Source organism: Oncorhynchus kisutch, linkage group LG5, assembly GCF_002021735.2.
Source record: "Oncorhynchus kisutch isolate 150728-3 linkage group LG5, Okis_V2, whole genome shotgun sequence".
Taxonomy (NCBI): domain Eukaryota; kingdom Metazoa; phylum Chordata; class Actinopteri; order Salmoniformes; family Salmonidae; genus Oncorhynchus; species Oncorhynchus kisutch.
In genome coordinates, this window is record NC_034178.2 from 78,692,403 (window position 1) to 78,814,298 (window position 121,896).

Below are 121,896 nucleotides of genomic sequence, written 5' to 3' on the forward strand. Positions count from 1 at the left end.
AGTTTATCCCTGATGTGAAAACTGGAGCAGATTGAGTTTATCCCTGATGTGAAAACTGGAGCAGATTGAGTTTATCCCTGATGTGGAAACTGGAGCAGATTGAGTTTATCCCTGATGTGGAAACTGGAGCAGATTGAGTTTATCCCTGATGTGAAAACTGGAGCAGATTGAGTTTATCCCTGATGTGAAAACTGGAGCAGATTAAGTTTATCCCTGATGTGGAAACTGGAGCAGATTGAGTTTATCCCTGATGTGGAAACTGGAGCAGATTGAGTTTATCCCTGATGTGGAAACTGGAGCAGATTGAGTTTATCCCTGATGTGGAAACTGGAGCAGATTGAGTTTATCCCTGATGTGAAAACTGGAGCAGATTGAGTTTATCCCTGATGTGAAAACTGGAGCAGATTGAGTTTATCCCTGATGTGAAAACTGGAGCAGATTGAGTTTATCCCTGATGTGAAAACTGGAGCAGATTGAGCTTATCCCTGATGTGGAAACTGGAGCAGATTGAGTTTATCCCTGATGTGGAAACTGCCTGGAAATTCTTTCATGGTGGTTTTTCCCAAATAGCAAACAAACATGCCCCATTCCACAGGTTCAGGGATAAATGGCGGGATAATCCATGGTTTTCTTCTGAGCTGTCTTGTATTATTCACAACCGTAATCTAGCCTGGGCTAAAGCAAGGAAAAGCAATCATGTTATGATGCTGATTGGCTTATTTTTAGGCAGTTACGAAACAAGTGTTATTTTCTTCTCAGGAAGACCAACTCTGAATATTTTATGTCTGTTACCACTGATAACCTGAATGACCCTAGACAGTTTTGGAAGGCTATTAAGTCTATTTCTGGTAACAGTAATGTTAATGAATTACCGTCATGTGATTTGAAGGACTCTGTTGCTGTATATGACAAAACTGAAATGCTGAATTGTTTCAATGAGCACTTTGTATCATCTGGTAGGCTGTTTGATTCAGTGTCCTCTGTCTCTGTACAGCCCTGTGTGGATGAACCAGTGAGAGCTGGTCAAACTTTTAGCTTTTTGCCATTCTCAGTGCAGGTGGTACATAAAGCCCTGAAATCCTTAGATTTATTTATTTTTATTTATTTTACTAGGCAAGTCAGTTAAGAACAAATTCTTATTTTCAATGTCAGCTCGGGGATTCGAACTGGCAACCTTCCGGTTACTAGTCCAACGCTCTAACCACTAGGCTACCCTGCCGCCCCAGATCAGAGAAAGCCTGCAGGTCCTGATCTTTTGGATCCCTGCTTTTTAAATCTGGCAACTGATTTCATAGCTGAATCACTTACATCTCTGTTCAATCTAACCCTGGAATGTAATGAAATTCCAAAGATCTGGAAATCAGCATTTGTCCTACCACTTTTAAAAAGGGGAGATCCAACTCTTTTAAATAATTATAGGCCAATCTCAAAGCTGTCACCCCTGGTGAAAATACTTGAAACCCTTGTAAGTGAACAGCTAAAAGAGTTTTTATTTACTAACTCTATTTTATCAATGTACCAATCGGGGTTCAGGAAGAAGCATAGCACAATTACAGCAGCCATGAAGGTTTTAAATTATATCACTGAAGCCATTGACAAAAAACAGCACTGTGTCTCACTTTTTATTGATCTCTCTAAGGCTTTTGATACAGTTGATCATGCTATACTAAGGCAGGGATTGTCGAGTGTAGGTCTTTCGGAGCATGCAGTTGCATGGTTTGCTAACTATCGGTCTGATAGAACTCAGTGCACTCAATTTGATGGGCTTATGTCTGTTAAATTGTCTGTCTTGAATGGTGTGCCCCAAGGCTGTGTACTTGGTTCTCTCAGAATTCACTATTTATTTAAATGATTTAGACAAAAATGTCCAAAATGTGAACAACTTCATTTTTATGCTGATGATACTGTTATTTACCTCTTGTGCCTCATCTCTTACAAAAGCGTTCCAGAACATGGAAACTGATTTTTATACTGTTCAACATACCTTGTGTCAATTGAAGCTTATCCTCAATACTGACAAAACTAAACTAATGGTGTTTTCTAATGCAAGAAATAGACCTCTGAACCTTTCACCTATTACCACCTGTCAGGGCAAGGAGATTGAGGTTGTAACCTCATGTTAATATCTTGGAATTTTAATTGATGGCGGCCTCTCTTTTAAATTGCATATTCAACAACTTACAAAAAAATTGAAGCTGAAATTGGGATTTTATTTTAGGAATAAGGCCTGTTTTTCTTTTGAAGTTAGAAGGAGGCTAGTGTCAGCTACATTTATGCCTTTACTCGACAATAGGGATATTTTATATACAGTGGGGAGAACAAGTATTTGATACACTGTCGATTTTGCAGGTTCATTCCGTTGTCCTGGGTGAAAGGCAGAACACAGGATCCGCTTCGGGAAAGTCATAATCCTGGTCGTACTGATAGTGAGTTGATGTTGCTCTTATATTCAGCAGTTCTTCCCGACTGTATGTAATGAAACCTAAGATTACCTGGGGTACCAATGTAAGAAATAACACGTAAAAAAACAAAAAACTGCATAGTTTCCTAGGAACGCGAAGCGAAGCTGCCATCTCTGTCGCGCCGGAAGTGTAATGCTACTGACAGACTGCTGCTGGTCTAATGCTACAGACTGCTGCTGGTCTAATGCTACTGACTGCTGCTGGTCTAATGCTACTGACTGCTGCTGGTCTAATGCTACTGACTGCTGCTGGACTAATGCTACTGACTGACTGCTGGTCTAATGCTACTAACTGACTGCTGCTGGTCTAATGCTACTAACTGACTGCTGCTGGTCTAATGCTACTAACTGCTGCTGGTCTAATGCTACTGACTGACTGATGCTGGTCTAATGCTACTGACTGCTGCTGGTCTAATGCTACTAACTGACTGCTGCTGGTCTAATGCTACTAACTGACTGCTGCTGGTCTAATGCTACTGACTGACTGCTGCTGGTCTAATGCTACTAACTGCTGCTGGTCTAATGCTACTGACTGACTGCTGCTGGTCTAATGCTACTGACTGCTACTGGTCTAATGCTACTGACTGACTGCTGCTGGTCGAATTCTACTAACTGCTGCTGGTCTAATGCTACTGACTGACTGATGCTGGTCTAATGCTACTGACTGCTGCTGGTCTAATGCTACTGACTGACTGCTGCTGGTCTAATGCTACTAACTGCTGCTGGTCTAATGCTACTGACTGACTGCTGCTGGTCTAATGCTATTGACTGACTGCTGCTGGTCTAATGCTACTAACTGACTGCTGCTGGTCTAATGCTACTAACTGACTGCTGCTGGTCTAATGCTACTGACTGACTGCTGCTGGTCTAATGCTACTGACTGACTGCTGCTGGTCTAATGCTACTAACTGCTGCTGGTCTAATGCTACTGACTGCTACTGGTCTAATGCTACTGACTGACTGCTGCTGGTCGAATTCTACTAACTGCTGCTGGTCTAATGCTACTGACTGACTGCTGCTGGTCTAATGCTACTGACTGCTGCTGGTCTAATGCTACTGACTGACTGCTGCTGGTCTAATGCTACTAACTGCTGCTGGTCTAATGCTACTGACTGACTGCTGCTGGTCTAATGCTATTGACTGACTGCTGCTGGTCTAATGCTACTAACTGACTGCTGCTGGTCTAATGCTACTAACTGACTGCTGCTGGTCTAATGCTACTGACTGACTGCTGCTGGTCTAATGCTATTGACTGACTGCTGCTGGTCTAATGCTATTGACTGACTGCTGCTGGTCTAATGCTACTGACTGACAGCTGCTGGTCTAATGCTACTGACTGACTGCTGCTGGTCTAATGCTACTAACTGCTGCTGGTCTAATACTACTGACTGCTGCTGGTCTAATGCTACTGACGGACTGCTGCTGGTCTAACGCTACTGACTGACTGATGCTGGTCTAATGCTACTGACTGCTGCTGGTCTAATGCTACTGACTGACTGCTGCTGGTCTAATGCTACTAACTGCTACTGGTCTAATGCTACTGACTGACTGCTGCTGGTCTAATGCTACTGACTGACTGCTGCTGGTCTAATGCTACTAACTGACTGCTGCTGGTCTAATGCTACTAACTGACTGCTGCTGGTCTAATGCTACTGACTGACTGCTGCTGGTCTAATGCTATTGACTGACTGCTGCTGGTCTAATGCTACTGACTGACAGCTGCTGGTCTAATGCTACTGACTGACTGCTGCTGGTCTAATGCTACTGACTGACTGCTGGTCCAATGCTACTGACTGACTGCTGGTCTAATGCTACTGGTCTAATGCTACTGACTACTGCTGGTCTAATGCTACTGACTGACTGCTGGTCTAATGCTACTGACTGACTGACTGCTGCTGGTCTAATGCTACTAACTGCTGCTGGTCTAATACTACTGACTGCTGCTGGTCTAACGCTACTAACTGCTGCTGGTCTAATGCTACTGACTGACTGCTGCTGGTCTAATGCTACTGACTGCTGCTGGTCTAATGCTACTGACTGACTGCTGCTGGTCTAATGCTACTAAATGCTGCTGGTCTAATGCTACTGACTGACTGCTGCTGGTCTAATGCTACTGACTGAATGCTGCTGGTCTAATGCTACTAACTACTGCTGCTGGTCTAATGCTACTGACTGACTGCTGCTGGTCTAATTTTTTTTATTTATTTATTTATTTATTTTACCTTTATTTAACCAGTTAGGCAAGTTGAGAACAAGTTCTCATTTACAATTGCGACCTGGCCAAGATAAAGCAAAGCAGTTCGACAGATAAAACGACACAGAGTTACACATGGAGTAAAAACAAACATACAGTCAATAATGCAGTATAAACAAGTCTATATACAATGTGAGCAAATGAGGTGAGAAGGGAGGTAAAGGCAAAAAAGGCCATGATGGCAAAGTAAATACAATATAGCAAGTAAAATACTGGAATGGTAGTTTTGCAATGGAAGAATGTGCAAAGTAGAAATAAAAAAATTATGGGGTGCAAAGGAGCAAAATAAATAAATAAATTAAAATTAAATACAGTTGGGAAAGAGGTAGTTGTTTGGGCTAAATTATAGGTGGGCTATGTACAGGTGCAGTAATCTGTGAGCTGCTCTGACAGTTGGTGCTTAAAGCTAGTGAGGGAGATAAGTGTTTCCAGTTTCAGAGATTTTTGTAGTTCGTTCCAGTCATTGGCAGCAGAGAACTGGAAGGAGAGGCGGCCAAAGAAAGAATTGGTTTTGGGGGTGACTAGAGAGATATACCTGCTGGAGCGTGTGCTACAGGTGGGAGATGCTATGGTGACCAGCGAGCTGAGATAAGGGGGGACTTTACCTAGCAGGGTCTTGTAGATGACATGGAGCCAGTGGGTTTGGCGACGAGTATGAAGCGAGGGCCAGCCAACGAGAGCGTACAGGTCGCAATGGTGGGTAGTATATGGGGCTTTGGTGATAAAACGGATTGCACTGTGATAGACTGCATCCAATTTGTTGAGTAGGGTATTGGAGGCTATTTTGTAAATGACATCGCCAAAGTCGAGGATTGGTAGGATGGTCAGTTTTACAAGGGTATGTTTGGCAGCATGAGTGAAGGATGCTTTGTTGCGAAATAGGAAGCCAATTCTAGATTTAACTTTGGATTGGAGATGTTTGATATGGGTCTGGAAGGAGAGTTTACAGTCTAACCAGACACCTAAGTATTTGTAGTTGTCCACGTATTCTAAGTCAGAGCCGTCCAGAGTAGTGATGTTGGACAGGCGGGTAGGTGCAGGTAGCGATCGGTTGAAGAGCATGCATTTAGTTTTACTTGTATTTAAGAGCAATTGGAGGCCACGGAAGGAGAGTTGTATGGCATTGAAGCTTGCCTGGAGGGTTGTTAACACAGTGTCCAAAGAAGGGCCGGAAGTATACAGAATGGTGTCGTCTGCGTAGAGGTGGATCAGGGACTCACCAGCAGCAAGAGCGACCTCATTGATGTATACAGAGAAGAGAGTCTGTCCAAGAATTGAACCCTGTGGCACCCCCATAGAGACTGCCAGAGGTCCGGACAGCAGACCCTCCGATTTGACACACTGAACTCTATCAGAGAAGTAGTTGGTGAACCAGGCGAGGCAATCATTTGAGAAACCAAGGCTGTCGAGTCTGCCGATGAGGATATGGTGATTGACAGAGTCGAAAGCCTTGGCCAGATCAATGAATACGGCTGCACAGTAATGTTTCTTATCGATGGCGGTTAAGTAATGCTACTGACTCACTGCTGCTGGCCTAATGCTACTGACTGACTGCTACTGACTGACTGCTGCTGGTCGAATGCTACTGACTGACTGCTGCTGGTCTAATGCTACTGACTGACTGCTACTGGTCTAATGCTACTGACTGACTGCTGCTGGTCGAATTCTACTGACTGCTGCTGGTCTAATGCTACTGATTGCTAGTGGTCTAATGCTACTGACTGCTGCTGGACTAATGCTACTGACTGACTGCTGGTCTAATGCTACTGACTGCTGCTGGTCTAATGCTACTGACTGCTGCTGGTCTAATGCTACTAACTGACTGCTGCTGGTCTAATGCTACTAACTGACTGCTGCTGGTCTAATGCTACTGACTGCTGCTGGTCTGATGCTATTAACTGCTGCTGGTCTAATGCTACTGACTGCTGCTGGTCTAATGCTACTAACTCAAATCAAATCAAATTTATTTATATAGCCCTTCGTACATCAGCTGATATCTCAAAGTGCTGTACAGAAACCCAGCCTAAAACCCCAAACAGCAAGCAATGCAGGTGTAGAAGCACGGTGGCTAGGAAAAACTCCCTAGAAAGGCCAATACCTAGGAAGAAACCTAGAGAGGAACCAGGCTATGTGGGGTGGCCAGTCCTCTTCTGGCTGTGCCGGGTGGAGATTATAACAGAACATGGCCAAGATGTTCAAATGTTCATAAATGACCAGCATGGTCGAATAATAATAAGGCAGAACAGTTGAAACTGGAGCAGCAGCACAGTCAGGTGTAAGTTGAAACTGGAGCAGCAGCATGGCCAGGTGGACTGGGGACAGCAAGGAGTCATCATGTCAGGTAGTCCTGGGGCATGGTCCTAGGGCTCAGGTCAGTTGAAACTGGAACAGCAGCATGGCCAGGTGGACTGGGGACAGCAAGGAGTCATCATGTCAGGTAGTCCTGGGGCATGGTCCTAGGGCTCAGGTCCTCCGAGAGAGAGAAAGAAAGAGAGAAGGAGAGAATTAGAGAACGCACACTTAGATTCACACAGGACACCGAATAGGACAGGAGAAGTACTCCAGATATAACAAACTGACCCCAGCCCCCCGACACATAAACTACTGCAGCATAAATACTGGAGGCTGAGACAGGAGGGGTCAGGAGACACTGTGGCCCCATCCGAGGACACCCCCGGACAGGGCCAAACAGGAAGGATATAACCCCACCCACTTTGCCAAAGCACAGCCCCCACACCACTAGAGGGATATCTTCAACCACCAACTTACCATCCTGAGACAAGGCTGAGTATAGCCCACAAAGATCTCCGCCACGGCACAACCCAAGGGGGGGCGCCAACCCAGACAGGATGACCACAACAGTGAATCAACCCACTCAGGTGAGGCACCCCCTCCAGGGACGGCATGAGAGAGCCCCAGCAAGCCAGTGACTCAGCCCCTGTAATAGGGTTAGACGCAGAGAATCCCAGTGGAAAGAGGGGAACCGGCCAGGCAGAGACAGCAAGGGCGGTTCGTTGCTCCAGAGCCTTTCCGTTCACCTTCCCACTCCTGGGCCAGACTACACTCAATAATATGACCCACTGAAGAGATGAGTCTTCAGTAAAGACTTAAAGGTTGAGACCGAGTTTGCGTCTCTGAAATGGGTAGGCAGACCCATGACTAACTGCTGCTGGTCTAATGCTACTGACTGACTGCTGCTGGTCTAATGCTACTGACTGCTGCTGGTCTAATGCTACTAACTAACTGCTGCTGGTCTAATGCTACTGACTGACTGACTGCTGCTGGTCTAATGCTACTAACTGACTGCTACTGACTGACAGCTGCTGGTCTAATGCTACTGACTGACTGCTGCTGGTCTAATGCTACTGACTGTCTGCTGCTGGTCTAATGCTACTGACTGACTGCTGCTGGTCTAATGCTACTGACTGACTGCTGCTGGTCTAATGCTACTGACTGACTGCTGCTGGTCTAATGCTACTGACTGACTGACTGCTGCTGGTCTAATGATACTGACTGACTGACTGCTGCTGGTCTAATGATACTGACTGACTGACTGCTGCTGGTCTAATGCTACTGACTGACTGCTGCTGGTCTAATGCTACTAACTGCTGCTGGTCTAATGCTACTGACTGACTGCTGCTGGTCTAATGCTACTGACTGACTGCTGCTGGTCTAATGCTACTGACTGACTGCTGCTGGTCTAATGCTACTGACTGACTGCTGCTGGTCTAATGCTACTGACTGACTGCTGGTCCAATGCTACTGACTGACTACTGGTCTAATGCTACTGTGTGACTGCTGGTCGAATGCTATTGACTGACTGCTGCTGGTCTAATGCTACTGACTGACTGCTGGTCTAATGCTACAGACTGACTGACTGCTGCTGGTGTAATGCTGCTGGTCTAATGCTACTAACTGCTGCTGGTCTAATACTACTGACTGCTGCTGGTCTAATACTACTGACTGCTGCTGGTCTAATGCTACTGACAGACTGCTGCTGGTCTAATGCTACTGACTGACTGACTGCTGCTGGTCTAATGCTACTAACTGCTGCTGGTCTAATGCTACTGACTGACTGCTGCTGGTCTAATGCTACTGACTGACTGCTGCTGGTCTAATGCTACTGACTGACTGCTGCTGGTCTAATGCTACTGACTGACTGCTGCTGGTCTAATGCTACTGACTGACTGCTGCTGGTCTAATGCTACTGACTGACTGCTGGTCTAATGCTACTGACTGACTGCTGGTCTAATGCTATTGACTGACTGACTGCTGGTCTAATGCTATGGGAACGACATCTTCAACACCCCCCCATCCACATCGATGGAACAGTAGTGGAGAGGGTAGCAAGTTTTAAGTTCCTCGGCATACACACCACAGACAAACTGAATTGGTCCACTCACACAGACAGCATCGTGAAGAAGGCGCAGCAGCGCCTCTTCAACCTCAGGAGGCTGAAGAAATTCGGCTTGTCACCAAAAGCACTCACAAACTTCTACAGATGCACAATCGAGAGCATCCTGGCGGGCTGTATCACCGCCTGGTATGGCAACTGCACCGCCCTCAACCGTAAGGCTCTCCAGAGGGTAGTGAGGTCTGCACAACGCATCACCGGGGGCAAACTACCTGCCCTCCAGGACACCTACACCACCCGATGCTACAGGAAGGCCATAAAGATCATCAAGGACATCAACCACCCGAGCCACTGCCTGTTCACCCCGCTGTCATCCAGAAGGCGAGGTCAGTACAGGTGCATCAAAGCTGGGACCGAGAGACTGAAAAACAGCTTCTATCTCAAGGCCATCAGACTGTTAAACAGCCACCACTAACATTGAGTGGCTACTGCCAACACACTGTCAATGCCACTGACTCTACTCCAGCCACTTTAATCATGGGAATTGATGGGAAATTATGTAAATATATCACTAGCCACTTTAAACAATGCTACCTTATATAATGTTACTTACCCTACATTATTCATCTCATATGCATACGTAGATACTGTACTCTATATCATCGACTGCATCCTTATGTAATACATGTATCACTAGCCACTTTAACTATGCCACTTGGTTTACATACTCATCTCATATGTATATACTGTACTCGATATCATCTACTGTATCTTGCCTATGCTGCTCTGTACCATAACTCATTCATATATCCTTATGTACATATTCTTTATCCCCTTACACTGCGTATAAGACAGTAGTTTTTTTTGGAATTGTTAGTTAGATTACTTGTTCGTTATTACTGCATTGTCGGAACTAGAAGCACAAGCATTTCGCTACACTCGCATTAACATCTGCTAACCATGTGTATGTGACAAATACATTTGATTTGATTTGATTTGCTACTGACTGCTGCTGGTCTAATGCTACTGACTGACTGCTGCTGGTCTAATGCTACTGACTGACTGCTGGTCTAATGCTACTGGTCTAATGCTACTGACTGACTGCTGGTCTAATGCTATTGACTGACTGCTGCTGGTCTAATGCTACTGACTGACTGCTGGTCTAATGCTACAGACTGACTGACTGCTGCTGGTGTAATGCTGCTGGTCTAATGCTACTAACTGCTGCTGGTCTAATACTACTGACTGCTGCTGGTCTAATGCTACTGACTGACTGCTGCTGGTCTAATGCTACTGACTGCTGCTGGTCTAATGCTATTGACTGACTGCTGCTGGTCTAATGCTACTGACTGACTGCTGGTCGAATGCTATTGACTGACTGCTGCTGGTCTAATGCTACTGACTGACTGCTGGTCTAATGCTACAGACTGACTGACTGCTGCTGGTGTAATGCTGCTGGTCTAATGCTACTAACTGCTGCTGGTCTAATACTACTGACTGCTGCTGGTCTAATGCTACTGACTGACTGCTGCTGGTCTAATGCTACTGACTGCTGCTGGTCTAATGCTATTGACTGACTGCTGCTGGTCTAATGCTACTAACTGACTGCTGCTGGTCTAATGCTGCTGGTCTAACGCTACTAACTGCTGCTGGTATAATGCTACTGACTGACTGCTGCTGGTCTAATGCTACGGACTGACAGCTGCTGGTCTAATGCTACTGACTGACTGCTGCTGGTATAATGCTACTGACTGCTGCTGGTCTAATACTACTGACTGCTGTTGGTCTAATGCTACTGACTGACTGCTGCTGGTCTAACGCTACTAACTGCTGCTGGTCTAATGCTACTGACTGACTGCTGCTAGTCTAATGCTACTGACTGACTGCTGCTGGTCTAATGCTACTAACTGCTGCTGGTCTAATGCTACTGACTGCTGCTGGTCTAATGCTACTAACTACTGCTGCTGGTCTAATGCTACTAACTACTGCTGCTGGTCTAATGCTACTGACTGACTGCTGCTGGTCTAATGCTACTAACTACTGCTGCTGGTCTAATGCTACTGACTGACTGCTGCTGGTCTAATGCTACTAACTGCTGCTGGTCTAATGCTACTAACTGCTGCTGGTCTAATGCTACTGACTGCTGCTGGTCTAATGCTACTAACTACTGCTGCTGGTCTAATGCTACTGACTGACTGCTGCTGGTCTAATGCTACTAACTACTGCTGCTGGTCTAATGCTACTGACTGACTGCTGCTGGTCTAATGCTACTGACTGACTGCTGCCGGTCTAATGCTACTGACTGACTGCTGCCGGTCTAATGCTACTGACTGACTGCTGGTCCAATGCTACTGACTGACTGCTGGTCCAATGCTACTGACTGACTGCTGGTGCAATGCTACTGACTGACTGCTGGTCTAATGCTACTGACTACTGCTGGTCTAATGCTACTGACTACTGCTGGTCTAATGCTACTGACTGACTGCTGGTCTAATGCTACTAACTGCTGCTGGTCTAATACTACTAACTGCTGCTGGTCTAATGCTACTGACTGACTGCTGCTGGTCTAATGCTACTGACTGACTGCTGCTGGTCTTATGCTACTGACTGCTGCTGGTCTAACGCTACTGACTGCTGCTGCTGGTCGAATGCTACTGACTGACTGCTGCTGGTCTTATGCTACTGACTGCTGCTGGTCTAATGCACCTGACTGCTGCTGGTCTAATGCTACTGACTGCTGCTGGACTAATGCTACTGACTGCTGCTGGTCTAATGCTACTGACTGCTGCTGGTCTAATGCTACTAACTGACTGCTGCTGGTCTAATGCTACTGACTGCTGCTGGTCTAATGCTACTAACTGCTGCTGGTCTAATGCTACTGACTGACTGATGCTGGTCTAATGCTACTGACTGCTGCTGGTCTAATGCTACTGACTGCTGCTGGTCTAATGCTACTAACTGACTGCTGCTGGTCTAATGCTACTGACTGACTGCTGCTGGTCTAATGCTACTAACTGACTGCTGCTGGTCTAATGCTACTGACTGACTGCTGCTGGTCTAATGCTATTGACTGACTGCTGCTGGTCTAATGCTATTGACTGACTGCTGCTGGTCTAATGCTACTGACTGCTGCTGGTCTAATGCTACTGACTGGCTGCTGGTCTAATGCTACTGACTGCTGCTGTCTAATGCTACTGACTGCTGCTGGACTATGCTACTGACTGACTGCTGGTCTAATGCTACTGACTGCTGCTGGTCTAATGCTACTGACTGCTGCTGGTCTAATGCTACTGACTGACTGCTGCTGGTCTAATGCTACTGACTGACTGCTGCTGGTCTAATGCTACTGACTGACTGCTGCTGGTCTAATGCTAACTCTGGTCTAATGCTACTGACTGCTGCTGGTCTTATGCTACTACTGACTGCTGCTGGTCTAATGCTACTGACTGACTGCTGCTGGTCTAATGCTACTGACTGACTGCTGCTGGTCTAATGCTACTGACTGCTGCTGGTCTAATGCTACTGACTGCTGCTGGTCTAATGCTACTGACTGACTGCTGCTGGTCTAATGCTACTGACTGACTGCTGCTGGTCTAATGCTACTGACTGACTGCTGCTGGTCTAATGCTACTGACTGACTGCTGCTGGTCTAATGCTACTGACTGACTGCTGCTGGTCTAATGCTATTGACTGACTGCTGCTGGTCTAATGCTATTGACTGACTGCTGCTGGTCTAATGCTATTGACTGACTGCTGCTGGTCTAATGCTACTGACTACTGCTGCTGGTCTAATGCTACTGACTGACTGCTGCTGGTCTAATGCTACTGACTGACTGCTGCTGGTCAAATGCTACTGACTGACTGCTGGTCCAATGCTACTGACTGACTGCTGGTCTAATGCTATGACTGACTGCTGGTCTAATGCTACTGACTGCTGCTCTAATGCTACTGACTGCTGCTGGTCTAATGCTACTGACTGACTGCTGGTCTAATGCTACTGACTGACTGACTGCTGGTCTAATGCTACTGACTAACTGCTGCTGGTCTAATGCTACTGACTGCTGCTGGTCTAATGCTACTGACTGCTGCTGGTCTAATGCTACTGACTGCTGCTGGTCTAATGCTACTGACTGCTGCTGGTCTAATGCTACTGACTGACTGCTGGTCTAATGCTACTAACTGACTGCTGCTGGTCTAATGCTACTACTGACTGCTGCTGGTCTAATGCTACTGACTGACTGCTGCTGGTCTAATGCTACTGACTGCTGCTGGTCTAATGCTACTGACTGACTGCTGCTGGTCTAATGCTACTGACTGACTGCTGCTGGTCTAATGCTACTGACTGACTGCTGCTGGTCTAATGCTACTGACTGACTGCTGCTGGTCTAATGCTACTGACTGCTGCTGGTCTAATGCTATTGACTGACTGCTGCTGGTCTAATGCTACTGACTGACTGCTGGTCTAATGCTACTGGTCTAATGCTACTGACTGCTGGTCTAATGCTACTGACTGACTGCTGCTGGTCTAATGCTACTGACTGACTGCTGCTGGTCTAATGCTACTGACTACTGACTGCTGGTCTAATGCTACTGACTGCTGCTGGTCTAATGCTACTGACTGCTGCTGGTCTAATGCTACTGGTCTAACTGCTGCTGGTCTAATGCTACTGACTGCTGCTGGTCTAATGCTACTGACTGACTGCTGCTGGTCTAATGCTACTAACTGCTGCTGGTCTAATGCTACTGACTGCTGCTGGTCTAATGCTACTGACTGCTGCTGGTCTAATGCTACTGACTGCTGCTGGTCTAATGCTACTGACTGCTGCTGGTCTAATGCTACTGACTGCTGCTGGTCTAATGCTACTGACTGCTGCTGGTCTAATGCTACTGACTGACTGCTGCTGGTCTAATGCTACTAACTGCTGCTGGTCTAATGCTACTACTGACTGCTGCTGGTCTAATGCTACTGACTGCTGCTGGTCTAATACTACTGACTGCTGCTGGTCTAATGCTACTGACTGACTGCTGCTGGTCTAATGCTACTGACTGCTGCTGGTCTAATGCTACTGACTGACTGCTGGTCTAATGCTACTGACTGCTGCTGGTCTAATGCTACTGACTGCTGCTGGACTAATGCTACTGACTGACTGCTGGTCTAATGCTACTGACTGCTGCTGGTCTAATGCTACTAACTGACTGCTGCTGGTCTAATGCTACTAACTGACTGCTGCTGGTCTAATGCTACTGACTGCTGCTGGTCTAATGCTACTAACTGCTGCTGGTCTAATGCTACTGACTGCTGCTGGTCTAATGCTACTGACTGCTGCTGGTCTAATGCTACTTACTGCTGCTGGTCTAATGCTACTGACTGCTGCTGGTCTAATGCTACTGCTGCTGGTCTAATGCTACTAACTGACTGCTGCTGCTGGTCTAATGCTACTAACTGCTGCTGGTCTAATGCTACTGACTGACTGCTGCTGGTCTAATGCTACTAACTGCTACTGACTGACTGATGCTGGTCTAATGCTACTGACTGCTGCTGGTCTAATGCTACTGATTGCTGCTGGTCTAATGCTACTAACTGACTGCTGCTGGTCTAATGCTACTGACTGACTGCTGCTGGTCTAATGCTACTGACTGACTGCTGCTGGTCTAATGCTACTGACTGCTACTGGTCTAATGCTACTGACTGACTGCTGCTGGTGAATTCTACTAACTGCTGCTGGTCTATGCTACTGACTGCTGCTGGTCTAATGCTACTGATTGCTGCTGGTCTAATGCTACTAACTTGACTGCTGCTGGTCTAATGCTACTGACTGACTGCCGGCCTGGGTCTAATGCTACTACTGACTGCTGCTGGTCTAATGCGACTAACTGACTGCTGATGGTCTAATGCTACTAACTGACTGCTGCTGGTCTAATGCTACTAACTGACTGCTGCTGGTCTAATGCTACTAACTGACTGCTGCTGGTCTAAATGCTACTGACTGACTGCTGCTGGTCCAATGCTACTGACTGCTGCTGGTCTAATGCTATTGACTGACTGCTGGTCTAATGCTACTGACTGACAGCTGCTGGTCTAATGCTACTGACTGACTGCTGCTGGTCTAATGCTACTGACTGACTGCTGCTGGTCTAATGCTACTGACTGACTGCTTGCTGGTCTAATGCTACTGACTGACTGCTGCTGGTCTTATGCTACTGACTGCTGCTGGTCCTAATGCTACTGACTGCTGCTGGTCTAATGCTACTGACTGCTGCTGGACTAATGCCTACTGACTGCTGCTGGACTAATGCTACTGACTGACTGCTGGTCTAATGCTACTGACTGCTGCTGGTCTAATGCTACTAACTGACTGCTGCTGGTCTAATGCTACTAACTGCTGCTGGTCTAATGCTACTGACTGACTGATGCTGGTCTAATGCTACTGACTGCTGCGTCTAATGCTACTAACTGACTGCTGCTGGCTAATGCTACTGACTGACTGCTGCTGGTCTAATGCTACTAACTGACTGCTGCTGGTCTAATGCTACTGACTGACTGCTGGCTGGTCTAATGCTATTGACTGACTGCTGCTGGTCTCAATGCTATTGACTGACTGCTGCTGGTTCTAATGCTATTGACTGACTGCTGCTGGTCTAATGCTATTGACTGACTCTGCTGGTCTAATGCTACTGACTGACTGCTGCTGGTCAAATCTACTGACTGACTGCTGTCCAATGCTACTGACTGACTGCCGGTCCAATGCTAATGACTGACTGCTGGTCTAATGCTACTGGTCTAATGCTACTGACTACTGCTGGTCTAATGCTACTGACTGACTGCTGGTCTAATGCTACCTGACTGACTGACTGCTGGTCTAATGCACTGACTAACTGACTGCTGTCTAATGCTACTGACTGCTGCTGGTCTAATGCTACTGACTGCTGCTGGTCTAATGCTACTGACTGAATGCTGGTCTAATGCTACTGACTGCTGCTGGACTAATGCTACTGACTGACTGCTGGGTCTAATGCTACTGACTGCTGCTGGTCTAATGCTACTAAACTGACTGCTGCTGGTCTAATGCTACTAACTGCTGCTGGTCTAATACTACGTGACTGCTGCTGGTCTAATGCTACTGACTGCTGCTGGTCTAATGCTACTAACTGACTGCTGCTGGTCTAATGCTACTGACTGACTGCTGCTGGTCTAATGCTACTAACTGACTGCTGCTGGTCTAATGCTACTGACTGACTGCTGCTGGTCTAATGCTATTGACTGACTGCTGCTGGTCTAATGCTATTGACTGACTGCTGCTGGTCTAATGCTATTGACTGACTGCTGCTGTCTAATGCTACTAACTACTGCTGCTGGTCTAATGCTACTGACTGACTGCTGCTGGTCTAATGCTACTGACTGACTGCTGCTGGTCAAATGCTACTGACTGACTGCTGGTCCAATGCTACTGACTGACTGCTGGTCCAATGCTAATGACTGACTGCTGGTCTAATGCACTGGTCTAATGCTACTGACTACTGCTGGTCTAATGCTACTGACTGACTGCTGGTCTAATGCTACTGACTGACTGACTGCTGGTCTAATGCTACTGACTAACTGACTGCTGGTCTAATGCTACTGACTGCTGCTGGTCTAATGCTACTGACTGCTGCTGGTCTAATGCTACTGACTGAATGCTGGTCTAATGCTACTGACTGCTGCTGGACTAATGCTACTGACTGACTGCTGGTCTAATGCTACTAACTGACTGCTGCTGGTCTAATGCTACTAACTGACTGCTGCTGGTCTAATGCTACTAACTGCTGCTGGTCTAATACTACTGACTGCTGCTGGTCTAATGCTACTGACTGACTGCTGCTGGTCTAATGCTACTGACTGACTGCTGCTGGTCTAATGCTACTGACTGCTGCTGGTCTAATGCTACTGACTGCTGCTGGTCTAATGCTACTGACTGACTGCTGGTCTAATGCTACTAACTGACTGCTGCTGGTCTAATGCTACTGACTGCTGCTGGACTAATGCTACTGACTGACTGCTGGTCTAATGCTACTGACTGCTGCTGGTCTAATGCTACTAACTGACTGCTGCTGGTCTAATGCTACTAACTGACTGCTGCTGGTCTAATGCTACAGACTGCTGCTGGTCTAATGCTACTAACTGCTGCTGGTCTAATTCTACTGACTGCTGCTGGTCTAATGCTACTGACTGCTGCTGGTCTAATGCTACTTACTGCTGCTGGTCTAATGCTACTGACTGCTGCTGGTCTAATGCTAACGACTGCTGCTGGTCTAATGCTACTAACTGACTGCTGCTGCTGGTCTAATGCTACTAACTGCTGCTGGTCTAATGCTACTGACTGACTGCTGCTGGTCTAATGCTACTAACTGCTACTGACTGACTGATGCTGGTCTAATGCTACTGACTGCTGCTGGTCTAATGCTACTGATTGCTGCTGGTCTAATGCTACTAACTGACTGCTGCTGGTCTAATGCTACTGACTGACTGCTGCTGGTCTAATGCTACTGACTGACTGCTGCTGGTCTAATGCTACTGACTGCTACTGGTCTAATGCTACTGACTGACTGCTGCTGGTCGAATTCTACTAACTGCTGCTGGTCTAATGCTACTGACTGCTGCTGGTCTAATGCTACTGATTGCTGCTGGTCTAATGCTACTAACTGACTGCTGCTGGTCTAATGCTACTGACTGACTGCTGCTGGTCTAATGCTACTAACTGACTGCTGCTGGTCTAATGCTACTAACTGACTGCTGCTGGTCTAATGCTACTAACTGACTGCTGCTGGTCTAATGCTACTAACTGACTGCTGCTGGTCCAATGCTACTAACTGACTGCTGCTGGTCTAATGCTACTGACTGACTGCTGCTGGTCCAATGCTACTGACTGCTGCTGGTCTAATGCTATTGACTGACTGCTGCTGGTCTAATGCTACTGACTGACAGCTGCTGGTCTAATGCTACTGACTGACTGCTGCTGGTCTAATGCTACTGACTGACTGCTGCTGGTCTAATGCTACTGACTGACTGCTGCTGGTCTAATGCTACTGACTGACTGCTGCTGGTCTAATGCTATTGACTGACTGCTGCTGGTCTAATGCTATTGACTGACTGCTGCTGGTCTAATGCTATTGACTGACTGCTGCTGGTCTAATGCTACTAACTACTGCTGCTGGTCTAATGCTACTGACTGACTGCTGCTGGTCTAATGCTACTGACTGACTGCTGGTCCAATGCTACTGACTGACTGCTGGTCCAATGCTACTGACTGACTGCTGGTCTAATGCTACTGGTCTAATGCTACTGACTACTGCTGGTCTAATGCTACTGACTGACTGCTGGTCTAATGCTACTGACTGCTGCTGGTCTAATGCTACTGACTGACTGCTGGTCTAATGCTACTGACTGACTGCTGGTCTAATGCTACTGACTGACTGCTGGTCTAATGCTACTGACTGCTGCTGGTCTAATGCTACTGACTGCTGCTGGTCTAATGCTACTGACTGACTGCTGGTCTAATGCTACTGACTGCTGCTGGACTAATGCTACTGACTGACTGCTGGTCTAATGCTACTGACTGCTGCTGGTCTAATGCTACTAACTGACTGCTGCTGGTCTAATGCTACTAACTGCTGCTGGTCTAATGCTACTGACTGACTGCTGCTGGTATAATGCTACTGACTACTGCTGGTCTAATACTACTGACTGCTGTTGGTCTAATGCTACTGACTGACTGCTGCTGGTCTAACGCTACTAACTGCTGCTGGTCTAATGCTACTGACTGACTGCTGCTGGTCTAATGATACTGACTGACTGCTGCTAGTCTAATGCTACTGACTGACTGCTGCTGGTCTAATGCTACTAACTGCTGCTGGTCTAATGCTACTAACTGCTGCTGGTCTAATGCTACTGACTGCTGCTGGTCTAATGCTACTAACTACTGCTGCTGGTCTAATGCTACTGACTGACTGCTGCTGGTCTAATGCTACTAACTACTGCTGCTGGTCTAATGCTACTGACTGACTGCTGCTGGTCTAATGCTACTAACTGCTGCTGGTCTAATGCTACTAACTGCTGCTGGTCTAATGCTACTGACTGCTGCTGGTCTAATGCTACTAACTACTGCTGGTGGTCTAATGCTACTGACTGACTGCTGCTGGTCTAATGCTACTAACTACTGCTGCCGGTCTAATGCTACTGACTGACTGCTGCCGGTCTAATGCTACTGACTGACTGCTGCCGGTCTAAAGCTACTGACTGACTGCTGGTCCAATGCTACTGACTGACTGCTGGTCCAATGCTACTGACTGACTGCTGGTCCAATGCTACTGACTGACTGCTGGTCTAATGCTACTGACTACTGCTGGTCTAATGCTACTGACTACTGCTGGTCTAATGCTACTGACTGACTGCTGGTCTAATGCTACTAACTGCTGCTGGTCTAATACTACTAACTGCTGCTGGTCTAATGCTACTGACTGACTGCTGCTGGTCTAATGCTACTGACTGACTGCTGCTGGTCTTATGCTACTGACTGCTGCTGGTCTAACGCTACTGACTGCTGCTGCTGGTCTTATGCTACTGACTGCTGCTGGTCTAATGCTACTGACTGCTGCTGGACTAATGCTACTGACTGACTGCTGGTCTAATGCTACTGACTGCTGCTGGTCTAATGCTACTAACTGACTGCTGCTGGTCTAATGCTACTAACTGCTGCTGGTCTAATGCTACTGACTGACTGATGCTGGTCTAATGCTACTGACTGCTGCTGGTCTAATGCTACTAACTGCTGCTGGTCTAATGCTACTGACTGACTGATGCTGGTCTAATGCTACTGACTGCTGCTGGTCTAATGCTACTAACTGACTGCTGCTGGTCTAATGCTACTGACTGACTGCTGCTGGTCTAATGCTACTGACTGACTGCTGCTGGTCTAATGCTACTGACTGACTGCTGCTGGTCTAATGCTATTGACTGACTGCTGCTGGTCTAATGCTATTGACTGACTGCTGCTGGTCTAATGCTACTGACTGCTGCTGGTCTAATGCTACTGACTGACTGCTGGTCTAATGCTACTGACTGCTGCTGGTCTAATGCTACTGACTGCTGCTGGACTAATGCTACTGACTGACTGCTGGTCTAATGCTACTGACTGCTGCTGGTCTAATGCTACTAACTGACTGCTGCTGGTCTAATGCTACTAACTGCTGCTGGTCTAATACTACTGACTGCTGCTGGTCTAATGCTACTGACTGCTGCTGGTCTTATGCTACTGACTGCTGCTGGTCTAACGCTACTGACTGCTGCTGCTGGTCTAATGCTACTGACTGACTGCTGCTGGTCTTATGCTACTGACTGCTGCTGGTCTAATGCTACTGACTGCTGCTGGTCTAATGCTACTGACTGCTGCTGGACTAATGCTACTGACTGCTGTTGGACTAATGCTACTGACTGACTGCTGGTCTAATGCTACTGACTGCTGCTGGTCTAATGCTACTAACTGACTGCTGCTGGTCTAATGCTACTAACTGCTGCTGGTCTAATGCTACTGACTGACTGATGCTGGTCTAATGCTACTAACTGCTGCTGGTCTAATGCTACTAACTGACTGCTGCTGGTCTAATGCTACTGACTGACTGCTGCTGGTCTAATGCTACTAACTGACTGCTGCTGGTCTAATGCTACTGACTGACTGCTGCTGGTCTAATGCTATTGACTGACTGCTGCTGGTCTAATGCTACTAACTACTGCTGCTGGTCTAATGCTACTGACTGACTGCTGCTGGTCTAATGCTACTGACTGACTGCTGCTGGTCTAATGCTACTGACTGACTGCTGCTGGTCTAATGCTACTGACTGACTGCCGGTCTAATGCTACTGACTGACTGCCGGTCCAATGCTACTGACTGACTGCCGGTCCAATGCTACTGACTGACTGCTGGTCTAATGCTACTGGTCTAATGCTACTGACTACTGCTGGTCTAATGCTACTGACTGACTGACTGCTGGTCTAATGCTACTGACTAACTGACTGCTGGTCTAATGCTACTGACTGCTGCTGGTCTAATGCTACTGACTGCTGCTGGTCTAATGCTACTGACTGACTGCTGGTCTAATGCTACAGACTGCTGCTGGTCTAATGCTACTGACTGCTGCTGGACTAATGCTACTGACTGACTGCTGGTCTAATGCTACTGACTGCTGCTGGTCTAATGCTACTAACTGACTGCTGCTGGTCTAATGCTACTAACTGCTGCTGGTCTAATGCTACTGACTGACTGCTGCTGGTCTAATGCTACTGACTGCTGCTGGTCTAATGCTACTGACTGACTGCTGGTCTAATGCTACTGACTGCTGCTGGTCTAATGCTACTGACTGCTGCTGGACTAATGCTACTGACTGACTGCTGGTCTAATGCTACTGACTGCTGCTGGTCTAATGCTACTAACTGACTGCTGCTGGTCTAATGCTACTAACTGACTGCTGCTGGTCTAATGCTACTGACTGCTGCTGGTCTAATGCTACTAACTGACTGCTGCTGGTCTAATGCTACTGACTGCTGCTGGTCTAATGCTACTGACTGCTGCTGGTCTAATGCTACTTACTGCTGCTGGTCTAATGCTACTGACTGCTGCTGGTCTAATGCTACTGACTGCTGCTGGTCTAATGCTACTAACTGACTGCTGCTGCTGGTCTAATGCTACTAACTGCTGCTGGTCTAATGCTACTGACTGACTGCTGCTGGTCTAATGCTACTAACTGCTACTGACTGACTGATGCTGGTCTAATGCTACTGACTGCTGCTGGTCTAATGCTACTGATTGCTGCTGGTCTAATGCTACTAACTGACTGCTGCTGGTCTAATGCTACTGACTGACTGCTGCTGGTCTAATGCTACTGACTGCTACTGGTCTAATGCTACTGACTGACTGCTGCTGGTCGAATTCTACTAACTGCTGCTGGTCTAATGCTACTGACTGCTGCTGGTCTAATGCTACTGATTGCTGCTGGTCTAATGCTACTAACTGACTGCTGCTGGTCTAATGCTACTGACTGACTGCTGCTGGTCTAATGCTACTGACTGACTGCTGCTGGTCTAATGCTACTAACTGACTGCTGCTGGTCTAATGCTACTAACTGACTGCTGCTGGTCTAATGCTACTAACTGACTGCTGCTGGTCTAATGCTACTAACTGACTGCTGCTGGTCTAATGCTACTGACTGACTGCTGCTGGTCTAATGCTACTGACTGACTGCTGCTGGTCCAATGCTACTGACTGCTGCTGGTCTAATGCTATTGACTGACTGCTGCTGGTCTAATGCTACTGACTGACTGCTGCTGGTCTAATGCTACTGACTGACTGCTGCTGGTCTAATGCTACTGACTGACTGCTGCTGGTCTAATGCTACTGACTGACTGCTGCTGGTCTAATGCTACTGACTGACTGCTGCTGGTCTTATGCTACTGACTGCTGCTGGTCTAATGCTACTGACTGCTGCTGGTCTAATGCTACTGACTGCTGCTGGTCTAATGCTACTGACTGCTGCTGGACTAATGCTACTGACTGCTGCTGGACTAATGCTACTGACTGACTGCTGGTCTATTGCTACTGACTGCTGCTGGTCTAATGCTACTAACTGACTGCTGCTGGTCTAATGCTACTAACTGCTGCTGGTCTAATGCTACTGACTGACTGATGCTGGTCTAATGCTACTGACTGCTGCTGGTCTAATGCTACTAACTGACTGCTGCTGGTCTAATGCTACTGACTGACTGCTGCTGGTCTAATGCTACTAACTGACTGCTGCTGGTCTAATGCTACTGACTGACTGCTGCTGGTCTAATGCTATTGACTGACTGCTGCTGGTCTAATGCTATTGACTGACTGCTGCTGGTCTAATGCTATTGACTGACTGCTGCTGGTCTAATGCTACTAACTACTGCTGCTGGTCTAATGCTACTGACTGACTGCTGCTGGTCTAATGCTACTGACTGACTGCTGCTGGTCTAATGCTACTGACTGACTGCTGCTGGTCGAATTCTACTAACTGCTGCTGGTCTAATGCTACTGACTGCTGCTGGTCTAATGCTACTGATTGCTGCTGGTCTAATGCTACTAACTGACTGCTGCTGGTCTAATGCTACTGACTGACTGCTGCTGGTCTAATGCTACTGACTGACTGCTGCTGGTCTAATGCTACTAACTGACTGCTGCTGGTCTAATGCTACTAACTGACTGCTGCTGGTCTAATGCTACTAACTGACTGCTGCTGGTCTAATGCTACTAACTGACTGCTGCTGGTCTAATGCTACTAACTGACTGCTGCTGGTCTAATGCTACTGACTGACTGCTGCTGGTCCAATGCTACTGACTGCTGCTGGTCTAATGCTATTGACTGACTGCTGCTGGTCTAATGCTACTGACTGACTGCTGCTGGTCTAATGCTACTGACTGACTGCTGCTGGTCTAATGCTACTGACTGACTGCTGCTGGTCTAATGCTACTGACTGACTGCTGCTGGTCTAATGCTACTGACTGACTGCTGCTGGTCTTATGCTACTGACTGCTGCTGGTCTAATGCTACTGACTGCTGCTGGTCTAATGCTACTGACTGCTGCTGGTCTAATGCTACTGACTGCTGCTGGACTAATGCTACTGACTGCTGCTGGACTAATGCTACTGACTGACTGCTGGTCTATTGCTACTGACTGCTGCTGGTCTAATGCTACTAACTGACTGCTGCTGGTCTAATGCTACTAACTGCTGCTGGTCTAATGCTACTGACTGACTGATGCTGGTCTAATGCTACTGACTGCTGCTGGTCTAATGCTACTAACTGACTGCTGCTGGTCTAATGCTACTGACTGACTGCTGCTGGTCTAATGCTACTAACTGACTGCTGCTGGTCTAATGCTACTGACTGACTGCTGCTGGTCTAATGCTATTGACTGACTGCTGCTGGTCTAATGCTATTGACTGACTGCTGCTGGTCTAATGCTATTGACTGACTGCTGCTGGTCTAATGCTACTAACTACTGCTGCTGGTCTAATGCTACTGACTGACTGCTGCTGGTCTAATGCTACTGACTGACTGCTGCTGGTCTAATGCTACTGACTGACTGCTGGTCCAATGCTACTGACTGACTGCCGGTCCAATGCTACTGACTGACTGCTGGTCTAATGCTACTGGTCTAATGCTACTGACTACTGCTGGTCTAATGCTACTGACTGACTGCTGGTCTAATGCTACTGACTGACTGACTGCTGGTCTAATGCTACTGACTAACTGACTGCTGTCTAATGCTACTGACTGCTGCTGGTCTAATGCTACTGACTGCTGCTGGTCTAATGCTATTGACTGCTGCTGGTCTAATGCTACTAACTGACTGCTGCTGGTCTAATGCTACTAACTGCTGCTGGTCTAATACTACTGACTGCTGCTGGTCTAATGCTACTGACTGACTGCTGCTGGTCTAATGCTACTGACTGCTGCTGGTCTAATGCTACTGACTGACTGCTGGTCTAATGCTACTGACTGCTGCTGGTCTAATGCTACTGACTGCTGCTGGACTAATGCTACTGACTGACTGCTGGTCTAATGCTACTGACTGACTGCTGGTCTAATGCTACTAACTGACTGCTGCTGGTCTAATGCTACTAACTGCTGCTGGTCTAATACTACTGACTGCTGCTGGTCTAATGCTACTGACTGACTGCTGCTGGTCTAATGCTACTGACTGCTGCTGGTCTAATGCTACTGACTGACTGCTGGTCTAATGCTACTGACTGCTGCTGGTCTAATGCTACTGACTGCTGCTGGACTAATGCTACTGACTGACTGCTGGTCTAATGCTACTGACTGCTGCTGGTCTAATGCTACTAACTGACTGCTGCTGGTCTAATGCTACTAACTGACTGCTGCTGGTCTAATGCTACTGACTGCTGCTGGTCTAATGCTACTAACTGCTGCTGGTCTAATGCTACTGACTGCTGCTGGTCTAATGCTACTGACTGCTGCTGGTCTAATGCTACTTACTGCTGCTGGTCTAATGCTACTGACTGCTGCTGGTCTAATGCTACTGACTGCTGCTGGTCTAATGCTACTAACTGACTGCTGCTGCTGGTCTAATGCTACTAACTGCTGCTGGTCTAATGCTACTGACTGACTGCTGCTGGTCTAATGCTACTAACTGCTACTGACTGACTGATGCTGGTCTAATGCTACTGACTGCTGCTGGTCTAATGCTACTGATTGCTGCTGGTCTAATGCTACTAACTGACTGCTGCTGGTCTAATGCTACTGACTGACTGCTGCTGGTCTAATGCTACTGACTGACTGCTGCTGGTCTAATGCTACTGACTGCTACTGGTCTAATGCTACTGACTGACTGCTGCTGGTCGAATTCTACTAACTGCTGCTGGTCTAATGCTACTGACTGCTGCTGGTCTAATGCTACTGATTGCTGCTGGTCTAATGCTACTAACTGACTGCTGCTGGTCTAATGCTACTGACTGACTGCTGCTGGTCTAATGCTACTAACTGACTGCTGCTGGTCTAATGCTACTAACTGACTGCTGATGGTCTAATGCTACTAACTGACTGCTGCTGGTCTAATGCTACTAACTGACTGCTGCTGGTCTAATGCTACTAACTGACTGCTGCTGGTCTAATGCTACTGACTGACTGCTGCTGGTCCAATGCTACTGACTGCTGCTGGTCTAATGCTATTGACTGACTGCTGCTGGTCTAATGCTACTGACTGACAGCTGCTGGTCTAATGCTACTGACTGACTGCTGCTGGTCTAATGCTACTGACTGACTGCTGCTGGTCTAATGCTACTGACTGACTGCTGCTGGTCTAATGCTACTGACTGACTGCTGCTGGTCTTATGCTACTGACTGCTGCTGGTCTAATGCTACTGACTGCTGCTGGTCTAATGCTACTGACTGCTGCTGGACTAATGCTACTGACTGCTGCTGGACTAATGCTACTGACTGACTGCTGGTCTAATGCTACTGACTGCTGCTGGTCTAATGCTACTAACTGACTGCTGCTGGTCTAATGCTACTAACTGCTGCTGGTCTAATGCTACTGACTGACTGATGCTGGTCTAATGCTACTGACTGCTGCTGGTCTAATGCTACTAACTGACTGCTGCTGGTCTAATGCTACTGACTGACTGCTGCTGGTCTAATGCTACTAACTGACTGCTGCTGGTCTAATGCTACTGACTGACTGCTGCTGGTCTAATGCTATTGACTGACTGCTGCTGGTCTAATGCTATTGACTGACTGCTGCTGGTCTAATGCTATTGACTGACTGCTGCTGGTCTAATGCTATTGACTGACTGCTGCTGGTCTAATGCTACTGACTGACTGCTGCTGGTCTAATGCTACTGACTGACTGCTGCTGGTCTAATGCTACTGACTGACTGCTGGTCCAATGCTACTGACTGACTGCCGGTCCAATGCTACTGACTGACTGCTGGTCTAATGCTACTGGTCTAATGCTACTGACTACTGCTGGTCTAATGCTACTGACTGACTGCTGGTCTAATGCTACTGACTGACTGACTGCTGGTCTAATGCTACTGACTAACTGACTGCTGGTCTAATGCTACTGACTGCTGCTGGTCTAATGCTACTGACTGCTGCTGGTCTAATGCTATTGACTGCTGCTGGTCTAATGCTACTAACTGACTGCTGCTGGTCTAATGCTACTAACTGCTGCTGGTCTAATACTACTGACTGCTGCTGGTCTAATGCTACTGACTGACTGCTGCTGGTCTAATGCTACTGACTGCTGCTGGTCTAATGCTACTGACTGACTGCTGGTCTAATGCTACTGACTGCTGCTGGTCTAATGCTACTGACTGCTGCTGGACTAATGCTACTGACTGACTGCTGGTCTAATGCTACTGACTGCTGCTGGTCTAATGCTACTAACTGACTGCTGCTGGTCTAATGCTACTAACTGCTGCTGGTCTAATACTACTGACTGCTGCTGGTCTAATGCTACTGACTGACTGCTGCTGGTCTAATGCTACTGACTGCTGCTGGTCTAATGCTACTGACTGACTGCTGGTCTAATGCTACTGACTGCTGCTGGTCTAATGCTACTGACTGCTGCTGGACTAATGCTACTGACTGACTGCTGGTCTAATGCTACTGACTGACTGCTGGTCTAATGCTACTGACTGCTGCTGGTCTAATGCTACTAACTGACTGCTGCTGGTCTAATGCTACTAACTGACTGCTGCTGGTCTAATGCTACTGACTGCTGCTGGTCTAATGCTACTAACTGCTGCTGGTCTAATGCTACTGACTGCTGCTGGTCTAATGCTACTGACTGCTGCTGGTCTAATGCTACTTACTGCTGCTGGTCTAATGCTACTGACTGCTGCTGGTCTAATGCTACTGACTGCTGCTGGTCTAATGCTACTAACTGACTGCTGCTGCTGGTCTAATGCTACTAACTGCTGCTGGTCTAATGCTACTGACTGACTGCTGCTGGTCTAATGCTACTAACTGCTACTGACTGACTGATGCTGGTCTAATGCTACTGACTGCTGCTGGTCTAATGCTACTGATTGCTGCTGGTCTAATGCTACTAACTGACTGCTGCTGGTCTAATGCTACTGACTGACTGCTGCTGGTCTAATGCTACTGACTGACTGCTGCTGGTCTAATGCTACTGACTGACTGCTGCTGGTCTAATGCTACTGACTGCTACTGGTCTAATGCTACTGACTGACTGCTGCTGGTCGAATTCTACTAACTGCTGCTGGTCTAATGCTACTGACTGCTGCTGGTCTAATGCTACTGATTGCTGCTGGTCTAATGCTACTAACTGACTGCTGCTGGTCTAATGCTACTGACTGACTGCTGCTGGTCTAATGCTACTAACTGACTGCTGCTGGTCTAATGCTACTAACTGACTGCTGCTGGTCTAATGCTACTAACTGACTGCTGATGGTCTAATGCTACTAACTGACTGCTGCTGGTCTAATGCTACTAACTGACTGCTGCTGGTCTAATGCTACTAACTGACTGCTGCTGGTCTAATGCTACTGACTGACTGCTGCTGGTCCAATGCTACTGACTGCTGCTGGTCTAATGCTATTGACTGACTGCTGCTGGTCTAATGCTACTGACTGACAGCTGCTGGTCTAATGCTACAGACTGACTGCTGCTGGTCTAATGCTACTGACTGACTGCTGCTGGTCTAATGCTACTGACTGACTGCTGCTGGTCTAATGCTACTGACTGACTGCTGCTGGTCTTATGCTACTGACTGCTGCTGGTCTAATGCTACTGACTGCTGCTGGTCTAATGCTACTGACTGCTGCTGGACTAATGCTACTGACTGCTGCTGGACTAATGCTACTGACTGCTGCTGGTCTAATGCTACTAACTGACTGCTGCTGGTCTAATGCTACTAACTGCTGCTGGTCTAATGCTACTGACTGACTGATGCTGGTCTAATGCTACTGACTGCTGCTGGTCTAATGCTACTAACTGACTGCTGCTGGTCTAATGCTACTGACTGACTGCTGCTGGTCTAATGCTACTAACTGACTGCTGCTGGTCTAATGCTACTAACTACTGCTGCTGGTCTAATGCTACTGACTGACTGCTGCTGGTCTAATGCTACTGACTGACTGCTGCTGGTCTAATGCTACTGACTGACTGCTGGTCCAATGCTACTGACTGACTGCCGGTCCAATGCTACTGACTGACTGCTGGTCTAATGCTACTGGTCTAATGCTACTGACTACTGCTGGTCTAATGCTACTGACTGACTGCTGGTCTAATGCTACTGACTGACTGACTGCTGGTCTAATGCTACTGACTAACTGACTGCTGGTCTAATGCTACTGACTGCTGCTGGTCTAATGCTACTGACTGCTGCTGGTCTAATGCTATTGACTGCTGCTGGTCTAATGCTACTAACTGACTGCTGCTGGTCTAATGCTACTAACTGCTGCTGGTCTAATACTACTGACTGCTGCTGGTCTAATGCTACTGACTGACTGCTGCTGGTCTAATGCTACTGACTGCTGCTGGTCTAATGCTACTGACTGACTGCTGGTCTAATGCTACTGACTGCTGCTGGTCTAATGCTACTGACTGCTGCTGGACTAATGCTACTGACTGACTGCTGGTCTAATGCTACTGACTGCTGCTGGTCTAATGCTACTAACTGACTGCTGCTGGTCTAATGCTACTAACTGCTGCTGGTCTAATACTACTGACTGCTGCTGGTCTAATGCTACTGACTGACTGCTGCTGGTCTAATGCTACTGACTGCTGCTGGTCTAATGCTACTGACTGACTGCTGGTCTAATGCTACTGACTGCTGCTGGTCTAATGCTACTGACTGCTGCTGGACTAATGCTACTGACTGACTGCTGGTCTAATGCTACTGACTGCTGCTGGTCTAATGCTACTAACTGACTGCTGCTGGTCTAATGCTACTAACTGACTGCTGCTGGTCTAATGCTACTGACTGCTGCTGGTCTAATGCTACTAACTGCTGCTGGTCTAATGCTACTGACTGCTGCTGGTCTAATGCTACTGACTGCTGCTGGTCTAATGCTACTTACTGCTGCTGGTCTAATGCTACTGACTGCTGCTGGTCTAATGCTACTGACTGCTGCTGGTCTAATGCTACTAACTGCTGCTGGTGCTGGTCTAATGCTACTAACTGCTGCTGGTCTAATGCTACTGACTGACTGCTGCTGGTCTAATGCTAATAACTGCTACTGACTGACTGATGCTGGTCTAATGCTACTGACTGCTGCTGGTCTAATGCTACTGATTGCTGCTGGTCTAATGCTACTAACTGACTGCTGCTGGTCTAATGCTACTGACTGACTGCTGCTGGTCTAATGCTACTGACTGACTGCTGCTGGTCTAATGCTACTGACTGCTACTGGTCTAATGCTACTGACTGACTGCTGCTGGTCGAATTCTACTAACTGACTGCTGCTGGTCGAATTCTACTAACTGCTGCTGGTCTAATGCTACTGACTGCTGCTGGTCTAATGCTACTGATTGCTGCTGGTCTAATGCTACTAACTGACTGCTGCTGGTCTAATGCTACTGACTGACTGCTGCTGGTCTAATGCTACTAACTGACTGCTGCTGGTCTAATGCTACTAACTGACTGCTGCTGGTCTAATGCTACTAACTGACTGCTGCTGGTCTAATGCTACTAACTGACTGCTGCTGGTCTAATGCTACTAACTGACTGCTGCTGGTCTAATGCTACTGACTGACTGCTGCTGGTCCAATGCTACTGACTGCTGCTGGTCTAATGCTATTGACTGACTGCTGCTGGTCAAATGCTACTGACTGACAGCTGCTGGTCTAATGCTACTGACTGACTGCTGCTGGTCTAATGCTACTGACTGACTGCTGCTGGTCTAATGCTACTGACTGACTGCTGCTGGTCTAATGCTACTGACTGACTGCTGCTGGTCTAATGCTATTGACTGACTGCTGCTGGTCTAATGCTATTGACTGACTGCTGCTGGTCTAATGCTATTGACTGACTGCTGCTGGTCTAATGCTACTAACTACTGCTGCTGGTCTAATGCTACTGACTGACTGCTGCTGGTCTAATGCTACTGACTGACTGCTGGTCCAATGCTACTGACTGACTGCTGGTCCAATGCTACTGACTGACTGCTGGTCTAATGCTACTGGTCTAATGCTACTGACTACTGCTGGTCTAATGCTACTGACTGACTGCTGGTCTAATGCTACTGACTGCTGCTGGTCTAATGCTACTGACTGACTGCTGGTCTAATGCTACTGACTGCTGCTGGACTAATGCTACTGACTGACTGCTGGTCTAATGCTACTGACTGCTGCTGGTCTAATGCTACTAACTGACTGCTGCTGGTCTAATGCTACTAACTGCTGCTGGTCTAATACTACTGACTGCTGCTGGTCTAATGCTACTGACTGACTGCTGCTGGTCTAATGCTACTGACTGACTGCTGCTGGTCTAATGCTACTGACTGCTGCTGGTCTAATGCTACTGACTGACTGCTGGTCTAATGCTACTGACTGCTGCTGGTCTAATGCTACTGACTACTGCTGGTCTAATGCTACTGACTGACTGCTGGTCTAATGCTATTGACTGACTGACTGCTGCTGGTGTAATACTGCTGGTCTAATGCTACTAACTGCTGCTGGTCTAATACTACTGACTGGCTGCTGCTGGTCTAATGCAATTGACTGGCTGCTGCTGGTCTAATGCTACTGACTGACTGCTGCTGGTCTAATGCTACTGACTGACTGCTGCTGGTCTAATGATACTGACTGCTGCTGGTCTAATGATACTGACTGACTGCTGCTGACCTAATGCTACTGACTGACTGCTGGTCTAATGCTACTGACTGCTGCTGGTCTAATGCTACTGACTGCTGCTGGACTAATGCTACTGACTGACTGCTGGTCTAATGCTACTGACTGCTGCTGGTCTAATGCTACTGACTGCTGCTGGTCTAATGCTACTGACTGCTGCTGGTCTAATGCTACTGACTGCTGCTGGTCTAATGCTACTAACTGAATGCTGCTGGTCTAATGCTACTGACTGACTGCTGCTGGTCTAATGCTACTGACTGACTGCTGCTGGTCTAATGCTACTAACTGCTGCTGGTCTAATGCTACTGACTGACTGCTGCTGGTCTAATGCTACTAACTACTGCTGCTGGTCTAATGCTACTGACTGACTGCTGCTGGTCTAATGATACTAACTACTGCTGCTGGTCTTATGCTACTGACTGACTGCTGCTGGTCTAATGCTACTGACTGACTGCTACTGGTCTAATGCTACTGACTGATTGCTGCTGGTCGAATGCTACTGACTGACTGCTGCTGGTCTAATGCTATTGACTGACTGCTGCTGGTCTAATGCTACTGACTGACTGCTGCTGGTCTAATGCTACTGACTGATTGCTGCTGGTCGAATGCTACTGACTGACTGCTGCTGTTCTAATGCTACTAACTGACTGCTGCTGGTCTAATGCTACTGACTGACTGCTACTGGTCTAATGCTACTGACTGATAGCTGCTGGTCTAATGCTACTGACTGACTGACTGCTGGTCTAATGCTACTGACTGACTGCTGCTGGTCTAATGCTACTGACTGACTGACTGCTGCTGGTCTAATGCTATTGACTGACTGCTGCTGGTCTAATGCTACTGACTGACTGCTGCTGGTCTAATGCTACTGACTGATTGCTGCTGGTCGAATGCTACTGACTGACTGCTGCTGTTCTAATGCTACTAACTGACTGCTGCTGGTCTAATGCTACTGACTGACTGCTACTGGTCTAATGCTACTGACTGATAGCTGCTGGTCTAATGCTACTGACTGACTGACTGCTGGTCTAATGCTACTGACTGACTGCTGCTGGTCTAATGCTACTGACTGACTGACTGCTGCTGGTCTAATGCTACTGACTGACAGCTGCTGGTCTAATGCTACTAACTGACTGCTGCTGGTCTAATGCTACTGACTGACTGCTGCTGGTCCAATGCTACTGACTGCTGCTGGTCTAATGCTATTGACTGACTGCTGCTGGTCTAATGCTACTGACTGACAGCTGCTGGTCTAATGCTACTGACTGACTGCTGCTGGTCTAATGCTACTGACTGACTGCTGCTGGTCTAATGCTACTGACTGACTGCTGCTGGTCTAATGCTACTGACTGACTGCTGCTGGTCTAATGCTATTGACTGACTGCTGCTGGTCTAATGCTATTGACTGACTGCTGCTGGTCTAATGCTATTGACTGACTGCTGCTGGTCTAATGCTATTGACTGACTGCTGCTGGTCTAATGCTACTAACTACTGCTGCTGGTCTAATGCTACTGACTGACTGCTGCTGGTCTAATGCTACTGACTGACTGCTGGTCCAATGCTACTGACTGACTGCTGGTCCAATGCTACTGACTGACTGCTGGTCTAATGCTACTGGTCTAATGCTACTGACTACTGCTGGTCTAATGCTACTGACTGACTGCTGGTCTAATGCTACTGACTGCTGCTGGTCTAATGCTACTGACTGACTGCTGGTCTAATGCTACTGACTGCTGCTGGACTAATGCTACTGACTGACTGCTGGTCTAATGCTACTGACTGCTGCTGGTCTAATGCTACTAACTGACTGCTGCTGGTCTAATGCTACTAACTGCTGCTGGTCTAATACTACTGACTGCTGCTGGTCTAATGCTACTGACTGACTGCTGCTGGTCTAATGCTACTGACTGACTGCTGCTGGTCTAATGCTACTGACTGCTGCTGGTCTAATGCTACTGACTGACTGCTGGTCTAATGCTACTGACTGCTGCTGGTCTAATGCTACTGACTACTGCTGGTCTAATGCTACTGACTGACTGCTGGTCTAATGCTATTGACTGACTGACTGCTGCTGGTGTAATACTGCTGGTCTAATGCTACTAACTGCTGCTGGTCTAATACTACTGACTGGCTGCTGCTGGTCTAATGCAATTGACTGGCTGCTGCTGGTCTAATGCTACTGACTGACTGCTGCTGGTCTAATGCTACTGACTGACTGCTGCTGGTCTAATGATACTGACTGCTGCTGGTCTAATGATACTGACTGACTGCTGCTGACCTAATGCTACTGACTGACTGCTGGTCTAATGCTACTGACTGCTGCTGGTCTAATGCTACTGACTGCTGCTGGACTAATGCTACTGACTGACTGCTGGTCTAATGCTACTGACTGCTGCTGGTCTAATGCTACTGACTGCTGCTGGTCTAATGCTACTGACTGCTGCTGGTCTAATGCTACTGACTGCTGCTGGTCTAATGCTACTAACTGACTGCTGCTGGTCTAATGCTACTGACTGACTGCTGCTGGTCTAATGCTACTGACTGACTGCTGCTGGTCTAATGCTACTAACTGCTGCTGGTCTAATGCTACTGACTGACTGCTGCTGGTCTAATGCTACTAACTACTGCTGCTGGTCTAATGCTACTGACTGACTGCTGCTGGTCTAATGATACTAACTACTGCTGCTGGTCTTATGCTACTGACTGACTGCTGCTGGTCTAATGCTACTGACTGACTGCTACTGGTCTAATGCTACTGACTGATTGCTGCTGGTCGAATGCTACTGACTGACTGCTGCTGGTCTAATGCTATTGACTGACTGCTGCTGGTCTAATGCTACTGACTGACTGCTGCTGGTCTAATGCTACTGACTGATTGCTGCTGGTCGAATGCTACTGACTGACTGCTGCTGTTCTAATGCTACTAACTGACTGCTGCTGGTCTAATGCTACTGACTGACTGCTACTGGTCTAATGCTACTGACTGATAGCTGCTGGTCTAATGCTACTGACTGACTGACTGCTGGTCTAATGCTACTGACTGACTGCTGCTGGTCTAATGCTACTGACTGACTGACTGCTGCTGGTCTAATGCTATTGACTGACTGCTGCTGGTCTAATGCTACTGACTGACTGCTGCTGGTCTAATGCTACTGACTGATTGCTGCTGGTCGAATGCTACTGACTGACTGCTGCTGTTCTAATGCTACTAACTGACTGCTGCTGGTCTAATGCTACTGACTGACTGCTACTGGTCTAATGCTACTGACTGATAGCTGCTGGTCTAATGCTACTGACTGACTGACTGCTGGTCTAATGCTACTGACTGACTGCTGCTGGTCTAATGCTACTGACTGACTGACTGCTGCTGGTCTAATGCTACTGACTGACAGCTGCTGGTCTAATGCTATTGCCTGACTGCTGCTGGTCTAATGCTACTGACTGACTGCTGCTGGTCTAATGCTACTGACTGACTGACTGCTGGTCTAATGCTACTGACTGACTGCTGCTGGTCTAATGCTACTGACTGCTGCTGGTCTAATGCTACTGACTGCTGCTGGTCTAATGCTACTGACTGCTGCTGGTCTAATGCTACTGACTGCTGCTGGTCTAATGCTACTGACTGACTGCTGGTCTAATGCTACTGACTGCTGCTGGACTAATGCTACTGACTGCTGCTGGACTAATGCTACTGACTGACTGCTGGTCTAATGCTACTAACTGACTGCTGCTGGTCTAATGCTACTAACTGACTGCTGCTGGTCTAATGCTACTGACTGACTGCTGCTGGTCTAATGCTACTGACTGACAGCTGCTGGTCTAATGCTACTGACTGACTGCTGCTGGTCTAATGCTACTGACTGACTGCTGCTGGTCTAATGCTACTGACTGACTGCTGGTCTAATGCTACTGACTGACTGCTGGTCCAATGCTACTGACTACTGCTGGTCTAATGCTACTGGTCTAATGCTACTGACTGACTGCTGGTCTAATGCTATTGACTGACTGCTGGTCTAATGCTACTGACTACTGCTGGTCTAATGCTACTGACTGACTGCTGGTCTAATGCTACTGACTGACTGACTGCTGCTGGTGTAATACTGCTGGTCTAATGCTACTAACTGCTGCTGGTCTAATACTACTGACTGCTACTGACTGACTGCTGCTGGTCTAATGCTACTGACTGCTGCTGGTCTAATGCAATTGACTGGCTGCTGCTGGTCTAATGCTACTGACTGGCTGCTGCTGGTCTAATGCTACTGACTGACTGCTGCTGGTCTAATGCTACTGACTGACTGCTGCTGGTCTAATGATACTGACTGCTGCTGGTCTAATGATACTGACTGACTGCTGCTGGTCTAATGCTACTGACTGACTGCTGGTCTAATGCTACTGACTGCTGCTGGTCTAATGCTACTGACTGCTGCTGGTCTAATGCTACTGACTGCTGCTGGTCTAATGCTACTGACTGCTGCTGGTCTAATGCTACTAACTGACTGCTGCTGGTCTAATGCTACTGACTGACTGCTGCTGGTCTAATGCTACTGACTGACTGCTGCTGGTCTAATGCTACTGACTAACTGCTGCTGGTCTAATGCTACTGACTGACTGCTGCTGGTCTAATGCTACTAACTACTGCTGCTGGTCTAATGCTACTGACTGACTGCTGCTGGTCTAATGCTACTAACTACTGCTGCTGGTCTAATGCTACTGACTGACTGCTGCTGGTCTAATGCTACTGACTGACTGACTGCTGGTCTAATGCTACTGACTAACTGCTGCTGGTCTAATGCTACTGACTGACTGCTGCTGGTCTAATGCTACTGACTGACTGCTGCTGGTCTAATGCTACTGACTGACTGCTGGTCCAATGCTACTGACTGACTGCTGGTCTAATGCTACTGACTACTGCTGGTCTAATGCTACTGACTGACTGCTGCTGGTCTAATGCTACTGACTGACTGCTGCTGTCAACTCAATGGTCAAACCAGTGGAAATAATGAAGGGTCATGCTAGTACTCTCCAACTACCTTTGACCTCAGGAGAAAGCCTCGAGCTAGGAGAGGTCCTGTGGTCCATGTAGACCAAGGTTTCTTAAACTATGGTTTGGGACCCAAAGTTGGCCCTGAGAATGTGAGAGGTGGGCCGTGAGCTATGAGTTAAAATGTATAATCACATACTATTTATTCTTAATTTGGGTCGTTGGAGGACAGTACATTTCTCATGTGGGTCGTTAGAGGACAGTACATCTGACGTAGAGAACCTCTGACGTAGAGGACTAGAATATTTAGAATATCATACAGCACTAATACACGACACATGGTCTGTCATCACATCACCCATTACTATCAGGTCACAAGACCCCATCAGGTTCCAGCTGGATACAGCCCCCACACAAAGACAGCCTTTCTCTCTACCAGACAGAGTCACGTTTACTACAGTCTCGTGGTGAAATGTTCCCTTTCCAGAGACACAGGAGGATTCCTGACCGATCTACTGACCTGCCCTACTCCTCTCCATGGCCTTGATAACACACTTCCAGACCAACCTACTGACCTGTCCTATTCCTCACCGTGGCCTTGGTACCACACTTCCTGACCAACCTACTGACCTGCCCTATTCCTCACCGTGGCCTTGGTACCACACTTCCTGACCGACCTACTGACCTGTCCTATTCCTCACAGTGGCCTTGGTACCACACTTCCTGACTGACCTGCTGACAGAGAGGATCTGTTGGAGGGCTGGAACACACACCAGAGGACTATCTTGTTTCTCATACTCCTGCTCCAGGGGGGGCGATCAGTGCACATTCAATAGGGGGGGCGATCAGTGCACATTCAATAGGGGGGGCGATCAGTGCACATTCAATAGGGGGGGCGATCAGTGCACATTCAATAGGGGGGGCGATCAGTGCACATTCAATAGGGGGGGCGATCAGTGCACATTCAATAGGGGGGGCGATCAGTGCACATTCAATAGGGGGGGCGATCAGTGCACATTCAATAGGGGGGGCGATCAGTGCACATTCAATAGGGGGGGGCGATCAGTGCACATTCAATAGGGGGGGGCGATCAGTGCACATTCAATAGGGGGGGCGATCAGTGCACATTCAATAGGGGGGGCGATCAGTGCACATTCAATAGGGGGGGCGATCAGTGCACATTCAATAGGGGGGGCGATCAGTGCACATTCAATAGGGGGGGGCTATCCTCCATAGTCCAGCATCTTTGGTCCCACTCTCTGGAAGATAGAAGAGAACATGACAATGACCCTGTGTCCCAATTCTCAAGGCACAGGAGAAAGAACACAACTTCTGAAACTAGTTCATACCACATAACAGTAACATTACATCAGTGTTCAGGTTATGTAATGTGGACTTTTCAGATGTAACTGTGTTGTGGTGATCCACACTATGAGAAACAGCGCCACTGTTTGTCTTAGCACCTTATTGCTTTGGTTTTGTTGGATGAAACGAAGTACATACTGTGCTTTTCTGTGGCGCATGCAGTGAGTACTTGACATACATACTAATAATTCAATATTAAACTGATTATGGCAGTATGCAGATTATGCAATAGTCATATAAACACCTTACTCTGCTTATCTTAAATCGCCAAAAGGCTAAAATCGAAGTAAGCATACACCGATTAAAACACCTGGTTTTCGGAGCCATCTTTTGAATTATCAGGACATATAAACCAAATTGGTGTTCCAGCTGTGTATTTGATCTGTACCTGTGTTAACACCAGCCGAGCAAGACTCCCTTTTTAACGCGAGTGAAGTGAGGTACATCTATATGTACAGCACCAGTCAAAAGTTTGGACACAACTACTCATTCAGGGGATTTTCTTTATTTATACCATTTTCTACATTGTAGAATAATAGTAAAGACATAAAAACTATGAAATAATACATACGGAATCATTTAGTAACCAAAAAAAGTGTTAAATCAAAATATATTTTATTTGAGTTTTTTAAAGAAGCCACCCTTTGTCTTGATGACAGCTTTGCACACTCTTGGCATTCTCTCAACCAGCTTCACCTGGAATGCTTTTCCAACAGTCTTGAAGAAGTTCCCGCATACGCTGAGCACTTGTTGGCTGCTTTTCCTTAAATTTGATGTCTTCACTGTTATTCTACAATGTAGAAAATAGTAAAAATAAAGAAAAACCCTTGAATGAGTAGGTGTATCCAAACTTTAATTTTTTACTTTATTTTCTTAAAACTGCATTGTTGATTAAAGGCTTGTAAGTAAGCATTTCACGGTAAGGTCTACACCTGTATTTGGCACGTGACAAATGCACTTCAACACGGTTGCCTCTTCACTACATTCCTGAAGCAAATAACGTACTTTCTACATTTTCCCTGACACCCAAAAGTACTAGTTACATTTTAAATTCTTAGGACAGGAAAATGGTCCCATTCACGCACCTATCAAGAGAACATCCCTGGTCATCCCTACTGCCTCTGATCTGGCAGACTCACTAGACAGAACATCCCTGGTCATCCCTACTGCCTCTGATCTGGCAGACTCACTAGACAGAACATCCCTGGTCATCCCTACTGCCTCTGATATGGCAGACTAACTGAATAATGTTCCCCTGGCTATCTGTAAACTATATCTAAGTGTTGGTGTGCCCCTGGCTATCTGTAAATTATATCTAAGTGTTGGAGAGTGCCCCTGTCTATCTGTAAATGATGTCTGAGTGTTGGAGTGTGTCCCTGGCTATCAGGCCTATCACTGTTGTGTCGTCGGCAAACTTAATGATGGTGTTGGAGTCGTGCTTGGCCACACAGTCGTGGGTGAACAGGGAGTACAGGAGGGGACTAAGCAAGCACCCCGAGGGGCCCCCATGTTGAGGATCAGCGTAGCAGATGTGTTGTTGCCTAGCCTTACCACCTCGGAGCGGCCTGTCGGGAAGTCCAGGATCCAGTTGCAGAGGGAGGTGTTTAGTCCCAGGGTCCTTAGCTTAGTGATGAGCTTTGAGGTCACTATGGTGTTGACCTCTGAGCTGTAGTCAATGAATAGCATTCTCACATAGGTGTTCTTTTTGTCCAGGTGGGAAAGGGCAGTGTAGACTGCAATAGAGATTGCATCATCTGTGGATCTGTTGGGGCAATATGCGATTTGGAGTGGGTCTAGGGTTTCTGGTATGATGTCCAATAAGAAACGCACTATTGGACCGGTCCTTGTCTTCTACTACAATTTCTGCTCATTTTGTTCCATTCTTTGATTTCACTATTTTCCGTTCATTATCACACACTTCCCTTGCCGTACTTTCAGAGTCAAGCACAGTTGATATTTCCTTAGTGTCCAAATGCACAACGTTTTAACTTAACCGCCACAATGACAGATGAGCTGTTCTGGTGGACGCAATCAGGACATCCGCAAGGAGATTGCGCACATCGTGTTTCCCTTAACAGGTTGTGCCAGGAAAGTCAGCCGGTTATGCCTCATATTACCACGGGACAGTAGAGGGTGATGAGCTGGTCACAGCCATCTACGGCCAAGCAACATTACCCAGGGACAGTAGAGGGTGATGAGCTGGTAATAGCCATCTACGGCCAAGCAACATTACCCAGGGACAGTAGAGGGTGGCCGCCTTTCGTTCCAGTACTCTGCTGCCTGTGACTGGAACGAATTGCAAAAATCGCTGAAGTTGGAGACTTTTATCTCCCTCACCAACTTCAAACATCAGCTATCTGAGCAGCTAACCGATCGCTGCAGCTGTACATAGTCTATTGGTAAATAGCCCACCCTTTTCACCTACCTCATCCCCATACTGTTTTTATTTATTTACTTTTCTGCTCTTCTGCACACCAATATCTCTACCTGTACATGACCATGTGTTCTTTTATCACTCCAGTGTTAATCTGCAAAATTGTAATTATTTGCCTACCTCCTCATGCCTTTTGCACACATTGTATATAGACCCCCCCTTTGTTTTCTACTGTGTTATTGACTTGTTAATTGTTTACTCCATGTGTAACTCTTTGTTGTATGCTCACACTGCTATGCTTTATCTTGGCCAGGTCGCAGTTGCAAATGAGAACTTGTTCTCAACTAGCCTACCTGGTTAAATAAAGGTGAAATAAAAAATAAAAAAATAAAAATGGTAATAGCCATCTACAGCCAAGCAACATTACCCAGGGACAGTAGAGGGTGATGAGCTGGTAATAGCCATCTACGGCCAAGCAACATTACCCAGGGACAGTAGAGGGTGATGAGCTGGTAATAGCCATCTACAGCCAAGCAACATTACCCAGGGACAGTAGAGGGTGATGAGCTGGTAATAGCCATCTACGGCCAAGCAACATTACCCAGGGACAGTAGAGGGTGATGAGCTGGTAATAGCCATCTACGGCCAAGCACATTACCCAGGGACAGTAGAGGGTGATGAGCTGGTAATAGCCATCTACGGCCAAACAAGAACGTGACGACACACCGAAACAAGGAAGACGTGGGAGAATACAAGTGTACACAGTGAGACACTGGTCTGAGTTCAAGTATTTACTGTGCAATCAGAAAGTATTGACCCCTTCACTTTTTCCACATTTTGCTACATTACATTTAAAATGGATTAAATCGTTTTTTCTCATCAATCTACACACAATGCCAAAGCAAAAACAGTATTTTGTATATTTTTTTTTGCTAAAAATTAAATACCACATTTACATAAGTATTCAGACCCTTTACTTAGTACTTTGTCGAAGCACCTTTGAGACTTGTCCAGAAACCATTCCTGCATACTTAGGGTCGTTGTCCTGTTTGAAAGTGAACCTTCACCACAGTCTGAGATCCTGAACACTCTGGAGCATGTTTTCATCAAGGATCTCCCTGTACTTTGCTCAGTTCATCTTTCCCTCGATCTTGACTAGTCTCCCAGTCCCTGCCACTGAAAAACATCCCCACAGCATGATGCTGTCACCAACATGCTTCGCCGTAGGGATAGTGCCAGGTTTCCTCCAGACGTGACGCTTGGCATTCAGGCCAAAGAGTTCAATCTTGGTTTCATCAGACCAGAGTCCTTTGCAAAAAAATCACCTAAACACCAAGTGCGCTTTCATGTGCCTTTTACGGAGGATTGGCTTCTGTCTGGCCACTCTATCATAAAGGCCTGATTGGTGGAGTGCTGCAGAGATGGTTGTCCTTCTGGAAGGTTCTCCCATCTCCACAGAGGAACTCTGGAGCTCTGTCAGTGACCATCAGGTTCTTGGTCACCTCCCTGACCAAGGCCCTTTTCCCCCAATTGCTCAGTTTGGCCGGGCAGCCAGCTATGTTTGGTGGTACCAAACTTCTTCCATTTATGAATGATGTAGGCCACTGTGTTCTTGGGGACATTCAATGCCGCAGACATTTTTTGGTACCCTTCCCTGGATCTGTGCCGACACAATCCTGTATCAGAGCTCTGAGGACAATACCTCCAACCTCATGGATTGGTTTTGCTCTGACCTGCATTGTCAACTGTGGGAGCATATATAGACAGGTGTGTGCTTTTCCAAACCATGTCCATTCAAATGAATTTACCACCGGTGGACTCCAAGCAAGTTGTAGAAACATCTCAAGGATGATAAATGGAAACAGGATGTACATGAGCTTAATTTTGAGTATCATAGCAAAGGGTCTGAATACTGATGGAAAGGTATTTGTTTTTAATACATTTAAAAACCTTTCTAAAAACCTAAGGGCCTCCCGAGTGCCACGGTGGTCTAAGGCACTGCACCGCAGTGCTAGCTGTGCCCCTAGAGATCCTGGTTCGAGTCCATGTCACCGGCCATGACCGGGAGACCCATGGGGCGGCGCACAATTGGCCAAGCATCGTCCGGGTTAGGGGAGGGTTTGGCCCAGCGTCGTCCGAGTTAGGGGAGGGTTTGGCCCAGCGTCGACCGGGTTAGGCGGCAGGGATGTTCTTGTCCCATCGCTAGTGACTCCTGTGATGCCGGGTGCAATGCACGCTGACACGGTCGCCAGGTGTTTCCTCCGACACAATGGTGCGGCTGGCTTCCAGGTTAAGCGGGCATTGTGTCAAGAAGCAGTACGGCTTGGCTGGGTTGTGTTTCGGAGGACTCACAGCTCTCGAACTTCGCCTCTCCCGAGTCCGTACGGGAGTTGCAGCGATGGGACAAGACTAACTACTAATTGGCCAATACCAGCCCTACAGTGAAGCATGGTGGTTGCAGCATCATCCGGTGGGGATGTTTTTCAGCGGCAGGGACTGAGACTAGTCAAGATCGAGGGAAAGATGAACGGAGCAAAATACAGAGATCCTTGACAATCTGCTCCAGAGAGCTCAGGATCTCAGACTGGGGCGAAGGTTCATCTTCCAACAGGACAAAGACCCTAAGCAAACAGCCAAGACACAGGAGTGGTTTCGGGACAAGTCTTTGAATGTCCTTGGGTGGCCCAGCCAGAGCCCAGACTTGAACCCAATCAAACATCTCTGGAGAGACCTGAAAATAGCTTTACGGTGACAGAGCGTCACATCCAACCTGACAGCGCTTGAGAGGATCTGCAAAGAATGGGAGAAACTCCCAAAATACAGGTGTGCCAAGTTTGTAGCATCATACTAATGGGACGCGAGGCTATCATATTTTTACAGTTGTCCAAGTCAGTGGTTCCTAAACTGTCAGGTGTGCGATGGTCGGCGTGGAGCGCCCCACCACCCCCAAAATATTTATGGAAGGGGGCCCGGTGTGCGTAAAACCACTGGTCTAAGTGTTATTTTGTAGAAAAATAACATCTTAGCCTTTCTTTTCTGATCTGTTTCCATGGTTATATAACACACATCAACTTACTACTGGATAAAGACTGATTCTGACACTCAGCAGCTAACTGTACAAAAACAAATATTTTTATTTTCTTGTGAATTAGCTATGACCGTCTGTACTCATACACCATGTTGTGACGGGTTTGGTCCTGGTCTGTCTGCATGCTGCTGTCGGACGGAACGAATCCATAACGACCACTGGGTGGTGCTGCTGTCTCAGGTCTAGTCCGTTATGTTCCAAAAAACTAAAAAGTTCCGACAAACTTTCATTCTGACTCCAGGGCTGGTTTCCCCGGACCTGGTAGGGAGGACATCCACTCAGAACTCATCCCTTGTCACCAGTGGCATGGAAAATGGCTTCTTTAACAAACCATTGTACATTAACCTCTACCAAAGTAAACATTTTGGATTAAATACAGAAAGTGTATTATTCCGCACTTTACAGCAGACTGGTCTGGGAGCAACCTCCGTAGCCAGAAGGCAAGTTTCAGACAAAATAATACAATCATCCATGTGAAAAAGGAGGGGCGTAGGAAGGCAGCAGAGTGCTAGGCCGTGGCCTCGATGGTGCATTCTTTAGCCAGGTGACCAGACTTTCCGCAGTTGTAGCAGTTGACTTCGCCGGCCTTGCTGCACTGGATGGCAACATGGCCGATCTCACCACACCTGATGGGAGACAGAGGAGAGAGACGAGGTTTAGCTAAGACAAGGGAGTGTTTTCAAGATGGAAGCACAGTAATGAGTCTGTGTCATTCTTCAGAAAGCACAGTCCTGCATCTGTGCATCAGTCTGTTTACCATGTGGCTTTAACAAGTCTAGGAGAAAGTGACAGGTCAGAGATAGCACATCCAGGACTCACCAGTAACACTTCACTACCTTGGTTAAAAATACATGTATTTTGTAAAGGTTCTTAAAAATGTTTTTTACTTGCATATTTTCCTTTATAGGGGATAGAGACTGTGAGAAAGAGGATAGATTGGAGAGAATTTTGTACCAGAAGGAGAGTGTTCCGGTCCCGAACCCACACAGTACCTGTGTTTTAACTCACCTAACAGCCCTTCTGGATGTGTATATGTGGTAACTTACCTGTAACATTTGACCTTCTCACAGCCCTTCTGGATGTGTCCAAAACCTCCACAGGAGTAGCACTTCTGCTCGTTGGCATGGTCACAGTCTCGGGCCACGTGGCCAGCCTTGCCACAGTTATAACAGACCTGCATTATAATAAGTCTACAGTCAAGTGGCCAACCCAGCCATAGTTATATAAAGGTTATAACACTACAACACAACGGCTTCGCCCTAGTTCTAACACTACAACACACCGGCCTCGCCCTAGTTCTAACACTACAACACACCGGTCTAGTTCTAACACTACAAAACACCGGCCTTGCCCTAGTTCTAACACTACAACACACCGGCCTCGCCCTAGTTCTAATACTACAACACACCGGACTCGCCCTAGTTCTAATACTACACTACAACACACTGGCCTCGTCCTAGTTCTAATACTACAACACACCGGCCTCGCCCTAGTTCTAACACTACAACACACCGGCCTCGCCCTAGGTCTAACACTACAACACACCGGTCTAGTTCTAACACTACAAAACACCGGCCTTGCCCTAGTTCTAACACTACAAACACATCGGTCTCGCCCTAGTTCTAATACTACATGAACTCACACCGGCCTCGCCCTCGTTCTAACACTACAAAACACCGGCCTCGCCCTAGTTCTAATACAACAACACACCGGCCTCGCCCTAGAACTAACACGACGCTACAAACACACCAGCATCGCCCTAGTTCTAACACTACAACACACCGGTCTAGTTCCAACACTACAAAACACCGGCCTCGCCCTAGTTCTAACACTACAACACACCAGCCTCGCCCTAGTTCTAACACTACAAAACACCAGCCTAGGCCTAGTTCTAACACTACAACACACCGGCCTCGCCCTAGTTTTAACTACGCTACAAACACACCAGCGTCGCCCTAGTTCTAATACTACACACACCGGCCTCACCCTAGAACTAACACTCAACACACCGGCCTCGCCCTAGTTCTAACACTACAACACACCGGCCTCGCCCTAGTTCTAACACTACAACACACCGGCCTCGCCCTAGGTCTAACACTACAACACACCGGTCTAGTTCTAACACTACAAAACACCGGCCTTGCCCTAGTTCTAACACTACAAACACATCGGTCTCGCCCTAGTTCTAAAACTACATGAACACACACCGGCCTCGCCCTCGTTCTAACACTACAAAACACCGACCTCGCCCTAGTTCTAATACAACAACACACCGGCCTCGCCCTAGAACTAACACGACGCTACAAACACACCAGCATCGCCCTAATTCTAACACTACAACACACCGGTCTAGTTCCAACACTACAAAACACCGGCCTCGCCCTAGTTCTAACACTACAACACACCAGCCTCGCCCTAGTTCTAACACTACAAAACACCAGCCTAGGCCTAGTTCTAACACTACAACACACCGGCCTCGCCCTAGTTTTAACTACGCTACAAACACACCAGCGTCGCCCTAGTTCTAATACTACACACACCGGCCTCACCCTAGAACTAACACTCAACACACCGGCCTCGCCCTAGTTCTAACACTACAACACACCGGCCTCGCCCTAGTTCTAATACTACGACACACCGGCCTCGCCCTAGTTCTAATACTACGACACACCGGCCTCGCCCTAGTTCTAACACTACGACACACTGTTCTCGCCCTAGTTCTAACACTACGACACACCGGCCTCGCCCTAGGTCAAACACTACAACACACCGTCCTCGCCCTAGTTCTAACACTACAACACACCGGCCTCGCCCTAGTTCTAATACTACAGTACAACACACCGGCCTCGCCCTAGTTCTAACACTACAACACAACGGCCTCGCCCTAGTTCTAACACAACAACACACCGGTCTAGTTCTAACACTACAAAACACCGGCCTTGCCCTAGTTCTAACACTACATGAACACACACCTGCCTAGCCCTCGTTCTAACACTACAACACACCGGCCTCGCCCTAGTTCTAACACTACAACACACCAGCCTCGCCCTAGTTCTAATACTACAACACACCGGCCTCGCCCTAGAACTAACACGACGCTACAAACACACCAGCGTCGCCCTAGTTCTAACACTATAACACACCAGCCTAGGCCTAGTTCTAATACTACAACACAATGGCCTCTCCCTAGTTCTAATATTACACGACAACACACCTGCCTCGCCCTAGTTCTAATACTACGACACGCCGGCCTCGCCCTAGTTCTAATACTACGACACAATGGCCTCACCCTAGTTCTAATACTACAACACAACGGCCTCACCCTAGTTCTAACACTACAACACACTGGCCTCGCCGTAGTTCTAATACTACACTACAACACACCGGCCTCGCCCTAGTTCTAATACTACGACACACCGGCCTCGCCCTAGTTCTAATACGACACTACACCGGCCTCGCCCTAGTTCTAATACTACAACACACCGGCCTCACCCTAGTTCTAATACTACACTACAACACACCGGCCTCACCCTAGTTCTAATACTACACTACAACACACCGGCCTCACCCTTGTTCTAATACTACGACACACCGGCCTCGCCCTAGTTCTAATACTACACTACAACACACCGGCCTCGCCCTAGTTCTAATACGACACTACACCGGCCTCGCCCTAGTTCTAATACAACAACACACCGGCCTCGCCCTAGAACTAACACGACGCTACAAACACACCAGCATCGCCCTAGTTCTAACACTACAACACACCGGTCTAGTTCCAACACTACAAAACACCGGCCTCGCCCTAGTTCTAACACTACAACACACCAGCCTCGCCCTAGTTCTAACACTACAAAACACCAGCCTAGGCCTAGTTCTAACACTACAACACACCGGCCTCGCCCTAGTTCTAACTACGCTACAAACACACCAGCGTCGCCCTAGTTCTAATACTACACACACCAGCCTCACCCTAGAACTAACACTCAACACACCGGCCTCGTCCTAGTTCTAACACTAAAACACACCGGCCTCGTCCTAGTTCTAACACTACAACACACCGGCCTCGCCCTAGAACTAACACTTCGACACACCGGCCTCGCCCTAGTTCCAACACGACAACACACCGGCCTCGCCCTAGTTCCAACACTACAACGCACCGGCCTCACCCTAGTTCTAACACTACAACACACCGGCCTCGCCCTAGTTCTAATACTCCACTACAACACACCGGCCTCGCCCTAGTTCTAACACTACAACACACCGGTCTAGTTCTAACACTACAAAACACCGGCCTTGCCCTAGTTCTAACACTACGACACACCGGCCTTGCCCTAGTTCTAATACTACATGAACACACACCTGCCTAGCCCTCGTTCTAACACTACAACACACCGGCCTCGCCCTAGTTCTAACACTACAACACACAAGCCTCGCCCTAGTTCTAACACTACAACACACCGGCCTCGCCCTAGTTCTAATACTACAAACATACCGATCTCGGCCTAGTTCTAACTACGCTACAAACACACCAGCGTCGCCCTAGTTCTAATACTACACTACAACACACCGGCCTCGCCCTAGAACTAACACTACAACACACCGGCCTCGCCCTAGTTCTAACTACGCTACAAACACACCAGCGTCGCCCTAGTTCTAATACTACACTACAACACACCGGCCTCGCCCTAGAACTAACACTAGAACACACCGGCCTCGCCCTAGTTCTAACACTACAACACACCGGCCTCGCCCTAGTTCTAACACTACGACACACCGGCCTCGCCCTAGTTCTAACACTACGACACACCGGCCTCGCCCTAGTTCTAATACTACGACACACCTGCCTCGCCCTAGTTCTAATACTACGTCACACCGGCCTCGCCCTAGAACTAACACTACAACACACCGGCCTCGCCCTAGTTCTAACTACGCTACAAACACACCAGCGTCGCCCTAGTTCTAATACTACACTACAACACACCGGCCTCGCCCTAGAACTAACACTAGAACACACCGGCCTCGCCCTAGTTCTAACACTACAACACACCGGCCTCGCCCTAGTTCTAACACTACGACACACCGGCCTCGCCCTAGTTCTAACACTACGACACACCGGCCTCGCCCTAGTTCTAATACTACGACACACCTGCCTCGCCCTAGTTCTAATACTACGTCACACCGGCCTCGCCCTAGTTCTAATACTACAAAACACTGGCCTCGCCCTAGTTCTAAGACTACAACACACCGGCCTAGCCCTAGTTCTAACACTACAACACACCGGCCTAGGCCTAGTTCTAACACTACAACACACCGGCCTCGCCCTAGTTCTAACAATACAACACAATGGCCTCGCCCTAGTTCTAACACTACAAAACACTGGCCTCACCCTAGTTCTAACAATACAACACAATGGCCTCGCCCTAGTTCTAATACTACAAACATACTGGCCTCGCCCTAGTTCTAATACTACATGACAACACACCTGCCTAGGCCTAGTTCTAACACAACAACACACCGGCCTTGCCCTAGTTCTAATACTACACTACAACACACTGGCCTCGCCCTAGTTCTAACACTACAACACACTGGCCTAGTTCTAATAGGGCGAGACCAGTGTGTTGTAGTATTAGAACTAGGGCGAGACCAGTGTGCTGTAGTGTTAGAACTAGGGCGAGGCCGGTGTGTTTGTAGTGTTAGTTCTACGGCGAGGCCGGTGTGTTGTAGTGTAGTATTAGAACTCGCCCTAGGTCTAACACTACAACACACCGGCCTCGCCCTAGTTCTAATACACTACAACACACCGGCCTCGCCCTAGAACTAATACTACAAAACACTGGCCTCGCCCTAGTTCTAAGACTACAACACACCGGCCTAGCCCTAGTTCTAACACTACAACACACTGGCCTAGTTCTAATACTACACTACAACACACCGGCCTCGCCCTAGTTCTAACACGACAACACACCGGCCTCGCCCTAGTTCTAATACTACACGACAACACAGTGGCCTCGCCCTAGTTCTAACACTACAAAACACTGGCCTCGCCCTAGTTCTAATACTACACTACAACACACCGGCCTAGCCCTCGTTCTAACACTACAACACACCGGCCTCGTCCTAGTTCTAACACTACAACACACCGGCCTCGCCCTAGAACTAACACTTCGACACACCGGCCTCGCCCTAGTTCCAACACGACAACACACCGGCCTCGCCCTAGTTCCAACACTACAACGCACCGGCCTCACCCTAGTTCTAACACTACAACACACCGGCCTCGCCCTAGTTCCAGTACTCCACTACAACACACCGGCCTCGCCCTAGTTCTAACACTACAACACACCGGTCTAGTTCTAACACGACAACACACCGGCCTCGCCCTAGTTCTAATACTACACTACAACACACCGGCCTCACTCTAGTTCTAATACTACACTACACCACACTGGACTCGCCCTAGTTCTAACACTACAACACACTGGCCTAGTTCTAATACTACACTACAACACACCGGCCTCGCCCTAGTTCTAACACGACAACACACCGGCCTCGCCCTAGTTCTAATACTACACGACAACACAGTGGCCTCGCCCTAGTTCTAACACTACAAAACACTGGCCTCGCCCTAGTTCTAACACTACAACACACCGGCCTAGCCCTCGTTCTAAAACTACAACACACCGGCCTCGTCCTAGTTCTAACACTACAACACACCGGCCTAGTTCTAATACTACACTACAACACACCGGCCTCGCCCTAGTTCTAACACACCGGCCTCGCCCTAGTTCTAATACTACACGACAACAGTGGCCTCGCCCTAGTTCTAACACTACAAAACACTGGCCTCGCCCTAGTTCTAACACTACAACACACCGGCCTCGTCCTAGTTCTAACACTACAACACACCGGCCTCGCCCTAGAACTAACACTATAAACACACCGGCCTCGCCCTAGTTCCAACACGACAACACACCGGCCTCGCCCTAGTTCTAACACGACAACACACCGGCCTCGCCCTAGTTCTAACACTACAACGCACCGGCCTCGCCCTAGTTCTAACACTACAACACACCGGCCTCGCCCTAGTTCTAATACTCCACTACAACACACCGGCCTCGCCCTAGTTCTAACACTACAACACACCGGTCTAGTTCTAACACTACAAAACACCGGCCTTGCCCTAGTTCTAACACTACATGAACACACACCTGCCTAGCCCTCGTTCTAACACTACAACACACCGGCCTCGCCCTAGTTCTAACACTACAACACACCAGCCTCGCCCTAGTTCTAATACTACAACACACCGGCCTCGCCCTAGAACTAACACGACGCTACAAACACACCAGCGTCGCCCTAGTTCTAACACTATAACACACCAGGGCCGGTGTGTTGTAGTGTAGTATTAGAACTCGCCCTAGGTCTAACACTACAACACAGTGGCCTCGCCCTAGTTCTAACACTACAAAACACCGGCCTCGTCCTAGTTCTAACACTACAACACACCGGCCTCGCCCTAGAACTAACACTATAAACACACTGGCCTCGCCCTAGTTCCAACACGACAACACGACAACACACCGGCCTCGCCCTAGTTCTAACACTACAACGCACCGGCCTCGCCCTAGTTCTAACACTACAACACACCGGCCTCGCCCTAGTTCTAATACTCCACTACAACACACCGGCCTCGCCCTAGTTCTAACACTACAACACACCGGTCTAGTTCTAACACTACAAAACACCGGCCTTGCCCTCGTTCTAACACTACAACACACCAGCCTCGGCCTAGTTCTAAAACTACAAAACACTGGCCTGGCCCTAGTTCTAACACTATAACACACCAGCCTAGGCCTAGTTGTAACACTACAACACACCAGCCTAGGCCTAGTTGTAACACTACAACACACCAGCCTCGCCCTAGTTCTAACACTACAACACACCGGCCTCGCCCTAGTTCTAATACTACAAACATACCGGTCTCGCCCTAGTTCTAACTACGCTACAAACACACCACCGTCGCCCTAGTTCTAATACTACAAGACAACACACCGGCCTCGCCCTAGAACTAACACTACAACACACCGGCCTCGCCCTAGTTCTAACACTACGACACACCGGCCTCGCCCTAGTTCTAACACTACGACACACCGGCCTCGCCCTAGTTCTAACACTACGACACACCGGCCTCGCCCTAGTTCTAACACTACGACACACCGGCCTCGCCCTAGTTCTAATACTACGACACACCTGCCTCGCCCTAGTTCTAATACTACGTCACACCGGCCTCGCCCTAGTTCTAATACTACGTCACACCGGCCTCGCCCTAGTTCTAATACTACGTCACACCGGCCTCGCCCTAGTTCTAATACTACGTCACACCTGCCTCGCCCTAGTTCTAATACTACGTCACACCGGCCTCGCCCTAGTTCTAATACTACGTCACACCGGCCTCGCCCTAGTTCTAATACTACGTCACACCGGCCTCGCCCTAGTTCTAATACTACGTCACACCGGCCTCGCCCTAGGTCTAAAACTACGACACACCGGCCTCGCCCTAGGTCTAAAACTACGACACACCGGCCTCGCCCTAGTTCTAATACGACACTACACCGGCCTCGCCCTAGTTCTAATACTACAACAAACCGGCCTCGCCCTAGTTCTAACACTACAACACACCAGCCTCGGCCTAGTTCTACTACTACACTACAACACACCGGCCTAGTTCTAACACGACACTACACCGGCCTCGCCCTAGTTCTAATACTACAACACACCGGCCTCGCCCTAGTTCTAATACTACAACACACCGGCCTCACCCTAGTTCTAATACTACACGACAACACACCTACCTACCCCTAGTTCTAACACTACAACACACCGCCTTTGCCCTAGTTCTAACACTACAACACACCGGCCTCGGTCTAGTTCTAATACTACAACACACCGGCCTTGCCCTAGTTCTAACACTACAACACAATGGCCTCACCCTAGTTCTAACACTACAACACACTGGCTCGCCCTAGTTCTAATACTACACTACAACACACCGGCCTCGCCGTAGAACTAACACTACAACACACTGGTCTTGCCCTAGTTCTAACACTACAACACACCGGCCTCGCCCTAGTTCTAACAATACAACACAATGGCCTCGCCCTAGTTCTAACACTACAAAACACTGGCCTCACCCTAGTTCTAACAATACAACACAATGGCCTCGCCCTAGTTCTAATACTACAAACATACTGGCCTCGCCCTAGTTCTAACTACGCTACAAACACACCAGCGTCGCCCTAGTTGTAATACTACACTACACTACAACACACCGGCCTCGCCCTAGAACTAACACTATAAACACACCGGCCTCGCCCTAGTTCTAACACTACAACACACCTGCCTCGCCCTAGTTCTAATACTACGTCACACCGGCCTCGCCCTAGTTCTAATACTACGTCACACCGGCCTCGCCCTAGTTCTAATACTACGTCACACCGGCCTCGCCCTAGTTCTAATACTACGTCACACCGGCCTCGCCCTAGTTCTAATACTACGTCACACCTGCCTCGCCCTAGTTCTAATACTACGTCACACCGGCCTCGCCCTAGTTCTAATACTACGTCACACCGGCCTCGCCCTAGTTCTAATACTACGTCACACCGGCCTCGCCCTAGTTCTAATACTACGTCACACCGGCCTCGCCCTAGGTCTAAAACTACGACACACCGGCCTCGCCCTAGGTCTAAAACTACGACACACCGGCCTCGCCCTAGTTCTAATACGACACTACACCGGCCTCGCCCTAGTTCTAATACTACAACAAACCGGCCTCGCCCTAGTTCTAACACTACAACACACCAGCCTCGGCCTAGTTCTACTACTACACTACAACACACCGGCCTAGTTCTAACACGACACTACACCGGCCTCGCCCTAGTTCTAATACTACAACACACCGGCCTCGCCCTAGTTCTAATACTACAACACACCGGCCTCACCCTAGTTCTAATACTACACGACAACACACCTACCTACCCCTAGTTCTAACACTACAACACACCGCCTTTGCCCTAGTTCTAACACTACAACACACCGGCCTCGGTCTAGTTCTAATACTACAACACACCGGCCTTGCCCTAGTTCTAACACTACAACACAATGGCCTCACCCTAGTTCTAACACTACAACACACTGGCTCGCCCTAGTTCTAATACTACACTACAACACACCGGCCTCGCCGTAGAACTAACACTACAACACACTGGTCTTGCCCTAGTTCTAACACTACAACACACCGGCCTCGCCCTAGTTCTAACAATACAACACAATGGCCTCGCCCTAGTTCTAACACTACAAAACACTGGCCTCACCCTAGTTCTAACAATACAACACAATGGCCTCGCCCTAGTTCTAATACTACAAACATACTGGCCTCGCCCTAGTTCTAACTACGCTACAAACACACCAGCGTCGCCCTAGTTCTAATACTACACTACACTACAACACACCGGCCTCGCCCTAGAACTAACACTATAAACACACCGGCCTCGCTCTAGTTCTAACACTACAAACACACCGGCCTCGCCCTAGTTCTAACACTACGACACACCGGCCTCGCCCTAGTTCTAATACTACACTACAACACACCGGCCTCGCCCTAGAACTAACACTATAAACACACCGGCCTCGCCCTAGTTCTAACACTACAAACACACCGGCTTCGCCCTAGTTCTAACACTACAACACAACGGCCTCGCCCTACTTCTAATACTACAACACACCGGCCTAGGCCTAGTTCTAACACTACAACACACCGGCCTCGCTCTAGTTCTAACACTACAAACACACCGGCCTCGCTCTAGTTCTAACACTACAAACACACCGGCCTCGCCCTAGTTCTAACACTACAACACAACGGCCTCGCCCTAGTTCTATTAACTACAACACACCGGCCTAGGCCTAGTTCTAACACTACAACACACCGGCCTCGCCCTAGTTCTAACACTACAACACACCGGCCTAGCCCTAGTTCTAACACTACAACACACCGGCCTAGGCCTAGTTCTAACACTACAACACACCGGCCTCGCCCTAGTTCTAACACTACAACACACCGGCCTCGCTCTAGTTCTAATACTACACTACAACACACCGGCCTCGCTCTAGTTCTAATACTACACTACAAAACACCGGCCTTGCCCTAGTTCTAACACTACCAACACATAGGTCTCGCCCTAGTTCTAATACTACATGAACACACTCCTGCCTAGCCCTCGTTCTAACACTACAACACACCGGCCTCGCCCTACTTCTAACACTACAACACACCGGCCTCGCCCTAGTTCTAACACTACAACACACTGGCCTAGTTCTAATACTACACTACAACACACCGGCCTCGCCCTAGTTCTAATACTACAAAACACTGGCCTCGCCCTAGTTCTAACACTACAACACACCGGCCTAGCCCTCGTTCTAACACTACAACACACCGGCCTCGCCCTAGTTCTAACACTACAACACACCGGCCTCACTCTAGTTCTAATACTACACTACAACACACCGGCCTCGCCCTAGTTCTAGTACTACAACACACCGGCCTCGCTCTAGTTCTAATACTACAACACACCGGCCTCGCCCTAGTTCTAACACTACAACACACCGGCCTCACTCTAGTTCTAATACTACACTACAACACACCGGCCTCGCCCTAGTTCTAGTACTACAACACACCGGCCTCGCCCTAGAACTAACACTATAAACACACCGGCCTCGCCCTAGTTCTTACACTACAACACACTGGCCTCGCCCTAGATCTAACACTACGACACACCGGCCTCGCCCTAGTTCTTACACTACAACACACTGGCCTCGCCCTAGATCTAACACGACGACACACCGGCCTCGCCCTAGTTCCAACACTACGACACACCGGCCTCGCCCTAGTTCCAACACTACAACACACCGGCCTCGCCCTAGTTCTAATACTACAAAACACTGGCCTCGCCCTAGTTCTAACACTACAACACACCGACCTCGTCCTAGTTCTAACACTACAACACAATGGCCTCACCCTAGTTCTAACACTACAACAAACCGGCCTAGCCCTAGTTCTAACACTACAACAAACCGGCCTAGCCCTAGTTCTAACACTACAACAAACCGGCCTAGGCCTAGTTCTAACACTACAACACACCGGCCTCGCCCTAGAACTAACACGATAAACACACCGGCCTCGCCCTAGTTCTAACACTACAAACACATCGGTCTCGCCCTAGTTCTAATACTACATGAACACACACCTGCCTAGCCCTCGTTCTAACACTACAACACACCGGCCTCGCCCTAGTTCTAATACTACAACACACCGGCCTTGCCCTAGTTCTAATACTACACTACAACACACCGGCCTCGCCCTAGTTCTAACACTACAACACACCGGCCTCGCCCTAGTTCTAACATGACAACACACCGGCCTAGGCCTAGTTCTAACACTACAAACACATCGGTCTCGCCCTAGTTCTAATACTACATGAACACACACCTGCCTAGCCCTCGTTCTAACACTACAACACACCGGCCTCGCCCTAGTTCTAATACTACAACACACCGGCATTGCCCTAGTTCTAATACTACACTACAACACACCGGCCTCGCCCTAGTTCTAACACTACAACACACCGGCCTCGCCCTAGTTCTAACATGACAACACACCGGCCTAGGCCTAGTTCTAACACTACAACACACCGGTCTAGCCCTAGTTCTAACACTACAACACACCGGTCTAGTTCTAGTTCTAATACTACAAAACACCGGCCTTGCCCTAGTTCTAACACTACAAACACATCGGTCTCGCCCTAGTTCTAATACTACATGAACACACACCTGCCTAGCCCTCGTTCTAACACTACAACACACCAGCCTCGCCCTAGTTCTAACACTACAACACACCGGCCTCGCCCTAGTTCTAACACTACAACACACCGGCCTCGCCCTAGTTATAAAACTACAAAACACTGGCCTCGCCCTAGTTCTAACACTACGACACACTGGCCTAGTTCTAATACTACACTACAACTCACCGGCCTCGCCCTAGTTCTAACACTACACGACAACACACTGGCCTTGCCCTAGTTCTAACACTACAAAACACTGGCCTCGCCCTAGTTCTAACACTACAAAACAATGGCCTCGCCCTAGTTCTAACACTACAAAACAATGGCCTCGCCCTAGTTCTAACACTACAAAACAATGGCCTCGCCCTAGTTCTAACACTACAAAACAATGGCCTCGCCCTAGTTCTAACACTACAAAACACTGGCCTTGCCATAGTTCTAACACACCTGTTCCCTCTCCTTCTTGGGCTCCTTACAGTCTCTGGAAATGTGTCCTCCACGACCACAGTTGTAGCACGCTGGGATGGAAGAATCACCAGAGGAACATGTTACTTATGACAAAGCAATAGACCAGTAAAGCAGGTGTTGAAATGCTTACCATCCTCAGTCTTCTCACAGTCCCTGGCGACATGCCCAGGCTCGCCACAGCGATAGCAGAACAGATCTGAGGAAAAGGAATAACATTATTAAATCAACATTGCTTTGCCAGGAATCGATTTAGTTGTTAGCACCCTCAGAGCTAGCCAGGGCCATGCTCAGGAAGACCAAACAGGACAGAAAGCTTGAAACTGAGTTATATTGGAAGGCAGAAAACTACAAGACTTCACGTTCAGTTTCAAAGTGAGCCGTACTGAACACAGCGCGGGTCTGTAATGTAGTCAGTACCTTACCTTTCCCCGTCTATTGATCACTACCCTGTAATGTAGTCAGTACCTTACCTTTCCCCGTCTATTGATCACTACCCTGTAATGTAGTCAGTACCTTACCTTTCCCCGTCTATTGATCACTACCCTGTAATGTAGTCAGTACCTTACCTTTCCCAGTCTATTGATCACTACCCTGTAATGTAGTCAGTACCTTACCTTACCCCGTCTATTGATCACTACCCTGTAATGTAGTCAGTACCTTTCCCCGTCTATTGATCACTACCCTGTAATGTAGTCAGTACCTTTCCCAGTCTATTGATCACTACCCTGTAATGTAGTCAGTACCTTTCCCCATCTATTGATCACTACCCTGTAATGTAGTCAGTAGCTTTCCCAGTCTATTGATCACTACCCTGTAATGTAGTCAGTACCTTTCCCCGTCTATTGATCACTACCCTGTAATGTAGTCAGTACCTTACCTTTCCACGTCTATTGATCACTACCCTGTAATGTAGTCAGTACCTTACCTTTCCACGTCTATTGATCACTACCCTGTAATGTAGTCAGTACCTTTCCCCATCTATTGATCACTACCCTGTAATGTAGTCAGTACCTTTCCCCATCTATTGATCACTACCCTGTAATGTAGTCAGTACCTTTCCCCATCTATTGATCACTACCCTGTAATGTAGTCAGTACCTTACCTTTCCCCATCTATTGATCACTACCCTGTAATGTAGTCATAACTTCCGGCGCCGACAGAGATGGCCGCCTCGCTTCGCGTTCCTAGGAAACTATGCAGTTTTTTGTTTTTTTACGTGTTATTTCTTACACTAGTACCCCAGGTCATCTTAGGTTTCATCACATACAGCCGAGAAGAACTACTGAATATAAGATCAGCGTCAACTCACCACCAGTACGACCAAGAATATGTTTTTCGCGATGCGGATCCTGTGTTCTGCCTTACAACCAGCGCCACGGGATGGTTCCCATGCAGAGACCCAAAAAAACGACTCAGAAAAAGAGGGAAACGAAGCGGTCTTCTGGTCAGACTCCGGAGACGGGCACATCGTGCACCACTCCCTAGCATTCTTCTTGCCAATGTCCAGTCTCTTGACAACAAGGTTGATGAAATCCGAGCAAGGGTAGCATTCCAGAGGGACATCAGAGACTGTAACGTTCTCTGTTTCACGGAAACGTGGCTCACTGGAGAGACGCAATCCGAAGTGGTGCAGCCAGCGGGTTTCTCCACGCATCGCGCCGACAGAAACGAACATCTTTCTGGTAAGAAGAGGGGCGGGGGCGTATGCCTTATGGCCAACGTGACATGGTGTGATGAAAGAAACATACAGGAACTCAAATCCTTCTGTTCACCTGATTTAGAATTCCTCACAATCAAATGTAGACCGCATTATCTACCAAGAGAATTCTCTTCGATTATAATCACAGCCGTATATATCCCCCCCCAAGCAGACACATCGATGGCTCTGAACGAACTTTATTTAACTCTCTGCAAACTGGAAACGATTTATCCGGAGGCTGCATTCATTGTAGCTGGGGATTTTAACAAGGCTAATCTGAAAACAAGACTCCCTAAATTTTAACAGCATATCGATTGCGCAACCAGGGGTGGAAAGACCCTGGATCATTGTTACTCTAACTTCCGCGACGCATATAAGGCCCTGCCCCGCCCCCCTTTCGGAAAAGCTGACCACGACTCCATTTTGTTGATCCCTGCCTACAGACAGAAACTAAAACAAGAAGCTCCCACGCTGAGGTCTGTCCAACGCTGGTCCGACCAAGCTGACTCCACACTCCAAGACTGCTTCCATCACGACACAACAGTGGTAGGCTTGATTACCAACAACGACGAGACGGCCTACAGGGAGGAGGTGAGGGCACTCGGAGTGTGGTGTCAGGAAAATAACCTCACACTCAACGTCAACAAAACTAAGGAGATGATTGTGGACTTCAGGAAACAGCAGAGGGAACACCCCCCCATCCACATCGATGGAACAGTAGTGGAGAGGGTAGCAAGTTTTAAGTTCCTCGGCATACACATCACAGACAAACTGAATTGGTCCACTCACACAGACAGCATCGTGAGGAAGGCGCAGCAGCGCCTCTTCAACCTCAGGAGGCTGAAGAAATTCGGCTTGTCACCAAAAGCACTCACAAACTTCTACAGATGCATAATCGAGAGCATCCTGGCAGCTGTATCACCGCCTGGTATGGCAACTGCACCGCCCTCAACCGTAAGGCTCTCCAGAGGGTAGTGAGGTCTGCACAACGCATCACCGGGGGCAAACTACCTGCCCTCCAGGACACCTACACCACCCGATGCTACAGGAAGGCCATAAAGATCATCAAGGACATCAACCACCCGAGCCACTGCCTGTTCACCCCGCTGTCATCCAGAAGGCGAGGTCAGTACAGGTGCATCAAAGCTGGGACCGAGAGACTGAAAAACAGCTTCTATCTCAAGGCCATCAGACTGTTAAACAGCCACCACTAACATTGAGTGGCTACTGCCAACACACTGTCAATGCCACTGACTCTACTCCAGCCACTTTAATCATGGGAATTGATGGGAAATGATGTAAATATATCACTAGCCACTTTAAACAATGCTACCTTATATAATGTTACCTACCCTACATTATTCATCTCATATGCATACGTAGATACTGTACTCTATATCATCGACTGCATCCTTATGTAATACATGTATCACTAGCCACTTTAACTATGCCACTTGGTTTACATACTCATCTCATATGTATATACTGTACTCGATATCATCTACTGTATCTTGCCTATGCTGCTCTGTACCATCACTCATTCATATATTTTTATGTACATATTCTTTATCCCCTTACACTGTGTATAAGACAGTAGTTTTTTTTGGGAATTGTTAGTTAGATCACTTGTTCGTTATTACTGCATTGTCGGAACTAGAAGCACAAGCATTTCGCTACACTCGCATTAACATCTGCTAACCATGTGTATGTGACAAATACATTTGATTTGATTTGATTACCTTACCTTTCCACGTCTATTGATCACTACCCTGTAATGTAGTCAGTACCTTACCTTTCCACGTCTATTGATCACTACCCTGTAATGTAGTCAGTACTTACCTTTCCCCGTCTATTGATCACTACCCTGTAATGTAGTCAGTACTTACCTTTCCCCGTCTATTGATCACTACCCTGTAATGTAGTCAGTACTTACCTTTCCCCGTCTATTGATCACCACCCTGTAATGTAAGTCAGTTCTGTTCCGCGTCTATTGAGCACTACCCTGTAATGTAGTCAGTACCTTTCCCCATCTATTGATCACTAACCTGTAATGTAGTCAGTAGCTTACCCCATCTATTGATCACTAACCTGTAATGTAGTCAGTAGCTTACCCCATCTATTGATCACTACCCTGTAATGTAGTCAGTACCTTACCCCGTCTATTGATCACTACCCTGTAATGTAGTCAGTACCTTACCCCGTCTATTGATCACTACCCTGTAATGTAGTCAGTACCTTACCTTTCCACGTCTATTGATCACTACCCTGTAATGTAGTCAGTACCTTACCTTTCCCAGTCTATTGATCACTACCCTGTAATGTAGTCAGTACCTTTCCCCGTCTATTGATCACTACCCTGTAATGTAGTCAGTACCTTTCCACGTCTATTGATCACTACCCTGTAATGTAGTCAGTTCCTTACCTTTCCCCGTCTATTGATCACTACCCTGTAATGTAGTCAGTACCTTACCTTTCCCCGTCTATTGATCACTACCCTGTAATGTAGTCAGTACCTTTCCCCGTCTATTGATCACTACCCTGTAATGTAGTCAGTACCTTACCTTTACCCGTCTATTGATCACTACCCTGTAATGTAGTCAGTACCTTACCTTTACCCGTCTATTGATCACTACCCTGTAATGTAGTCAGTACTTACCTTTACCCGTCTATTGATCACTACCCTGTAATGTAGTCAGTACTTACCTTTCCCCGTCTATTGATCACTACCCTGTAATGTGGTCAGTATCTTACCTTTCCCCATCTACTGATCACTACCCTGTAATGTAGTCAGTATCTTACCTTTCCCCATCTATTGATCACTACCCTGTAATGTAGTCAGTACCTTTCCCCATCTATTGATCACTACCCTGGAATGTAGTCAGTATCTTACCTTTCCCCCTCCCGCGGCCCTTGCCTCGTCCCCGCCCGGCATTCGGGCAGTTCTTGATCCAGTGGCCGGTGCGGCCGCATCCAAAACACTCATTACTACTCATCTCCACGTGTTCCTACAATCCGAGAGAGAGACAGACATAGTCAGATCACTAACCCTACAACCTGAGAGAGAGACAGACATAGTCAGATCACTAACCCTACAACCTGAGAGATTAACCCAATTAATCTTAATGGTTGTACAGTCGTCTCAAATAAAACTGTGAAGGACCTCGGCATTACTCTGGACCCTGATCTCTCGTTTGAAGAACATATCAAGACCATTTCAAGGACAGCTTTTTTCCATCTACATAACATTGCAAAAATCAGAAACTTTCTGTCCAAAAATGATGCAGAAAAATGTATCCATGCTTTTGTCACTTCTAGGTTAGACTACTGCAATGCTCTACTTTCTGGCTACCCGGATAAAGCACTAAATAAACTTCAGTTAGTGCTAAATACGGCTGCTAGAATCCTGACTAGAACCAAAAAATGTGATCATATTACTCCAGTGCTAGCCTCTCTACACTGGCTTCCTAACCAAAGCTAGGGCTGATTTCAAGGTTTTACTGCTAACCTACAAAGCATTACATGGGCTTGCTCCTACCTATCTCTCTGATTTGGTCCTGCCGTACATACCTACACGTACGCTACGGTCACAAGACGCAGGCCTCCTAATTGTCCCTAGAATTTCCAAGCAAACAGCTGGAGGCAGGGCTTTCTCCTATAGAGCTCCATTTTTATGGAACGGTCTGCCTACCCATGTCAGAGACGCAAACTCGGACTCAACCTTTAAGTCTTTACTGAAGACTCATCTCTTCAGTGGGTCATATGATTGAGTGTAGTCTGGCCCAGGAGTGGGAAGGTGAACGGAAAGGCTCTGGAGCAACGAACCGCCCTTGCTGTCTCTGCCTGGCCGGTTCCCCTCTTTCCACTGGGATTCTCTGCCTCTAACCCTATTACAGGGGCTGAGTCACTGGCTTACTGGGGCTCTCTCATGCCGTCCCTGGAAGGGGTGCGTCACCTGAGTGGGTTGATTCACTGATGAGGTCATCCTGTCTGGGTTGGCGTCCCCCCTTGGGTTGTGCCATGGCGGAGATCTTTGTGGGCTATACTCGGCCCTGTCTCAGGATGGTAAGTTGGTGGTTGAAGATATCCCTCTAGGTGTGTGGGGGCTGTGATTTGGCAAAGTGGGTGGGGTTATATCCTTCCTGTTTGGCCCTGTCCGGGGGTGTTGGGTCCACAGTGTCTCCTGACCCCTCCTGTCTCAGCCTCCAGTATTTATGCTGCAGTAGTTTGTGTCGGGGGGCTAGGGTCAGTTTGTTATATCTGGAGTACTTCTCCTGTCCTATTCGGTGTCCTGTGTGAATCTAAGTGTGCGTTCTCTAATTCTCTCTTTCTCTCTCGGAGGACCTGAGCCCTAGGACCATGCCCCAGGATTACCTGACATGATGACTCCTTGCTGTCCCCAGTCCACCTGGCCGTGCTGCTGCTTCAGTTTCAACTGTTCTGCCTTCTTATTATTCGAACATGCTGATCATTTATGAACATTTGAACATCTTGGCCATGTTCTGCTATAATCTCCACCTGGCACAGCCAGAAGAGGACTGGCCACCCCACATAGCCTGGTTCCTCTCTAGGTTTCTTCCTAGGTTTTGGCCTTTCTAGGGAGTTTTTCCTAGCCACCGTGCTTCTACACCTGCATTGCGTGCTGTTTGGGGTTTTAGGCTGGGCGGCAGCGTAGCCTAGTGGTTAGAGCATTGGACTAGTAACCGGAAGGTTGCGAGTTCAAACCCCCGAGCTGACAAGGTACAAATCTGTCGTTCTGCCCCTGAACAGGCAGTTAACCCACTATTCCCAGGCCGTCATTGAAAATAAGAATGTGTTCTTAACTGACTTGCCTGGTTAAATAAAGGTAAAAAAAAAAAAAAAAAAAAAAAATATCAGCTGATGTACGAAGTGCTATATAAATACATTTGATTTGAGAGAGAGACAGACATAGTCAGATCACTAACCCTACAACCTGAGAGACAGTCAGATCACTAACCCTACAACCTGAGAGAGACAGACAGTCAGATCACTAACTCTACAACCTGAGAGAGAGACAGACATAGTCAGATCACTAACTCTACAACCTGAGAGAGAGACAAACACATAGTCAGATCATTAACCCTACAACCTGAGAGAGACACAGATAGCCCTAGAGTATGTGAGCGGGGCTGGAGTAGAGCGAGGAGCAGGATTCACAAAGGATGGAGCATCAGCTTTCTCACCTGCTCCAATAGCACTCACTTCAGGACCTCACGTCATGCCCGGCCCAGCATGCATCTGTAGTCTACTTGTGTGCTGCTATAGCCCCTTGCTTTAGCTACTGTCATGGAGTTCACTAAATATTTTCCTAAAGATAAACACGTGCTAAATCAAAGTGATTAACAAAGATGAGGACCATGAGCAAGAGGAGTACGGTGATGTAGTATTCATAACTAAATAATTATTGTGGAATCTGAAAAGACACGTATCCCAAAAGAAAGGAACGAGGTGGGTAGATAAGTGTCATTGTAGCAAAGTACTTAAATCTGATCTCTTAAAACATTTCATTTTCGTTCTATACAATAGGACATCATTGATTTGATTTTTCTTTTTTTTTTGAAAAACAACTCTGCATCTTTGCTGGGTGTTGAGCATCCCCCCAGTGGGTCTGAAGGGTGTTGAGCATCCCCCCAGTGGGTCTGAAGGGTGTTGAGCATCCCCCCAGTGGGCCTGAAGGGTGTTGAGCATCCCCCCAGTGGGTCTGAAGGGTGTTGAGCATCCCCCCAGTGGGTCTGAAGGGTGTTGAGCATCCCCCCAGTGGGTCTGAAGGGTGTTGAGCATCCCCCCAGTGGGCCTGAAGGGTGTTGAGCATCCCCCCCAGTGGGCCTGAAGGGTGTTGAGCATCCCCCCAGTGGGTCTGAAGGGTGTTGAGCATCCCCCCAGTGGGTCTGAAGGGTGTTGAGCATCCCCCCAGTGGGCCTGAAGGGTGTTGAGCATCCCCCCAGTGGGCCTGAAGGGTGTTGAGCATCCCCCCAGTGGGTCTGAAGGGTGTTGAGCATCCCCCCAGTGGGCCTGAAGGGTGTTGAGCATCCCCCCAGTGGGTCTGAAGGGTGTTGAGCATCCCCCCAGTGGGTCTGAAGGGTGTTGAGCATCCCCCCAGTGGGTGTGAAGGGTGTTGAGCATCCCCCCAGTGGGTCTGAAGGGTGTTGAGCATCCCCCCAGTGGGTCTGAAGGGTGTTGAGCATCCCCCCAGTGGGTCTGAAGGGTGTTGAGCATCCCCCCAGTGGGTCTGAAGGGTGTTGAGCATCCCCCCAGTGGGCCTGAAGGGTGTTGAGCATCCCCCCAGTGGGCCTGAAGGGTGTTGAGCATCCCCCCAGTGGGCCTGAAGGGTGTTGAGCATCCCCCCAGTGGGCCTGAAGGGTGTTGAGCATCCCCCCAGTGGGTCTGAAGGGTGTTGAGCATCCCCCCAGTGGGTCTGAAGGGTGTTGCGCATCCCCCAGTGGGCCTGAAGGGTGTTGAGCATCCCCCCAGTGGGCCTGAAGGGTGTTGAGCATCCCCCCAGTGGGCCTGAAGGGTGTTGAGCATCCCCCCAGTGGGCCTGAAGGGTGTTGAGCATCCCCCCAGTGGGCCTGAAGGGTGTTGAGCATCCCCCCAGTGGGCCTGAAGGGTGTTGAGCATCCCCCCAGTGGGCCTGAAGGGTGTTGAGCATCCCCCCAGTGGGCCTGAAGGGTGTTGAGCATCCCCCCAGTGGGTCTGAAGGGTGTTGAGCATCCCCCCAGTGGGTCTGAAGGGTGTTGAGCATCCCCCCAGTGGGTCTACAAGTGTGGAGAGGATATTCTCGGCTGCTGGCCGGCTCTCCAGGAACCATGAAGCCACAGACTAGCCAAACTCGAGTTTCTAAAAATTAATTCAAAAAGTCACTAAGTAATTTTCATTTAATTTATATTTAATTCTAAGCAAGTCACAGCCTATATGCGTAATGTATAGACTATAATGATTTAATACAACGAAATGTTGAGCGCTTTATGTCCCTACCAGCCTATTGTGTCACAATGTATTTCTTTGTAAATTATAAACGATATCATAACCGCCATCGATAAAAGACAGTATTGTGCAGCCGTCTTCATCGACCTGGCCAAGGCTTTCGACTCTGTCAATCACCATATTCTTATCGGCAGACTCAGTAGCCTTGGTTTTTCTAATGACTGCCTTGCCTGGTTCAACAACTACTTTGCAGACAGAGTTCAGTGTGTCAAATCAGAGGGCATGTTGTCCGGTCCTCTGGCAGTCTCTATGGGGGTGCCACAGGGTTCAATTCTCGGGCCGACCCGCTTGCTGCGGGCGATTCCCTGATCCACCTCTAGGCAGACGACACCATTCTGTATACTTCTGGCCCTTCCTTGGACACTGCTATCTAACCTCAAAACGAGCTTCAATGCCATACAACACTCCTTCCGTGGCCTCCAACTGCTCTTAAAGGCTAGTTAAACCAAATGCATGCACCCGCACGCCCGACTAGCATCACCACCCTGGATGGTTCCGAACTAGAATATGTGGACATCTATAAGTACCTAGGTGTCTGGCTAGACTGTAAACTCTCCTTCCAGACTCATAACAAACATCTCCAATCCAAAATCAAATCTAGAATCGGCTTTCTATTTCACAACAAAGCCTCCTCCACTCACGCCGCCAAACTTACCCTAGTAAAACTGACTATCCTACCGATCCTCGACTTCGGCGATGTCATCTACAAAATGGCTTCCAACACTCTACTCAGCAACCTGGATGCAGTTTATCACAGTGCCATCCGTTTTGTTACTAAAGCACCTTATACCACCCACCACCTGTATACTCTAGTCGGCTGGTCCTCGCTACATATTCGTCGCCAGACCCACTGGCTCCAGGTCATCTACAAGTCCATGCTAGGTAAAGCTCCGCCTTATTTCAGTTCACTGGTCACGATGGCAACACCCACCAGTAGCACGTGCTCCAGCAGGTGTATCTCACTGATCATCCCTAAAGCCAACACCTCATTTGGCCGCCTTGCCTTGTTTACTCCATGTGTAACTCTGTGTTGCTGTCTGTTCACACTGCTATGCTTTATCTTGGCCAGGTAGCAGTTGTAAATGAGAACTTGTTCAACTAGCTTACCTGGTTAAATAAAGGTAAAATAAAAAAAAATCTATAAAAAAAAAAAAATTGGCTTGAAAGAATATCGCTTAAATAATTCCTTTAGTTCCTTCTCAGGCTCCCTTGTCTGGCTCCTGACCTATTTAGAATGAAATGGTTATTCTCTTACATTCACCTTTATGTTTATTAAAATACTTTTCATTCAAATCCATATGGTTTTGTTTCAATACTTGATTAAAAAACATGAGCTGGCTCACACCCAGAAAAATGTGTTTGTGTGGAGGTGCTGACTAAGCGAATAAACTATACAAATAAAGTCGCACACTCCATGTATAAACTCCCTGCAATTTAATTTACCAATATTTTGGCATCACTGCCTTCCTCAGGGTAATGTCATGAATACTTGAACTTGAATACTTCAATACTTAAAAACCAATAGGTAGGTCCAGGTAATCTCAAAAAGAGATGGGTGTTGGTTAACTTGTGATTTTAATGAATGGAGCGGGTGTTTTTTTTAGCAGTGTGGTAGGAAAGTGCGGTGAGCGGGGTTTCCAACCACTCAACTCTGCTTACATGCTCTGGTTACTACACCTCTTCAGCTCAACCAGAGTGGAATAGGCTCTCTGAAGCTACAGGAGCGTAAGGCTTTTATAGGTGGGTTCTTCCCTGAGACACAAAGAAAATTCAAGGAGAGGGGGTACAAAAACGGTCAGATTAATAGTGCCATTGAGAAGATTCAAAACAAATTGAGACATCTCTTTCAAGGACAGTCTCGTAAAAAGAAGCAGTCTTACGTGCTGTTAAATTCTCATTCTTTGAGTAAAACTCAACGGACATTATGAAAGCTTAACCAAGTTTATTCTTCCCAGAGGATCAATACAGCTGCATTATAGACAAAACATGTTTCCTCCACCACCACAAGTATATACACTCCAATTTAGGCCCTCCTCCTTCTCTCCAATCCTGACATATTTTGTGGTTCGACAGGAAGACGACACGATAAGGGAGAAACAATGGTTTATTAGCCTAAGGGGATCTGACCTTACCTCAACCCCCTTGATGCCTAATCCAAATACCTCCACCCGTATGCCCCATAGCAATCCTGTGACTTCCTCCCGTCTACTCAGCACATTTCAAAGCCATCTGGTTCCTAGAGATAACCATTAACTTCTGATGTAAAAACCAGTCTCTATCACCCATCAGATACTAGTCTTACTTCTGGTGTATCATGTCTCTAGCATAGCAATGTTCCAAGTTTAACCCAGAATCCAACAGTTCTAACTACCCACTATTCAAAGTGCTCTGAACAAATTAAGGTAACCATTCAAACATCGGCACATTCTAAGATCCGATGACCGTATCGGTAATGTGTTTTCGGACTCTCCCCTTGTTCGTATTCTCACGGGGCAGAAATTGCAGAGATCAATTGGTAAACTGATTTACCACCCCAAAATATCCCTGCTAGAGCTCGACCGATTATGATTTTTCAATGCCGATACCGATTATTGGAGGCCCAAAAAAGCCAATACCGATTCAATCGGACGACTTTTTAAAAATGTATTTGTAATAATGACAATTACAACAATACTGACTGAACACTTATTTTAACTTAATATAATACATCAATAAAATCAATTTAGCCTCAAGTAAATAATGAAACATGTTCAATTTGGTTTAAATAATGCAAAAACAAAGTGTTGGAGAAGAAAGTAAAAGTGCAATATGTGCCACGTAAGAAAGCTAACGTTTCAGTTCGATGCTCAGAACATGAGAACATACAGTGGGGCAAAAAAGTATTTAGTCAGCCACCAATTGTGCAAGTTCTCCCACTTAAAAAGATGAGAGGCCTGTAATTTTCATCATAGGTACACTTCAACTATGACAGACAAAATGAGAAAAATCCAGAAAAATCACATTGTAGGATTTTTAATGAATTTATTTGCAAATTATGGTGGAAAATAAGTATTTGGTCACCTACAAACAAGCAAGATTTCTGGCTCTCACAGACCTGTAACTTCTTATTTAAGAGGCTCCTCTGTCCTCCACTCGTTACCTGTATTAATGGCACCTGTTTGAACTTGTTATCAGTATAAAAGACACCTGTCCACAACCTCAAACAGTCACACTCCAAACTCCACTATGGCCAAGACCAAAGAGCTGTCAAGGGACACCAGAAACAAAATTGTGGACCTGCACCAGGCTGGGAAGACTGACTCTGCAATAGGTAAGCAGCTTGGTTTGAAGAAATCAACTGTGGGAGCAATTATTAGGAAATGGAAGACATACAAGACCACTGATAATCTCCCTCGATCTGGGGCTCCACGCAAGATCTCACCCCGTGGGGTCAAAATGATCACAAGAACGGTGAGCAAAAATCCCAGAACCACATGGGGGGGACCTAGTGAATGACCTGCAGAGAGCTGGGACCAAAGTCCCGCCAGGGACTCAAATCCTGCAGTGCCAGACGTGTCCCCCTGCTTAAGCCAGGACATGTCCAGGCCCGTCTGAAGTTTGCTAGAGAGCATTTGGATGATCCAGAAGAAGATTGGGAGAATGTCATATCAGCAAGGGCATTGAAGATGAAACGTGGCTGGGTCTTTCAGCGTGACAATGATCCCAAACACACCACCCGGGCAACAAAGGAGTGGCTTCGTAAGAAGCATTTCAAGGTCCTGAAGTGGCCTAGCCAGTCTCCAGATCTCAACCCCATAGAAAATCTTTGGAGGGAGTTGAAAGTCCGTGTTGCCCAGCAACAGCCTCAAAACATCACTGCTCTAGAGGAGATCTGCATGGAAGAATGGGCCAAAATACCAGCAACAGTGTGTGAAAACCTTGTGAAGACTTACAGAAAATGTTTGACTTCTGTCACTGCCAACAAAGGGTATATAACAAAGTATTGAGATAAACTTTTGTTATTGACCAAATACTTATTTTCCACCATAATTTGCAAATTAATTAATTAAAAATCCTACAATGTGATTTTCTGGATATTTTTTTTTCTACTCATTTTGTCTGTCATAGTTGAAGTGTACCGATGATGAAAATTACAGGCCTCTCATCTTTTTAAGTGGGAGAACTTGCACAATTGGTGGCTGACTAAATACTTTTTTGCCCCACTGTATGAAAAGCTGGTGGTTCCTTTTAACATGAGTCTTCAATATTCCCAGGTAAGAAGTTTTAGGTTGTAGTTATTATAGGAATATTTCCCTCTATACCATTTGTATTTCATTAAGCTTTGACTATTGGATGTTCCCATAGGCACTTTAGTATTGCCAGTGTAACAGTATAGCGTCTGTCCCTCTCCTCTCTCCTCCCTGGGCTCGATCCAGCAACACAACGACAACAGCCACCATCGAAGCAGCATTACCCATGCAGAGCAAGGGGAACAACTACTAGAAGGCTCAGAGCCAGTGACGTTTGAAACGCTATTAGCGCGCGCTAACTAGCTAGCCATTTCACTTCGGTTACACCAGCCTCATCTCGGGAGTTGATAGGCTTGAAGTCATAAACAGCGCAATGCTTGACGCACAACGAAGAGCTGCTGGCAAAACACACGAAAGTGCTGTTTGAATGAATGTTTACGCGCCTGTTTCTGCCTACCACCGCTCAGTCAGATACTTAGATACTTGTATGCTCAGTCAGATTATATGCAACGCAGGACACACTAGATAATATCTAGTAATACTTGCCTAGTTAAATAAAGGTAAAATAAAATAAAAACCATGTGTAGTTAACTAGTGATTATGATTGATTGTTTTTTATAAGATAAGTTTAATGCTAGCTAGCAACTTACCTTGGCTTACTGCATTCGCGTAACAGGCAAGTCTCCTTGTGTAGTGCAACGAGAGAGAGAAGCAGGTCGTTATTGCGTTGGAATAGTTAACTGTAAGGTTGCAAGATTGGATCCCCGAGCTGACAAGGTGAAAAGCTGTCGTTCTGCCCCTGAACAAGGCAGTTAACCCACCGTTCCTAGGTCGCCATTGAATATAAGAATGTGTTAACGGACTTGCCTAGTTAAATAAAGGTATAATTTTTTTTAAATATAAAAAATAAATCAATTTAAAACAGAAAATCGGCGCCCTAAAATACCGATTTCCGATTGTTATGAAAACTTGAAATCGGCCCTAATTAAATCAGCCATTCCGATTAATCGGTCGACCTCTAATCCCTGCACAACGTCTATTTGCGCCTCTACCAGATGGAAACTGCAAGTGTCATGGCTGTGATCAATGCAATTGCACTTATAAAATGTAGGTCCTTCAAACACCCCCAAACAGCAAAACAGATCCCAACCAAAGGTGTTTCCACGTGCTCCACTATAAGGCAGTTATTTATCTTATAACTTGTCCTTGTGGTCAAAATTATGTCAGTAAAACAAAGCGCGAATTTAAAGTACGAATGTGGGAGCATCGTGCAAAAACTCAACTAACACAGTTGCGGACCACTTTTTGTAAGAAAACCATTCGATTTTGTCCCTACGTTATATTGGCATTGAACATGTCACCCTCCCTAGGAGGGGGTGACCTTGACAATTTATTGTTAAAACGAGAGGCTGCATGGATCTTTAATTTAAAGACCCTTTGCTCCCTTCGGTCTCAACGTAGACTTTGATCTGAAGCCATTCTTGTGATTGTGATTTTGCTATTCATTGTAAATGTTTGTAGGCCTATGTAGCCAAATGGTATCTATGATCGTATGCTATTAATTTGTTTTTTGTATGTTATTTTTATATCTTAGAATTAACCAATGATATCAGGCCACACCCGGCTATGATTACAGACACCTGTGTGTCCTTTGACACTATATAAACTAGTGACCCACAAGTGTTTGTCATTATACCCTGAAGACAGCTTGTCTGTGGAAATGTTGGGTATTAGGTCATTAAATGATTGCATCTGAGCTCCTAGAATGTGAAGCACTCCTTTTCTTTTTCAAGGGTTCCTCACAGCAACACCAGCTATGGGTGGATTCCTCACAGCAACACCAGCTATGGGTGGATTCCTCACAGCAAAACCAGCTATGGGTGGATTCCTCACAGCAACACCAGCTATGGGTGGATTCCTCACAGCAACACCAGCTATGGGTGGATTCCTCACAGCAACACCAGCTATGGGTGGATTCCTCACAGCACAAGCACCTATAACAATCTCCCAGTGAGAGTCTGCGTAGCTCACCAAAATAACATTTGGGTCACAGAGAATCTTCTATCCCCATAGGGTTCTGAAGCCTGGTGAATTTAACCGTCAGAGTGGTAGGTAGGTAGCTAGCTTCTAGCAAGCATACGTGTAGCAGCATGACAGGCGTATTCATACCGCCGATTCTGTTGCGAAACGTTAGCAAGCGAAACGGGAAGAGGCCTACCTGAATTTGTCCAATAGTAGGGTGTTAAGTGACGGAACAAACAATGGAAGCTTTGTGAGAAAAGCAGTTATCAAATCTATTTTCACTAAATGCCAATAATGTGGTCGTCAAAACACAGAAATCATTTGAAAATGATGTGGAAGTTGTTAACCATGTCTAAAAAAATCCCAATACTGTATGTTATGATATTTATGCTATGAGCCCAAATGTAAAGCAAGTGCCATGCGTAGAACGTTCAATGGTGTGGGACAGAGTGTGTTCATATTTGCTCTTGACGATGGTTATTCCTCACTCTACCAAAGTAAGAGTGATGTGACATTGTATTTCCAACAAGTATTTTTTTTATTTTACCTTTATTTAACCAGGCAAGTCAGTTAAGAACAAATTCTTATTTTCAATGACGGCCAAGGAACAGTGGGTTAACTGCCTGTTCAGGGGCAGAACGACATATTTGTACCTTGTCAGCTCAGGGATTCGATCTTGCAACCTTTCGCTCTAACCACTAGGCTACGCTGCCACCCATGAGAAAGTCCTGAGGGTGTTTCACGGTCATCAGACATCCTTTAACTGAAATAAGGTCAAACGTTTTCCTGTTTCTGTCACTGATGTTTTCAGATGCTAGGTTTCCATCCAATTAGCGACAGATATTCATGTGAATATGCCAAAATCTGCACAAAAAAACTCCCCATTAATGCACACGATTTTGAAATGAGATGTTCGACGAGCAGGCGTTCACATACTTTTGGTCATGTTATGTGATTATATATATATTATAAAATGTGTGTGTGTGGGAAGACCCCTTCAAGTTAGTGGATTTGGCTATTTCAGCCACACCCGTTGCTGACAGGTGTATAGAATCAAGAACACAGACATGCAATCTCCATAGACAAACATTGGCAGTAGAATGGCCCGCACTCAAGAGCTCAGTGACACAACGTTTCTGCCCTGCTAGAGCTGCCCCGGTACACTGTATTGTGAAGTTGAAACGTCTAGGAGCAAGAAGTAGTAGGCCACACAAGCTCACAGAATGGTACTGCCAAGTGCTTTAGCGGGTAGCACGTAAAAATTGTCTATCCTCAGCTGCAACACTCACTACAGAGTTCAAATGTATTCCAGGTGACTACCTCAATGCTGGTTGAGAGAATGCCAAGAGTGTGCAAAGCTGTCAAGGCAAAGGGTGGCTACTTTGAATCATTTCAAATATATTTTGATTTGTATAACACTTTAGGTACTACATGATTCCATGTGTGTTATTTCATAGTGTTGATTTCTTCACTATTACTCTACAATTTAGAAAATAAACGAAAACCCCAATATTTATATATTTCTTAATTCCATTAATTTACTTCTAGATGTGTATATTGTTGCCTAGTTAAATAAAAGGTAATATCTAACAATTCACCGTTTTATTTAACCTACACTGCTGGAGCTAGGAACAAGCATTTTGGCTACACCCGCAATAACATCTGCTAAATATGTGTATGCGACCAATAAAATGATATGACAATGTCATAGCAATTCATTATCTTTCACAGCCAACTTCCAACATAAAGTGTGTTTACAAAACATGCAAATGTAGCTTGCTGCTAACTCGCAATGGTAAACAAACACACACAACCAAACCCCCTCAGCAGATGTGCACGATGTCGTCAAAGCAAAAATGTCAACCACAACAAAGTAGGATACTAGCTATGAATTGGGAAGCTATTTCCCACATGGACCCGGACCACGTCGCCCAGGTGCCCATTACATTAGGAACGTTTAAACAGGACCGCGCACCACGCCGTGGACTCGATCATAACATACCACTGAATATAGCTAACTAACAGGCTAATTGGGGTAAAAGAGGAGATCAATTTTACAACATTAACTAAAAATGTGCGGGCAATATATTTCCAGATTTCTTTCGAGACTAAGTCTGGACTGGCAAATCAATAATTAAATCCTGTGTCTTTCCCGCGTGCAGCCTGACGCATTACCAAAGTGCGCTGTCAGAAAATATTTTTAGTTAGTTAGTCACGGAACCACAAAAACAGCTCGCCTTGCATTTACATTGTGTTCGTACTTCAGACAGACTGCGACTCTGTACGAGACATGTTAAGTTTTTTTGTAACATATCTTCCACCGTGTAATTGTTGAGATGTCTGTCCTTTAATGCAGCCACTCACCTCAGCTACGTGACTGTTCCTGTTTGTTTGTTTGTTATCGGTCCCTCCCTCCTTTCTGCGTCACACGCGGTTTGCACGCGGCCCTTCTTCTTCGATGAGGTTTAACGGCGGTTGGCATCCAATAAATGTTGCATTACCGCCACCTACTAGACTGGACTATAACTCCCTTTTTTTCTTCGTCAAATAATAAAATTAATAAATTACAACAAATACCCTAGCATCTGATAATAAATACCCTAGCATCTTAAAATAAATACCCTACTCCGCTTTTTACATTTATTACATCCACTCAGGCTCCCGAGTGGCGCAGCGGTCTAAGGAACTGCATCTCAGTGCAAGAGCCATTACCAAAGTCCCTGGTTTGAATCGAGGCTGTATCACAACCTGCCGTGATTGGGAGTCCCACAGGGCAGCGCACATTTGGCCCAGCGATGAGAATTTGTTCTTAATTAACTGGCTTGCCCAGTTAAATAAAGGTTAAAAATCTTTTTTTTTTTAAATCATCAAGCTTCACATGGTTTTCATTTGTGACGCTATCCTTGATATGATCCTTCTGTTGTGAAGTGCTACACATTCTCATGTGTGTGCACATGCATCTATCTATACAATGTTATCATGATTTGTTATAAGAGATATTATACTTTAGTAATTCACAATGACCTGGTAATGTAAAAGTCTAATAAAGACATTATCTTCCATATTCCTACAGATACCTTGTAACTGGAGATACCTTCAAAACGATTGCCTACAGTTACCATGTAGGGCACTGCACAGTTCGGTGACCAGGGCCATCTGGGACTGCCTCCTAGGGGAATTCAGGTTGTGAAGGCTATCTGTGTCCTACATAACTTCATGAGGCTGGACAGGAGGAGACCTACATCTCGCTGCCGTGTGCCAGAGGAGAGGTCTACTGTTCTGCAGGATGTTGTACAGATGGGGGCCAACAACGGACCAGGTCAAAGACCGCTGGGTGAAAGGTTCTATGGTTTTAATCCAACGTCACAGTCCACATTTGAAGAGCACAACAGTATAGTATTTGTATGATTTTGCCTAGTTGACATACAATATTTTCTCATCAACGTGTAATATTACGTATGCTTTGAACCTCATCTTTACTTGCCAAGGTAGAGTACATGATCCAGTGGAGGCTGCTGAGTGGAGGATGGCTCATAATAATGGCTGGAACGGAGTAAATGGAATGGCATCAAACATATGGAAGCCATGATCTGTAGTGATGCCTCTAGCACTGAGATGCAGTGCCTTAGAGCGCTGCGCCTCTCGGGAGCCCCGAGTTGATCATTTGAATCAGCTGTGTAGTGCTAAAGCAAAAACAAAAATGTGCCTCCCTTTGAGTCCCCAGGACCAGGACTGAAAACCACTGCTCTTCATCTGCAGACAGGCTTTCACAGCTCTCTGTATCTGAGGACAGAAAACACCACAAGAAACAAGCTTTATTATACTCATATTAGACAACAATGAATACTATGTTGCTATCTCGGTCCTCATTTCTTTCTAGGATTGGAACGACGTACACATCACTGACGATCTGAAATGGTCCACCCACACAGACAATGTGGTGAAGAAGGTGCACCAGCGCCTCTTCAACCTCAGGAGGCTGAAGAAATTTGGCTTGGCACCTAAAACCCACAAACTTTTACAGATGCACAATTGAGAGCATCCTGTCGGGCTGTATCACCACCTGGTACGGCAACTGCACCGGCCACAACTGCAGGGCACTCCAGAGGGTGGTGTGGTCTGCCCAGCGTATCACTGGGGACAAACTACCTGCCCTCCAGGACACCTACAGCACCGATGTCACAGGGGGGCCAAAAAGATCATCAAGGAATAGAACCACCGGAGCCACTGCCTGTTCACCCCGCTATCATCCAGAAGGCGAGGTCAGCACAGGTGCATCAAAGCTGGGACCAAAAGACAGAAGCTATGTTTCAATCTCAAGGCCATCAGACATGTTAAATAGCCATCACTAGGCGGCTTCCACCCGGTTACATAATCCTGCACCTTAGAGGCTGCTGCCCTATATACATAGACTTGAAATCACTGGCCACTTTAATAATGGAATACTAGTCATCTCATATGTACAGTATATCACAAAAGTGAGTACACCCCTCACATTTTTGTAAATATTTGAGTATATCTTTTCATGTGACAACACTGAAGAAATGACACTTGGCTACAATGTAAAGTAGTGAGTGTACAGCTTCTATAACAGTGTAAATTTGCTGTCCCCTCAAAATAACGCAACACACAGCCATTAATGTCTAAACGGCTGGCCACAAAAGTGAGTACACCCCTAAGTGAACATTTCCAAATTGGGCCCAAAGGGTCAATATTTTGTGTGGCTACCATCATTTTCCAGCACTGCCTTAAACCTCTTGGGCATAGAGTTCACCAGAGCATCACAGGTTGCCACTGGAGTCCTCTTCCACTCCTCCATGACGACATCACGGAGCTGATGGATGTTAGAGACCTTGCACTCCTCCACCTTCCGTTTGAGGATGCCCCACAGATGCTCAATAGGGTTTAGGTCTGGAGACATGCTTGGCCAGTCCATCACCTTTACCCTCAGCTTCTTTAGCAAGGCAGTGGTCGTCTTGGAGGTGTGTTTGGGGTCGTTATCATATCGGAATACTGCCCTGCGGCCCAGTCTCCGAAGGGAGGGGATCATGCTCCGCTTCAGTATGTCACAGTACATGTTGGCATTCATGGTTCCCTCAATGAACTGTAGCTCCCCAGTGCCGGCAGCACTCATGCAGCCCCAGACCATGACACTCCCACCACCATGCTTGACTGTAAGCAAGACACACTTGTCTTGTACTCCTCACCTGGTTGCCGCCACACACGCTTGACACCATCTGAACCAAATAAGTTTATCAGACCACAGGACATGGTTCCAGTAATCCATGTCCTTAGTCTGCTTGTCTTCAGCAAACTGTTTGCGGCCTTTCTTGTGCATCATCTTTAGAAGAGGCTTCCTTCTGTAACGACAGCCATGCAGACCAATTTGATGCTGTGTACGGCGTATGGTCTGAGCACTGACAGGCTGACCCCCTACCCATTCAACCTCTGCAGCAATGTTGGCAGCACTCATACATCTATTTCCCAAAGACAACCTCTGGATATGATGCTGAGCACGTGCACTCAACTTCTTTGGTCGACCATGGCGAGGCCTGTTCTGAGTGGAACCTGTACAGTTAAAACCTGTTAAGGCTATGGCAGAATACTGCCCCCGTTGGAGGAATGCGTGCCCATAGTAAACTGACATACAATCTGTAAAAAATTGCTAATATATGCATATAATAAATATTATTGAATAGAAAACACTCTAAAGCTTCTAAAACCGTTCAAATTATGTCTCTATGTAAAGCAGAACTCACAGGGCAGCCATTCTTCCAAACTCTTTCTGTCATCAGAAAAGTTGGCCCAACTTTGACGTCATTGCTCCCACCCTTCCCAACCAGCTACAGATCTGGGAACAGTTTCTATCTCTTCAGCGCGATGTCCTCTTTCAATGGGGCGCTTCATTGTGAAGATTGCGTGCTCCCTCACCCTTTGGCGGGACGAAACCCTCGGGTCACGCAATAATACGTGCGCGCCTCTGCCTTTTTCTCTCTTTGTTCCAAGATCCACCAAACGATATAGGCTTGTCCTTTCGAGCTAAGGATTTTTATATATGATTAAAACATGTTTTAGCTCGAATCTGAACTTAGTTTGACCAGTTTAGTCGACATATAATATGTAATTTTGAAGTTTTGATGCGCAACCCATAGATTTTTGAGTGCTTTTCAGCCGAAATTAGTCGCGTTTGATAACCCAAAGACACACATTTGAAAGGCAAACGCTGGTTTTGGTAAGTATGACTTCTTCCACGACTTCTGATCGAACAACGGCAAAGGTAAGGGAATATTTATGTGGTTATTATGTGTTTCTGTGGACTCCGAAATAGCGGAGCCATATTGCTAATCTATGAGCGCCGTCTCATATTATTGACAAGTGAACGAATTCTGTAACGTTAAAAATAAATGTAACACAGCTGTTTTATTAAGAAGAAGTGTATCTTTCTAAGTATATGTAGAACATGTATATTTAGTCAACGTTTATGATGTGTATTTCTGTTATCTGGCAGAGTTATCATAATTTCTCCGGACATTGTAGTAGCATTTTTTGACCATGACGTTCAATGTAAACCGTGATTTATGGATATAAATTGCATATTATTGAAAAAAACATAAATGTACTGTATAACATGTCCTATTCCTGTCATCTGATGAAGATTTTCAAAAGGTTAGTGAATTATTTTTCTTTTAATCCTGCTTTTGTGATTGCATCTATTGTTCTACAAAATGGCTATGTAAATTAGCCTATCTTTTGGTGGTGGTTTGACATAAATATGTGCTATGTTTTCGCCGTAAAACATTTTAGAAATCTGACTTGCTGGCTAGATGAACAAGGTGTTTATCTTTCATTTGAGCTATTGGACTTGTTAATGTGTGGAGGTTAAATATTTCTAAGAATATTTTTGCGTTCTGTGCGCCACTGTGTCAGTTGAGCAGTGGGGGATGGTACCCCTAGAGGTACGTGTGGGGCCATGTAGTTTTAAACCGCTGTATGGTCTTGGCCACCGTGCTGCAGCTCAGTTTCAGGGTCTTGGTAATCTTCTTATAGCCCAGGCCATCTTTATGTAGAGCAACAATTCTTTTTCTCAGATCCTCAGAGAGTTCTTTGCCATGAGGTGCCATGTTGAACTTCCAGTGGCCAGTCAGTATGAGGGAGTGTGAGAGCGATGACACCAAATTTAACACACCTGCTCCCCATTCACACCTGAGACCTTGTAACACTAACGAGTCACATGACACTGGGGAGGGAAAATGGCTAATTGGGCCCAATTCAGACATTTTCACTTAGGGGTGTACTCACTTTTGTGGTCAGCGGTTTAGACATTAAGTGTGTTGAGTTATTTTGAGGGGACAGCAAATTTACACTATTATACAAGCTGTACACTCACTACTCACTACTGCCAGGTCGCAATTGTAAATGAGAACTTGTTCTCAACTTGCCTACCTGGTTAAATAAAGGTAAAATAAAAATAAATAAAATACTTTACATTGTAGCAAAGTGTCATTTCTTCAGTGTTGTCACATGAAAAGATATACTCAAATATTTACAAAAATGTGAGGGGTGTACTCACTTTTGTGATATACTGTATATACTGTATTCTATTCTACTGTAGTCAATATAACTCCAACATTACTAGTCCTAATATTTATGTTTCCTAATTCCATTCTTTTACTTTTAGATTTGTGTGTATTGTGCGTATTGTTGTGAAGAGTTAGATATTACGGCACTGTTGAAGTTATAAACTGTCATACCCTGATCTGTTTCACTGGTCTTTGTTCTTAGCTCCACCCACCTCCAGGTGTTGCCCATCTTCCACATTATCCCCAGTGTATTTATACCTGTGTTCTATGTTTGTCTGCTGCCAGTTAGTTTTGTCAAGCCTACCAATGTTTTTCCCGTGCTCCTGTCTTTCTCTAGTTCCTGTTTTCTAGTTTTCCTGGTTTTGACCATTCTGCCTGCCCTGAGCCTGCCTACCATTCTCTACCTTGTAACACCACCCTGCATTACTGACCTCTGCCTGCCCTGACCCTGAGCCTGCCTGCCATTCAGTACCTTTCGGACTCTACTCTGGATTACTGACCTCTGCCTGACCTTGAGCTGTCGTTTGCCTGCCCCCGTTTTTGTCATACACTTTTGTTACTTTGAAACTGTATGCATCTGGGTCTTCTCCTGAGTCTTGACAGTACGAACTGGCCATGACAGACCCAGTAGACTCGGACCAGCTATGCAACGCAGTCTCCTCTCAAGGAGCCACCATTGGAAGGCACAAGGAGTTGCTTCATGGTCTTATGGAAAGGTTCCAGACCTTGGCCGAACACCATGACCGCACTCTGAACTCATTGCTGGAGCAATTCCATGTGTTGTCTGTCAGAAAGCCTACTACGATGGTAACCTCCTAGCCCCTCATTAACCCAGTTGTTAACAGCGCGGCCTCCCTGCCACCCCGGTTTCCCAAGAACCACCCTTACCTCCCCCGGAATGCTTCACTGGAGAGTCGGGAACCTGTCGGGCATTTCTCATGCAGAGTTCTCTCACCTTCGAGCTGCAGCTCTCCTCCTTCCCCTCGGTCTGCTCAAAGATAGCGTACCTCATCACACTGGGCTACTGCCGTATGCTTCAGTCTGGAGGAGTTTGTGGCAGAGGTGAAGAAGGTTTTTCGAATCTCCATTGTCTGTGAGAGAGGCTGCCCAGAAGTTACTCCAGTTTTGGCAAGACTCCCGCAGTGTGGCAGACTATGCAGTGGATTTCCCCACGTTGGCAGCTGAGAGTGCCTGGAACTCGGAATCGCTGTTCAACATGTTCCTGCACAGATTATCGGAGGAAGTAAAGGATGAGCTAGCAGCCTGGGAACTACCAACGGATCTCGTCTTGCTCATTGCCTTGATCATCCGGATCGATGTGTGGTTACAAGAACGTAGGAAGGAGAGGAGATCCAATTCCACCTTGCCTCCCGGAAGTCCCTGACGTCTCAGTGGCCAAGAGGACCTGAGTCTACCCGAGTTCCCCAGAGAGTCTCCGAAGTCTTCTGATTCACCTCTTCACGACCCGATGCAACTAGGCAGAGCCAGGCTGTCCACAGCCGAATATCTACACCAGCTTCACAAGAAGAGTTGCCTGTATTGCGGGACTACTGGTCATTTCACGTCCTCCTGTCGACTAAAAGACCAGGCTCACCGGTAGGGGCGAGTGCTCTGGCGGAACATATGGAGAACTTTTCCTCTCCCCTTACTCACACCCCTTTCCATGCCATCCTGCTGTGAGGGAACCAGTCAAAATCTCTCCAGGTACTCATCGACTCTGGGGCTGATGACAGTTTTATGGATGCTACCCTGGCGTCCAAGCTGGGCATCCCCACTCAGCCCCTCTCCATTCCCATGGATATTAGAGCATTCTATAGGCCGGGTCATCCACAATACCACTCCCAACAACCTATGAGTGTCAGGGAACCACAGCGAGGCAATCCAATTCATGCTAAATAAGTCTCCTCAGGTTCCTGTGGTATTGGGATTCTCTTGGCTCCAGCTACACAGTTCCCTCATAGACTGGACTGCTGTTGCCATCATGGGCTGGAGCCCGTTCTGCCATGCCCATTGCCTAAAGTCAGCACAGACTGCCCCGGGACGTCTTCCTGTGGGCTCAGAAGTTGCCCAGACCTCTCTGCCATTCCCGTGGAGTACCAGGACCTCCGGGAGGTTTTCAGTAAGGCCTGGACCACTTCACTTCCTCCGCACTAACCCTATGACTATGACACGCTGCCCCGGGGACAACTGTACTCTCTGTCAGGTCTGGAGACCAAGGTTATGGAGATCTACATCGAGGACTCCCTAGCTGCAGGGTGTATCCGTCCTTCTGCCTCCCCCCCGGTGCAAGGTTATTCTTTGTGGAGAAGAAGGACAAAACCTGTGCATCGACTACCGGGGCCTCAATGACATCACAGTGAAGTACCGCTACCCGCTACCACTCAATGCCTCGGCCTTTGAGACACCTTTTTCCCCAGTTGGACTTGAGGAACGCCTACCACCTGGTACGGCTACGGGAAGGGGATGAATGGAAGACTGCTTTCAACATGGCCAGCGTTCTCCCCCAACACTTCCCCTCGCTCCACAACTCATCCATTCTCCCCCAACACTTCCCCTCGCTCATCAACTCATCCATTCTCCCCCAACACTTCCCCTCGCTCATCAACTCATCCATTCTCCCCCAAAACTTCCCCTCGCTCATCAACTCATCCATTCTCCCCCAACACTTCCCCTCGCTCATCAACTCATCCATTCTCCCCCAACACTTCCCCTCGCTCATCAACTCATCCATTCTCCCCCAACACTTCCCTTCGCTCATCAACTCATCCTTTCTCCCCCAACACTTCCCCCCGCTCGTCCATTCTCCCCCAACACTTCCCCTCGCTCATCAACTCATCCATTCTCCCCCAACACTTCCCCTCGCTCATCAACTCATCCATTCTCCCCCAACACTTCCCCTCGCTCATCAACTCATCCATTCTCCCCCAAAACTTCCCCTCGCTCATCAACTCATCCATTCTCCCCCAACACTTCCCCTCGCTCATCAACTCATCCATTCTCCCCCAACACTTCCCCTCGCTCATCAACTCATCCATTCTCCCCCAACACTTCCCTTCGCTCATCAACTCATCCATTCTCCCCCAACACTTCCCCCCGCTCGTCCATTCTCCCCCAACACTTCCCCTCGCTCATCAACTCATCCATTCTCCCCCAACACTTCCCCTCGCTCATCAACTCATCCATTCTCCCCCAACACTTCCCCTCGCTCATCAACTCATCCATTCTCCCCCAACACTTCCCTTCGCTCATCAACTCATCCATTCTCCCCCAACACTTCCCTTCGCTCATCAACTCATCCATTCTCCCCCAACACTTCCCCCCGCTCGTCCATTCTCCCCCAACACTTCCCCTCGCTCATCAACTCATCCATTCTCCCCCAACACTTCCCCCCACTCATCAACTCATCCATTCTCCCCCAACACTTCCCCTCGCTCATCAACTCATCCATTCTCCCCCAACACTTCCCCCCGCTCATCAACTCATTCATTCTTCCCATCATACTTTAGCCTACTTCATTCATCTCTTATTATAAGCTGATGTGTGAAATTAGTTTCGGTTCACTTTCGAAGCGATTTCCAACTGGTTACGTACGGCACCTTCAACTATCGGTAGGAGGGGAGCAGGCCCTACTGTAAAAAGTAGGGGCAACAGGGAAAATAATTTACAGATAAGTAAAAAATGTACATACACTTAGGTTGGAGTCATTAAAACTTGTTTTTCAACCACTCCACACATTTCTTGTTAACAAACTATACTAACAAGTCTGTTAGGACATCTACTTTGTGCATGACACAAGTCATTTTTCCAACAATTGTTTACAGACAGATTATTTCACTTTTAATTCACTGTATCACAATTCCAATGGGTCAGAAGTTTACATACACTAAGTTGACTGTTCCTTTAATCAGCTTGGACAATTCCAGAAAATGATGTCATGGCTTTAGAAGCTTCTGATAGGCTAATTGACATAATTTGAGTCAATTGGAGGTGTACCTGTGGATGTACTTCAAGGTCTACCTTCAAACTCAGTTCCTCTATTCTTGACATCATGGAAAATCAGAAGAAATCAGGCAAGACCTCAGAAAAACTATTGTAGACCGTCACAAGTCTGGTTCATCCTTGGGAGCAATTTCCAATCGTCTGAATGTACCATGTTCATCTGAACAAACAATAGTACGTAAGTATAAACACCATGGGACCACGCAGCCATCATACCGCTCAGGAAGGAGACACGTTCTGTCTCCTAGAGATGAACGTACTTTGGTGCGAAAAGTGCAAATCAATCCCAGAACAACAGCAAAGGACCTTGTGAAGATGCTGGAGGTAAAACAAGTCCTATATAGACATAACCTGAAAGGCCACTCAGCAAGGAAGAAGCCACTGCTCCAAAACCGCCATAAAAAAGCCAGACTACGGTTTGCAACTGCACTTGGGGACAAAGATCATACGTTTTGGACAAATGTCGTCTGGTCTGATGAAACAAAAATAGAACTGTTTGGCCATAATGACCATCGTTATGTTTGGAGGAAAAAGGGTGAGGCTTGTAAGCCGAAGAGCACTATCCCAACCGTGAAGCACGGGGGTGGCAGCATCATGTTGTGGGGGTGCTTTACTGCAGGAGGAACTGGTGCACTTCACAAAATAGATGGCATCATGAGGCGGGAAAATTATGCGGATATACTGAAGCAACATCTTAAGACATCAGTCAGGAAGTTAAGGATTGGTCGCAAATGTGTCTTCCAAATGGACCATGACCCCAAGCATACTTCCAAAGTTGTGGCAAAATGACTTAAGGACAACAAAGTCAATGTATTGGTGTGGCCACCACAAAGCCCTGACCTCAATCCAATAGAACATGTATGGGCAGAACCGAAAAAGCGTATGCGAGCAAGGAGGCCTCCAAACCTGACTCAGTTACACCTGCTCAGTCAGGAGGAATGGGCCAAAATTCACCCAACTTATTGTGGGAAGCTTGTGGAAGACTACCCGCAACATTTGACCCAAGTGAAACAATTTAAAGGCAATGTTACCAAATACTAATTGAGTGCATGTAAACTTCTGACCCACTGGGAATGTGATGAAATAAATAAAAGCTGAAATAAATAATTCTCTATTATTCTGACATTTCACATTCTTAAAATAAAGTGGTGATCCTAACTGACCTAAAACAGGGAATTTTTACTAGGTTTAAATGTCAGGAATTGTGAAAAATGGAGTTGAAATGTATTTGGCTAAGGTGTATGTAGACTTCCGACTTCAACTGTATGACATGCCCTCCTAAAACTGTCTATGGCACCAGTTCTGTTGGTGACATTAAGATTCTAACAAGGAGAGTGGTGCTGGGACTGAGGCGTGGGGCATTACTTTATAAATGGCACAGTAGGGCCTCCCGAGTGGTGCAGCATCGTTGTGCTTGAGGCGTCACTACGGCCCTGGGTTAGATCCCAGGCTGTGTGACAGCCGGCTGTGACCAGGAGACCCATGAGGCGGCCCAGTGTCGTCCGGGTTAGGGGAGGGTTTGGCTGGCCGGGATTTCCTTGACCCATTGTGCTCTAGCGACTCCTTGTGGCACCTGCAGGCTGACATTGGTCGCCAGTTAGACGGCATGTGCTCTGACACATTGGTGTGGTTGGCTTCCAGGTTAAGCAAGCAGTGCGGCTTGGCAGGGTCTTGTTTGAGGACCCATAGCTCTCGAACTTCGCCTCTCCCGAGTCCATAGGGGAGTTGCAGCGATGGGACCAGACTGTAACTACCAATTTGGATATCAAAAATGTAGGAAATGGGTAAGAAATTTTATAAAAATGTCAGAGTAATTTTTATTAATGAGCAGTCCAAATGACTGATTTAGCGGTTCTATAGTGGGTTTTATAGTAACATGTATTTTAACTCAAAATTAATTCGCCTAACTTTTGAATGTGACAGGAACACAACCAGTCATGTTTTCATCTTATTGTAAAATAAATACATTCAAAAACTTATTAGCATCCAATCGACTGAAACAGAATGTAGCCCAGGTATCTGATGCGGTGTGGCAAGAAAGAGAATGTCGTCGGTTGCTGTACTACACATTCATGGGAATGTTGTAGTCAGTCAGTGACCAGACTGTTGAATGAATGAATGTTGTCGTAGTCAGTCAGTGACCAGAGACTATTGAATGAACGAATGTTGTCGTAGTCAGTCAGTGACCAGAGACGGTTGAATGAATGTTGTCATAGTCAGTCAGTGACCAGAGACTGTTGAATGAATGAATGTTGTCGTAGTCAGTCAGTGACCAGAGACGGTTGAATGAATGAATGTTGTCGTAGTCAGTCAGTGACCAGAGACTGTTGAATGAATGAATGTTGTCGTAGTCAGTCAGTGACCAGAGACTGTTGAATGAATGAATGTTGTCGTAGTCAGTCAGTGACCAGACTGTTGAATGAATGAATGTTGTCGTAGTCAGTCAGTGACCAGACTGTTGAATGAATGGTGTCGTAGTCAGTGACCAGAGACTGTTGAATGAATGAATGTTGTCGTAGTCAGTCAGTGACCAGAGACGGTTGAATGAATGAATGTTGTCGTAGTCAGTCAGTGACCAGAGACGGTTGAATGAATGAATGTTGTCGTAGTCAGTCAGTGACCAGAGACTGTTGAATGAATGAATGTTGTCGTAGTCAGTCAGTGACCAGACTGTTGAATGAATGAATGTTGTCGTAGTCAGTCAGTGACCAGACTGTTGAATGAATGTGTCATAGTCAGTCAGTGACCAGACTGTTGAATTAATGTGTCATAGTCAGTCAGTGACCAGAGACTGTTGACAATAATGGTGGTCTTATTTCTTGTCCAGATCCTGTCGTCCATTGAGTTGCTGCAGCATGCTCTGCCTAAAAATCAACAGCAGCACCTCCGAGCCGTCGCTACACACACACTGAGGACATTAACATCTGCCCTTAGACCTACACACGCCAACCTGCTCCAGTCTTCAACAAATGTACATGCCAACCTACTGCTGTCCACTAGACCCACACCAACCTGCCTTTGGCTTCATCACAAATGGCACTGTTTTCTACATTTTGCACTACGCTTTCACCAGTCTCAGTGCTGTCTTGTAGGGTTCCGGACAATAGAAGTGCACAAGGTGCCATTTTAGACTGTCTGCAAGGTCGTTTCCCACCCTGCCTCTAGCACTGGAGGGGTTTCTAGCCTCAACCCAGCCTGCCTCCAGCACTGGAGGGGTCTCAGTCCAGACTGAACATGCTACCAGGCATGCTTAGGGAGCAGAGTAGCTATACTTTTCCTGAGATAATTTATACCAATTTATTGAACAGGAAAAGTGTCCCCACTTCCCAATCAGTTACATGTTAAAGCACATTCTGTCCCAGTGCTGAGTGTTCTACAACAATCTACTCACAAGATCAGCATCATTGAATCAAAGTGTAAAGAACATTTTTATTGCAATTGATGCCATTTCTCTCACTGACGTGAGAGTGTTTCTGAACATAATGTCCGCTAATATGGCAAATTATTTTATGTCAGCGTCAACATGGCGGGCTGCGTGGACATGCAGAACTGATGTGTTGTAACTGTTTCCTACACACATCCATGACAACCGTCGGAATGTCCTACAGGGTATTGGATCATGGTGTATAGATGAAGAGCTGCTATCGTAACTGTCAGTCAAAGGCTCTTCAATCATGAAAGGACTATGAAGTTGTTTTAAAATTAAAGGATTTTCATATGATTTGGTTATCTATTAGCTTGCCTTCTAGGATAAATATTGTACTTGAACAAGCATTATAAACCTGAAAGATTATTTTATTAAAATACAATGAATAAACAAAGCCAAATATATAGACTGAATGAACTGAAACAGAACACACACCATGGTTGTGAAGTTCTGTCAGGCCTTATCCAAGTTATTCCATTCATTAACCCATAGGTTATAAAACACTACAGCGCTGTCAAACATTTGATTTATTCAATGAATGGACTCCTATTGGATAAATACATTAGAAGCCAACATAGTAATTAATGATTTACCATAGAATATACATGAAACACTGTAGCATAATATCTAGACACCAGACAGACTCCCTGCTATAGGTTCGTCACCCCAGGCAGTTTCAACAGTAGATGTCTGCTTTATTCTCTTACTACAGATGTGGGATAAGGTCACCATTATTATTTTATACCGATAAAGTTGCTAAACCTCTGTAAGAATCCATCAACACTAAACAGTTCTTCTAGGAGGAACTAGCTACCTGGACAACAGAAATGTAACTGTCTAAATTAACACGCCAAAATTTCATGAAATTGAGTCAACAGACTTGTGTGCATTAATTAGATGTTTCTCATGTAACCTTCCTGTAACACCACTATCATGTCGCCTGGCTGAAAGGCTGATCTATATGACCTCATCTAAAGCATATCAGAACCATTACAGCTCTATTTACAGATTTACTACTTAACACACACATGTACCATGATTAAAAAATATAATTTAAAAAAAGCCTCAAACCATCAACATGAAAGGCTTACTAGTGAGTACACGTTATTCTCCAGTGTTGTATGTTTGCAGTTTGAGCCGTTGGTCAGAGTGCTGGACTGGGTAACGGGTAGTTTGGGCCTCAGGTTGAGGGCTCAGGGCTGGGCAGACACCCCGCTGCTCTCCTCCCTTCCTGGACCAGACATCTGCATGAAGAGTTCTCTCAGTTCGCTGACCTCGTCTTGCGGCTGGGCAACGCTGCGCTGCTCACGATCCTCAATGAAGTCCCACAGACGCACAGAGTTCAGGAACTACAACCCAACAACACACAGAAGATCTGTTACCATGATGCTAGTTAAGTATTATATTGTAGCAGGTATTGGCAGTAGCACCGTACCCTCACGTTCCCCTCAGAGCCCAGCTGCTTGCGGGGTTTGTCCGGCTCGGCCCGCGTTCCGTCAGGGTAAGCATGCATGTAGAAACACTTCCCTCCAAACGGACAGGTTCCCCGGCCCTGGTCAAAGTATTTACACGGCTTCTTACTGCAAGAGAAAACAAGACAGGTGTTGGAACTAGGACACTTGGCAGGGTTAGGGACATGGGGCCTAATTTATAAAACATTGCTTACGCACAAAACATGCATGGGTTGGCATTTATAAAAACTGAACTTGACACGAATCCGCTTATCCTCCCGCAAACTTTAGACCATGCGTACACAGTTTCTTGTGGTTGAAATATTGCATTGCAAAAGTAGTAGCCAGTAGTAGCAGTAGCAGCCTGGAGATGCCTGTAGTAGTAATATAATGTAGTTAGTATCCTAGAGTAGTGGTAGACTGTAGTAGTAGTAGACTGTAGTAGTAGTAGACTGTAGTAGTTAGTATCCTAGAGTAGTAGTAGCCTGTACTAGTAGCAGCCTAGAGAAGTAGTAGTATGCGCAGCCTGTAGCAGCCAAGAGTAGTAGTAGCCTGTAGTAGCAGCAGCAGCCTGTAGTAGTAGTAGCAGCCTAGAGAAGTAGAAGTAGCCTGTACTCGTAGCAGCCTAGATTAGTAGTAGCCTGTAGTAGCATTAGCAGCCTGTAATAGTAGCCTGTACTCGTAGCAGCCTAGAGTAGTAGCAGCAGCAGCCTGTAGTAGTAGCCTGTACTCGTAGCAGCCAAGAGTAGTAGTAGCCTGTAGTAGCAGCAGCCTGTAGTAGTAGCCTGTACTAGTAGCAGCCTAGAGTAGTAGTAGCCTGTAGTAGCATTAGCAGCCTGTAGTAGTAGCAGCCTAGAGTAGTAGTTGCCAGTAGTAGCCTGTAGTAGCGGCAGCAGCCTGTAGTAGTAGCCTGTACTAGTAGCAGCCTAGAGTAGTAGTTGCCAGTAGTAGCCTGTGGTAGCAGCAGCAGCCTGTAGTAGTAGCCTGTACTAGTAGCAGCCTCAAGTAGTAGTAGCCTGAAGTAGCAGCAGCAGCCTGTAGTAGCAGTAGTAGCATGCTGTAGTAGTAGTAGCTAAGCGTCAGTATAGAGACAAAGCAGAGTCACAATTCAACGGCTCAGACACAAGAGGTATGTGGCAGGGTCTACAGTCAATCACGGATTACAAAAAGAAAACCAGCCCCGTCACGGACCAGGATGTCTTGCTCCCAGACAGACTAATTATTATTTTTTTGCCCGCTTTGAGGACAGACAATACAGTGCCACTGACACATGTGCTGCAACCAAAACCTCCTTCACTGCAGCCGACGTGAGTAAAAAATGTAAACGTGTTAACCCTCGCAAGCCTGCAGGCCCAGACGGCATCCCTAGCCGCATCCTCAGAGCATGCGCAGACCAGCTGGCTGGTGTGTTTACGGACATATTCAATAATTCCTTATCCCAGTCTGCTGTTCCCACATGCTTCAAGAGGGCCACCATTGTTCCTGTTCCCAAGAAAGCTAAGGTAACTGAGCTAAACGACTACCGCCCCGTAGCACTCACTTCAGTCATCATGAAGTGCTTTGAGAGACTAGTCAAGGACCATATAACCTCCACCCTACCTGACACCCTAGACCCACTCCAATTTGCTTACCGCCCAAATAGGTCCACAGACGATGCAATCTCAACCACACTGCACACTGAGCTAACCCATCTGGACAAGAGGAATACCTATGTGAGAATGCTGTTCATCGACTACAGTTCAGCATTTAACACAATAGTACCCTCCAAACTCGTCATCAAACTCGAGACCCTGGGTCTCGACCCCGCCCTGTGCAACTGGGTACTTGACTTCCTGACGGGCCGCCCCCAGGTGGTGAGGGTAGGTAACAACATCTCCACCCCGCTGATCCTCAACACTGGGGCCCCACAAGGGTGCGTTCTGAGCCCTCTCCTGTACTCCCTGTTCACCCACGACTGCGTGGCCACGCACACCTTCAACTCAATCATCAAGTTTGCGGACGACAAAAGTGGTAGGCTTGATTACCAACAACGACGAGACGGCCTACAGGGAGGGGGTGAGGGCCCTCGGAGTGTGGTGTCAGGAAAATAACCTCACACTCAACGTCAACAAAACTAAGGAGATGATTGTGGACTTCAGGAAACAGCAGAGGGAACACCCCCCTGTCCCATCGATGGGACAGTAGTGGAGAGGGTAGTAAGTTAAGTTCCTCGGTGTACACATCACGGACAAACTGAATTGGTCCACCCACACAGACAGTGTTGTGAAGAAGGCGCAGCAGCGCCTCTTCAACCTCAGAAGACTGAAGAAATTTGGCTTGTCACCAAAAGCACACAAATTTCTACAGATGCACAATCGAGAGCATCCTGTCGGGCTGTATCACCGCCTGGTACGGCAACTGCTCCGCCCACAACCGTAAGGCTCTCCAGAGGGTAGTGACCACAGACCACTTCTCAATTCCCATGCTTCCTGGCTGATGTTTTGGTCACTTTTGAATGCTGGCGGTGCTTTCACTCTAGTGGTAGCATGAGACGGAGTCTACAACCCACACAAGTGGCTCAGGTAGTGCAGCTCATCCAGGATGGCACATCAATGCAAGCTGTGGCAAGAAGGTTTGCTGTGTGTCAGCGTAGTATCTAGAGCATGTAGGCGCTACCAGCAGACAGGCCAGTACATCAGGAGACGTGGAGGAGGCCGTAAGAGGGCAACAACCCAGCAGCAGGACCGCTACCTCCGCCTTTGTGCAAGGAGGAGCACTGCCAGAGCCCTGCAAAATGACCTCCAGCAGGCCACAAATGTGCATGTGTCTGCTCAAACGGTCAGAAACAGACTCCATGAGGGTGGTATGAGGGCCCGACGTCCACAGGTGGGGGTTGTGCTTACAGCCCAACACCGTGCAGGACGTTTGGCATTTGCCAGAGAACACCAAGATTGGCAAATTCGCCACTGGCGCCCTGTGCTCTTCACAGATGAAAGCAGGTTCACACTGAGCATATGTGACAGACGTGACAGTCTGGAGACACCGTGGAGAACGTTCTGCTACCTGCAACATCCTCCAGCATGACCGGTTTGGGGGTGGGTCAGTCATAGTGTGGGGTGGCATTTCTTTGGGGGGCCGCACAGCCCTCCATGTGCTCGCCAGAGGTAGCCTGACTGCCATTAGGTACCGAGATGAGATCCTCAGACCCCTTGTGAGACCATATGCTGGTGCGGTTGGCCCTGGGTTCCTCCTAATGCAAGACAATGCTAGACCTGATGTTTTTTATTTTATTTCACCTTTATTTAACCAGGTAGGCAAGTTGAGAACAAGTTCTCATTTACAATTGCGACCTGGCCAAGATAAAGCAAAGCAGTTCGACAGATACAACGACACAGAGTTACACATGGAGTAAAACAAACATACAGTCAATAATACAGTATAAACAAGTCTATATACAATGTGAGCAAATGAGGTGAGAAGGGAGGTAAAGGCAAAAAAAAGGCCATGGTGGCAAAGTAAATACAATATAGCAAGTAAAACACTGGAATGGTAGTTTTGCAATGGAAGAATGTGCAAGGTAGAAATAAAAATAATGGGGTGCAAAGGAGCAAAATAAATAAATAAATACAGTTGGGAAAGAGGTAGTTGTTTGGGCTAAATTATAGGTGGGCTATGTACAGGTGCAGTAATCTGTGAGCTGCTCTGACAGTTGGTGCTTAAAGCTAGTGAGGGAGATAAGTGTTTCCAGTTTCAGAGATTTTTGTAGTTCGTTCCAGTCATTGGCAGCAGAGAACTGGAAGGAGAGGCGGCCAAAGAAAGAATTGGTTCTGGGGGTGACTAGAGAGATATACCTGCTGGAGCGTGTGCTACAGGTGGGAGATGCTATGGTGACCAGCGAGCTGAGATAAGGCGGAGCTTTACCTAGCATGGACTTGTAGATGACATGGAGCCAGTGGGTTTGGCGACGAGTATGAAGCGAGGGCCAGCCAACGAGAGCGTACAGGTCGCAATGGTGGGTAGTATATGGGGCTTTGGTGACAAAACGGATTGCATTGTGATAGACTGCATCCAATTTGTTGAGTAGGGTATTGGAGGCTATTTTGTAAATGACATCGCCAAAGTCGAGGATTGGTAGGATGGTCAGTTGTACAAGGGTATGTTTGGCAGCATGAGTGAAGGATGCTTTGTTGCGAAATAGGAAGCCAATTCTAGATTTAACTATGGATTGGAGATGTTTGATATGGGTCTGGAAGGAGAGTTTACAGTCTAACCAGACACCTAAGTATTTGTCCATGTATTCTAAGTCAGAGCCGTCCAGAGTAGTGATGTTGGACAGGCGGGTAGGTGCAGGTAGCGATCGGTTGAAGAGCATGCATTTAGTTTTACTTGTATTTAAGAGCAATTGGAGGCCACGGAAGGAGAGTTGTATGGCATTGAAGCTTGCCTGGAGGGTTGTTAACACAGTGTCCAAAGAAGGGCCGGAAGTATACAGAATGGTGTCGTCTGCGTAGAGGTGGATCAGAGACTCACCAGCAGCAAGAGCGACCTCATTGATGTATACAGAGAAGAGAGTCGGCCCAAGAATTGAACCCTGTGGCACCCCCATAGAGACTGCCAGATGCCCGAACAACAGGCCCTCCGATTTGACACACTGAACTCTATCAGAGAAGTAGTTGGTGAACCAGGCGAGGCAATCATTTGAGAAACCAAGGCTGTCGAGTCTGCCGATGAGGATGTGGTGATTGACAGAATCGAAAGCCTTGGCCAGATCAATGAATACGGCTGCACAGTAATGTTTCTTATCGATGGCGGTTAATATATCGTTTAGGACCTTGAGCGTGGCTGAGGTGCACCCATGACCAGCTCTGAAACCAGATTGCATAGCAGAGAAGGTATGGTGAGATTCAAAATGGTCGGTAATCTGTTTGTTGACTTGGCTTTCGAAGACCTTAGAAAGGCATGGTAGGATAGATATAGGTCTGTAGCAGTTTGGGTCAAGAGTGTGTCCCCCTTTGAAGAGGGGGATGACCGCAGCTGCTTTCCAATCTTTGGGAATCTCAGACGACACAAAAGAGAGGTTGAACAGGCTAGTAATAGGGCTGGCAACAATTTCGGCAGATAATTTTAGAAAGGGTCCAGATTGTCTAGCCCGGCTGATTTGTAGGGGTCCAGATTTTGCAGCTCTTTCAGAACATCAGCTGAACGGATTTGGGAGAAGGAGAAATGGGGAAGGCTTGGGCGAGTTGCTGTTGGGGGTACAGTGCTGTTGACCGGGGTAGGAGTAGCCAGGTGGAAAGCATGGCCAGCCGTAGAAAAATGCTTATTGAAATTCTCAATTATGGTGGATTTATCAGTGGTGACAGTGTTTCCTATCTTCAGTGCAGTGGGCAGCTGGGAGGAGGTGTTCTTATTCTCCATGGACTTTACAGTGTCCCAGAACTTTTTTGAGTTAGTGTTGCAGGAAGCAAATTTCTGCTTGAAAAAGCTAGCCTTGGCTTTTCTAACTGCCTGTGTATAATGGTTTCTAGCTTCCCTGAACAGCTGCATATCACGGGGGCTGTTCGATGCTAATGCAGAACGCCATAGGATGTTTTTGTGTTGGTTAAGGGCAGTCAGGTCTGGGGAGAACCAAGGGCTATATCTGTTCCTGGTTCTAAATTTCTTGAATGGGGCATGTTTATTTAAGATGGTTAGGAAGGCATTTAAAAAAAATATCCAGGCATTCTCTACTGACGGGATGAGATCAATATCCTTCCAGGATACCCCGGCCAGGTCGATTAGAAAGGCCTGCTCGCTGAAGTGTTTCAGGGAGCGTTTTACAGTGATGAGTGGAGGTCGTTTGAACGCTGACCCATTACGGATGCAGGAAATGAGGCAGTGATCGCTGAGATCTTGGTTGAAGACAGCAGAGGTGTATTTAGAGGGCAAGTTAGTTAGGATGATATCTATGAGGGTGCCCATGTTTAAGGCTTTGGGGAGGTACCTGGTAGGTTCATTGATAATTTGTGTGAGATTGAGGGCATCAAGTTTAGATTGTAGGATGGCTGGGGTGTTAAGCATGTTCCAGTTTAGGTTGCCTAGCAGCACGAGCTCTGAAGATAGATGGGGGGCAATCAGTTCACATATGGTGTCCAGAGCACAGCTGGGGGCAGAGGGTGGTCTATGGCAGGCGGCAACGGTGAGAGACTTGTTTTTAGAGAGGTGGATTTTTAAAAGTAGAAGTTCAAATTGTTTGGGTACAGACCTGGATAGTAGGACAGAACTCTGCAGGCTATCTTTGCAGTAGATTGCAAAGTGTGGCTGGAGTGTGTCAGCAGTTCCTGCAAGAGGAAGGCATTGATGCTATGGACTGGCCCGCCCGTTCCCCAGACCTGAATCCAATTGAGCACATCTGGGACATCATGTCTCGCTCCATCCACCAACGCCACATTGCACCACAGACTGTCCAGGAGTTGGCGGATGCTTTAGTCCAGGTCTGGGAGGAGATCCCTCAGGAGACCATCCGCCACCTCATCAGGAGCATGCCCAGGCGTTGTAGTGAGATCATACAGGCACGCGGAGGCCACACACACACTACTGAGCCTCATTTTGACTTGTTTTAAGGACATTACATCAATTACTCCATTTAAGCCACTGTGTTCTTGGGGACCTTCAATGCTGTAGAAATGTTTTGGTACCCAGATCTGTGCCTCTACACAATCCTGTTTCGGAGCTCTACAGACAATTCCTTCGACCTCACTGCTTGGTTTTTGCCTTTCCAAATTATGCACAATCAAATGAATTTACCACAGGTGGTCTCCAATCAAGTTGTTGGAATGATCAATGGAAACCAATTGGACCTGAGATTTTTTATTGATACAAAAATGTGCAGAAAGGTCTAAAACAGTTTTCTCTTTGTCATTATGGGGTGTGTGTAGATTGACGAGGGAAATACAAATAAAATGTCGGTAAGTATCAAATCAAACTTTATTTTTCACATGCACCGAATACAACAAGTGTAGACCTTACCGTGAAATGCTTACTAACAAGACCTTAAATCAACAGTGTTGTTCAAGATGAGTTAAGGAAATATTTACCAAATATACTAAAGTAAAAATATTTATGTAAGTAGGGGTGACTATGCATAGATAATAAACAGCATGCAGCAGCAGTGTACAAAACAAATGGAGGGGGGGGGGGGGGGGGGGGGGTGACAATGTAAATAGTCCGGTGGCCATTTGATTAATTATTCAGCAGTATTATGGCTTGGGGATAGAAGCTGTTAATGAGCCTTTTTGTCCTAGACTTGGCGCTCCAGTTGCGGAGAAAACCGTCTATGACGTGACTGGAGTCTGACAATTTATGGGTTTTCCTCTGACACCACCTATTATATAGGTCCTGGACAGCAGGAAGCTTGGCCCCAGTGATGTACTGGGCCGTACGCACTACCCTCTGTAGTGCCTTACCGTAAGATGCCGAGCAGTTGCCATACCAGGCGGTGATGCAACCGGTCAGGATGCTCTCGATGGTGCAGCTGTAGAACTTTTGAGGATCTGGGGACCCATGCCAAACCTTTTCAAACTCCTGAGTGGGAATAGGTTTTGTCGTGCCCTCTTCAAGACAGTCTTGGTGTTTGGACCATGATAGATCATTGGGGATGTGGACACCAAGGAACTTAACTCTCGACCCGCTCCACTACAGCCCCGTTGATGTTATTGGGGGCCTGTTCGGTCCACCTTTTCCCGTAGTCTACGATCAGCTCCTTTGTCTTGGTCAGGTTGAGGGAGAGGTTGTTGTCCTGGCAACACGCTGCCAGTTCTCTGACCACCTCCCTATAGGCTGTTTCATTGTTGTCGGAGAACAGGCCTACCACTGTGTCGTCAGCAAACTTGATGGTGTTGGAGTCCTGAGGGGCCCCAGTGTTGAGGATCAGCGTGGCAGGCGTGTTGTTGCCTACCCTTACCACCTGGGGGCAGCCAGTCAGGATAGTCCAGGATCCAGTTCTAGAGCGAGGTGTTTAGTCCCAGGGTCCTTAGCTTTGTGGGAAATATGGTGTTGAACGCTGAGCTGTAGTCAATGAACAGCATCCTCACATAGGGGTTGCTTTTGTTCAGGTGGGAAAGGGCAGTGTGGAGTTCGATTGGATCTGTTGGGGCGGTATGCGAATTGGGTGTAGGGTATCAGGGTTTATACTGTTGATGTGAGACATGACCAGCCTTTCAAACCACTTCATCGCTACCGATGTGAATGCTACGGGGTGGTAATCATTTAGGCAGGTTACCTTTGCTTCCTTGGGCACAGGGACTATAGTGGTCTATACTCGGCCCTGTCTCAGGATGGTAAGTTGGTGGTTGAAGTTATCCCTCTAGTGGTGTGGGGGCTGTGCTTTGGCAAAGTGGGTGGGGTTATATCCTCCCTGTCCGGGGGTGTCCTCGGATGGGTCCACAGTGTCTCCTGACCCCTCCTGTCTCAGCCTCCAGTATTTATGCTGCAGTAGTTTGTGTCAGGGGGCTAGGGTCAGTTTGTTATATCTGGAGTACTTCTCCTGTCCTATTCGGTGTCCTGTGTGAATCTAAGTGTGCGTTCTCTAATTCTCTCCTTCTCTCTTTCTTTCTCTCTCTCGGAGGACCTGAGCCCTAGGACCATGCCCCAGGATTACCTGACATGATGACTCCTTGCTGTCCCCAGTCCACCTGGCCGTGCTACTGCTCCAGTTTCAACTGTTCTGCCTTATTATTCGAACATGCTGGTCATTTATGAACATTTGAACATCTTGGCCATGTTCTGTTATAATCTCCACCCGGCACAGCCAGAAGAGGACTGGCCACCCCACATAGCCTGGTTCCTCTCTAGGTTTCTTCCTAGGTTTTGGCCTTTCTAGGGAGTTTTTCCTAGCCACCGTGCTTCTACACCTGCATTGCTTGCTGTTTGGGGTTTTAGGCTGGGTTTCTGTACAGCACTTTGAGATATCAGCTGATGTACGAAGGGCTATATAAATACATTTGATTTGATTTGGTCTGCTTGAAACACATAGGTATTACAGACTCGGTCAGGGAGAGGTTGAAAATGTCAGTGAAGACACTTGCCAGTTGGTCTGCACATGCTTTGACTACACATCCTGGTAATCAGTCTTTCCCCGCGGCTTTGTGAATGTTGCCCTGTTTAAAGATATCGCTCACATCGGCTACCAATAGTGTTATCACACACTCGTCCGGAACTAGCTGGTGCTCTCATGCATGCTTTAGTGTTGCTTGCTTCGATGCGAGCATAAAATGCATTTAGCTCGTCTGGTAGGCTTGCGTCACTGGGCAGCTCCCGGCTGTGTTTCCCTTTGTAGTCTGATAGTTTTCAAGCCCTGCCACATCCGACGACCGTCAGAGTAGGATTCAATCTTGGTCCTGTATTGACGCTTTGCCCGTTTGATGATTCGTCTGAGGGCGTAGCGGGATTTCTTATAAGCGTCCGGATTAGTGTCCCGCTCCTTGAAAGTGGCAGCTCTAGCTTTTAGCTCGATGCAGATGTTGCCTGTAATCCATAGCTTCTGGTTAGGATATGTATGTATGGTCACTTTGGGGACGACGTCATTGATGCACTTGATGAAGCCGATGACTGAGGTGGTATACTCCTCAATGCCATTGGATGAATCCCGGAACATATTCCAGTCTGTGCTAGTAAAACAGTCCTGTAATGTAGCATCCGCTTCATCTGACCACTTCTGTATTGAGCGAGTCACTGGTACTTCCTGCTTTAGGTTTTGATTGTAAGCAGGAATCAGGGTTTAGAATTATGTTCAGATTTGCAAAATGGAGAGCTTTGTATGCATCTCTGTGTGTGGAGTAAAGGTAGTCTAGAGTTTTTTCCCTCTGGTTGCACATGTGACATGCTGGTAGAAATGTGGTAAAACGGATTTAAGTTGTCAAGTTGGCTGGATGTCCTTTGGGTGGTGGACTATTGTTGAGTGTGAAAAACCCAGCAGCGTTGCAGTTCTTGGCCAATTACATGGCCAAGAGTATATGGACACCTGCTCATCAAACATCTCATTCCAAAATCATGGCCATTAATATAGAGTTGTTTTCCCCATTTGCTGCTATAACAGCCTCCACTCCTCTGGGAAGGCTTTCCACTAGATGTTGGAACATTGCTGCAGGGACTTGCTTCCATTCAGCCACAAGAGCATTAGTGAGGTCGGGCACTGATGTTTGATGATAAGGCCAGGCTCGCAGTCGGGGTTCCAATTCATCCCAAGGTGTTCGATGGAGTTGAGGTCATGGCTCTGTGCAGGCCAGTCAAGTTCTTCCACACTGATCGATAAACCATTTCCGTATGGATCACGCTTTGTGCACGAGGGCATTGTCATGCTGAAACAGGAAAGAGCTTCCCCAAAGTTGGTAGTTAGTCTTGTCTCATTGGTCCAACTCCAGTATGGACTCGGGAGAGGCGAAGGTCGAGAACCATGCGGAACACGACCCATACCAAGCTGCACGGCTTCTTGACACAATGCCTCTCAGCGTTGCCGCTTGCTATAAACCACCCTCTGCCCCCAGCTGTGCCCTGGACACCATATGTGAACTGATCGCCCCCCATCTATCTTCAAAGCTCGTGCTGCTAGGTGACCTAAACTGGAACATGCTTAACACCCCGGCCATCCTACAATCTAAGCTTGATGCTCTCAATCTCACACAAATTATCAATGAACCCACCAGGTACATCCCCAAATCTGTAAAGATGGGCACCCTCATAGATATCTTAACCAACTGGCCCTCCAAATACATCTCTGCCGTCTTCAACCAAGATATCAGCGATCATTGCCTGCATCCGTAATGGGTCCGCGGTCAAACGACCACCCCTCATCACTGTCAAACGCTCCCTAAAACACTTCAGCGAGCAGGCCTTTCTAATAGACCTGGCCCGGGTATCCTGGAAGGATATGACCTGGTCATTCTTTAAAAACGCCTTCCACACCATCTTAAATAAGCATGCCCTTTTCAAAAAATGTAGAACCAGGAACAGATATAGCCCTTGGTTCTCTCCAGACCTGACTGCCATTGACTAGCACAAAAATATCCTGTGGCATTCTGCATTAGCATCGAATAGCCCCTGTGATATGCAACTTTTCAGGGAAGTTAGGAAAGCTAAGGCTAGCTTTCAAGCAGAAATTTGCATCCTGTAGTACAATCTCAAAAAAGTTCTGGGACACTAAAGTCCATGGAGAATTAGAGCACCTCCTCCCAGCTGCCCACTGCACTGAGGATAGGAAACACTGTCACCACCGAGAATTTCAATAAGCATTTTTCTACGGCTGGCCATGCTTTCCACCTGGCTACCCCAGTCAACAGCCCTGCACTCCCCACAGCAACTTGCCCAAGCCTTCCCCATTTCTCCTTCCCCCAAATCCAGATAGATGTTCTGAAAGAGCTGCAAAATCTGGACCACTACAAATCAGCTGGGCTAGACAATCTGGACCCTCTCTTCTAGAATTATCTGCTGAAATTGTTGCAACCCCTATCACTAGCCTGTTCAACCTCTTTCGTATCGTCTGAGATTCCCAAAGATTGGAAAGCTTCTGCGGTCATCCCCATCTTCAAAGGGGGAGACGTTCTAGACCTATATCTATCCTACCTGCCTTTCTAAGGTCTTCGAAAGCCAAGTTAAAACAGATTACCGGCAGTTTCGAATCCCACCGTACCTTCTCCGCGATGCAGTCTGGTTTCAGAGCTGGTCATGGGTGCACCTCAGCCACGCTCAAGGTCCTAAATGATGTCCTAACCACCATCGATAAGAGACATTACTGTGCACCCATATTCATCAACCTGGCCAAGGCTTTCGACTCTGTCAATCACCAGATTCTTATTGGCAGACTCAACAGCATTGGTTTCTCAAATGATTGCCTTGCCTGGTTCACCAACTATTTTTTATTTATTTATCCGTTATTTTACCAGGTCAATTGACTGAGAACGCATTCTCATTTGCAGCAACGACCTGGTTACAGGGCAGAAGAGGGGGATGAATGAGCCAATTGTAAACTTACCTGGTAACGACTTCTCTGATAGAGTTCAGTGTGTCGAATCGAAGGGCCTGTTTGACCGGACCACTGGCAGTCTCTATGGGGGTGTCACAGGGTTCAATTCTCGGGCAGACTCTCTTCTCTGTATACATCAATGATGGCACTCTTGCTGCTGGTGATTCTCTGATCCACCTCTACACAGACGACACCATTCTGTGTACTTCTGGCCCTTCTTTGGAAACTGTTATCTAACCTCCAGACGAGCTTCAATGCCATACAACTCTCCTTCCGTGGCCTCCAACTGCTCTTAAATGCAAGTAAAACTAAATGCATGCTCTTCAACCGATCATTGCCTGCACCTGCCCGCCCGTCCAGCATCACTATTCTGGATGGCCACGACTTAGGTATTTGTAGTTATCCACGTATTCTAGGTGTCCGGTTAGACTGTAGACTCACATTAAGCATCTCCAATCCAAAATTAAATCTAGAATCGGCTTCCTATTTCGCATCCTTCACTCATGCTGCCAAATTTACCCTCGTAAAACTGATCATCCTACCGATCCTAGACTTCGGCGATGTCATTTATAAAATAGCCTCCAACACCCTACTCAACTAATTGGATGCAGTCGATCATAGTGCCATCCGTTTTGTCACCAAAGCCCCATATACTACCTACCACTGCGACCTGTACGCCCTCATTGGCTGGCCCTCCCTTCATACTCGTCGCCAAACCCACTGGCTGCAGGTCATCTACAAGTTTCTGCAAGGTAAAGCCCCACCTTATCTCAGCTCACTGGTCACCATAGCAGCACCCACTCGTAGCACGCGCTCCAGCAGGTATATCTCACTGGTCACCCCCAAAGCCAATTCCTCCTTTGGCCGCCTTTCATTCCAGTTCTCTGCTGCCAATGGCTGGAACGAACTGCAAAAATCACTGAAGCTGGAGACTCATATCTCCCTCACTAGCTTTAAGCATCAGCTGTCAGAGCAGCTCACAGATCACTGCACCCGTACATAGCCCATCTGTAAACAGCGCATCCAACTACCTCATCCCCATATTGTATGTATTTATTTATCCATCTTGCTCCTTTGCACCCCAGTATCTCTACTTGCACATTCACCATTCCAGGGTTTAATTGCTATATTGTAATTACTTCGCCACCATGGCCTATTTATTGCCTTAACACCCTTATCTTACCTCATTTGCACTCACTGTATATAGACACTTTTCTTTTTTCTACTGTATTGACTGAATGTTTATTCAAATATATTTATATAGCCCTTCTTACATCAGCTAATATATCAAAGTGCTGTACAGAAACCAAGCCTAAAACACCAAACAGCAAGCAATGCAGGTGTAACTCTGTTGTTTTTGTCGCACTGCTTTGCTTTATCTTGGCCAGGTCGCAGTTGCAAATGAGAACTAGCCTACCTGGTTAAATAAATTATCAAATGTTCCCTACGCACAAAACGTTTTTCTCTAAAATGTGCACAAATTTGGTTATATCCCTGTTAGTGAGCATTTCTCCTTTGCCAATATAATCCATCTACCTGACAGGTGCAGCATATCAAGAAGCTGATTCAGGTGCACCTTGTGCTGGGGACAACAAAAGGCCACTAAAATTTGCAGTTTTGTCACAACAATGCCACAGATGTTTTTGAGGGAGCGTGCAATTGGCATGCTGACTGCAGGAATGTCCAACAGAGCATTGAATGTTAATTTCTCTACCATAAGCTACCTCCAACATTGTTTTAGAGAATTTGTCAGTACATCTCGCTTCTTCACATGCGGGATGGTCTGAGGGGAGCCACCCAGACAGCTGATGAAGCCGTCTCAGGGAAGCTCATCTGAGTGCTCGTCGTCCTCACCAGGGTCTTGACCTGACTGCAGTTCGGCGAAGTAACCCGTTTCAGTGGGCAAATGCTCACCTTTGATGGTCACCGGCACGCTGGAGAAGTGTGTTCTTTACAAATGAATCCCGGTTTTACTGTACCGGGCAGATGGCGTCATGTGAACGAGCGGTTTACTGATGTGAACAGAGTGCCCCATGGTGGGGGGGGTTATGGTATGGGCAGGCATAAGCTATGGACAACGAACAAAATTCCATTTTATCAATGGCAATTTGAATGCACAGAGATACAGTGAGGAGATTCTGAGGCCGATTGTCTCGCTTCCATCACCTCATGTTTCAGCATAATAATGTACAACCCCATGTCGCAAGGATCTGTACACAATTCCTGGAAGATAAATTCATCCACGGCCTGCATACTCACCAGAGATGTCACCTATTGAGGATGTTCTGGATTGACGTGTACGACAGTGTATTCCAGTTTCCACCAATAGCCAGAAACTTCGCACAGCCATTGAAGAGGAGTGGGACAACATTCCACAATCAACAGCCTGATCAACTCTGAGAAGATTTCGCGCTGCATGAGGCAAATGGTCACACCAGATACTGACTGGTTTTCTGATACAACAACAAAAAAGGTAGGGGCATGTAAGGTATCTGACCAACAGATGCATATCCATATTCCCAGTCATGTGAAATACATACATTGTAGAATAATAGTGAAGACATCAAAACACATATGGATCATGTAATAACCCAAAAAGTATAAAACAAATATTTGAGATTCTTCAAAGTAGGCCCCCTTGATGACAGCTTCGCATTCTCTCAGTGAGTTTCTTGAAATGTTCCGTATTGACGGACTGTCGTTTCTCTTTGCTTATTTGAGCTGTTCTTGCCATAATATGGACTTGGTCTTTTACCAAATAGGGCTATCTTCTGTATACCACCCCTAACTTGTCACAACACAACTGATTGGCTGAAACGCATTAAGGGAATAAATTCTACAAATTAAGACACACCCGTAAATTGAAATGCATTCCAGGTGACTACCTCATGAAGCTGGTTGAGGCAATGCTGTCATAAAAGCATGAATATTTTGATTTGTTTAACACTTTTTTTGGTTACTACATGATGCCATGTCATCACTATTATTTTACAATATAGTAAAAATAAAACCCTGGAATGAGTAGGTGTGTCCAAACGTTTAACTGGTACTGTGTATATATATACCTGACTCCAGATTTGAAGTCCTCTATCAGTCTGTTCTTCTCATCCTGGTCCTCCACCCAGTACACACTGGGGATGACAAACTCAGACACCACTCTGCACTCTGGACACGACCTGGAGAGAGGCACACGGTTAGCCGCATCACTGTATATTATGGCCGGTCATTCTGCTTCACATCACAGTGGCATCATGTTGCTCAACCTAGCTGCAACTCCCTCAAGTTGTCAGTATCACCTGATCATCTGAGTTTCTAAACACAGTAATAACAGTGGAGGCTACACATGTGCTTATAGAAGCACCCTGATAGCCATGGTAACAGTTGAAACAAGATCAGGGCACATATTCATTTAAAAAATCTCAAGAGTAGGAGTGCTGATCTAAGATCATAATATTACCTGGACTTGATCCTAAATCAGAACTACTCAGTACCGCATATGAATTTGGGTCTAGATCCAGAAACGTAGACGATGTACTTACTTGATGATCTTGTTTTCAAATTGCTTGGTACAGTATAGTATATTATTGATGATCGTGTTTTCATACTGCTTGGTGTGTATAGTATATCAGTTATTTATGGGATGTTTATGAATAATGACTAAATGATGTGTACATTTAGCTTAGAATTATAACTAAACAGAATACTACTCTGTTACTGTATGAATCTTATTTTAATCATAATACTGAATATAAGGTGTGTAGTTTTAGTCAAGAATTAGAACAAGGACTTTCTGTTCCTTGTTCGAAACGAATGGAGCTATCGTCAGACCGGCTGGAATACGGTGTTCCTTACAGGACATTCTGTCCCTACCCAGGGAGGGGAGAGACCTTGGGCTTGTAGTAGATTGTTTAACAGGTGGCAGACAATGTGAGAAGGCTTGAACTATATTGCCATTGTATATGAGAGGTATATATCAAATCAAATTTCAAATCAAAATCAAATCAATTTATATAGCCCTTCGTACATCAGCTGATATCTCAAAGTGCTGTACAGAAACCCAGCCTAAAACCCCAAACAGCAAGCAATGCAGGTGTAGAAGCACATATAAACTAATGTACATGGTATTATGACCAGAGCTCTCCGGAATAAACGCTACTGATTCATTTTGAGACTGATCTTTGTCTATTTTATGCAAATAAGAACCTTACAAATTCTTAGAAACGGACAAAGTGTTTTGCTTTGTTACAATTGAATTGGTTAATGAACATATAGGAATTAAATTCCTTTAACAGTTATGAACTCCCTTGATGAAGCTTGTTTTCAAACTGCTTGGTGAGTAGTAGCTATCAACTCATACTTGTTTTCAAACTGCTTGGTGAGTATAGTAGCTATCAACTCATACTTGTTTTCAAACTGCTTGGTGAGTATAGTAGCTATCAACTCATACTTGTTTTCAAACTGCTTGGTGAGTATAGTAGCTATCAACTCATACTTGTTTTCAAACTGCTTGGTGAGTAGTAGCTATCACCTCATACTTGTTTTCAAACTGCTTGGTGAGTATAGTAGCTATCAACTCATACTTGTTTTTAAACTGCTTGGTGAGTATAGTAGCTATCAACTCATACTTGTTTTCAAACTGCTTGGTGAGTATAGTAGCTATCAACTCATACTTGTTTTCAAACTGCTTGGTGAGTAGTAGCTATCAACTCATACTTGTTTTCAAACTGCTTGGTGAGTATAGTAGCTATCAACTCATACTTGTTTTCAAACTGCTTGGTGAGTAGTAGCTATCAACTCATACTTGTTTTCAAACTGCTTGGTGAGTAGTAGCTATCAACTCATACTTGTTTTCAAACTGCTTGGTGTATATAGCTGTTATCAACTCACTTGATGATCTTGTTCTCAAACTGCTTGGCGCAGCGCCACTGGCGGATGCAGGAGAGGCAGTATGTGTGGCAGCAGGAAGAGAGGATCCCGAAGCGTCTCTCTGAGGCAGCAGCTTTCTCATAAACCACCTCCATACAGATAGAACACACCTTGTCCTGGCTGTGCTGCGCTGCAAACGCCTTCTCCATGTCCGCCTCAAACACCAACATACACATCTGAGGGACAGCCATCACATGGAATGAATCCAGACTTGATCCATATCCATGCTATTTCATTTATAAATCACCATCACCACATTGAATTATGTAATCATATGTTTTTGATCTTCTGTTGATCACTTGATATCCAAAACGACCTATTCTTGTTGTTTGTATGACACAGTTTCACTCCTACCAGTGTAGTTAGTGTTAGTGGGTACAGAGTAAATTGGCTTCCTGAGCTCTCCTCTGCTCAGGGCCATGTGGGGGTTAGGGTTAAAGTAAGGGTCCTACCTTCTCGTGAGCTCTCCTCTGCTCAGGGTCGTGTGGGTGGAGCACCTGCAGCCTGCAAATTTCACACAGGTCACCATGGAGATAGGGACAGGTGTTTCCGTAGTGACACTGTCCTGCAGCAGCAGAGGGACAGAGCTGTTGCTGGGGGCAGGGGACAGAGACAGGGAGTGGGTAGGGGCTGGCCGTGGCAGAACACTCCAGACTGGTCCTGATGGCGTCCAGGTAGGAATGAGGTTTGGCATGGGCGCCGTTTTCATGGTATTCCGCCCAACACTCCGCCTCGGTTACCTCTGGGCCATCTCCACCATAAGGCATCATTCTGCTGTCACAGCCCTGGGCTGGAACACACACACACACACAGGATACAGTTGAAGGGAACAGACCTCTGGATTATACTGCTGGCTGCATTACATTGACCTCCTAGTGGCAAACTAAACTACATACCGTAGCTTTATCTCTAAGCACCAGGGTGTTGTATTTATTATGGATCCCCATTAGCTGCTGCCAAGGCATCAGTTAATTTTGCCAGACCCCAGGAACAGTAAAGCAGTTATGAATGTATTGTAATGTTTTTAAAACTGTATAACAGATTTCACAGCACTAAGTGCGTGCCCTCAGGCCCCTACTCCACTACCACATATCTAAAAAGACAAAATCCATGTGTACATGTGTGTATGCATGTGTCTGTTTGTTGCTTCACAGTCCCCGCTGTTCCATAATCTGTTTTTTAAATCTAATTTTACTGATTGCATCAGTTACTTGATGTGGAATAGAGTTCCATGTCGTCATGGCTCTATGTAGTACTGTGCACCTCCCATAGTCTGTTCTGGACTTAGGGACTGTGATGACATGTCTTGTGGGGTATGCATGGGTGTCTGAGCTGTGTGCTAGTCATTTAAAAACAGACAGCTCGGTGCTTTCAACATTTCAAAACCTTTCATAAATACAAGTAGTGATGACGTCAATCTCTACTCCACTTTGAGCCAGGAGAGATTGACATGCATATTATTAATATTAGCTCTCTGTGTACATCCAAGGGCCAGCCGTGCTGCCCTGTTCTGAGACAATTGCAATTTTCTTAAGATCCTCTTTGTGGCACCTGACCACACAACTGAACAATAGTCAAGGTGGGACAAAACTAGGGCCTGTACGACCTGCCTTGTTGATAGTGCTGTTAAGGTAGAGCTGGGCTTTATTACGGACAGACTTCTCCCCATCTTAGCTACTGTTGTATCAATATGTTTTGACCATGACGGTTTACAATCCAGAGTTACTCCAATCAGTTTAGTCACCTCAACTTGCTCAATTTCCACATTATTTATAACATTTAGTTGAGGTTTAGGATTTAGTGAATGATTTGTCCCAAATACAATGCTTTTGGTTTGAAAATGTAGGACCAACTTATGCCTAGCTACCCACTCTGAAACTGCTGCTCTTTGTTAACTGCAGTAATTTCAGTCGCTGTAGTAGCTGATATCTATAGTGTTGAGTCATCCGCACACATAGACACATAGGCCTTAAATCAAAGCCAGTGGCTTGTCATTAGTAAAGACTGAAAAAAGTGGGGGGCCTAGACAGCTGCCCTGGGGGATTTCTGATTCTACCTGGATTATGTTGGAGAGGCTTCAATTCAAAAAACACCTGTGGTTTGTTAGACAGGTAACTATCCGCAATAAAGCCATTACACAAACAGTTCCAGTCAAAAGTTGACACACCTACTCATTCAAGGGTTTTTCTTTATTTAGACTATTTTATACATTGTAGAATAAATAGTGAAGACGTCTAAACTATGAAATAAAACTTAAGGAATCATGTAGTAAAATATCCACCCTTTGCCTTGATGACAGCTTTGCACACTCCTGGAATTCTCTCAACCAGCTTCATGAGGTAGTCACCTGGAAAGCATTTCAATTAACAGGTGTGCCTTTTAAAAGTTAATTTGTGGAATTTCTTTCCTTCTTAATGCATTTGAGACAATCAGTTGTGTTGTGACAAGGTAGGGGTGGTATACAGAAGATAGCCCTATTTGGTAAAAGACCAAGTCCATATTATGGCAAGAACAGCTCAAATAAGCAAAGAGAAACAACAGTCAATCATTACTTAAAAACATGAAGGTCTGTCAAGAACTTTGAAAGTTTCTTCAAGTGCAGTCCTATAAACCGCTAAGATAAAACTGGCTCTCATGAGGACCACCACAGGAAAGTAAGACCCAGAGTTCCCTCTGCTGCAGAGGATACATTCATTCGAGTTAACTGCACCTCAGATTGTAGCCCAAATAAATTATTCAGAGTTCAAGTAACAGACATCTTAACATCCCTAACCCCAACTGTTCAGAAGAGACTGCGTGAATCAGGACTTCATGGTCGAATTACTGCAAAGAAACCACTACTAAAGAACACCAATAAGAAGAGACTTGCTTGGGCCAACAAACACAAGCAATGGACATTAGACCGGTGGAAATCTGTCTGATGAGTCCAGATTTTTGGTTCCAACCGCTGCGTCTTTGTGAGAAGCAGAGTTGGTGAATAGATGATCTCCGCATGTGTAGTTCCCACCGTGAAGCATGGAGGTGGTGGTGGTGCGATCGTGCTTTGCTGGTGACACTGTGATGCATTTAGAATTCAAGGCACACTTAACCAGCATGGCTACCACAGCATTCTGCAGCAAAACGCCATCCCATCTGGTGGGCGCTTAGTCCCACTATCATGTTTTTCAACAAGACAATGACCCAACACACCTCCAGGCTGTGTAAGGGCTATTTGACCAAGAAGGAGAGTGATGGAGTGCTGCATCAGATGACCTGACCTCAACCCAATTGAGATGGTTTGGGATGAGTTGGACCACAAAGCGAAGGAAAAGCAGCCAACAAGTGATCATTATATGTGGGAACTCCTTCAAGACTGTTGGAAAAGCATTCCTCTTGAAGCTGGTTGAGAGAATGCAAAGCTGTCATCAAGGCAAAGGGTGGCTAATCTAAAATATTTTTATTTGGTTAATACATGATTCGTTGTGTTATTTCATAGTTGATGTCTTCACTATTATTCTACAATCAAGAAAAACCCTTGAATAAGTAGGTGCCCAAACTTTTAACTGATGTCTAAAAAAACAGCCCCAATCTTATCATCAATTTCTCCTCAGCCAATCATCAGTCATTTGTGTAAGTGCTTGAATGTCTTTCCCTATAGACGTCATTTCCGATCACAACTTGCAGACTTGTTTTCGAGTTGCTGTGCGTTTTGTTGCCAACCTATTTTGCTACCTGACAACTTTACGGTTTTTACTTTTAATTACCGTTTATATATATATATATATATATTTTTTTTTTTCCCCCTCAACTTTTTCACTCCGGACGCTTTATCTGGACACGATTCGTCAGGACCTCCAACAGCCGAAGCTAAGTAGTAACATTAACATGATGCCTTCTAATTGCAGTCGCTGTACTCGCCTTACGGCGAGGATAGCTGTGCTGCAAGCCCAGCTTCAGACGCAATCGTTAGGCAAGGGTAATTTCAGTGTAGGAAAGGATGAAACAGCGTCTGTGCCACCAGTAAAAACAGATAGTAGTATAAATCCCCTGGCACAGTCCCCGCAGCCGGACAATTTTCTCACGGTTTCTGGAAGGAAATGCTGTAGGAACGCTCAACCGGTGTCGCTCATTCAGCCGACAGAAACTTTCAACCGGTTTTCCCCATTAAGCAGCGAGTCGGAGTCAGAGGCCGAGTCTTCTCTGGTCTCTCGTTACGGGGTCTGAGACGCCGAAGCTTCCCACCATTAGCTCTGACAAATTGAAAACTCTAGTCATTGGCGACTCCATTACCCGCAGTATTAGACTTAAAACGAATCATCCAGCGATCATACACTGTTTACCGGGGGGCAGGGCTACCGACGTTAAGGCTAATCTGAAGATGGTGCTGGCTAAAGCTAAAACTGGCGAGTGTAGAGAGTATAGAGATATTGTTATCCACGTCGGCACCAACGATGTTAGGATGAAACAGTCAGAGATCACCAAGCGCAACATAGCTTCTGCGTGTAAATCAGCTAGAAAGATGTGTCGGCATCGAGTAATTGTCTCTGGCCCCCTCCCAGTTAGGGGGAGTGATGAGCTCTACAGCAGAGTCTCACAACTCAATCGCTGGTTGAAAACTGTTTTCTGCCCCTCCCAAAAGATAGAATTTGTAGATAATTGGCCCTCTTTCTGGGACTCACCCACAAACAGGACCAAGCCTGACCTGCTGAGGAGTGACGGACTCCATCCTAGCTGGAGGGGTGCTCTCATCTTATCTACCAACATAGACAGGGCTCTAACTCCTCTAGCTCCACAATGAAATAGGGTGCAGGCCAGGCAGCAGGCTGTTAGCCAGCCTGCCAGCATAGCGGAGTCTGCCACTAGCATAGTCAGTGTAGTCAGCTCAGCGATCACCATTGAGACCGTGTCTGTGCCTCGACCTGGGTTGGGCAAAACTAAACATGGCGGTGTTCGCCTTAGCAATCTCACTAGGATAAAGACCACCTCCATTCCTGTCAGTATTGAAAGAGATCATGATACCTCACATCTCAAAATAGGGCTACTTAATGTTAGATCCCTTACTTCAAAGGCAATTATAGTCAATGAACTAATCACTGATCATAATCTTGATGTGATTGGCCTGACTGAAACATGGCTTAAGCCTGATGAATTTACTGTGTTAAATGAGGCCTCACCTCCTGGCTACACTAGTGACCATATCCCCCGTGCATCCCGCAAAGGCGGAGGTGTTGCTAACATTTACGATAGCAAATTTAAATTTACAAAAAAAAAAGACGTTTTCGTCTTTTGAGCTTCTAGTCATGAAATCTATGCAGCCTACTCAATCACTTTTTATAGCTACTGTTTACAGGCCTCCTGGGCCATATACAGCGTTCCTCACTGAATTCCCTGAATTCCTATCGGACCTTGTAGTCATAGCAGATAATATTCTAATCTTTGGTGACTTTAATATTCACATGGAAAAGTCCACAGACCCACTCCAAAAGGCTTTCGGAGCCATCATCGACTCAGTGGGTTTTGTCCAACATGTCTCTGGACCCACTCACTGTCACAGTCATACGCTGGACCTAGTTTTGTCCCATGGAATAAATGTTGTGGATCTTAATGTTTTTCCTCATAATCCTGGACTATCGGACCACCATTTTATTACGTTTGCAATTGCAACAAATAATCTGCTCAGACCCCAACCAAGGAACATCAAAAGTCGTGCTATAAATTCACAGACTACACAAAGATTCCTTGATGTCCTTCCAGATTCCCTCTGTCTACCCAAGGACGCCAGAGGACAAAAATCAGTTAACCACCTAACTGAGGAACTCAATTTAACCTTGCGCAATACCCTAGATGCAGTTGCACCCCTAAAAACTAAAAACATTTCTCATAAGAAACTAGCTCCCTGGTACACAGAAAATACCCGAGCTCTGAAGCAAGCTTCCAGAAAATTGGAACGGAAATGGCGCCACACCAAACTGGAAGTCTTCCGACTAGCTTGGAAAGACAGTACCGTGCAGTACCGAAGAGCCCTTACTGCTGCTCGATCATCCTATTTTTCAAACTTAATTGAGGAAAATAAGAACAATCCGAAATTCCTTTTTGATACTGTCGCAAAGCTAACTAAAAAGCAGCATTCCCCAAGAGAGGATGACTTTCACTTTAGCAGTGATAAATTCATTAACTTCTTTGAGGAAAAGATTATGGATTATTAGAAAGCAAATTACGGACTCCTCTTTAAATCTGCGTATTCCTTCAAAGCTCAGTTGTCCTGAGTCTGCACAACTCTCCCAGGACCTAGGATCAAGAGAGACGCTCAAGTGTTTTAGTAATATATCTCTTGACACAATGATGAAAATAATTATGGCCTCTAAACCTTCAAGCTGCATACTGGACCCTACCAACTAAACTACTGAAAGAGCTGCTTCCTGTGCTTGGCCCTCCTATGTTGAACATAATAAACGGCTCTCTATCCACCGGATGTGTACCAAACTCACTAAAAGTGGCAGTAATAAAGCCTCTCTTGAAAAAGCCAAACCTTGACCCAGAAAATATAAAAAACTATCGGCCTATATCGAATCTTCCATTCCTCTCAAAAAGTTTAGAGAAGGCTGTTGCGCAGCAACTCACTGCCTTCCTGAAGACAAACAATGTATACGAAATGCTTCCGTCTGGTTTTAGACCCCATCATAGCACTGAGACGGCACTTGTGAAGGTGGTAAATGACATTTTAATGGCATCGGACCGAGGCTCTGCATCTGTCCTCGTGCTCCTAGACCTTAGTGCTGCTTTTGATACCATCGATCACCACATTCTTTTGGAAAGATTGGAAACCCAAATTGGTCTACACGGACAAGTTCTGGCCTGGTTTAGATCTTATCTGTCGGAAAGATATCAGTTTGTCTCTGTGAATGGTTTGTCCTCTGACAAATCAACTGTAAATTTCGGTGTTCCTCAAGGTTCCGTTTTAGGACCACTATTGTTTTCACTATATATTTTACCTCTTGGGGATGTTATTCGAAAACATAATGTTAACTTTCACTGCTATGCGGATGACACACAGCTGTACATTTCAATGAAACATGGTGAAGCCCCAAAATTGCCCTTGCTAGAAGCATGTGTTTCAGACATAAGGAAGTGGATGGCTGCAAACTTTCTACTTTTAAACTCGGACAAAACAGAGATGCTTGTTCTAGGTCCCAAGAAACAAAGAGATCTTCTGTTGAATCTGACAATTAATCTTAATGGTTGTACAGTCGTCTCAAATAAAACTGTGAAGGACCTCGGCGTTACTCTGGACCCTGATCTCTCTTTTGAAGAACATATCAAGACCATTTCAAGGACAGCTTTTTTCCATCTACGTAACATTGCAAAAATCAGAAACTTTCTGTCCAAAAATGATGCAGAAAAATGTATCCATGCTTTTGTCACTTCTAGGTTAGACTACTGCAATGCTCTACTTTCCGGCTACCCGGATAAAGCACTAAATAAACTTCAGTTGGTGCTAAATACGGCTGCTAGAATCCTGACTAGAACCAAAATATTTGATCATATTACTCCAGTGCTAGCCTCTCTACACTGGCTTCCTGTCAAAGCAAGGGCTGATTTCAAGGTTTTACTGCTAACCTACAAAGCATTACATGGGCTTGCTCCTACCTATCTCTCTGATTTGGTCCTGCCGTACATACCTACACGTACGCTGCGGTCACAAGACGCAGGCCTCCTAATTGTCCCTAGAATTTCTAAGCAAACAGCTGGAGGCAGGGCTTTCTCCTATAGAGCTCCATTTTTATGGAACGGTCTGCCTACCCATGTCAGAGACGCAAACTCGGTCTCAGTCTTTACTGAAGACTCATCTCTTCAGTGGGTCATATGATTGAGTGTAGTCTGGCCCAGGAGTGGGAAGGTGAACGGAAAGGCTCTGGAGCAACGAACCGCCCTTGCTGTCTCTGCCTGGCCGGTTCCCCTCTTTCCACTGGGATTCTCTGCCTCTAACCCTATTACAGGGGCTGAGTCACTGGCTTACTGGGGCCCTCTCATGCCATCCCTGGAAGGGGTGCGTCACCTGAGTGGGTTGATTCACTGATGAGGTCATCCTGTCTGGGTTGGCGTCCCCCCTTGGGTTGTGCCATGGCGGAGATCTTTGTGGGCTATACTCGGCCCTGTCTCAGGATGGTAAGTTGGTGGTTGAAGATATCCCTCTAGTGGTGTGGGGGCTGTGCTTTGGCAAAGTGGGTGGGGTTATTTTCTTCCTGTTTGGCCCTGTCCGGGGGTGTCCTCGGATGGGTCCACAGTGTCTCCTGACCACTCCTGTCTCAAACTACTGCAGCATAAATACTGGAGGCTGTGTCAGGGGGCTAGGGTCAGTTTGTTATATCTGGAGTACTTCTCCTGTCCTATTCGGTGTCCTATGTGAATCTAAGTGTGCGTTCTCTAATTCTCTCCTTCTCTCTCTCGGAGGACCTGAGCCCTAGGACCATGCCCCAGGACTACCTGACATGATGACTCCTTGCTGTCCCCAGTCCATCTGACTGTGCTGCTGCTCCAGTTTCAACTGTTCTGCCTTATTCTTATATGACCATGCTGGTCATTTATGAACATTTGAACATCTTGGCCATGTTCTGTTATAATCTCCACCCGGCACAGCCAGAAGAGGACTGGCCACCCCACATAGCCTGGTTCCTCTCTAGGTTTCTTCCTAGGTTTTGGCCGTTCTAGGGAGTTTTTCCTAGCCACCGTGCTTCTACACCTGCATTGCTTGCTGTTTGGGATTTTAGGCTGGGTTTCTGTACAGCACTTTGAGATATCAGCTGATGTACGAAGGGCTATATAAATACATTTGATTTGATATATGCGTGCTGAAAGTCTTGTCAATTTGTTTACTGTAAAATAGCATTGTATCTGGTCAAAACAATTTTTCCAAAAGTTTACTAAGGGTTGGTAACAGGCTGATTGGTCAGCTATTTGAACCAGTAAAGGGGGCTTTACTATTCTTAGGTAGTGGAATGACTTTTGCTTCCCTCCAGGCCTGAGGGCACACACTTTCTACTAGGCTTAAATTGAAGATGTGGCAAATTGGAGTGGCAATATCATCCACTATTATCCGCAGTAATTTTCCATCCAAGTTGTCAGACCCCAGTGGCTTGACATTGTTGATAGACAATTTTTCACCTCTTCCACACTGACTTTACGGAATTCAAATTCTTGTCTTCCATAATTTTGGTCCGATATACTTGAATGTCAGAGTTTGTTGCTTGCATGTCATGGCTGTTTGCCAATGAAAAAAAATCATTAAAGTAATTGGCAATATCAGTCAGTTTTGTGATGAATGAGCCATCTGATTCAATTAACGATTGAGCCGAGTTGGCCTTTTTTCACAGAAATTTCATTTAAGCTTTTCACTATCATTCATTTAACCTTCATTTAACTAGGCAAGTCAGTTAAGAACAAATTCTTATTTACAATGACGGCTTAGGAACAGTGGGTTAACTGCCTTGTTCAGGGGCAGAACGACAGATTTTTACCTTGTCAGCTCGGGGATTCGATCTGGCAACCGTTCGGTTACTGGCCCAACGCTCTAACCACCTGCCGCCTCCTTTGTTTTATAGTGTACTTCTTTTAATTCAGATGATTTCTCGATTTGCAGTACATTTGCCAATCGGTTGTGCAGTCAGACTTATTTGCCATTCCTTTTTGTCTCATCCCAATCAACCATAAAATGTTTCAATTCCTCATCAATCCACGGGGATTTAACAGTTTTTACAGTCATTTCCTTAATGGGTACATGCTTATTAGTAACTGGAATAAGCAACTTCATAAGTGCAGTCTGTTTGCTTCTCATTACACACCACGGATCAACAAATATTCTTGACATCAACATAGGAATCACTACAAAAACGTATTGTATGACCACTATATGAAACACTATATTAGGCCCAGCCTTTAGTTTTCCTAGATATGGCTGCTATATTGTGATCACTACATCCTATAGATCTAGATACTGCTTTCAAGCACATTTCTGCAGCATTAGTAAAGGTGTGACCAATACATGTTGATGATTTAATTCCTGTGCTGTTTGTAACTACCTTGGTAGGTTGACTGATAACATGAACCAGGTTACTGGCACTGGTTACAGTTTGAAGCTTCTTCTTGAGTGGGCAGCTTGATGAAAGCCAGTCAATATTTAAATCACCCAGAAAATATACTTCTCTGTTGATATCACATACATTATCAAGCATTTCACATATTATCCAGATACTGACTGTTAGCACTTGGTGATCTGTAGCAGCTTCCCACCAGAATGGGCTTTAGGTGAGGCAGATGAACCTGTAGCCATATTACTTCAACAGTATTAAACATGAGATCCTCTCTAAGCTTTACAGGAATGTGGTTCTGAATATAAACAGCAACACCTTCACCACTGGCATTTCTGTCTTTTCTGTAAATGTTATAACCATGTATTGCTACCACTGTATCATCAAAGGTATTGTCTAAGTGAGTTTCAGAGGGATATAATAAATTAGGTTACTTACATTGTACCAATGCCCCTGGTATAATGTATATTCGCTAAAGCATCATGATGACTCAGCGACACAATGGTAGGGATTAACTGAGCTGGGCTTGGGTCATTGATAAGTCATTGTCTCAACGCAGCATATTGGGCTGTGAAAGGATCCAGGATCCTGCATGATTTGGATGGATCCCATACTCCTTATAAAACCTGTTTTGTTTCCAAAAGGTATCAAAATTGTCAACAAAAGTAACACCCATTGAGCTGCAATAATCACGTAGCCAGTTGTGAAGAGAAATAATCTTGCTAAAGCGTTCAATGCCACGATTCAGAGAGGACACAGGACCAGATATGATAGGTATTTTATTAGTGTCTAGCAGAGTCAATCAAAAATCCAGTTTCAACAGTTCAAAGCTGCCCTTCATAATGTTTTTAAAACCCACATGTCCTGGCGTAGTACTTTCAGGAGCAGCTCAGTAATGTAATTTACTCAAGCTCCGGGATAGGACATTGTTTTTGCAACAGGAATAGTCATTTCTTAACATGGAGTTGCACAAAATCACGGCTAGCGAGGATATCCGCCAACTCCCACGCTTCAAAGGATGGTGCAGGCCTCCGACCGATGGAGAAGCCCGCACAATCCAGAGTAGGGACAGAAGGTTGCGGACGTCAACTTCGAAATCTTAGGGGAAGGAGTATGAGTAGGCACAGCGGCCGCGGACACAGGTAACCTCAGCGTGAAAGGTGCAGGAAGATCAGGCTCCAGGACAGTTTAACTATTCGCTGTTTGCATCCGCTCCAGGCCTCTTGTTGGGAGTGTAGACTGCTTTGCGAGAGGCCGCTGTATTCGGCTTCCACGGCTCGTGACATGCGACCATTGTTGATTGCCATGTTCCTCTGGCTGTGCTCCTTTGACTCCACTATCAGATGTGGGAACTCCGGGCAGGATTTTGGGAAAACCATGTAATTTATTGAAAGTTCCTGGAATTTTGCAACCCCAGCGGAGATGCATCCAACAAGCGCAAACGCCATCCAGTCACCGGCATAGAAAAGGTAAACATTTCACTCTGCGTTTTCCCCAGTTTCTTATGTAAGCTGGCGACCTGCGTGATTAAGGAAGCTACCTCAAGCCTATAATTCTCGGCAAGCAAACAATTGTCGTATTGGAACTCTGAGTGATCCAGTTTGTCCCAAAACAGATCGTAGTAAATACAGCTCTTACAGCGCTGGAACCGTTCATTTACTTCTCCAGACAAAGAGGGCTTCATTGGAAAACTCATCTGGGGCTAACTTTGTTAGCTTGATGGCTAACGTTAGGAGCTTAGTGGCTCTTTCAAGCAGAATTGAACTTGTCAGTTTAGCGAGATTCTGGGACAATAGCGGTTCTAGATGTTAAAAGCTAACAGCGTTGCGGAATCCATGCAAAAACAAGTTTGGTATTTGTTTAACAAAGATGTTTTAGTTAAAATAACAAACCCGAGCTTTTCCAGCATACAGTGTTCAGTACTGTACCTCTATCTCTCAGCACCAGGGGTTTCTTCCCTCCATTGTGCCTGGGTGGGGGTGCAGAGTTGCCTGGATGTCCCGGGACAGCAACAGTAGGGGGAATGAAGGCCCCAGCAGTGATGGGATTTCTGTTAGGGAGGTCCATGGGCACACCTCTCCCCCCTCCACCACCACCACCACCACCAGCCGGCTTGATGTGGTCATACCTACAACACAGAGAGAGACACACTCCATCATAATAACAGATATTGAACACAATGGTTGGGCTATGTGCATAAAACGCAAACAGTGACTGTAGATTGGGGATTATGCTGTATATTGGTATTGTACTGTTAGTTACTTACTGCACTGTAAGCATCATGAGCATTTCACTGCACCTGCTTTCACATATGATAATCTGTGTACGCGACCAATGAACTTTGAACACCTACGCTGCTGCTACCGTTTATTATCTAGCTGTTGCCTAGTCATTTTATTCCTAATTATATGTACATATCTACCTCAATTACCTCGTACCCTGTGTATATAGCCACGTTTTCTTTGGGAATTTATTATGTGTTATTACTTTTCTATTTGCTTTCTCTGCGTTGTTGGGAAGGGCCTGTAAGTAATAATGTCACAGTTGGCCTATTTTATAAACCATTTGACAATTAAAATATGATTTGTAGCCTACATTCCAGCCCATCGGTGTGGTCAGTAAGTTGGATCTTACCTGCAGCGGTCTCCGTAGGCACACACACCTCTCTGGTAGAACTTACAGATGGTTGAAGGTTTACTGGTGGTCAGGTCATGAGAGAACATGCACCTATTCCCCTCTCGGCAGACTCCATGGAGAAAATACCTGCATAGCAACACAAGAAACTGATAGAATTAGCTTATGGTTAGCTATGATCATGAGGTTAGCTATGATATCTACTGCCTGCTACGTATTGAGGCCTGGTGTTCGGGGATAGATTCTGATTAGGTTCATACATTGGAGTGATTGGAGGCTACTGGTTAGCAACAGAAACGGTCTGACATCATCAGCATCTTGCTGGTAGGTGTAATTCATACACGCTAGCCTGGCTAACTAGCAGCTAACATAGCTAATTACCGGTAGCTGCACTTTATAATGCTAACTAGCAAGCAAAAGCACCAATCGCGTGATTCATGGAAATGTTCACTTTGCACAACACACTGCAGCATGTTTTCACAAATATTTCGTACCAGAATCGTTAGCGGCATCCCAGCTAACTTTAGCTAGCTAAGAAGCTAACATTTGCCAAATCAAAGAACTGAAACAGCTCGAAGCAAGATACACACTCAAGAAACACACTCAAGCAACAATAAAAACAGTAAACACGGGACAAGTTCTACCTGCAGGTGACTTGCTTCGTGTTCATTTTTTATGCTCAATAACATTGGTGCAACGGTATTGATGTTCCCGTTGTCACGTTTGAGTGCAAGCAAGAACTCCCGCCTATAAAACCCCCAGATTCGATGAACGAAAGGTTCCGAGGGGAAGGTTCATGACAGGTCAGCGGCCAGGTATGAGTCTCTCGAGCATACGACAGGTATGTTGAAAAACGATTATCTTTAAGAATAAATAAACAGTTATTCTTAAAAATCACTTAACGCGTTGTAATTGTTTCTTTTTTTTTTTTTTTTGCAACGTTTGTAACCCTTAAACACCAGTGTTTTTAATCCCCTAACTCATGCATTTCCCGGTTGAACCTTCCAATGGACTGCACTGTCTTGAAGTTTAACCATTGTGGAAGAAACATCTATAGTTTTGACAAAAATAGGCTCCAAACAGAGAACACAGGGCGAAAATGCCCAATCTGTCAGGAGCAGATGAGATTCAGCCTCCTCGAGGCACCTGTTATAGTTCCATGTCCATTTAGTAATGGACACAAGGTCCGGTGTGCCTTCCTCATTGGATCCTCACTGGGACCTGCTTTTCTTAGGTAAAACCAAATCTTTACTGTATTCTCATATTGTCAACAAATATTTTTTTGTGACATTGAATGTTAAGGTAAATCATTTTAAATTTGTATTTTCAACTTTCATGTCTTCCTGACCGGACCTGTCATGGTGTTTGTCACAGTGAATGGCAGGACTCGGAGCTGCATGTTGGAGTTACTAACTCACAAGGTGCCTTCAGAATAGTTTACTTGCAGTTTGAACATCAAAACAGCCAGTTTGGGTGTTAGACTGGACTAGGTAACTAGAGCTGATGTCTGTGTTCAAGGTGTGGTGTACAGCTACACCTCCTCAGGAGTCCAGAGAGAGGAACAGGGCTGGGAGCAGTGCCTCTGTGTGCCGCTGGTGGCCCCCGGGACTAGCAGGGGCAGCCTAGCTGGGACGCTGTGGGACAGTGAGCTGGAACAGTTCTCCCGCTTCCCCACCTGGTCACGACACAGGTGAATATTACAAATGGAAATAGTTCATTCTTAAAACCTAATAGATAAGATGGTGGTTCCACTTTATAAACCCCACATAAAGAATACCTTTAATATAAAGGGGTTATATAGTTTAACAATTAACATGATTATTATATTTGACAGACTAATCTCCAAAAGTATTGGTACTGTGACAATTTGTTTGTTTTGGCTCTGTACTCCAGCACTTTGGATTTGAACCGATACAAATAATTTGAGGGTATTTATCCATATCGGGTGAACCGTTTAGAAATCCCCCCCCCTCCCTGAACCGTTTAGAAATTGCAGGTTTTTGTACATAGTTGTCCTCCCCTTATTTTAGGGAACAAAAAGTATTGGGACACTTGTATTAAAGTAGTAAAATGTTAAGTATTTGGTCCCCTATTCATAGCAGTGACTACATGAAGCCTGTGACTCTACACATTAGTTGGATGCATTTGCTGTTTATTGTGCCAAAAAGAAATTAATGCTAAATAATGTATTGTCATTTGAGTCACTTTAATTGTAAATAATAATTGAATGTTTCTAAACACTTCATGTGAATGCTACCATGATTACAGATAATCAATCGTTGTTACGAATCCCTTTTGGCCCGACAGTCTAGGGGGATGGTAATGAGACCCGTAACATAACTCATGCAATTTATAATAGTGACAAAGTGAGAACGAAATAACCACGACTACTGAAATCTACCGTCAAACTCAGGGTTTATTGGAAAACACACGGTAATGGGGGGAGCAGGAAAAGGGGCTGAGCTGGACCCAAGGAAAGAAACAAATATTCAAAAATACCCCTAAGCTAGACTAGCCTACTTTAACAGCTAACTAACCAAAAATACAGTGGGTGGTCCGCCCAGTTCTAACTAGTGTATTTAACAAAGTTCACCTACGGGTAGTGTATGCCCATGGGTGACTTGTCTTGGTTCCCCCTTTTCCCACCACCAAACAAACACCATAACCAAAAACAATACTCACAGGTGAGGACAAAGTTAAGAGTGAAACAGAGCGAGCTACAGACATGGCATTTACAGAGAGATTGAGCTCCACAGCCAACAACTGACAGGGTTTTTAAACAAAGGGAAAGGAACGGTGATTGGGTAGGAAACAGTAGGAGGTGTGTCTTCTGATTGGGGAGTGATGATTTTCACCTGAGGGGAAAAGGAGAGAAAAGAAACACACACACAGGATACACACACAGGATACTTGTATCCGTAACAATCGTGAATAATGATAAGTTAGACGCACAAATATTATACCCCCAAGACATGCTAACCTCTCACCATTACAGTAACAGAGGTTAGCATTTTGTCACAATCGTCATAAAGGACGGACCAAGGTGCAGCGTGAGTTGAGTTCCACATCTTTTATTAAAGTGGAACTTCAAAAACAAACAACGAACGTGAAAGCAGTGGTGCAACATACACACACAAAACAATATCCCACAAACCAGGTGGGAACAGTATGATCCCCAATCACCATTACAGTAACAGAGGTGGTTAGCATTTTGGGGGGGGGGGTATAATGTGTCTAACTTTCTCACTCATTATAATTCACTATTAATTCAGGATTATTCACAATTTAGAACCACATACTAAACATTTTTAATACACAAGTGAATTTGTCCCAATACATTTTGGCCCCTATAATAGGGGCACTACTGTATGTACTAAAGGGCTGTAATTTTGAAACGGTTCATCCAATACAGATGAAAATACCCTCAAATTAAAGCTGACAGTCTGCCCTTTAACGTCAGTCATTTGTATGATTTCAAATCCAAAGTGGAGTACAGAGCCAAAACAACATGTCACTGTATTTGCTCCAGGTTTGAAGAGGAGAGGGAGTTTGGCTCGTGTTGCTATGGCTTTGCCCTGTCCTTCCTGAACCAGCTGAGGAGAGCAGAGGGCAGAGAGTCAGTCACTAGGGATGACTTCACACAGCAACATGTCCTGCCCCACGTTAAGACTGCCTCCAAATACATCACAGTCTACCATGAGATCCATCAACATGGTTTCTACGTAGCTGATTTATAAGATGCTTGTATTAGTGTAATTTTCAGAGGAGTTGGGATAAAGCTGAAGGACCTTCCATTGGATCTTGTATACAATTGGACAATAAAGTGAACTTTAATGATATTGTTAATGCTTAGTTGTTGGTTAGCACAGATAAATCCTGATGCTTTTGATAAAACATTTAAAAAGCTGATACCATTATGTTAGAAAATGTGTGTAGCAAATCTGAGTAGGTTGATATTGGATATGATATAGTGAGCGTGTGTATGATGTCTGTATAAGAGTAAAATAAATAATAACTGCCAATTTGCATGTTTGAGTGTCTACAGTATGTGTGTATAGCCTTAATATTCATAATTATAATCCATATCATAATTCTTCCACTGCAAATCTACCATTCCAGTGTTTTACTTGCTATATTGTATTTACTTTGCCACCATGGCCTTTTTTTCCCTTTACCTCCCTTATCTCACATCGTATATAGACTTGTTTCTACTGTATTATTGACTGTATGTTTGTTTTACTGTGTC

General features: G+C 46.3%; 3 protein-coding genes across 6 annotated transcripts; 1 reads left to right on the forward strand and 2 right to left on the reverse strand.

Moving 5' to 3' along the window:
• Positions 1-43,295: 43,295 nt before the first annotated feature.
• LOC109890313 (cellular nucleic acid-binding protein-like) lies at positions 43,296-74,073 on the reverse strand. Of its 2 annotated transcripts, none has more exons than XM_031825882.1 (6): positions 73,957-74,073; positions 61,230-61,344; positions 56,771-56,836; positions 56,620-56,690; positions 44,320-44,447; positions 43,296-43,899 (listed from the first exon to the last, which is right to left on the reverse strand). In XM_031825882.1, the coding sequence occupies exons 2-6, from the start codon at positions 61,330-61,332 to the stop codon at positions 43,782-43,784; spliced, it is 486 nt and encodes a 161-aa protein (XP_031681742.1). In that variant the 5' UTR covers positions 61,333-61,344; positions 73,957-74,073; the 3' UTR covers positions 43,296-43,781. The 2 variants fall into 2 exon arrangements, with proteins under 2 accessions (XP_031681742.1, XP_031681743.1); XM_031825883.1 differs by lacking the exon at positions 73,957-74,073 and adding an exon at positions 73,841-73,932.
• A 12,877-nt stretch (positions 74,074-86,950) lies between these two features.
• LOC109891475 (probable E3 ubiquitin-protein ligase makorin-2) lies at positions 86,951-120,455 on the reverse strand. 3 transcript variants are annotated; one of them, XM_020484041.2, is made up of 8 exons: positions 120,333-120,455; positions 117,651-117,779; positions 116,945-117,144; positions 105,405-105,742; positions 104,914-105,128; positions 103,092-103,202; positions 88,034-88,178; positions 86,951-87,947 (listed from the first exon to the last, which is right to left on the reverse strand). In XM_020484041.2, exons 2-8 carry the CDS (start codon positions 117,737-117,739, stop codon positions 87,792-87,794), a joined length of 1,254 nt encoding a protein of 417 aa, XP_020339630.1. In that variant the 5' UTR covers positions 117,740-117,779; positions 120,333-120,455; the 3' UTR covers positions 86,951-87,791. The 3 variants fall into 3 exon arrangements, with proteins under 3 accessions (XP_020339630.1, XP_031681744.1, XP_020339629.1); XM_031825884.1 differs by lacking the exon at positions 120,333-120,455 and adding an exon at positions 119,188-119,296; XM_020484040.2 differs by lacking the exon at positions 120,333-120,455 and adding an exon at positions 118,295-118,421.
• Positions 118,427-121,676, forward strand: mkrn2os.1 (MKRN2 opposite strand, tandem duplicate 1). The gene is made up of 4 exons (XM_020484042.2): positions 118,427-118,884; positions 119,025-119,071; positions 119,169-119,340; positions 121,180-121,676. The coding sequence occupies exons 1-4, from the start codon at positions 118,658-118,660 to the stop codon at positions 121,385-121,387; spliced, it is 654 nt and encodes a 217-aa protein (XP_020339631.1). The 5' UTR covers positions 118,427-118,657; the 3' UTR covers positions 121,388-121,676.
• Positions 121,677-121,896: the final 220 nt, after the last annotated feature.

What these genes read in the sequence shown, in the direction of transcription:
- LOC109890313 (XM_031825882.1), bottom strand. Translation starts at nt 61,332, where the DNA reads ATGAGTAGTAATGAGTGTTTTGGATGCGGCCGCACCGGCCACTGGATC. An exon ending in GGGCCGCGGGAGGGGGAAAG is followed by an intron (nt 56,837 to 61,229) that starts GTAAGATACTGA and finishes CCTTTTCCTCAG; the next exon opens with ATCTGTTCTGCTATCGCTGT. An exon ending in CTGTGAGAAGACTGAGGATG is followed by an intron (nt 56,691 to 56,770) that starts GTAAGCATTTCA and finishes CTTCCATCCCAG; the next exon opens with CGTGCTACAACTGTGGTCGT.
- LOC109891475 (XM_020484040.2), bottom strand. Translation starts at nt 118,320, where the DNA reads ATGAACACGAAGCAAGTCACCTGCAG. An exon ending in GCCTACGGAGACCGCTGCAG is followed by an intron (nt 117,145 to 117,650) that starts GTAAGATCCAAC and finishes TCTGTGTTGTAG; the next exon opens with GTATGACCACATCAAGCCGG. An exon ending in TTTGAGAACAAGATCATCAA is followed by an intron (nt 103,203 to 104,913) that starts GTGAGTTGATAA and finishes GCCTCTCTCCAG; the next exon opens with GTCGTGTCCAGAGTGCAGAG.
- mkrn2os.1 (XM_020484042.2), top strand. Translation starts at nt 118,658, where the DNA reads ATGGACTGCACTGTCTTGAAGTTTAACCATTGTGGAAGAAACATCTAT. An exon ending in CTGGGACCTGCTTTTCTTAG is followed by an intron (nt 118,885 to 119,024) that starts GTAAAACCAAAT and finishes TGTTTGTCACAG; the next exon opens with TGAATGGCAGGACTCGGAGC. An exon ending in CCCACCTGGTCACGACACAG is followed by an intron (nt 119,341 to 121,179) that starts GTGAATATTACA and finishes TATTTGCTCCAG; the next exon opens with GTTTGAAGAGGAGAGGGAGT.